This window comes from Notamacropus eugenii, chromosome 3 (genome assembly GCF_028372415.1).
Source record: "Notamacropus eugenii isolate mMacEug1 chromosome 3, mMacEug1.pri_v2, whole genome shotgun sequence".
NCBI classification, from domain to species: domain Eukaryota; kingdom Metazoa; phylum Chordata; class Mammalia; order Diprotodontia; family Macropodidae; genus Notamacropus; species Notamacropus eugenii.
In genome coordinates this window covers 2,108,468-2,251,344 of record NC_092874.1, presented here as the reverse complement: position 1 = coordinate 2,251,344, position 142,877 = coordinate 2,108,468, and the positions used below count along the sequence as shown (strand labels likewise).

Sequence of the window (142,877 nt, the reverse complement as noted above, 5' to 3'; positions counted from 1 at the left end):
TTGTGATGTCTCTGCTGCTTTACAGACCCCAGGAGAGCAAAGTCAAAAGTGAGGCAATCTCTGCCTTCTGGGAACTTACATTTTCCTGGATGTCTATAGACTGACAGTACATGCAAAGTAAATATATGAAATGCTATGATGGTGAGCCTAGCATCCAGCTGGTCTAGAGGCAGAGCAGCCCAGGAGGCAGCTGGAGCCCCATGGGTATTTGAGCAAGCTTAGAGGGCAGTGGAGGGGAGCCAGGAGCCAAAGGTGCTCTGGGCAGACCATAAGGGCTGGGGAAATGGGAGACATCATTGCTGGGCCCATTATGGGAGGGGGGGGGCGTCATTCATCGTCATTATCCTTGTCATCAACACCAGAGGGTCTGGCTCTCACTTTCCCCTGCCTGATCATGGCCAGGTGGTGGGTAAACTCTCTGGGATTTGGTTTCTTGTTCTGGAAGAATTACTGAAGTGGCCTGCCTGCTTTGCTGGCTGCTCCCTGCATTGGGTCTGCTCAAGAAGTTCTATGGCAGGCCAGGGAAGGTGGGGAATGGCGCAGTTCTGGCTCTCTTGAGTTCCCACTTTTGAGTCTGCCCAGATATAGAAGATGTAGCAACTCTCTACTAGGCTGGCCCCTAAAGTAGTGATGACCCCTCCAAGCTGAGTGATCTCTCCCTCTATAGTGCCCCCCCAAAACCAACTCTCTCCTTCTCCTTCCCACTTCCCTGCCTAATATGAGCTTTAAATTTTGGTCCCTGGACACCTGCAAACAGATTTTCCTTTATATAAGGCTCAGCCACACCATCATCTCTGGAGAGTCTTCCTGGGTTCATCCCCACTGAAAGCCTTCCTCTTCTTCAAATGTTCCTGGAGTAACTTTGGGTCTTCCCTCTGCCCCCACTCTCCTCCCTCATTTCATATACTTTAGTGTGAATGAAATGTTGTGGGAGTCAGTAGAGGCAAGGGAAGTAGGATGTAGGAGGTGCACTGGCCTGAGTAGCTGGGAAGGGGAAAAGGGTTAGGTGCTCCTCATGGCCTGCAACCTTTCCATCTTGGTCTGGATGCCCTTTATTGGTGCAGTCAAGAAGCCACTCCCTTCTTTTCTGCTAGGCTGTATAGAGGCTGGAGAGAGCTGAGAGGCTCTGAGTATCCCAGCTTCCTCTTGGGAGGCAGTGATCAGCCTCTATCAGTGTGGCGCTGACCAGCCTCCTTGCTGGAGTGCAAGTCAGGGACATGTCACCATGAGCCATGGAAATGGCTGTCCCAAAGAAAGAGACACCCAGCTAAGGTAAGAACTTTGAGGCTTGGAAGGGAATGGAGCCTAGGCTATTGTGGCATGCAGGCTGGTTTTCTTTGGCCCCTGGCTCTGATTATTGCTCCCAGTTCAAGGCATGCTGAACCAGGATCCTGGTTCTGTGGCATTACCATTGTTCAGTGCTCCTTTGTGCCCTGCTAAACCAGAGAAAACTGCAGTCACCATGCTCATGAGCTCATGGTCTTCTCTGTCCCCTCCTGAAATTGCCCCTCCACCTTTGAATGCTTCCTCCCACTTTTGCAGAATCCCTTCTCCTCACCCTTCCTCTATCAAGCTGCGGTGAGACTGATCTGGGGCATTCTTTTTCCAATCCACTCCAATAAGCACCATAAAGCACCTACTATGTGCCTCCACACACCCATTCTGGAGATACCCACATAAACTACATCTGCCTTCAAGAAACTTACATTTGACTCTAGTATCCTTACGGGGAAAAGTCTTAGCTCAAAGATTTCTTGTAAACATGTACAAAAATGGATGCCCAGGTGCCTTTCTTACATGGTGTTCCTTCTTTGCAGGTGATGTTCTAATTCCTGAGCATCCCCCTGAATCATCAGCAACGGAAGAACAAAAGGAAACATGGAGGGACACAAATGGTGAGTGACCTTCCTCCTTCTGACCCCAGGTGGTGTGTGGGCAGCCTTTGTGACTCACCCTGCATACAGTCAGACAAGACACCTTGACAAGCACCCACTGTGTGCCAGCCAAGGTGGGGATCCAAATAAAGGCTAAGGCCAGTCCCTGCCTTAGGAGCCTCCAGTCAGATGGGTCATCAGTGAGCAGCCTGGGTCCCAAGGGGCAGCAACCCTTCTTAAGAGGACTTGGTGCTTCCTGGGTTGTCTCTTCTGAGGAAGCTCAGATATCAATGATGGTGTCAGCCCCCTTTTTGAATCACTCTCTGTAAGACATGAAGTAATCAGAGTGATTCCAGTCTCTGATGAAAGCTGGTCTCTTGGTTTTATGGTCCTTCATGAATACTTACCCCCAATTAATCATTCTTAGAAACCTATAGTGAATGAAGCAGGAACAAGCTTATCTAGCTGTCACTTAGGAAGCCCCTGGCAGAGAGGACATGTTGGAAATTCTTACAAAGTTCAGATCTCATTAAGGACAGGCCCAAACCCCTTGTTGTCTGAAATGTGAAACAGCAAAGGCATTTTGTTGGTGTCTTCCAAGAAATATCCACATAGAATGGTTCATTCTAAAGGACAGATAGGTCTCTGGTCTCCTTGCCTACCCTGACTTCAGTGACCAAACAGTTTCTGATTGTTCCAGACTGCTTTCCTAAGCCAATGGGATCACATGCCCTTGTAACCTAGACAGCCAGTGTCTGGCTTGTCTGGAGTCAACTTAGGAAGTTGGGGTTCACTGATCAGGTGTGATCTGAGGGACAGGGTTGAGGGCCCAGACAGCCTGAGGGAAGAAAGGGGGCACTGAGCAGCTGGCAGATTAAAGACTCCAAGAAGGGAGTAAAGAGGGAAGACCAGAGGGGGTTCTATCCAGAGATCATCCTGCCATCAGCCATGTCCATTGGCATGCTGCCGCAGCCTGTCTTCTCAGGATCTAACTATGGAATTTTCTTTTCCATATCTATTGACATATTTTTGAAAGAATGTTTTTCAGGATACTCTCCCTTAGGGAATGACATACTGTCCATTATTTTTGTTCAATTTAAAGTCCCTTGCAGGTTTGATTATTAAAATATGAAATTCTTAGACATCTTACCTTTCCCCCTACATGTCAATCTTCTGTTATCTAGTCATCATCCCCTGAGTGTCAGAGACAATGACAGGAAGAAGAGACCATTGGGCTTGGAGTTCAGAGATGTGGGTTCTAATCCTGGCTTTGCCACCAAGTAGCCAACCTGGGAGCATTACATCTCTGGGGGTCCTAGGCTTGGTCTCTGAGGTCCAGTACGGTGTTCAAGCTTGGACCTAAGTCTCATGTTGAAATGTCATTTTTAAAAAGACTGACAAATATGGAAACACATCTTTTCATGCTAGTCAAATAACATGCTAGGACAGTACTTCCTGCCTAGCCCAGAGCTGTTGTTGGCAAATGAAGGCATCCGACGCATCCCAGAAATTCCCTCCAAGCTTCCTCCCCCTTGTAACTGTTCACATGTCCTTGGCAGCTACTCTAGGGAATTGTATGACCAATACGCCCAAAGTCAAGACAAGTCAGTGGTGAATAAGATGCAGCAGAAGTATTGGAAAACGAAGCAAGCCCTCATCAAGGCGACAGGCAAGAAGGAAGACGAGCATGTCGTGGCCTCCGACGCAGACCTGGATGCCAAACTGGAGGTAGGGGGGTGCTCCCTGGCGACCCCAGGGTGCACACAACTCACATGTAGTCCCAACTGTAGTGGGCACAACACAGCCTGAATATGTTCACTCCATGGGCTCTCTCCCCTGACTGGTCTCTACATATCTAGGAAGTACATTGAGAGGACAAATGAGGCCCAGATGATTAACCTTCCAAGGACTGAACCACCTTCATCCCCTCCCTTCCCCCCACAAATCAGGACCATGCTCTGTACGAAATCCCAGAATGGGGAGACGGCAGACCATCACCCTGGAACAGGGCAGGCTCTGGCTCAGTTTTCAGAAAGAAGGTGCACTCACATGAATTTCTAGCAAAGCTTTAGGATGGATGATAGGAGCAATAACTCTGATGATAACAGTAATTACCACCATTTACAAAGTGCTTTAAGATGTGCTAAGCACTTACAGTTAATGTCTCATTTCATCCTCACAACAAGCATGGGAGGTAGGTGTTATTATCCCCATTTTCCAGTTGAGGAAACTGAGGCAGACAGAAGTTAAGTGACTTGCCCAGGAGCCACAGCTACTAAGTGTCTGAGGTAGGATTTGAACTCAGGTCTTCCTGACTTCAGGCCCAGTCCTCTGTGCATAGGGTTCCCCCTAGCTGCCATATAGGGCAGAGGGTTGGCGAGCACTTGGAAGGAAAGGTAATGAATGATCCCCTGGTCTCAGTTTAGGTCCCATCAAGATGGTCACAATTTGATTGAATTGAGCTGACTTGATGGAGAGCCCCGCCATGGGCATAGGCTTGTGGTCCCTTTGAGTACTCTAGGGTGGAAAGATACAGCCCTGCCCTCAGCAGCCCTCTGGTATAAATAGGGTGTGTGAGACATGCCATTGACTTGGGGCAAGACAAGGCAGTAGGATGGGGTGAGGGCAGAGGAAAGGACGGCAGGCAACTGGGGGAGGGAAGATAGCTTCCAAAGGAGGGGACACCCAGGCCAGGCCTTCAGGGGAAAGAGGATCTCCACAGGCAGAGATGTGTAGGGTGAGGGGGGTTGGCAGCAAGGGAGACTGAGGAAGAGCCAGGAGTTCAGGTGGACCAGAAATTGGAGTAGGGTAAAGGGATGATGGGTCATGACATAGAGGTCTTGTGGAGCTGTATTGGGGAGGGCCTGAACACCAGGCTATGGCCATGGTGGGCTCACTCTCAGAGGTCTTTGAACAAGGGAGTGACCTGGTCAGATCTGTGCTTTAGCATGGTTATCCTGACAAGTGACAAGTGTGCCAAGAACAGACTGTGAAAGAAACAAGAGCCTGGGAGCCCAGGGAGGAGACAAGGATGTCTGTCTATCCAAGATGATCCCAGTGAGGTAACAGCCATGTGAGTGGAGAGAAGGGGACAATGTGAGCAAGGTTGTGGAAATGGAAAAGATGAGACAGAGACAGAGAAAGGAGGAGAGAGAGATAAAGAAGGAGAGAGAGATGGAGAGGAGACAGACAGACACAGAGACTTACAGAGAGAGACAGAGACAGAGAGACAGACAGAGATGAAAATGAGAAAGAGAGACAGACACAAAGACTGACAGAAAGGAGAGAACATTGATTAAGTGCGCCCTATATGCCAGGCACTATTAAGTGCTGAAGAGACCCTACAAGGAAAGAAATGCCTCTAGCTCTCAAAGAGATGATATTCTAATGGGGAGCTGGAAAGGGGGGGGACAGACTGAATCGTGAAGGCAGGTTGGGGGTTGGGTGGCCACCAAGGGGATGGAGCATGCACAGTGTGGTTTCTGATGCTACAGAGGTTCCAAGCAGGGAGTCATAAATCACAGAATGGTCCCCTGGGGCCAAGATGGAAATAGAACAGGCCTGAGCCAGACCAAGAGAGTGTAATTGGATTGGGGTTAGAATACAGACTAAAGTGGTAAATTTGGGAGGAGCTGACCCTGTCGTGTGGACACTTAACCACATCTTTCCTGACTACATTGTGGGGGAGAGGGAGAATAGTGGTCAGGATGATGCCCCCGCTTGGGTGATTCATGGATGAGGAACACTTTTAGCTGAAGAGTTCTGATGATAGCGGTTGTTGACTTGAATGGAGGTCACTAGACCTCCAAATGGAGCTCTGTCCTTGGTCCTGCCCTGGTAAACATTATTATCCATGCTTTGGATAAAGGTGCTTCTAAGTTTGTGGCTAACACACAAGGTGGGGGGGGATAGCCAGTGCCTCAGAGGACAGAATTAAGATTCAGAGACATCTCAAGAGGCTAATATGTTGTTCTAGAACCCACAAGATGTTCTCCAATAGGGATAAATATAAAGTCTTACCCTTGTGTTCAAGAAGTCAGTTGTACAGGGTAAGGAAGTCAGTTCCTATGAAAAAGACCTGAGAGTTCCAGTTGACTTCTCCCTTCACAGAAGTCAGTGACAGGAGGTAGTGGCCAGAAAAATCAAATGGTTTAGGCCATGTTTCATGGCTGTCTATGTCCAGAGAGCTAGAGGAGATACTCCTGTTCTGGAGAACACAGTTGAGTTCTGGGCATCACATTCTCCACGGGACATTGAAATAACTTTTAGAGCATAGGAGAAGGGTGAAGGGCTGTGAGCCATGTTGTTTGTGAGGGATAGTTGAGAGATGAGATATCTTCAAACATTTGTGAACAGGTCCTGTGCCTCAGCGGTTCAAGGGCCAGCCAGACCAGGATTCATGCTCTGCACTTACTGCACTCACTGGTTCAGGCAAGTCACAAACTCTCAGACCATGAGTCAAAATCAAAAACAATATAAGATCCCAAGTCATGCAGAAAGACTTAGGAAAGCACATGTTAACCTCATCAGTGTCACTGAAGAATATTTCCCCTCACACTATAGAGCTCCCTCCAGCATCTGCTCCAGGCACCTCCACAAGACTGTTGCTAAGGGGCTCCCCTTCCTGGAGGAGGGAGTTTTCTGTCCTGAGGGGTTCCATACATGGAGGAAATTACGGGCCAGTCCCTTCCCCTTCTCCTCAGTTAGAAGAGGGTTTGTTATATCCCAGAGTTATGTGAAAAGTGTTCCATAAATTCATCCCAGCACTTACAATCTGGGGGTAGGGGGTGCTGTCAGGATGGACAGCAAAGTGCCCCAAGGTGGGTTCCAATCTCAGGCTCTACATCTTCCACCTGCTTTCTCCATACCCCCTCTATATTTCCATCTCCTGAGAGGTGAGGGCAAAAAGGGGGCTAAGAGCACTTATCAAGTACCTACTGTATACCAGCCCTTAAGCCAAGTGCTATCCTATTTTTCTCACACACACACACACACACACACACACACACACACACACACACACACACACACCCCCATACACCCTGTGTTTCCCTCTGGGCTCCCAAATGCTGCTACCAGTCCTGTCCTGCTTTTATGTGACTCCCAGGCAGCAGATCATTGTCTAAGGATGAGTATGAGGACCACAAGTAAGCTGACCATCTGCACTAGGGAAAAGAACATCCACATTGTGAAATCACAGATTGTCGAGGGACTGGAGTATTACAGTCATTTGCCTTGTAATTAGTTCTTAAAACTCCTTCTTAAAAACACCTCTTAAAAATACTTGGTCATATATATTTCTTCATAATATTGCAGACTGGAAAGAAGCTGTTGGTCTACTGCCCACAAGTGTTGGCTAAAAATCAGTGGTTCTGTGTGATTTTTTAAGGGGCCAGGGACATAACCCTCACTTTCAGAGTCTTCCCTCTTCAATTACTAGTGTGTGAGGTCAGGGATTGGTGTTTTAGTCCTTTTTCTTAAGGTCTTCAATCTTGTTAAATACAAATTCCCTTGAGAAGGAGGTAAAACTATGATTATAATCAATCAGTCATTTACACTGTAGTGTGAATGAGCTTTAAGGAGCAGGTTATAGAGTGTGAGGCTATTGGGTACCTTGGAAGAGGGAGGAGGGGACAAAGGCAAGCAGAGAATAGTCAAGGACGAGGCTGAACCATTTCCAACATCCCTGAGTTGGCATTGGCTATTGATTTGTTGAGTCTTTTCGATTGTATCCAACTCTTCCCCTCGCCCCCATCTGGGGTTTTCTTGGCAAAGATGCCGGAGTAGTTTGCTGTTTCCTTCTCCAGCTCATTTCACAGATAAGGAACTAAAGCAAATGGGGTAAGTGACTTGCCCAGGATCACCCAGCTAGTAAATGTCCATAGGTACACAAATGCCAAAAGTAGACTCACAAGAGATTTTTATAACCTCCTACTGTGTGCCACACACCATGCTAGCTTGGAGGATACAAGAAGTTCCATCAGAAGTCCTTATCTTCCAGGAGTTTATATAGAAAATGGAAAGGGTAAACATCAAGGACTCTAAGGGCTATCCAGAGAGTCCAGATTTGCACACTGGAGCCAAGTGACCAGTGGGGTGCCTGAATTTATTACTTTTCCTCACGACACTTCAGCACATGAAGGGCAAAGCTTTATTAAGGGGCTCCTGTGCAGCCACTGCTGGTCTGTTTAGCATAGTGTTTAACTGAAAATTCATTCTTTAAATAAACCAGCACTTTAGTAAATAACATAGAGGCCAGACCCTTGAACTACCAATGACCATCCAGAGTCTGTCTTACCAAAGTGCTGACTATCTGGTGCCTTCCTCTGCATTTCAGCTCTTGTGCAGTTGGGGGAGAGGGGACAGGGATGGAAGAGGGGAGGGAGGGGATCAGGGAGAGCCCTGGGGCTGCACTGAGGCAGGGAGCTGTCTCCACCCATGCAGACTGACCCACCTGTATTAAAATTCAGCGTCACTTGCCTGGGGACATTTAGAACTTTAGTGACTGGCCCAAGGTTCTTAAATAACCCCAGTCTTTGTAACCCAGAGGCTGCCTCTATATAAAGAAAATAATGATCACCATTTAGAAATCTCTGTGGCTCTGTACTGTGACTCAGAGAGGCACTGCTTACCACCCTTCCCCACCCAGTATCACAGTCTCTGGTGCCACAAAAGTCCTGATGTTATTGAGAAAGTCAGAGGAAGTCTCTGGAGCCTGGGCAGTAGTCAGATGGGTCACAGGGCAGGTCAGTGTCCCCTCCCCCTTTAACCCAGGCTCTGCAACTGAGGCTTCAGTGTTCACTGCCCTGTAACCATTAGGCTCCCTAGCTCTTCTGGTCTTTGTTCTTTCCTTCCCACATGGTATCACTCCCTCCTCGCTTTGAACATGTCCAGAGACCTTCAGGGTTTATCCTGCTGCCACCAGCTGGCACTCACTCTGCCTTTGCCCCCTGCCTCCATCCTTCTCCCCTCACAAAGGGGCTGGAGAAAGGGTGAGGTGATTGCTGCCAAACCCCCTGAGTGCCTGCTCTGAGTGTTTGGGGAAGAATCATACTCATGGAAACATCTCAACAGTAAGATCTGCAGTCCTGTAGGGGAGGGAGCCCCATGGTGCCCCTGGGTCCCAGCATGTGAAACCCTCTCCTTGTGTTTGCTTCAGCTGTTCCACTCTATCCAGAGGACGTGTATGGAGCTCCTCAAAGCCATTGAACTCTATCAGAAGAGGATTTGCTGTAAGTATGCCAGTGACCTTCAGACTACTGGGCCTCCTATATGAGAGTGGTGAGACCCCTGTCTTGGGTGTGGGTAAGATCTTCATCAGGTACCAAGATTCACATCTTGTAGTGATCCATGGGCCTCCAATGTGAGAGTGGTGAGACCCCTGTCTTGGGTGTTGGTAAGATCCTCATCAGGGACTGAGATTCACATCTTGTAGTGATCCCTGACTTTGCTTTATGTGTCACTGACAAAACAAATCCCACTTTCCTCACCAGCTCTGTGGTTTTTATTGCACAATTTTGCATAGCATGGGTAATTTTTTTTTGGACAGAGAATGGCAGGGTAATCATTTGCCAGGTGACTTGCCAAAGGTCACACAGCTAGTAAGTGTCAAGTGTCACATTTGAGCTGAAGTCCTCCTGACTCCAGGGCCAGTGTTCACTGTACCACCTAGCTGCCCCTAGCACGGGTGATTTTTAAGGAATACATATATTAAGTTATTCTAGAACTGACTGTATCATCATATTTTATCTTCACAACAATCAAGGGAGGTAATTACCATTATTATCCTCATTTTACAGATGAGGAAACTGAGGCAGAAGTTAAGTGACTTGCTCAGGGTCACACGGCAAGAAAACGTCTGAGGCCAAATTTGAACTCCAGACTAACTTGAGGCTAGCACTCTGTCTATCCACTGAGCTACCTAGAAAAAAGAAGACAAAGTCTTCTACATATAATCACACAAAATAAATTCTGCCATTGGTCATATTTCAAATATATGTGTATGCACATATATACATATATAGTGTTTATGTGTATATGTGTGTTTATATGTATATGTGTGGTGTGTGTATTATATGTGTTTGCATGTATATGAACGTGTACCCATGTGTGTGCACCTCAGTCTTCACCACTTTCTCAATAGATGGGTCACATATGTCATGGCTGCACCTCTGGAATCTTAGCTGATCATTGAGTTCATTCTAGTTCTCGAGTCTTTCAAAGTTGTCTTTCCTATCAGGGTTATTTTTGTGAGCGTTATTCTGGTTCTGCTCACTTCACTCTGTATCAGTTCATAAAAGTCTTCCCAGGGTTTCTCGGAATCTCTCCTTTCCTTATTTCTTATAGCAGAACAATGTTCCATAGGATTAGCATACCAGAACTTGTCCAACTAGTCCTCATTTGATGGGAACCCCTTTCATTTCCAGTTCTTTGACATCACAAAAGAGTTACTACCAATATTTTTGTACATGTGGGTCCTCTCCTCTTTTCATGGTCTCTGTGGGGCTCAGTTCTAGCATCAGTGTTGCTGGGTCAAAGAGTCTGCCCAGTTTAGGAACTCTGGGGCCACAGTTCCAAATTCTTTCCAGAATGGCCAGACTAATCCATAGCTTCACTAACAGTGTGCTAATGTCCCTGTTTTCCCACAGCCCCTCCACAGTTTTTCATTATCTTTTTTTTAATCCTTTGCACCAATCTGATGGCACAAGGAGGAACCTCAGGGTTGCTCTAATTTGCATTTCTCTACTTATTAGTCATTTGGAGCATTTTTCATGTCTCTTCATAGCTTGGATTTCTTGCTTTGAGAACTGCCAGTTCATAGTTTGTGACAATTTATCAACTGGGGAATGGCTCTTGTTCTTATAAATCTGAATTGAGTGATTTTATATCCTTTGGAAATATAGTTAGTCACATCTCCTGATGAGCTAAGGCTGTGCCTGTTTGAGCCCTGGAGCTCTTCCTTGGAAGACAAATGGGGAGAGATGCTCTTTTGGAAATTCTCTTGTTGACAGATGCTTGGCCTTTGACAGGGGCACAGGTATGTGTGTATGTATGTATGTATTTATGTATGGTGAGAGAGAGGGAGAAAGAGAGAGAGAGAGGAAGAGAGAGAGAGAGAGAGAGAGAGAGAGAGAGAGAGAGAGAGAGAGAGAGAGAGAGAATGAGCATGGAATCATCATTTTTACTTGGTAAACTAAGATCAAGATCAGTTGATCACAAAAGGTCCTATCTAGAAAAGTTCACCCTGACTGCTAATACATCTATTAAAGGCCAGTGTGTGTGGGTGTGTAAGTTCAAGGAATCTTGCCCCAAATTGGATGCTATAAATAGAAAACAACAGAAAAGCTGAATGTGGGGGTGAGGGTGATAGCAGCTATGCTAGTGCCAGGCCAAGGAGGCCCAGGAGCCCCACCAGCTGTGGCCAAGAACCCCACAGCTGTGTCGAGGAGCTGGGCCCAACCTGGGCAGGGTTGGCATTCAGGTAAAGATGAAACACTGGAGCTTGGTTACCTGTCAGCATAGGGCCTGTTTTAGAGCTTCAGTAGCCATGTCCCCAGTTCCCTGACAGTTATGAATTTCTCCTCCTTGGTCTCTGAGCTCTCATCCTGCAGATGGAAGAGCTGTCTGAGAATTCTCTGGGGCTGGGGATGGGGGGTGAGGTTGGAGGGGATTGCTCTGTATCTTCACACTCTCTCTAAAGAGGGCCTTGTTCTTGCCCCCCCACCTGCTTGGGAATCCTCATTCTGCCCCTTGCCCCTCCTCTTTTCTCTCCAGTTCTGTCACAAGAAGAGAGTGAGCTGGGGAGGTTCCTTCGCTCCCAGGGCTCCCAGGACAAAACGCGAGCAGGGAAGATGATGCAGGCCACAGGGAAGGCACTGTGCTTCTCCTCTCAGCAAAGGTGAGCTGCTTTCCTTCTCAACATACTCTCTGAGTAGGTGCATGCGTGTGTGTGTGCTCACAATTCTAGGCCTTCAGAAGCAGAGGCTTATGTCGATCAGGAGCGATCTTAGCATCTGCTCCAGAGCTCATGTATGTCCCTACTCAGAGTAAACTCTGGAAGATTGTCCAGCTGGAGGCCAGGTCTTCACAGATGTGGGTCAAAGGGATCCCCACAACCCCTCAAGGTAACAGTGTACACAATGGATACAGGATGGCTTTTATTCCACCCTTAGAAAATTCTCAGGAGGTGCTAAAGAATACAAGAAAAGGCCCTTAAAGGCTTCTGAGTAGCCATGACTAATCTTCCTCCTTTCCTTGTTTTATTATTATTTTCAGACAAAAATGTAACTCTTCCCTCTCACCTACAACTTATCCCCTTCCCTCTCTCCCACTGAGAAAGCAAGAGAAACAAAATCCCTGTCCAGCCATGTCCAGGCCAGCGCAGCAGACTGCCACGCTGGCCACATCACTGTAGCTTGCCTCAGCCTTCCCCCGCTAGCCTGGGCTGGGCACCCGGTTCCATCGCGGACCCATAAACTGTGGACACAGATATCCCCCTCTTCTGTGGTTCTCCCTTTCTTCAATGTCCCCAAGTCCTTCAGACTCATGGTGCCACCCCCCCCCCCCCACATTGTTTGGACTCCAGCTGGGAAGGAAGCCACATGGAGGCATCTAGACTAGACCAATCCCACTCTCAGCTTTGCTGTGTTCCTTCTCAGGATCCCTTTGAAGCAATGTAAAAGAGGGCTGAGTTCTTCATGAAACCACCTTTCATAGACCAGCCCAGAGAGCCTCTCCCAATAGGTCATCCCAGCACAGTGGGAGCCAACCCCCACTGGTGTTACTCAAGCCTCCAGTAAGTGTCCAGGGCTGGTCCAACACTCCAAAGGAAGATAGAATCAGACCCAAACCCAGGCTCACTATCCCGAGGCTCCTCCATTAGTTGATCCAGGAATTCCCTTAATAAAAATGGTTCACTTAAGGAATCTTCCCTGTGCCCTTATCCCATGGACCAGAAAGCTGCCCTCAGTCACTGGAGGGAGCTGCCTGGCTTCCAGATTTCTGAGTAAAAACTGTGTCTGATTTTTCTAACTGCCTGTTTCTTCATTAAATGACCTCTATTTAAACAAAAGGGAAATTGGGGAAGTGAAGCATTTCTTATCCTAGAACTAGGCTCAGATTTAGTCCATTATTGTTACTAGCAATCAGCCTAGGCCCATTAACTCAAGGATTTGACCAGGAGACAGAATTGAGTGCCCTGCGTGCCTCCGGTGACCCACAGAGCATTCAGAATGTATACCTGTCCCACCACCCAGAAAGTCCTTTCATCCAGGACACACCTTCACCAAGATGGAGACTGTGATTCTGCTGCCACTGACCTAGGGCTGCCCCTAAGAGGATGGGGAGGTCTGACCTCCAAGACCATCACATAGGAACGTGCATTGGTCGGGCCAAGACAAATGTGGACCAGTGAAGACAGAGGCTTGTCCAAGCCTGCATGGTAGAGCCATAATGAGCTGCCTGAAGTAAACTGACCCACATCATGTTGGGCCCCTTTTGGAGGCTTTCTGGCAAAGCCTACCTCTCTTTCTCCCAGTAATCTTCCCTTCTTAGGAGACTTAGAAAGCGCCAGGTAGCCTGGAATTCCCAAAGCATTTTCATGTTTTTGGGCCACAAAGAAATAGGATGGAAGGGGTTGCCCCAAGGGGTTACGCTGCCTTGGGCTACACCACCTGATTGTTCAGGAGTCTCCCTCTGGGGTTGTCCAGGGCTTCAGTGTCTGGATGTGGAATGAAGGTGAAAAGGGGGCCACCCCCCCATCCCACTTTAGGTGATTTCACCTTCATGCTGGACACTGCAGCTTTGCTGAGGTTTTGTTTCTTCTGTTTTAATAACAAAATCAAAAAGTCATTCGGTCAATAAGCATCGGTCAAGTGCTTTCAATGTGCTGGACAAAGTCTTGGGGACCGACAAGAGCCCGGTAAGTCCGTGCCCTCCAGTGGTGTAGAGCTTGATGGGGAGATCACAAACAAACCCATCTTTACAACCCATAGAAGGATAAATAGGAAGAAAGGAAGAGAGAAGTCTCGGGAGTTAAGAGACTTGAGAGGCTTCCTGTACAAGATCAGAGTCTGGCCGGGACATGAAGGAAACTGAGTGTTCTGGATTTCAGGCTGAATTAAAAAAAAAAAAACTACACTAGATTGCCCTAGGGAGACCTTAGGAACAGACCTGTTTTGTGAACTGGCAAAAACTTTTGCCAGAATAATAACACCGAGGTGAAGGCCTTAAGAAGCCCCAGATTCTGAATTCTGCTCCCCCAGGAAGGGTCACAAAGCACACCAACAGATGAACTCTGGCTTCAGCTGGTCCAGGGAAATTGTCCAGGCTCAGGAGAAAGGGCCAGTCAAAACTCCAGGATGGAGAAGGGCCAATGAATGCTCCAGGATTCTTTGGGCATCGACTCGACGGACAGGCTGACAACCTCTCTGGTGTTTCATGAGAAATGGTTATTCACAGAATCACATCTCCAGAGCCAGACAGGTCTGGGTGACCATCTAGCCTCACCCTCTCATTTACGTGGGAAAAAATTGAGGCCCAAAAGGTTAAATGACTTGCCTGCAATCCTACTGGCAGTTGCCACCAGAAATGGCATTTGGACCCTGCTTCCAAATTGTCCTCTCCCTCCAAATCTGGCTCCTTTTCCACTTCCCCGTGTATGTTAAAGTTGAAACAGACATTTGTGTAAGACTTTGTCACCTGATCATCATGATTACATAGCTGTGCGGTTGGCGCTGATTGGGGGGCAAGAATCCAACATTCCATTGGGACATATGTGATGCAGTTATGGACTGGTGCCATTGAACCTTTGAAAGTGACTGGTGAGATCCCAGGTGCAGTGGCCACTCCCAGAGGTCTTAAAACTCAAATGGAAAAGCTGGCCACGCCACAATGCTATTGCCCATGACCAAAGGGGGTCATTTGCCCACCCCAAGTCCTGGGTGTTGTGCCCACAGAAGTCACATCCTTTCCACCTGACATGGACCAGTCGAGGTGAGCTGACTCCATCCACACTGGCACCAAGGCCGGGGCCCTCTATGCTGAAAGTGATTTGGGCTCTTGTGTGGGCATTTTACTCTGCTCTCCCGAGACTTCATGGAGAAAAACAAACACTCACTCTCAATGTGGTTCAGACAAAGATGTCTGTCTTTCCCTTTTGTGCCAATGTCCCTGGGAAAGAGTGGTTTGTTTGTCCTACATCCATAAGTAATATTTCTTCACCCCATAAATGAAATCAACAGGAGATCCCTTCCATTTAGTGTGGCCTCTAGTGACATAGAGGAAGCATTTACTAAATGCTTAGTATGTGAACTAAAAATAACAATACAAAAAATCAGGCAGGCCCTGCCCTCAAGGAGATTAAGAGTTTGGTGGGGAAAGATGGCCTAACACAGGGGACTGGACAGCAGAGGTGAGGACCGTCTGGGCTGTGCTGCACCCGGAACACCTCTGGCCCCGGACTGGCACTCATCTCCTTCCTAACATACATACACACACATATACATACACACCACACACACACACATACATACATACACTACACACACATACACACACACACACACACACACACACACTCTCAGGAATGCTTTTTACCCTGTGTTTCTTCTCCCCAATAACTGGAATAGGAGATTTCCCAAAGGCTCCTACCTGGTCAGAGTCCGAAGAGGGACCGAGGTGTCTGGGTCTCTTTGATCTAAATCTAAACATCAGGTTTGGGGGGGAATGGTGACAGCCCAAACCAGAATGCCAGATGTTGTTGGAAGCCAGTGTAGTAGAAAGAGCCTTAGTACTGGAGGGAAGAGAACTGGATACAAAACTAACTCCCTTCTGTCTATGTGAATAAGTGACTCAGCTTGCTCTGCCTGTAAAATGGGGGTGATCCTCATAGGAAAAAGAGACAAGGCAGTCATGTAGTGATGACTGTGCTCCTCAGTCGAAGGCCTATGCAAGATGGCAGGAGAACATCTAGGAGGCTGCCAGCCCACCAAGCAGACCCTGGGGAGGACTGAGGGGAGCACATTGGAAAGGGTAGCAAGTTACCTGCACCTCTGGAGGGATAGACCACACTGAGATCACAGACTGCCCAGATGAAGTCCTGGGAGAGCCGGGGTGTGTGGAAGGCCCTTTGCAATCCTCAGCTTTTGCGATTATCCTCCTTTTTATTTCATCTGGCTCTGGGCTATCAAGAGCATGGAGGATGGGGGCGGGGGGGGGCGTCCTATTGCCTGCTAGCTCTTATTATCAGCTTTCAGTCCAGCTGAGCCTGGATTTTATTTTTTGCCAGGCCTAGAGGCCTGAGGGCTACCCGAGTCTTCCCTTACCTCACCTCCCGAGGTCTTCGGTTGGCCAAACCAGATGCTCGTATGAGAGAAAGGACGTTCCAGAGTCGAACAAGGGTTGAGCTTTATTTCAGGGTCTAGTTACAAGTGCAGGGGAATTCTTCCTTAGGAGGGAGCGAAGAATCTCCCAAGGAGGCAAAGATCTTACAATAAGAGATTGGAAGTAGAAGTATAAGCAGGGAGAGAGAGGGAGGGGAGAGAGGAGAGAGGAAAAGCGGAGCCTTGTTGTCCTGTCCGCTCCGCGCCCCTCCGCCCAAGAGAACTTTCAGGCTTTCCTGATCCTACTTAAACTCTCCAGCAGCATAGTTTGCATCTGAATACCATGCTGTTAGATAACAATAGTGTGCCCAGATCCGGGACAATCTCGAGGGCAGGGAGAGCTCTCTCCCATCACATTTCTCACGGGAAGAGGCGGAAATACACGAGATAGCTCGGTTCACCTCGATTCCCAGTCGTTTCCTGGGGGGTCTCGTGAGAACTCTAAGATTTAGAAGTTCCCACCTTTACCCGCCCGAGACTGTCCACCTGGAATTGAGCTTCCATCCCCAGCAATTTGTCTGTTCCTTTTCTGTGAAATGGACATAATGATCATGTCTACACCACTTACCTTACAGGGCAGTTATGAGAAAAGTTCTTGAAAAACCTCAGCACTCCATAGCAGTTATTCATGCCTTTCATCACGCTGTGGGACAGGCATGGTTTCCCCTTGCCCCACCCCACCCCCAGGGGCAGCAATGACTGGACATGATCATTGCTCCAGGAATGATGCTGAGCCTGAGGGTTCCCTCAGTGGGGCCCCTCTGTGGGTCCCTGAGGGGTTTGATCGCACCTTTACAAGGTCCACCATTCTAGCATGAGAAATGGTGTTGGGAGATTTCTGGTTTCCATCCTGCAGCAGTATCCTAAGTGTGGATTTCATCTCTTCCCAGGCTGGCCTTGCGGAGCCCTTTGTGCCGACTGTACCAGGAGGTGGAGACATTTCGGTACCGGGCCATATCTGATACCTGGCTGACCGTGAACCGTATGGAGCAGTATCGGACAGAGTACCGTGGCGCTTTGTTATGGATGAAAGACGTGTCTCAGGAGCTGGACCCAGACCTTTTCAAGCAAATGGAGAAGTTTCGGAAGGTAGGAGGTTTGGATTGGGGGTGCCATGGGGGCTCCCGTACCAGATGCCTGCCCCCCAAGGCTGAGGGGGAGTCTAGATCACTGATGAAAAGGCCAGAATGCCAGGTCAGAGGGGACAGCCAGATGTAACTGATGTCGTCCAATGTGACAAAGGACCCATTGACCTGACGTTAATTCTTTAAGGAGAAGAGATGGCTGAGGGCCAATTGCTAGGCTTTGGTAGCTGGTTCTAAGTAGGTGCAGACATCCAGGTGTTCACGGGAAAGCTGATGCTTTTAGAGATCTTTAAAGGCACAGTGAAGAAGGGTTGGGTTGGGACCAAGTGAAATATAGCCCTTAGGTGTGAGGAGAAACCATTGGGTGCCCAACCCCCACTCACCAAAACAGAAATACCAATCCTGCTTTGTGAGTGAAATATCTGGGCACAGTTTTGAAGGTTTGGCTCCTGCCAGTGAGGAGAAGACAGAAGACGTGGGGCTGGGTTTGCAGCTCTTCCTGGAGAGCATGGCTTCAAAGACATACAGGGCAACACCCGTGGGCCTGAGCCTCCCCTGCAGAGGAAAGGCCTATGGGGGAGGGGGATTCAAGACACCCTGGGTTCATGGCTCTTTGTGTGAACTTGGGGCATGGATGGTGTGAAGCGGGATTTGTTTTTTAAACATCAAATGTGTTAGATCATTTGCATTCCAACTTAATTCAGTTCGGTATTTAGTGACAGCTAATAATTAAGTCCTAAGGTCACCATGTTTTCTTAAGCTGATCTCTTAGCTTATTTTTTAGTTTATCAATACCTCTAATTTTTACATCCCCTAAATTTCCAAATATATGTCTCCCTTCTCCTCACTCAGCCATCCCCTGCAACAGAAGAAGGACAAAAGCAGTCCAACCACATATGGACTGTTCTGCACCCACAGTCCCCCACCTCTGCAAATTGGGAAAGGGGATGGGGGGTTCATGTCCATGTTTGTTCTTTGGGCCTAGGCTTGATCATTCTAATTCTACTACATTCTGGGTGTTCTGTGGTTGTTCTCTACATTTATGTTGGGTCAGGTGTAGAGTTTCCTGTTCTGTACCCTCCATTCTGCATCAGTTCAGACAAGTCCTCTCTGTCTCCCTGGATGTTTCATCTTCAGCATTTCCTATGAATTCCATTATCCTGGTTACCTCCGTGTGTTTAGCTGGCCTCTGTTCTTTGGGCATTTGCTTTATTTCCATTTCCTCGTTAGTGCAAAAGCTGCTTCTGTGAATACTTTGGCCTCTCAGAGCATTGTGCGCCTGGCAGGGGGATCCGCTGGGTCAAAAGGTGTGATTGACTCAGTTCTGTTTTGCCTATGATTTCCAGAATGGCTGCAACAGTGTAGCAACAACTGGGTGTTTCCTAGGGGTAAGGATAGGTGCCACCACAAGGGGGCAGCCTTGCCCTGGTGATTTCCACAGTCTCCCCCTCCCCCTTGGCCAAAGGTGGTTTCTTGTCTTGAGTAGATGCAGAGAGAAGAAATCTGCCAAAGGAAGGGGGGGTTAGCAGGGCCAAGCACGGGCCTTCCTATAGAAAGTCATTTCTTGGCTGTTGGGGATGTTTTCCTGGGGGCCTCTCTGAGCATGCTGTTAATAGTTTGGGTGGCTCTCTTGCATGTGAATGTACAACCGACCATCGCCAGGAGGTGGGCAGCTCTACACTGAGTCACATTGGCTCTTTCTGCCCCAAATCTCTTAGGAGCAAGTGCTCCTAGTAACCTCCTTGAGACCCTGGACCAGGGGTAAGCCTTGGGCTACTTGCTCCCAGCGTGTGAATCTATCCGATTCAGAGGTGGCAGGAATCTCTGAGATCATTTAGGCAAACTCTTCGTGACTTTCAGAGGGAGAGAAGACTGGCCAAGGTCATGTACAATCTGTGAAAGCACGAAGATCGTGGGGTAGCTTCTTGAATTCCCATGTGCAATTTCTTTTGCTTCTTTCTGGGTAACCTTGGCTCCAGGGGCTGACTGAATGGAACTCTCCTCCTTGGTAAAGAATGATTACTCAGGGCACCATCATGCCTTTGAAGGACAGGCAGAACTGATGAGAGGAAAGAGAACTTTATCCTTCAAGGGGCACCTCCCTGGAGTCTCTACTGTAGCATTGTGGGGACAGGGCCATGATCCAGACTGAGCACTTTGTTATATTCTGTCTTCTTCCCAGAGTCTTTCTCTTCCTTCAGTGGCCTCAGAGGTTGGAATAGCAGCCTGTCTTCTGCTCTCTCGACTCCAGAAGCCACAAGAAGTCACATCTCTCATCTCTCTCCTCCTTTTACCCACCCCACCTGACTCTCACAAAGGCTTCAGATCTCTAGTGACGGGAAGCCCCTTATCTTCCTCTGATGGAGCGCATTTAGGGTTAGAATTGGCGCTAACCCTAACCCTAAATCCGCTCAATCAATTCCTCAGTGGCAGCTCTCCTGGCCAGGACATGGACTCTTGCCCTGTCTTTTGTCTTTGAGCCCTTGTGCCTTTCCCAGTCTAGTTCTAGAAACATTCTGCTCCTCTGACACTGGGCAGGGCTCTGGAGAGTGGCCCCCTCCTGCTATCAGGCATTTGGCTGCAGGACTAAATTCAAAAAGCTGGTCTTATCAGCTGGAGGGTAAGTACAGCCAGATAGCAATTCACGAGCAACAATGGGAGAGCAGTCAGGAAAGAAGGAAGGGAGAGGGCTCCTTTTCTGCAGGCTCCTTATCACTCTGATGTAGCCGACCCAGACACATTTGTGTGAGGTGAGACTGCCCTAAGGGAAGCAGAATGTCCAGGACCTCAAGGGTGGCCACCCGTCAGCCCTGCCCAGAGCACATCTGGAGTCTTGTATTTAGTATACTGATTTTTTTTTTTAATCTTAATATCATTTACATGATTTTGCTCACAACTAGTGAGTACCCAGGACACCAAGATGTCTGAGAATCAGTCAAAGGAAATAGGAACGTCTAACCTGAAGAAAAGAAGGCTTGGAAACTGGCAGGCTGATCATGGCTACTGCCTTCAAGCACTTGAAAGGCTATAAGTGGCACAGTGCAAAGAACACCATGCCTGGAGTCAGGAAGACCTGAGTTCAAATCCAGCCTCAGACACTCACAGGGTCTGTGGGTAATCCTGAGCAAGTCACTTAGCCTTGTTTGCCTCAGTTTCTTCATCTATAAAATAAACTGGAGAAGGAAATGGCAAACCCTCCAGTATCCTTCCCAAGAAAACCCTAGATGGGGTCAGGAAGAGTCAGACATGACTGGACAAGAACAGCAACATATGGAAAAAGGACTGGGTGGTTCTGCTTGGCCTCAGAGAGAGAACAAGATTCAGAGAAGCAGAGTTAACCCAGAGATCAAAGAAGACCTGCCAGTGATGGGAGCTCTCCCAAGTGGAATGAGTTGCCCAGCCAGAGATCTTCATGGAGGCTTTCTGTACATGGGGCATCCTGTGGGTCAGGCCACCTTTAGATGAGCTTCTTGACAACCACGTCTAAGAACAGCAAGGGTCCAGTGTGTTTCTGAACCCCTCTCGTGGAGGTCATCATGGTTATATTTTACCCTGATCCAGAGAGTTGGAGAGTAGGCAACCTCTTGAAATCGAGACTGGATCCCTTCAACAGCACAGATACCTTGTAGTGCAGATGTCTTATGCTGCTACATACACGGGATGTTAGGAATTAACTAGAGGGAGGAATCCCAGGGCAGCCACTGGGGCTATCCTCCTGCCAGAGTTAGGGTCATGGCCCTTGGCAGCATCTGCAGGCCCACCTAGTGCCAGCTGGGACAACCAGAAACCCAAAGGCCAAAGGCCATGTGAGGCACCAGGTGGAGAACAGAGTAAGTTCCTGTACCCTGGGCATCCCAAGGTCCAGGCCATGGGCACACTTGAATCACCCAAAGGGCTGAGCAAGCTGTGAATTTCATTTCATTCCAAGAGCATCATCCCTCCAGCATGATTCATGCCTTGCCCAAGAGATGCCAAGATGGGAAGGAGAGGTCCAGGGCTGGCTCCCTTAGTCAAGCAGTAGCAATGCAGGCAGAAATGCCCTCTGGAGGCAGGAAAAGTGGGAGGGATTGAACCAGAGCATCCACCTAAGCTAAATGTGCTGGGGGAGGGGAAGGTGGGCGAGGGGGGCGGGGGAAGGGGCAACCTCCAGCATCTGCCCTTGAGGGAGGCCTCCCTTGATCTGTCCAGTGTTTTGTTTCTAAGCCCCAAAGTGGGATCTAGGAAACTGACTTTGAGACAGAATAAGAGGTGTTAGGCGTAAGTAAAACATTTCTGAAACGCGGAAAGGTGTGATGGCCCCAGGAAATCTCGGGGAGTCTGAGCTCTCACCAACAAGGCTCTGAAGGAGGCCTGTCTCATAGCAGCTGGCCAGTGTCTGTCACCATGATGTGGAAGGATTTCTAAGAGCTGCTTCAGGAAATTTGCGTGCTGGGGGGCAGGGCAATGTACTTCGCTTTCTCCTCGTGACTATCTTGTATGTAGTTTTAATATATTGAATTGTCCTAGGTATTTTAATACTGCTTTAAGGTTTACAAAACATTTCACATATACTTTCTCATTTTATCCTCACAACAACCCTGAAAGGTAAATGCTATTATGATTCCCATCTCATGGATGAGGAAACTGAGGCAGGCAGGGGCTCTGTTCATTGATTTGCCCAGGGTCACATCAGTACAAGTCAGAGGCAGGGCTTACTCAGGTCTCCCAGAAACCAAACCCACCTTCTACCCACTATATCAAGTAGCTGCCTTCCTGGACTATTATTACTAAGAAACATTACCATCATTGTTCTGCATAGAAGGCTGGCTTTAGAATCAGAAAGCCCTGGATTCAAGCCCTACCTCTGCCGTGTGCTCATGTGACCTCTGGCAAGTCACTCAGCATTTAACAGGTCATTTGTCTGTCACTAGCGGGGCTAGGTGAGGTATGGCTGCAGTATTTCACATTAGACGTTATCTCCAATGGAAGGTCGTAGAGTTATGAAATTGTGTCTGAGGTGCTGGGAGCTGTCCATGGTTCCCTCCACCTAGCAGAGCCTCCCTGGGGTGGCCTCAGCCTGTGCAGTTGGTTGGCCATCCCTGCCTGAATCCACCATCCATTTGTTCATTTCCACTCTGTGAAGAGCCTGGAGAAGGTCCTGCCACACTTCATGCAAAGACAGCGCTCTGCCGACAGTGCCTGACCCTCAGTGCCTCCGACTCTAACCCTAAATGCAGAGACAACGCTCTGATAGCAGTGCTCATTTGTCCCAAATGGAAATGACAATATCAGTGGAAATGTCGTGGGAAGCTCCAAGCTTTCCAACAGTCTGGGATGCTTTGACTGAGCATTTGCAAAGAAAGGCTTCTTCTAAGGAAGAGGAAATTAAGATTCCTAGAGTTGGGAAATGGAGGGAAACCAGAGATTATCTAGTCCAGCCCTGCAAGGGAGAAGCCCTTGAAAGTGCAAACAGTCAAACTGGAGCCAACTCTTGATTCTCTCTTAGAAAAGAGCAGCACTGACCATGGCTCAAAGAGAGCTGGGGATGGGGAGCCTTCTTCTCTGACCATGGAGTCAGAGAGCTTTCTGGAGCACAACTGAACCTGGGCCTCCAGGCCAGCCGTCCTGACTGTACTCTTTCCCCTTCACAGTCCTACCAAGCAAGCCTACCCTGAGCAAAGAGGAAAATTTCTGGTCACATTCTTTGTCTCCTATGAAAGGATTTCTTTAATAGTTCCTCACTGCCTGCTGGAGAAAAAAAATGCTTTGGCAGTTGACCCAAACCCCCCTCACCACCACCATCTTGTGCTCCCTTACTTTTCTGAGGTAAGCAAGGCAGTGAAGTCCAGAGGAAAGAGCATGGGATGTGGAGACAGAGGCCTGAGTTCATCCTCCTGGCTCTCCCACCTCAGGGTGACCCTGGGCAGCCCACTCAGCCATATCGTCTCCTCATCTATAAAAGGATGAATTCTAAGGTCCTTCCAACACTAAGTCTATGATCCTGTGACATTCTGAGGTATCATTTGGAGCATGGTCACATGGAGGGGTGGGATTAGAGTGGTTCTGCCGGGCCCAGAAAGTGGAACCAGGACTGATGGCAAGAGGCCAGTTTTAAAGAAGCACATTTTGATTTGATGTCAGGAAAATCTTCCTGTTAGATCTGTCCAGAGGTGGATGTCTGAGAGAGCCAGAAAGTGTTTGTTTTGTTTCTAGGGAAGTCAGGGCTTCCCTCTTCATGGAGGTCTTCTGGGTAGCAGGATACCTCCTTGTTGCACATGGCTGCAAAGGGTCAGGTAGGGGTTGGATGAAATGGTTCTTTAAGGTCATCATTAACTGAGACGTATGAGCTCCTTGTTCTGTCCCACCAGACTCTCTAAACATCAATTTCTTCTCATTGCAACACTGCGAGGGGGAATACTTCCAAACCCTCTTAAGCCAATTTCCTCTTTAGAATCTCTTTCCGTGGGGTCCTCCCTATAATTTCTCTGAGTTCTTTGAAATAAATTGTCCTTAAAGCCAAGGGAGATGTTAGACAATACCCTGCCTTCACTTTATAGACTAAGGGTGCTAAGATGGTGTGAAGATATTCTCCCATGATTCCCTTCATTTCTCCCTTTCCCACCTCATTTGCTCACCCTACCCACCCCCTACTTCACCACTACTTCTTTGCCTGAGTTCCTTCCCATTGTCCTATTCGGGCAAACCTGTCATGCTTCTCAGATGAACACTGATCTAGAAATATAATGATGGAAAGGGGGGGTTGGCACATTGGTTTGGAAAGTAATTTTGTTTTATCAGATGGATGTTTTCATGACCAGAGTGTTGAGTGACTGAATGTTTTCCTTCTCAAAAGAAGTGTTTGTTTCTTTCCCTCTTCTGCACTGACACCATGGCAACCTATGCATTTAGAGAGAGAGCTGAAGGTAAAGAGGCTTTGAACCCCTCAAGCTATAAAGTCAAGCACCAGCTCTCAGGAGGAACACCTGCTAGTGTGGAGTAACCCTTGATGTTCTTGCTACAAATGGAACTAGAAAACATAAAAATGTTGCTGCAAAGATGGACAGATGGCTCATGAGCTCTCCTCAGAAAGATGAATAAAGGAGTTCATTTCATGGAGCATTTAAAGGCAACAAGAAATGTCAGTTCCTGGGCTGCTTGCTGCTGCCCTGCTCAGGATAAATGGGAGTCAAGAGACAACCATGGCATCCTCTGGGGCATCCAGTGCTATGACCAGTGTCTCAGGCATTGCCCATCAGAAAGTCAGCTTAGAGGAGTGTCAGGGAATACTGTTGTAATATAACAGCCTTTACTTATGTGAATATTTATTTAAAGAGAGACAGAAAAAAGATACATACACAAAAATAGAAAAGAAGCTGGAGAAGAAATAAATAGTTCTGAGAAAAATGAAGTGAAAGGCGGTCCCTTGGAAGCAAAACTATGGACTGGTAATATAGCCACATTGTATTATTTCCCAACAACTAAGTTACTTATGACTTTCTGTGGGGGTTTGAAAGTTTATTGCTAGAAAACTTTGAATCAAAGAACTGTTGGAGGACTGTGATGCTGTGATAAAGTGAGTATTTGTGTCATAGCTAAAAAAAACTGGATATGAGATTCCTCACACTACCCATGACAAGGCCCTGGTTTGAGACGTGAAAGACCAACAGAGAAACCCACTTGAGAAGACACAGGGAAGCTAATGACAGAAGCTCCTTAAGGAATCCAAGGCATCAGAAGCCAGAAGAGCACAGAACAAAAACTGATGCATGGAGAGGCTGATGGAGCTAAGAACCTAACGTGAGCTGAGGGTGGCTGACTTGAGACAGGCAGATTTTGTAGTTGGTGCATGGATCCGATCTGATTGGAGGAAAGGACTGATGCTGGGAACTGACTGGAGAAAGCAGCAACCACTGCTGTGTGAGGGGCTGCCTGGGGAAGACTGCCTTGTTTTCCAGTACCTTCTCTATACTCTATACTAAGAGAAGAAACTTTGACTTTTTGGAGGACTGTGAGTACAATTGTCCTTCTCATATAGGTCTCATATAGAGTTAAAACTTGAGGGGATTTTAGATGCCATCTGGTCCAATCTTTTCATTGTACAGATGAGGAAGGAGTGGCCCAGAAATAAAGTGACTTTCCCAAGCTCTCAGAGGTAAAATGTGGACCAAAATCCTCTGACTTAAAAGCCTGTATTCATCCCATTGTACCCCAGTACCTTGGTGTTTATATGGAAGGGATGGGAATAAGCATTCGAATTTAAATATTAACAATAATAATTAAAAAGAACTATATAAATGCTAGCTATTCTCATTAAGTAGCACCTACTGTGTGCCGGGCACTGTGCTATGTGCTTCACAAATGTTATCTTCTTTGATCCTCACAACAGTCCTGTGAGGTATGTGCTCTTACTAACACTTTATAGCTGAGGAGACGGAGACCAATGAAGGTTAAGCATCTTGTCCAAGATGACACAGCTAGTCAGTGTCTGAGGCCAGATCTGAACTCAGGTCTTCCTGATTCCAGACTCATGCTCCCTCCACTGCTCCACCAGCTGCCTCTTAGGTTTCTTCCTTAGTACCCTGGCAGACAGTCAAGCCTCGGCCATCGTTGCTCTTCTTGTGACCATTACAGATCATCTTGGGCAGAAGAGACACGAGCTTCTGTTCTTCTGGGATGGGGAACGGGAGGCATTCTAGGACTTCACATCACATGGGACTTTGCCGTTGTGATATCCAGTAGGGCCCCAAACTGGGGCCGACTGTTTAAGGACTAAATCTGTAGGCACCGATGAACCCCAGATCTTTTCAGTCCAAGGCCTGGAGCTTAAGCTGGATTTTGCTAGCAGACTGTCACCATACTTACCAGGCACTCAAACATGCACTCCTTCAAGTCTTTTTCTGTCTTAAAGTCATCCACTAGACTTAGCTTCACAAAGTCAAAAGAGTTTTCTAGTGTCTAAGAAAGTACTCTGACATCCTCTTCCAAGAAATCCTTCATTAACACTGTGGAGAGCAGGTTGCTTCTCCCATGACTCCCAGGCTCTCCTGAGCTCAGTCAGAAGAACACAGGCTGGGGCAGGTCTGAGTCTGGCACTGAGCAGGGTCCAGTACCCGAAAGTCAGCCTGGACAACCACAGAGAGGCTCGTCACCATATATATCAGCACGTCTGGGCAGTGGGTGTGCCTAATACATACTATTCATACATAACACACATAACATATTAGACCTTCTTCCCAGCTACTACTGAGTCCACTTGCAGAAAGCCAGTGCCCCTTACTGGTCCCTCCTGGTTAATATCCTTCCTTTATTCTCTCTTGGCTGCTGCCCTTGTGATCGGAGGTTCTGCTCTGAATGGTGGCTCACCAACATGGATAGTGGTCTGCAGTCAGGAACCCTGCACAGCAGCTGGCAGCTGTCATGCAATTTGGCACCTTTAGCACATTGGGCAGAAAGGTCTTAAGACAGATTTTACCAACAACACACCACAGATGTCTGCAGAGCGTAACTTAGACCTTGATTTGAATACCACTTCAGAATAAACATACATGGCAAGGCTCTGAGTTTGGATAGAGCAAGAAGTCTGTATCTAGAGAAACTGTGAGGTATGGGGGACTTGGAGTCAGAAAGTCCTAGGTTCAAATCCTCTTTAGATACTAATGAGTATCTGCTTACTAGCCACATGACTCCAGGCAAGTCACAGCACCATTTCCGACCCTCAGTTTCCTTATCTATCAAATAGGGACAATAATGGCATCTGTCTCACCTGTCTTCAGTTGTTTAAACCAAATGGACCAAAAGAGATGATGGAAGTAATAGCTTTGGTCTCTGTGAAGTGCTATGGAATGATCCTGTCAAACTTCTCCAACAAGACTTAAGTGCTTAAATGTCTGGGCTCCCATCTCTCCCCCATAGGACTTCCAGAAGCATTTCAAGGCTGAGCTCTTCCCACCTGGAGCACATGTGATAAGAACAGTTGATTCCCCCAGAGTTCAGATTCCTGCCTCCCATTATCTGGGCCTTCCACAGAAACCAAGTTGAGAGCTCTTTGTGCATCTGGGCTCCAGGAACTAATATAAGCCAAGCCAATCCAATCTAATAAACATTTATCGAGCACCTACTGTGTGCCAGGCATTGTGCTGTTCTGGGGATAGAATTAATAAAAAGAAAGACATCCTCGGCCTTCAATGGGTTTATAATATAAGGGGGAGCAACACAAAATGAGACAGGAAAGGGGGGATGGATTCCAACAGGTACCCAGCTCAGGGGCACCTTCTTCTGTGGAGCTACAACCAGGCAGGGCAGCAGGTGCAGATGGGGCAAACCCCAAAGGTTAGGAAGGCATCTCTACCCGAGATGAAGAAGAGGCTGAGGAGGCAGGGCCAGTATAGGCTTGAGCTGGCAGCCCAGAGGTGAGATAGGAGGTGATGAGCTTAACCTGACAGGGGCCCCAGCAGGGCAGCAGGTGCAGAGCAGAGTCCTGGACTTGACGAGGGTATTCGGTGCCAAGCCTATAGCTGCCTGGGCTCAGAGTGAGCATCTCCCCCTTATAGTGGATCCAAACAGATGCTAGTGATTAAATGCATGAAAGAGAACCGAGTGCACAGTGAACAGAAAAGAGGGTAGAGATATATCAGCAAATCATATCAAAAAGTAGCGTCATTTTAAAGTAACATCATTAGGATTCCTCATTTAGTGCAATGTGGTCTGTGTCTCCCAGGCCAAGTCTAATGGCCTTGGATGGCTCCAACAACTCATAAAACAAATACATCAGGAAGCTGGAGAGGCAGCCCTTAAGCCCCTGCTCCTACTGGAGCCAGTGGCTGACGTCTGCTGATGGTCCTGGGCTTCTGGAGTAAACGGTAATGAGCTCTATCTCGGTGGTGCCCCAGGCGATCCTGTCTCTGGGAAACCTCAGCGTGCTGGGCTTTAGCTCTGTGATGGTTTTCCCAAACCAGTTGAGCCCAGTTCCCTCAACATTCCTTATATAGCATGAACTCAAGGCTCTTCACCTCTGGCCAGTCTCCAGGTTATTACTATCATCCCTAATCTGTGGTGCTTCAGATAAAATCTGATGAGGACCAAGGACAGAGACTTTTACCTTCTTGTCCTGAGCCACATGCCCTTGTCATATCAAGTCAAGCTTTCCCTCCCTTCTCCAGCACAAATCCTCAGAAGTACTCATCATATTCTTCTAAAATTCTCAACAATTTCATCCCAGCAACCAGTTTCTCTTGTTGGTGAGATAAAGAACTGTTAATAGAAATTTCCCTCAATGGTTTTACCACCTTTTGAAGGATAAAATTATTATTTAGACAAGTCAAGAAGTTATCAACTCCTCTGCTCCTGGCAGAGAGGAGGCTCCAGTGGACATCTGGACACTTAAAGTCTCCCCTCACCAATATGTTTTGCCTCTAGCCAAGGTTTTCAATTTGTTCCCAAAGCTCCTCCTACATTTCTTCTTTCTGTCCAGATGGTCTGTTGTGTTTTCCAGTGATAATATTGTTTTATTTCTGCTTCTGTTGATTTTAACCCAGATGTTCTCCACCATGATGACTTGCCCCGTCTGCTTCCAATATCTGCTCACAGAGTTTCTCAATATCCGTGGCTATATCATTCCCTCCCTGCTTTTTACCCATTCTGTCCCTTTGAATGAGGGTCACTCATTCTGAGACACTTTCCAGGTATGAACCTCCTTCCCCCCACCCGTGCCTCAGTGCTTCCTAAGTAGTAAAAGTGTGCCTCCATATAGTAGGGTTTCAATTTTAGTTTGTTACTTGTACTTTGTATATCTGTGAATGGACACATGAGGCCATATATTGGATTATATCTCCAGGGAACTTGTGTTGTTCCTACATCATAATAATTCTTAGTATGTTAAGTTTTAGTGGTATGAGAGTGAACAGGTTTTCCTTGCTATTGGCCATGTGGAAACCACTTGCTGTTTCTGCCTCCCCGTACCCAGCACAGTGCCTTGTGTACAGTAGGTACTTAATCATTGCTAATTGACTTGAATAGAGTGAATAATAGATTTGTGTGTCTTGTCTCCTAGGTCAGGTCATATGAAGGTCCCATTAACCTGGAAATTAGTAGAAGTTAGTTACTAACATTGCCTTCTCTTCCAAGTTCAAGCACAAGGAACCAGGCTGGATGTTGACAGTGGCTAACATGGCATTGTCTCCTTCCTGGTGTGCTTCTTGCTTTGGTGAGGTATAAGTCATGGGGTACTCTGCCTTCAGTCTTGGGAATGGTCAGTCATTTCATTAAGCAACTTCAAGAGGAAATGGAGAGGTAGCAAATTCTTTTCAAAAGTTGAAGACTTAAAAGCAAAACTAGAGGTTGAACAAATGCTCTGACTTGGAGCAGGTAGGATGGCTGATTCATTCTAAAAGGATCCACCTTATTCACGTGGTGACTACTGACCATCTGTCTGCATGTGGAAATAGTATCTTTCTCAGCCTGCCCGAGGCTCAAAGTTAGAAGAAGTCAGGGCTTCACTTGGGAGTTCATTCAATTAGCAGCTGGGTGTAACTTGTCCAATTGACATTCCTCACCATGATTCCCAAACCTCAGGCTCTCTCCATGCTCCATGGAAGGACACCTTTTGTCTGTGAGGCCCTCTGACAGAAACCAGACCCTGGGGGTTTCATTTCTGAGAATGAGGATTGTTTTTCAGGAGTTGGAAGTCTTCCAGCTGCAGTGGGAAATGTCCTTTGGATGGCCCTACTGGACAGAAGGGCACGTTCTTGAATAAACAGTCTCTTTTATGGGTAGTTGTAAGACAGCAAAGGCTCCATTTAATCCCTACAAATTCACAGAGGCCTTGTGGAAAATCTGAAATCATTGCCATAACAGTGATTAAAACCTCAAACATATGAATGTGGACCAAAGTGGCAGCCACCTTGTCCTCATTTCTGATGAAGTGGGGATGAGCAGGGTACTTGCTGCTGGCTGCTGGCAGCCCTCCTCCCCTCCTCCTACCCCAAGTGAGTGCTGTCTTCGGAAACAGGATACCTTTTCTGTCATTGTTTAAAATGTCTACAAGAATGACGTTGGTGTGAATCTGCTTCACGGGGTTGTTTAAGGCAACAGCTTAATGCATGCCGAAATCCTGGGGATGATGTGCTCTAGGCTGGGTCCAGCCCCTTCTGTGAGAGGAGGGTAGAGAGGCTTAGCCAGGGAAGTGCTTTTGGAGGAGACAAGCTGTCTGAGGGCAAGGGGGAGGGAGAAAAACCTGGATCATTAGAGGAAACCAAAGCAGGAAAAGTTTCCTTTGTTTTTTTCCTTGTTTTCCTTGTCTATTTCCTTTGTTTGCCTTTGTTTTTCTTTCCTTTTTTGTGTCTTTGTGTGTCCAACACCTAGCACAGTGCCTTGTACTGAAGAGGTGCTTAATAAATGCTTCTTGATTTGGATGGGAGCTAAGATGGGCTTCTCTAGAACTTTGACAGGGGTGAATTCAGAATGAGGGCTAATGAGAGGAGGCACAAGTGAGGAAGAATGCTGACTTCTTGTCCAGGGAGTGGGTGGCCCAGATGTCTCTGAGATTGTTTGAAGCCAGGGTTCATCCCATGGCATGAGCCAAGGCCTCCAGTAAAGAATGGGGAGAAGAAAGGTAGAAAGTGACTTTGAGTTTGGATAGTCGAAAGGTCACTGGCATCTTCTCTGAGGGGACATTCTGTGAATGGAGGAGGCCCCCAGAAAGAACTTCTGCTATTGTAGGGAATAAATAGGCCCTGCAGTGGTTAACCATGGGTATTCTCCAGGGGTTTGAAGATGAAAGGAGGAAGAAAGATGAAGCAACGGGAAGAGGAAACAGAGGAGGCTCCTGGAAGGTCTTGGAGCTCTGTCCTGGATAGGCTGGGGTCCCTGGGCGTTACTCCTTGGAGGAAAAGCTGCTGCCTCTTTCTCAGAGGTTCCAGTCCTTTTGAAAGAGCCTCATCTTAGGGGCTTAGTCATAGTCATGGACCTTCTCCTTTCCTCCCTTGGGCCAGATCCCACTCTCCCACCTCCTGAAAATGATCAGGATTCCCATCTGGGACTTCAGTTCCTCTTTCTTCTTTGACTCACATCAAATCTCTTTCTCTTTTTCCTCAACTATTCTTCCTGATAACCTGGAGGGCAAAGAGGTATCCCATGAAACTTGCTCTTCATGACCCCAGGGGGCAGATCAAGGAGCAGGGAAGGGAAGTGGTGAAAAGGCTAATTGGGAGAACTTCCTAACCATTAGATCTGTCCCAGACTGATGTGGGCCACCCTGGGGTTTGAGGGGATGGGGCAGGTCTTCAAGCTAAAGCAGGATAACCTTGCCTGAGAGGCTGTGCAGGAGACCCTTCTCAGGAAGGACCATTGATATTCCTTCCATCTCTGAGATATCCCATGAAGGCTTAAAAAATGCATGGAAAAGAAATTCTTTTGGGAGAAGATTGAGGAGAATTGGAAGAAAACAAAGGACCTCAAGATGATCACATCATCACAGATAACTTACTTGGATTGAGAGGGAAGGGACCCCCATGTGCTCTTGCACATCTCTATTACTGCTGTCCTTGGTGCTGAAAACAGTTCCTGGTGCCTATAGTCGGCACACAGTGGTATCTAAAATTCCCAGTCTTGGTGATTGATGCTGCCTGTAGAGAAAGTCCTCCCAGCTCAGCAAGAAAATTGGCCAGTAACTGATAATGCAGCAGGCCATTAAATATTGTAATTGTCATTGTGACCACTTGGTGCATGGGGTGTTGCTGTGCTTCCTGAGCTGCACGTTGAGGTTGCCCCGTTTCTAAAGTTACTTACAAAGAATTGGGACAAAGACAAGCCAAAGCAACTCTAAATATCAAGTCGTTTCTGACAGATTGGAGGGAGTGAGAACTGGGAGAGACTATTCCAGCAAACCACTCAGGAGGGACTGCTTGGAAGCAGGGGAGGGACAGAGTGCCTTTTGGTCTAGGTCTCCTCCCCACTCCCTTGGGAGTTTCAAAGGGTCTAAAAAGTTTTGAATTTCCCATCAGTCCACTGACATCCTAGCCATCCCTGGAATAGATGACAGCCCATATCTAAGTCATGAGACAAGGACAAATTAGAAACATATCCATAGTTCTAAAAAAGAGCCCATACCTCAGAGAGGGATACATTGAGGATCTGGTGAAAGGACTCTCTCAGCTTGAGCCCACTTTTCCTTTGACTCTGTATGCACTGGTGGGAGAGTATTTCAAGGCAAAGTAAGGCAACAATCATTTATTGAGTATTTACTGTGTGCCAGGCAATGTGCTAAGTAATGGGGATCCAAATACAAGAAAAATGACAGTGCCTTCCCTCAATGTATTTGTGCTATAATGGGGAAAAGAGGGGCTGAAAAGGAAAGAGGTATACAGTGACAAGGTGTTGAAGCCCAGCAAGTCAGAAAGAAAGTTAGGAGGGTAATGAAGGATAGTCAATCTGGGCACTATCTCAAAATGGTGCACCCCCCCCCCCCCAGAGATGAACTCACCAATAGGAGAAGGGGGGGAACAGCATGGGAAAGAGATATTTCAGACTAAGAAGGCAACACAAAGCAGTGGAGGTTCCATGTGATGGGACAGCTGAGATATGGTATCAAAGTACAGAAAGTGAGAGGCAGAGCCATAAGGGGAAACTGGGGAGAAATGATCATATGCATTTTACCATCTAAGTAAACATTTCTTTCTAAAAACTACCTAAGTCTGACTAATTGATAATCAATTCATATCATGGTGGAAAGTGTACCAGTGGGGTCTTGTGTGCTATAACATCATAATGATCATCCCTTTACATCTAGAACCTTAAAGAACCATAGTTGTCTTGCTCTATGGACCTGACTCATCAGTGTGGATGGGGTGTAAGAAAGTCATCTCAAAGCATGAAATGTACAAAGTTGGTGCTGTCTGTGGTCTGCCATCTTCGCCACAAAGGAAGCACATGTAAATGATTATTGGGGATGAATACAAGGAGTCTCAGATATGTTCCTGAATGTTTTAAGGGAACAACAAACCTGTCAGTGAAAATTTTCCCCTATACCATTCCAGCTGAAACTTGCCAGAGCTCCCTACACCAGTCCTTGCTCTGGATGGTGGCTCCCCCAGAAGTTTGGGCTGCTCTTGGCTTCTGAACCATTCTTCTGCCCTCTGGCCTGCCCCCAGCAAGAGGTGGGCAGGAATTATGGAAGGACATGTGATGAGAACAGACTGTCTTGTACTGGAATCATGAACCTCCTTTCTTTATTACCCTCGAGACCTCAGGTGTGCTCTTCTCATTCCACCCACCCTTGCCCTGCCTCTATTTCTTTCCTTCAATAATAATATGGTAGCTGTTTAACAAATATCTGTTTATTTGAGTTGGCTTATTGAATTATTGATACTGAATCTATCCTGTGGTGAGGGGACTAAGCGTACTCACTTCTGGACTCCATATTTTAGGAGAGAACAATGGTCCCACTAGGGAGTAAAGGGATAATATGGGGAAGATGATGTCCATGCCACATGACAACCAGATGAAGGAAAATGAACTAAGGATGCTTATTTAGCCTGGAGTATTTGAATATTTTATTTTTTCCCAATTACATATAAAGACAATTTTAACATTAATTTTTTGAAAACTTTGAGTTACAAGTTTCCTCTTTCCTTTATTTCCCCCTCCCAGAGGTGGTAAGCAATTGATATAGGCTTTACATATGCAATCATGAAAGACATATTCCCATTTTAGTTATGCTATGAAAAAAGACAGACCAAAAGAAAAAAACAAAAAAGTGAAAAATAATATACTTCAATCTGCATTGAGACTCCATCTTTGGGTATAGATAAAATTTTTCATCATGAGTCCTTTGGAATTGTCTTGGATCATTGTATTTCCAGGAATAACTAAGTCATTCACAGTTGTTTGTCATACAACATTGCTGTTACTGTGCACTGGTTCTGCTGATTTCACTTTGCGTCAGTTCATCCAAGTCTTTCCAAGTTTTTCTGAAAGCAGCCTGTTCTTTATTTCTTCTAGCCCAGTAGTATTCCCTTACATTTATATACCACAACATGTTCAGCTATTCCCTGATCGATGGGCATCCCCTCAATTTCTAATTCTTTGCCACCACAAACAGAGCTGCCATAAATATTTTTGTACAGATAGACCCTTTTCCCTTTTTTAGAAAATCTCTTTGGAATACAGACCTAGCAGTGGTATTGCTGAATCAAAGGGTATGCACAGTTTAATAGCCCTTTGGGCATAGTTTCAAATTACTTTAGCCTGGAGTAATTGAAGAAATGCTGTGAAAAAGAGGGACTCATCTAATTTTTCTTAACTTCAGAGAGCAGAACCAGGAGCAAAGGGAAGAAACCACAAAGTGGACAATTCAAGCTGGATCCAGGAAGAATTTTCTCCCGATGAGGGTTGTCCCAAAGCAGCCTGGGCTGCTTCAGGAAGGGGTGGCCTCCTCCACAATGGAGGTTTCCATGGTCCTGGCTACATGACCACTTGTCTAGTTCACTGGAGAGGAAATAAATCTTGTTCAGGCATGGGCAGGAGGAGGGAACCCTGTGGCTCCTTTCCTCCAGTGAGATTCTGTGAATACAGATGGATTGAGACCCCAGAAGCATGATGATCTCCACTGATCCTCCAGCCCAGGAGACAGAGGAATGTTTGCTGAGGGTGCCCTTTCACAGGCTGGGCCAGGGATCCCAGTAATCACTGAGTGACTGCTGGAAGTTCACATAAGGAATGAACTGGGGAGTAGCTGGATGAGATGCTCAACCCTCGAGGCTCAGCAAAGGTTCCAGTGTCACTCCCTTACTTTCAGAACTCTGCCTCCTCTGGCTATGACAGAAGTCACACTTTGTGTGGCACAGCAGGCTTCCTGCACTCCCACACATTCCAGCTTTGGGAAGGGCTTGTGGCTCTGGGAACACAGGTTTCTGGGGTTCTTAAACTTCAAGTGGAGATTGGCTGAGTGTGTCGACAATCCTTCTGTCTTCTATCAGGCCCCCATCTCTTCCCATTTTCAGGAGTATCTGTGAATTTTAAATGGTTGTCCTACTTTTCAATATATTTTACAGCAAACAATGGTGGCATCTCTTCTGACTGTCATCAGCATCATTATCACTGGTTTCAACAAGGCATTTTAACAATTCCAAAACTACTTGTAAACTTATGCCCAAGACTTACTTTTCTGGTTCAGGTCTATGACTTTTTGCCTTTTACTAGTCATGGGAGTCAACCTCTCATGGATCTTGCTGATACAGTTCAGCCTCTCCTTTTGAACTTGGAATTTTACAGTTCCCTAGCTCCATGGGAGGTGAAGGGGCATGTTCTGTTACACAGCAATTAGACTCAAATCCAGGGATCCATGACTATCCAACATGCCAGGCTACACCACGTGAAACCCCCTGATATGAATGCCTGGGAACACCAATGAAAGAATTGGGATTCATTAGTCCTATGATCCACTCTCAGTTATCTGCATGGTTATTATGGCAAGTTTTTCTACTCAGGAGCTCTTTCTTCCCTCTCAGCTCCAAGATGCAACAACTCCTTTATGAGTCAGATGGTGCTTAGGGTTAGGAGAACAATTTTAATATTAGCCTGGGTAATGTAGGGCTGGGAGGGGCAATCAAGTGTGCCAGCAAACCCCAAAGTCCAGACTTGGTTTCTACCCCCTTGATGATGCTTGTTGGCAGTTAGAGAACGATGCTTGAGTGCCTGGGCAGTTTCTTTTCAGTGTGGCAAAGAGGGGATGTATTAAATCCAGCTTTTCCATCCACTCTGGCTGAGTCTGGTCTTTTGAGCTGAAGCTTCAGAAGGGTCAAGGTAGGTGAAGAATGTCTCCTGTGAACCTTCCAGGTCCAAGCCCAAGTGCGCCATGCAAAGCTCAACTTTGACCAACTCAAGAATGACGTATGTCAAAAAGTGGATCTCCTTGGAGCAAGCAGATGTAACCTCCTGTCTCACGTGCTCACAACATATCAGGTATCTCACTGGTACAGTGACATTCTGATGGGAGGCAGGTACTGTGGAGAGCTGATGGGGCTGGGGAGATGGGAGGAAAATTAGAGGACAAGGGTTAGTCAGGAGAAGAGACAGGAAAAGCACACGATGGCTGAAGGCCCCTCATACGGAAGGAGGCTCAGCCTTGTTCTGTTAGGTACGAGATTGAAATCTGATGCCAGGAAAATCTTTCTGACTATAAGAACTGTTCCAAAGAGCCTGGACTACTTCCAGAGGTAGGGGCAGGCTCCATGTCTGTGAGTCTTCAAGCAAAGAGATTATGTCAGACAGAACTCTAAATTGAGGTTGATTTAGAGAGGTCCCTTCTAACTATGAGTCTGTGATTCTGAACCCCCAACAAGCATGAAAATTGGTATTGGGGTGGAGGTCAGTGCCCTGAATTCTGACCACTCTAATATTCAGAGAGTTTCTCTCTCTTTACAGACCACTTTGCTTCATTTCTGGGAGAAAACCTCACACACCATGGCAGCCATCCATGAGAGCTTCAAAGGTTACCAGCCTTATGAGTTCACTATGCTGAAGGTAAGGATGCCAGGTTGGCCCCCAGGGCAGCTTTCTCTCTCATTTTAGCTCGAAATCTCCAGGCCCATAACAGTGCACGAATCCTCAGTTTTTGGTGGGTATTAACATCCAATTTCAGAACCCCTGGCCTTGTGAGTTTTCACCATCCAACCAGAGTTCTGACCCTTGCCAAGCTCAGTATTTCTGAATGGCCTGGTTCAGGCACTCCATGAGGTTCTTGAGTGTCCAGCGTGTGTGCCCCCTACTTCTGCTCTTCTGGAATTTTATCTCTTTGGGACACACCCACTGATCCACCATAGCATTATCACAGCATCATGGAATGAATGGGAGGGGTCTTAGAGGTTCCACTAATTTTATGAGAATCCTGAGTCTCAGACATGTTTAATGTCTTGTCCAGGGTTTCTTAATGATTAAGGGAATTGAACCCAGGCAGTCTTGATCCCCAAACCTAATGTTGGATTATCTGCCCTACGTTGACTTCAACATGTGGATTTCCAAATGGAGGAAAACCTAACCAACCCTAATGAAGGCACATTAACTGAGAAGAAATACTAACTTTTCATCTTTCTTGTTCCTGATCAGTTAAACCAGTGATTCCTTCTGTTGGTCCTGGACAGTGGGAGGGAAATCCAAGTGTGGACCAAGCCTCTGGTTGGGTTAGATTTCAAGTTCAGAAGGTGAAAGGAACAGTATGTCGCTATACCGTAGAAGGAGGTGGCCCTAATGAGATGAAAAGGGATTGTATGTAGAGGGCAGGGAGCCAGGAAAGAGGAACTGAGAAGGGACCCAGGCAAAGGATGAGCCTTAAATGGTACTAGAAAGTGGAGGCCTTTTTTCAGAATTGAGCTCTTGGCTAGGTTTTCCCATGTTGATCAGAAGGAAGCAATTAGCTTTTCTTTTGGACGTTAGAGCCCTTGAAATGCCTGCAGGATGTTAAACTTGGGCTTTTAGGAAGCTTTCTTCACTAATTACCTAGCCTTTGGGAATAATGCCTGGAGAAGTAGCTGCTGCTACAACCACAGATCACTCTCACTTGTTTCCTGAGGGCCAGCTCTAGGGAGGGAAAGCCTCTGCTGATCTCCAACTTGGTCCCTGCTGCGCACAGACACACCAAAGTCTGCTCCATCCTTGAAAGCCATTCCAATGACTGGGCTTCCATTACTCCTCCTACCCTACCACCCTCTGTTCTCCTTGTCTCTCCCTCTGTCTCTGTGTCTCTGTCTCTCTGTGTCTCTGTCTCTCTCTGTTTCTCTCTGTCTCTCTGTCTCTCTCTCTGTCTCTCTCTCTCTGTCTCTCTCTCTCTGTCTCTCGCTGTCTCTCTCTCTCTCTCTCTCTCTCTCTCTCTCTCTCTCTCTCTCTCTCTCTCTCTCTCTCTCTCAACAAAGTCCACCAAGTCTCTGCCTCTCCTGGGGCTTCCCCTCCTCTCTTTTACACATGCTCGTGTTCTCATATGCTCCCATGAGATAAGTTATCTCCACGCATATGATTTCCCAATCTGAATCTGGCCTTAGACTCTCCTGGGCTCTGATCTCACATCAATGGCCAATTACAATTTTCCAGCTGGATGTTCCATATTTATTCCAAACTCATTCTTTCAACATTGGAGCTCATTCTGTTTTCCTCAAACCTCTCTTCCTAATCGCCTCTGTCTGTTACAACACATTTCCAGCCTCCTGGCTTTGTACCTCATAGACGTCACGCTCAGCTCCTCATGCACCCTCACCCCTATGTCCAGTCATTTGCGCTCATTTAGGATTAGGTACCTATTCGCCATCTCACTGCTCTGTCCTCTTTTCTCCACTAACATAGTCCTATTTTCCCAAGAAAGACTCTAAGTTCCTTGAGGGTCCAGACTTTTCTTTGTGTCTTTGTATGTCCGCCCCCTGGCCTGGTGCCTAGGACAGAGTAGGTCTTTATTAAACACTTTTGGCTGAAGGAGTGATTGCTGTTCTTTTTTGGGTAGAGTCTGGGTTACCCTCCATTTAGGTCCTTTGAACCAGGGAAAATCCAAACCAATCAGCAGTAAGATCTCCATCTTGTCCAAGGAAAACAGCCCTGCATTCAGTTGGCGGGCTTCTATTTCTCTCAGGTACCTTTGGAAAATGGAAGCGGAGGCTGGCAATTACCTAGGGACAGGGTTGATGGCCCAGCCCAGACACAATGGAGCCACAGACCTGGTTATTCTCATTCCACACCTAAGCAAAAGTCTCAGGCCCCAGGGCTCTCTGGACTCCAGGCCAGGGTTCTCCCTGCCTATTGGGGCAGGGGTGGAGAGGGCTCCAGAACCTCTCACCTCAGAAGGGCTCGTGACATCAGGGTGGTGGGGCTCCCTCTGGCAGAGCTGAGGGAATGCCAAGTTCCCCTCCTCACCAGCCTGATCCCCATGGTTCTGGTCATTGTCTGGGAAAGCTTCCATTACTTGGATGCCATGTTGGAGCCCAGCTGGGCCGGGCATCTGGTTCAACCATTGCTCTTTGTTTCCCCTCTCCCTATGTATGGATCATGACCCAGAGCTTACAGGATCCTGTAAATAAGTTAATAGAAAACGCTGAAAAGAAGGAGCAAGCCCAGAAGGAAAACCCAGGGAGTGAGCCCCCACCACCAGACCCGTAAGTGGGGACCTGTCTCCACTGGCTGCAAAGCAATCCCTGGCCTCAGGGGGCTTCCGTTCAGTTGGGGAGGGGGTGGACGTCGCGGGCTGGGAATAGGCAGGGAGGGTTTCTCCTTTTCTCTCCCACTGCCTTTCCCTCTTGGCCATCGACAAAGGAATGATTTCTCTCACTTTCCCACAAATGGTCAGTGAGGTTAGTTCTGTGCATGCAGCAGGTGCTTAAGCAATGCTCCTCAGATTCAGACAGCCAATTGAGCTCTCTTCTCCTCTGTTCAATTGAAGGTTGATATCGTTAGATGCGGAAAACCCTGACAAGACCCCCCCCTACTTTGGTAAGCTGGCTGTTTCTTTGCCTTCCCTCCTAGCGTTCAGCATGTCTTTCCTGCCTCCTATTTCCGAGGCTCCTGGGCTGGGTGGATGTAAAGGGGCCTTCCTGGGAATACTGGGGGGTGATTGGAAGGTGCCATCCCGGACCTCTGCCCCGCCCTGCTCTGGGGCACTCTTTGTCTGTTCATTTGAATCGGGGATCCTTTCAGACGAATTGAGTGTGGTTCCCCTTTCGCCCCCTGCCTCATTCCCTTCTTGTCTCTGCTTGCCTTCTGAGGCAGGCCGCCCGGAGTCAGGCCTTGCTCTGCCCCTTGCTTGTGGGCCCTTGGGCAGCCTCGTCCTCAGACACAACTGCATGCCTGCATACACGTACTCAGCACAAGTATGTGCAGATGCACACACGTACTCAGCATGCTTGCACACACCTCATGCATATACGTTCAGACACATGTATGCATGCACACAAGCTCAGGCACACACGCACATGTACATACATGTTCAGACAGTACAACACTGACGCACACATGCTCATGCACACACACATACTCAGACACACGGGTGCATACACACCATCCATTCTCTGTGTCATCTTCCCCTTGGCATCCAGAGGAGGGATGGGAGAAGGGCAGACCCCCTCCCCCAAGGCTCCTAGGGTTGTCAGGGAGATGAGTCCAGGGCAGAGTGCTGCCTGACCCTTCTCACTTTTGGAATGAGAAGGAGCTCAGACTGCCAAGTGCTCTGTGCCTCAGTTTCCTTATCCAGAAAGTACCACTGCTACGTTAGCTTAAACAGTACCTAGTGTGACTGTCAGGCTGTTGAAAGCCAAGCTTGAGTGGAGGAGGAGGGATGATCGACATCAGCACCTTGGGGTACAGTCCCCAGGAGGGCAGAGGCTACTGTATTTCTTTCTGTGTCCCTGGGGCCTAGGACTGAGCCTGGACCGTGGGTGTGGCCTCAGCATCTTTACCTGGATTGATAGGAGAGAAAAGGACCATTTTCTCCAGTCTCTGATGGGTTCATCTTGTCTCAGCTTTTACATGCCCTTCAGAATGAAAGTTTCCTATAAACACCTGTGCTTTCAGGGCTTCTTCCCAGTGGGTTCCTTTCCTAGAGGGGAACCAGGAGTAGGGAGGTGGACTCTGGCCCCCAACAGGATGACCCCTCTGGCTCTTCAGGCTTTTCCTTAGGGAGCTACTGCATCTTAGGGCATTAGCTTCCCCGGAATCTAATGGGTGACTGAAAAAACAAGTTATGTACTTAGGCTGGGGTGGCACTTCTGTTCAGGGTGGCACCTTCTCAGCCAAGGTAGCTCATGAGCATATGTGAATGATAAGTATTGAGTGTCCACAGACATGGGAGGGGTTATCCACTTGAATTGCTGCCCTGTGAGCTTGGCCTCAGAACCCACATGGCCTCATAGGATTGGGTGGTGGCCAATACTTGAACCAGTGGCTGCTTCCCTCCGGGAAACTGGGCCCTGGCCCAAAGGCACTATAGGATGGGACTGAGCCCCCAGCCCAAGGCCACTGTGGGATGGGGATGGGACCAAGCCCCTGGCCCAAGGCTGCTGTGGGATGGGACTGAACCCCCGGTCCAAGGCCGCTGTGGGATGGGACCAAGTCCATGGTTCTAAAGTGTTCATAATCAGCATGGTGTGTTCTGATTCCAGCTGAGAATGGGAAGAATGCCTTCTCTGCTCTGGAAGGGGAGTCGAGCCATATCAGGAGCTCAGGTAATCAGGAGTGGAGGACTGGCTCCAGTTACCACACTGACTTGGGAACTCTTGGAAAACTAAGCTGACTTGGCTTTTCTCCTTTTCCTCTCTCTAAAGGATCCGTTGATGAGCTGCTGGATCTGAAGCCGGCAGAAACAGGTGGGAACAATAAACTTCTCTGGGGTTTTAAAACTTCTGACATTTAAAAAACCAGATGTACAGAAAATTAGTCACATTTTAAAGCGAGTGATGTTCTCAGTGTCCTTGACCTGTCTAGCTGAAGGTCACAGCTCAGCTAGGCCTGACAGAAGGGCCTCTGATGCCCTCCCAGTTCTGAAATCCTGTGGTCCAGAAGCCTGGCCCTGTTATTGCCTGCCTGCCTGACAATGATCATGTCTGGAGCAAAAGGACATATGGTTCAGACCAGCCCGTTTCAGACTTCCCAGCCCAAAGAGGAAGCTGCTGGATTCTATGGGGGAGATGACCAAGGTGTCCAGCCTGAAACATCTCCAGGACTGCTCTGGCTCTGGTCCCCAACCACGTGTAGAGATAGGGCAGGTCTGGCCCAAAGACAGGCCCCTCTGTCTGATGTCACTGCCGAGTCCCACGGAGCCGGTAAGCCCCCAGAGCCCCAGGTGTTCTCCATAGGGGCCCCTGTCTCTCCATGCTTCTGTCCTCTTGGATCCATTATATTGGCTGAAATTCTATTATCTTAACCCCACAAGAAATTCAAACCTGGTTTTTCAATCCCATCTCCTATGCTTCTCCTATCCCTGCCTAGAGTAGTGGCTGCTGAAGCCACAGAGCACCTGGCCCCCACAATCAGGAGGGCTTGGGTTCAAATGAGGCCTCAGACACTAACTGGGTGACCCTGGACAAGTCACTTCTATGACCTCTGGCTGCCTCTGTTTCCTCATCTGTCAGATAGGGTAATAACAGCCCCCCAACTGTTGTGGCCATGGTGAGGATTAAAAGGAATCCTTATAAAGCACGTGGCTCTGCACCAGCAGGTGCCTTGGAGGAGCTGCCCCTCCTCCTTTCCCATGCCCCACCCAGGACAGAAGGCTTTCTGGAGATGAACTGCCCAGGCTGGGCAGAGTTACCCAGTGGCTCTGGAGATGCTTCCTGGAAGGTGGTGCTCTCCCAAGCGTTCACGTCAGGGTGATGTGGCTGCCTTCATGCTCTCAGGGAAGTGGCTGTGGCACCTGGCTGGGGGAAGAGACAAGGAAGGACCCCGGGGGCACTGATCATATAACCGCTGGCGAGGCACTTAAATTCTGAACCTCAGTATCCCCTCCTCCTACTATTTACTTGTAAGGAGCGGATGCTGCAAAGTGCTTTGCAGACTTTCAAGTCGCAGCAGTGTTGTTTTACTGTGATGGCTAATCACTGCAGCACCTCCTTCTCCTGCCCCTTGCCGCCCTCCTCCGGCCCTTTCTCCAGGTCCATTCAGGGCTTCTCTTCACCAGCTTGTTACATCTGCTTTCTTCCTCTCTTCCAGCATTTCTGCTTTCCTTCCAAGGGACACCCCCATAACACAGACTTAGTGTTGGCCCTTAAGGTCAATCCTGGTTTTAAAAAAAAAAAAACTAATAGGGAAAAGAAAAAGCTTAGGTGATGAAGATGACTGGGAACCCGCTGGGTCTCTATACATGCGCACCTCTTGAGCTCACTCCATGAGGCGCTTCTCAGGCCCACGACCTGGGCATTGCCAAGGAAATGGAGCCCCTGGTTTTACCGACTTCCCAGGCGTGTCCATGTCCATGCGCCTCCCACATGGACAACTCACTTTCACCCGTCCCTACTGGACAGATCGTTCAGCTCAGGAGAGTCTGTAGTTCTGTTAGCCAAGCTGTTGGCTGGTCTGAGTGACATGAATCTCTATAAACCTCCACCCACCCCCATTTTCTGCTTTGGGATGTTGCCAGCAGGCTTGGGCGCACAGCTGTACTCCAGTTGTGTGGTGACTCTCCAATTGCCCATCGCAACCCTCAGCCAACCAAGCTTTTGCGCAGCTCTGACCCCTAGACAGGAGAGGTGGCCAGGTCTTAAGTCAGGAGGTCAACAAGGCAGGATTCCAGGCACATGGCCTCCATGCAGCCTTCAGAGCCAGTGTCCACAGGAGCTGCAGGATCCCATCTGGAGGGTAGATTTCCCTGCAGGGGTCATAGAAGGGGGTTTCTTTCTTCCTCTGATTTTGCTTTAATTTGTATCTTCTCTGTCCCTTAGGGTGATAGCAATCCCAGACAGAAAGAGACAGAAAGGGAGAGGGAGAGGAAGGAGGGAAGAGAGAGACAGAGAGAGGGAGGAAAGATAGAGACAGAGAAATGGGGAGAGAGGAAGGAGAGATGGGGGAGGGGAAGAGAAAGGAGGGAGGGAGAGAGGAAAGAGAGGCATCTTGAATGGTCTCCAACTACCTCATGACCCTGGATGAAGCCCCTTTGCTCTCTGCCCATTGTTTTTCCATCTCTGCCTTTTGTGTGTTATTTGCAATCAGATTGGCATTTGGGGTTTTTCCTCTGGGTTCAAGGGGCTTAGGTATATGATTAGTCATAATGGAGAGGGAAGTACCCAGGCAGAAAAGCAGAGAATTATCCTCCTGTTTGAAACACAGATGATGGTAAAAAGAAGTCATGCTTGTCTTGATTTTTCCATCCTGTGTTCAGGGAGTTTGTTCTCCATGGCCTGGCTGTGTCCTCAAGAGGCCATTCAAGTCTTTCAGACTTTTCAGGGCCCATCGTTCTGTGTCGTGCTGGGCAGATCCCTCCACTCTGCCAGTGGCTGGGGAAAGAGGTTGGCTCACTGGCTTTCCCTGTGTATTCATAGGTGCTGGGGGACGCAACCAAGACAGAAAGAAGGTGCCTTGGCCACTTTCCCTGGATTTGCTGGTCCTACTTGGGGGTGGCAAGCTCAGGCTCTAGGCAAATGATGGGGAAAAGGGCCTACCTATGTCCATGTGCAGGGCCACAAGATTAAAAGAGATTTTATTTCAAAAGTTTGCCTAGAACTGCTTTTTAAAAGGTTACTTTTAAGCAGTATACACTTTCTAAAGGCTGCAATGAGTTTCACTGAGTTGTCAGGCAATTTACCCAGGTTTCCCCCAACCTTTCTAGGCACATGCTTTGGTAGCCTCTCTGAAAACCCTCAGCAATCAGTGGCTCCCTGTCCCTGTGTGTCATCAAGAGAGGAAGAACTTCCAGTAGAAGAGAGGAGGGTTCTGCAGGACTTCTGGCCCAGTCAGTACACACCTAGGGGGGACACCCCAGTGTAATAAGCTAGAGAGTATTCAGAGCACAGCAACCTAGTCAAAGGGCCTTGAGATCATGTCCTATGAAGACTGGAAGGAACATGGATGGTTAGCCTAGAGAAGAGAAGGGGAAAACATGATTGAAAAAGGGTCATGTGGAGAAGGGATTTTCCTTTTTCTGTCTGGTTGTGGTGGGTGAAATCAGGAGCCATGGGTAGAAGCAGCAGATAGACTTCTTAATCATTACGTCAATCCCAGTGCAGAATGGGCTGCCTTGGACGTTCTGAGGAAGAGCTTTACCCACAGCCACACGGCTCAAAACCTGTGATGCAAAAGAAGAGAGGGTGAGATCAGGCTTCCTTTGATCCCGGTGTAGGGGTCCTCCTGGGAAGTGGTGGAAAGAGGCAAGTAGTGAGTTCCCAGCTAGAAGACTGAATATCCTAGCCACTGTGGGTTTTCTCAAACCTGTCTCCTTATGGTCCCACTGTCTCCTCCTCCCTAAGGAGGTGACCAGCAGGATGGACAGGCTTCTTTGTAAGGAAGGGGTCTTTGACAGAGGCCTGCTCACACATGGTCCTTGGGGGAGCTCTGCTCCACTTTCTGCACTTCTCCCTGGGGCAGCCACAGGGCATTCCAGGCTTGGGGTTAGACAATGGCTTGTCTCCAGGGTTGGTTTTGACATGTCACTTGGTGGAGGGGAGGGTTATGTGTGATCCATGCAGGAGGCCCAGCAGGCTGCTTTGCTCCGGCCTAGCCATGTCCAGGTCAGCATCCCCCTGGGGTTCACCCACCAGGGGCTCCATAACTTTAATTTCCATTTGGCAGTTTGAGAGGGGGAGAAGCTAAAAATAACAAAGGACCAGAGTTATTGTCTAAGGCAAGTTCTTGAAGGGTGATCTGCAAATGCCTGGAGGCCCCTGACACCCTTTCCTAATAAATACTAAGATGTTTTCATTTCTGATACAGTAAATATTGACAGATATAACCCACATAAACAAAAAAGGGTTGGGGGGGGGGGGGGGTCCTTGATGATTCAAAGGAACAGGGCAAGGCTATGCTTTGTTCAAGACTTGGGGGCTGCAGAGGCAAAGATGAAGTCACTCTTGCCCATGAGTGTTGAGGAGTGTCAGGAAAGGCCTCCCATAGGAGACAGCCCCAGGCCTAAGTCTTGAGGAGAGCCAGGGATTCTGGGAGGCAGAAGGAGGAAGGCGGCAAGGAAGCGCTTTCTAGGCATGGGATACTGCCCATGCAAAGGTTTGGAGGCTAGAGGTGGAAGGAACAATTAGGCCCTTCTGGCCCAAGTGAAGGAGAGGCTTGTGCCTTCATGTCAGGAAAGGTAGGCACCGGCCATATTGTGAGGGGCAGATATTTATTGTGACAGTAAGGTAGCCATCCTGGCCCTCAAAGGGGATGTGACTGTGAGGCCCCCCGGGTTTGCATCTGTGGCTGGATAAAGCTGTCCCACCTGTGCCCCCATTCTCTGAGCTCCCTGAGCTCCAGGGCTACCAGGCAGCTCCAGAAATGCAGAACAGGGTCTTGGTGAAGGTGCCATCACTTTGGGCTTGCACTGCCAGGGGGCAGACTGATTCCAGGTGGTTGTTTCTCTGTGTCCTTCGGACTTTTTAATGGAAGATTTCGGTATCGTCCTGATTCGTTCCTGGAAGATGGATTTGACTGCAGGATGGACAGAGTAGATGGGACTGACTAAAAACCCTGGAGTCTCTCAAAATCATGTCTGTATGAGATACCTCAGTGGGTCTGCATTTTCTCCTCTCTCCTCTTCCCTGAACACCTGCCAGGTTATGGGCAGCCTGCCCCGCCCCCCTAGGTCTCCTCCCTCCCAGGCCTCCCAGGTAACTTTGACCAGTATCTTGGTTCCTTTCCAGGTGTCTCAGAGTCTGACATGGCTGACAAGGATGACATGCAGCTGCTTAATGAGATTCTCAATGCATCTTCCCTGGACGAGGGAGACTTCAGCAAAGAGTGGACAGCTGTCTTTGGGAGTGAGCAGACCCCAGAACCCCGGGCCACAAGTGCGCCAGGAGAGCCAGAGCCGGGGCCCCCTCCATCATCCAGTTTCCTCCCTTCCCAGCTCCTGGACAAAAACATGCAGGACTTACAGTCATCCCTCCAAGGTCGGTGTCCAGCAGTGTTTGAAGGAGCGACGGGAGCCCAGGGGCTGTCCGTTTCTCCTTTCTTCCCATGGTCATGGCCTCAAGAATTGGAATCGTGTTTCGGTTTAGAATAGCTTATTAGATAAGTCTTTCTCCCTGAATCACTTAATCAACAGGGTCTCTTAAATCATGACTTGCCTGGGCTTTGTGCAGGGAGCTGGGGATGTAGACCCGAGCAAGACGTGAGCTAGGCCGTAGGCTCAGTGCACATGTTCTAACGGGAAGACAACACATCGAGGAGGGCTGGAGCAGCAGGGAGGAGGGGGATTGGGAGGCAGACAGCCTGAGAGCAAGAAGAACTTTTGGTTGGTACCAACTATGTGCCAGGCTCCACGCTAAGCACTGGAAATGCAGAGAATGGCAGGAACACTGTCCCTGCTCACAAGTCAGACAGGAAGGGGGCAAACAAGGTAATCTCAAAGGGAAAGGCTTCCTTCAGCACACAGGCTTAGAGTTGAGGCTGGAAGGAAGCCAGGGAAGCTTCCCTCCTGAAATGACTGGGACTTAGCATTCAGAAGAGAGGGCTTCAGGGTGAGAGTCTCTCCAGGGTGGGAAGGTAGCCGGTGAGCTGGAGAAGACCAGGGCTTCAGGTTAGAATATGCCAAGTGACAAGTTCTCCTCTTCTCTCCCTTGTACATAGGGGCTGAGGAAGGGGAAGGTAAGCCTTAGGAGCCGGTGTCCTGAGTGATGCAGATGCATAAGGGGGGATCCCACTGGACCTACTCCAATGCACTGCCTCTGCTGGATTTCAGGTTGGAGAGAGAGCCCAGGCAACCCTCCATCTGTCTGGAAGCCAGCAGTGGTCCCAAAGCCCACTCCTCAGAGCAGCATTACGCCCCCTGTGAAAGGTGAGCAGTTTCTGGTTGTGTTTTGGAGGTGATCATCTGTTGGTTACTACTCTGTGATGAGTGGGATGGACTTGTTGGGAGGATGGGGGTGAGGAATGGCCCCCAGGGTACACACTCTGACCTTCTTGCCCACTTGGCAGGTGATTCCAAGTCTTCACCCCTCTCAGGAAAGGGAATCTAAGGTCCTGTGATCTCCTGCCCTGCCAGGATCCTCTTGGCACTCTCTTCCCTTGTCTCACCCCACCTCCACCTCCTTCTAAAACCAGACTACCCTAGAAAAGCTACCTGGGGACCCCAGGCTTCACAACAGCAGCCCTCTCACTCCTGGTGGGAGCCCCCACATTGGCAAGGGGCCTCAGGTTTCTCCTCTGTACTATGGGGGGAAGGTTGGAGTTGATGTCTAGGGTCCCTTTTCAAGTGAGGGCAGAAGGGCAGGACAGAACACTGCTTCAGACACCTGAGCTGGAATCCTGGTTCTGGCTCTTACCAGCTGGGTGATTTCCCTGGGCTCAGTTCCTTCATCTTAAAAACATGGGAGTAATAGTAGCTACCTGACTGGGTCATCGTGAGAAAGGTACTTTGTAAATCTTTCTATGGCCCAGAAATGTGAGTTCATTTGCCCTGGAAATGAGTCTGTCGGTAAAGGTAGGTGTCGGGAGGCTGGGCATCTGTGGGGGAAGGAGGGAGGAGGAGGCAGGAAGTTCTCTGGGGTAGCTGTGGAGGAGCAGAAGTGGGGGGTGAGTAGGGAAGGCAGCGCGTGAAGGTGCTGCCTGTGGGGCACGAAGAGCAGACGGGCAGGACCCGAGGCCAGGGTGAACCCAGGGAAGCAGCCGCCAGCTTGGGTGCTGTCCCTGAGCACCAGACCCGAAGCATCAGACTAGCTCTCCTCCGGTCTCCTCGGTGGAAGAGCTGTGGGGTGTGTCCCGCTGGAAATGGGGCCGCAGGGCTGGCTCCATGAGGCTTTCGGGAGAGAGGGGTGGGGGGGAAGGGGTGCCCACTCCCCGCGTGGGGAGCCTGCATCGTGCCGCTAGCCAACGTGTGTGGTCCTGTCCCAGAACCCGAGAAGAACGCTCGAGACCTGACGGCCTGGTTCAGCCTCTTTGCCGACCTGGACCCGCTGTCCAACCCAGACGCTGTCGGGAGAACGGACAAGGAGCACGAGCTGCTCAATGCGTGAGCGTGCGGCGGGTGCTGCCGCCACTGCGTGGCTGGACCGGCTCTGCGTGAATGTTTCTGGGTCAGGACTATGAATAGAGGGGACGGTTGGGAGCCCCGTTTATATCGTTGTGGCGCGTGCGCGTGTTGGTTCTTTGCGTTGTGGGAGCCGCGGCAGCCACCAGGCAGTGCAGGGGCTTGGAATCGGGAAGACGCGAGCTGGGATCCAGCCACAGGCACTGACTGGGTGTGATCCCGGGCGTGACGCTTCCCTTCTAGTTGCCTGTTTCTTCATCGGTCAAATGAGGACGTTAATAGCAGCTGTCTCCCAAGGTGGTGGGGGGGTCAAATGGGATGTTTGTAAAGCGCTTTGCAAACCGTGCAAGTTTATTGTGAGCATCGCTCTATTACGAGATTAAACAGTGATGACCAATCCTTCAGGGCATTTCCAGCCTCTGCCCCGACCATGCCCAAGATGGTACTACCCGAATGCCGAGCAGCATTTATATTGGTGTGTAAATGGAAACCCCTTTAAAGCCCTATCTCCCGGTGCTGCCAGGACGGGTCTGGGGCACCCACCCCAAGGATCTAGCAGCAGGACCCAAAGCTGGGATGCGCGGGCAGCCGAGGAGCTGTGCTTCCCACAGACTTCTATCAAAAGCAACCAAATGGTCAGCGATGAGCATCCAGTGCCTGGGTGACTGCCTCTGACTCAGAACGCATCTGGTGAATGGGATGGTGGTGGCAGGAGGCGGGTCTTTTAATGCCTCCATCCCCCACCCTTGTCCCATCAGCTTCCTCCTGTGGGCAGCAGGTAGAAAAGTCGGTGTCTCCTTGGTCACCAGCAAGGAGAAGAGATGCTTTTCTTTGGACCAAAGAAAGGTCACCAGTGACCATTCCCAGAGGACAAGCTAAATTCTCAATTAGAACATGAGCAGCAGTGTCTCCGGGGCTAAGCACCAGCTCACAAACAACCCATCCATTCCTCCATCCCCTACATTTCTCTCCTCCTTCCATCCCATCTATCCCAGAGCACTGATAAAGTTCTTCCTTGTGCAGTCTGTGCAGGGCCCTGGGCTTAGCACTGGGGGTACTGAGGGAGGTAGCTCTGACCCAAAGAGCTTACGCTAAGGTGGGGAGGGGGAGGGGGGAAGCACAGCTGAGGTCCCAGGACAGTGCTAGGAGTAGGACGAGGCTACTGCTCCCTTGTCTGGGGAGACAAGGACAGCAAGTCCTTCAAAGATGAGCTGGCCCCCAAACAAAAAGAAATGAGGGCAGTCACTTCCGGATTCAGGGCACCACACCAGCAAAGGCAGAAAAGAGTGAGCTGGTTGAGGACAGCAAGGACTGAGGGTCACAGGAGACGGATCTGGGGCAAGTAGGATTGTGAAGGGCCTGGGAGGCTGCTGGAGGCAGGCATGGGTGCTTGTGTAGGGGTGTGGTTCTGACTCAAGGAGGGGTTTCAGTGGGAGTGGAGAAGAGAGGATAGCTGGGGTTCTGCAGAAGGACAGGTGAGGATGAGAAAGATGGAGGAGGCAAGGGGCACAGACCCCATGCAGCATCTCTTCATAGGTGTTTGTAGTGCACATTCAGATTCCTCCCCGGGCCCACTCACTATCTGGTTTCACACTTCTCTGAGTACGTACCAGTTATATATGCCTCCCCCAGTGGAAAGAAATCTCCTGGGCTCAGGCGCTTCATTACATTTTCATCTGTGAGCCTCCAGAACCTCACATGGGGGGCCTGACAAAATCACAGTGTTTACTGAACGGAATGGTTAAACAAGATGATAAGCCCAAGTCATGTGTCCTCAGGGAAGTGGGGAGGAGGGGCCTGGGCCCAGTTGCGCTGGGGTCTCCACAGGCTGGAGGTGTCCCCTGCATTCCTGCTGCCTTGGCAGGGGAAGCCCCGAAAGGAAGCACGGGATACACCAGGGGATGAGGTCCCCTGGCCTCTTCCACCCTCATCCCCTGTCTCAAGATCTACACCCAGGAAATCTGTTCATGCATGACTCGTCACTACCCATCATGGAGGGTGACCAGGGTGTGATGAGGCTCTGGTGAGACACTGGATGTAAGCCACTTTGCAAACCATAAAGCGTAGAAATGCCAGTTGGTAAATTCATTGTGAGCCTTCAGCTGCACTGTCCTGCTGAGCTTAAGCTAAGTTTACAGAGCCATGTGCTACTATTTAACAACCAAGCCCATGTATGAACACATGCTTGAAGATTAACCTGCCTGATTAACGTGTAAGTCTAGACAATCAACAAAACACGTTGTCAAGCCTTCAGTGATGCTGCTTGCTGAGGTGTACATGCTCCCACCGAAAACTATACAATGGCTCTCAAAAGCCATGGCTCCAGGGTGTCCTGGAGTATGACCAACAGTGGTCCTGGAGATACCAAGGAGGGGGCTGGGAGGGGTCCTTTTCCTGACTCAGTCCAGGAAAACACTTGGAGTGACAGACACAAAGTCACAGAATACTCAGCCCAGAAAACAGCCGGAGGGAGGAGGTGATGCCCCCAATTCCTACTCCCTTCTCGGTGGTAAGGGGGAGCTCCGGAGTTCTAGCTGTAGAAGGCTGAACCAACCAGTGGTTTACCCATGACAGTGGTGGGTCACCGGCTTGTCTTAGGAGGAACTCAGCCTGGAGACAGAGCAGGTCCTCCAGTGAGTGTACCTCCAGACCAAGAGAGATACGGAGAGAAGGTAAATTCAGCTGCTGGATTTTATCTCATCTTACCAGATCTCCTAATAGGTCTCCTTGCCTGCAGCCTCTTCCTCTTCCAATCTGTCCTCCACAAAGTGGTCAAAGGCCCTTCCTGAAGCACATGCACAGATAAACTCCAGGGACTCCTGAGTGGAACAGATTCATATTCCAATCCCTGCCTTTCCAGACCGATGGCACTTTAGCTCCTTTCAAACATTCTGCTGGCCGCACCTCATCCGCACACTCTTGCACTAGCTGTCCACTGTGCCTGGAATAAACTCCCCACTTACCTCGGCCTCTTAGAATCCTCGGCTTCCTTCAAAGCACCACCTCCTCTAAGAAGTCTTCCCAGATTCCCCACCTTCTAGTGTGCCTTCAGTGTCTACCTGCTGTTTGCATTTTTGTCTTTGAGTCTCCAGTGGTCAGCATAGTGCCTGGTCCGCAGCAGGTGTATCATCATAAAATGAAGAACGTTTCTATAGCACCTTCAGTGGGCCAGCACTGTGCTGAGTGCTTTACAATTATCTCATTTAGTCCCCACAAAAGTCCTGGGAAGGAGGGCTTCTATTGTCCCCATTTTACAGATAAGGAAACTCATCAAAAGCAGAAGTTGAATGAGTTGCTTAGGGTCACTCTGACAGTAAGTGCCTGAGGCTAGATTTGAATTCAGGTCCTCCTGACTCCAGGCCCAAGACTTTATCCATTGGGGCACTTTGCTGCCCCTGGACTGGTTTGTCTCATCTCAGAGGACTGAGACCTCATCCATGTGAGGACTCCTTGTGCCTCTTCAATCCTGTGGGTTCCTGTCCACTTCTCTCTGTAAGCAGTTCTGAAACAGTCTGACAGCCTGTTCTTCTAATGGATTGAGTCCCAGGGCCACCCTCAGGCTACACCCTCTCTCCGCTTCCAGCCCTGCAAGTCCTCAGTGGAGTCTTGGACCACTCATTGGAGAGCAGTTGTCATTGACTTACATCTGCTGGGGTCTTCCCAGGGCCTCCAAAGTTTGATTTTCCAGGTCTTGGTTTTGTGATTCATAAAGCACAGAACATCACCGGGAGAGCTCTGTTAGGGCAGGGAGCAGCCTGTGACCATGGGGAGCGAGGCACAAAATCCCAAATGCAATCCAGTCTGCTTGCCTCCTACTCCCTCTTCTGTGCTTTCTTCCCGAGGCCCCTCTGATTGGGAAATTCCTCCCATAACTCTCTTGGAAGGGCCCCCAAACCATCATCTCCTCATTTCCCAGCATGCTAAATTGCTCGGGACCTCTCCACCATGCCCCCAAGGTCTGGCACCTTCTTCCCTCTCCACTCCTGCCTTGGGGCTTCCTTCTGTGAGTTGTGCCCCCCAACCCCTCCAGACTGTAAGCTCCTTCAAGTCAGGAGCTGCCTTTCATATCTGCATCCCCAGCACTTGGCACAGTGGCCAGCACATAGTAGGTACTTAATGCTTATTGATTGAGTGGGTCCAGCTCACTGTCCATCCAGCCACATGGTATAAGTTGGTCCATGTGCCAGTTTCTTCTGTGCAGATGGCTTGGGGACAACCAGCACAAAGAGAAGTGTTGCGTAGAGCTCTCTCTCAACAACCTCACCCCATTTGGCTTTTTCCCAGCCAAATTCGAAGGCCTTCTCTCCATCCTCACTCTCCCCATCTCTCTGCAGCCTGTGACGTTGTTGGTCATTCCCTCCTCTCTAGGAGATAACCCCCCTCCATGGTTCTCCTCCTCACTCTCTGGCAGCTCCTTCTGTCTCCCTGACTGGATCTTCCCCCAGATCACTTCCTAACCCCTGGGAGTCCCTCAGGTTCTGGCCTCCTCTCTACTACTTCGCTGGGTGATCTCACCAGTTCCCACAGTCTGCTGATGATCCCCAAATCTACCTTTCCTACCCCAATCTCTCTGCTGACCTGCAATCTTCAATCTCCAACTGGCTTTTAGACATCTCAAACTAGATGTCCAGCAGACATTTTAAATTCAATATGTCCAAATCAGAGCTCCTGATCTTTTTGCAACCCCTCCCCCAACCTTCCCTATTACTATAGAGGGTGACATCATCTTTCCAGTCCTCCTCTAGGCTTGCAACCTAGAAGTCACCCTGAATTCTTAACTGTGTTTTGCCATTTCCTACTCCAGCTCATTTTACAGATGAGTAAACTGAGGCAAACAGGGTGAAGTGACTTGCCCAGGTTACACAGCTACTAGGTGTCTGGGCCCAAATTTGAACTCAAGGAGATGAGTTTTCCTGACCCCAGGCACTGTGGTGCCCCTAGCGAGCTTCCTTCAAGCCCCCCACCCCAAAATCCACCTTCTACAGGAAGCCTTCCCTGACCTCTCTTCCTTTTAGTGCCCTCCCTCTCTTGATAGTTTCCTATTGATTCTGTATATAGCCTTGTGACTGGTTGGCAGGCTGTCTCCCCCATAGACAGTGAGCACCCTGAGGTCCACTCTCCTTGTATCCCCACTGCTCAGCACGGCACATAGTAGGCACTTGATAAATGTTTCCTGATTCCTGCCATAACTCTGGTAGACACACACATTTCTCACCTACTTCTAGCCCTTTTTTGTGCATGACAAATGACAGACATGGCTGGGCTCTGGGTTCTCTCCCCCCACCCTCATTTTATTCCTGATGAGATTGTAATGCTAGGGATGGATTGCCACAGGCTTTGCTATTGGCCCCACAGTGGACTCTGAGGCTGCCAAGGCTGATGGTGTCTGATCAGCAAAGCCCTCCCATGCTGAGAGACTGCAGGGAGGGAGAGGAAGCTGAAAAGTGCCAGGAGGCTGGCAGGGAGCAGCTGCCATGAGTTTGTCGGCACAGGCTGCTGAGGTCATGGCACTGACTGCAGACTACCCCTAAATGCACTCTAGGAATCACCAGGGAGGCACAGGGTCTCCAGCAAAACCACCCTTTCCTTTGCCACACTTTCATCATGAGGGCCCTCAAGATGGGCAAGAGAAGGCAGCCCACAGGGTTGTCAGAGTCAGGGTGCGATCTCCTGTGGCTGGTCACGACCTCAGGCATTGGTGTGAGTGTGTGTGGAGGGAGGGGGTTGGAGTGAGGGGATAATGTGATTTTCTTTTTCATTTCATTGGAAACTTCCTTTGTCTGTGAGATCTTGAAAACCAATCTTTACCCAAGGATGTCAGAGCAGAGTCCTTCTCTACACACAAAGAAATCTTTGTAGATGCCTCTTTTTGTGGTGGCAAAGAATGGGAACAAAGCAGACATGGACTGGCTAAACAAGCTGTGGTCCATGGATGTCATGGGATATCACTGTGCTGTGAGCAGATGCAGCAAGGCACTGAACCTGGGATACAGCAAATACTTGGCCAAGACCTCAGAAGCAGAAGCACGAGGATGCTCAGCAGCCCCAAGAGACGGCCTCAGAAGGCACCTCCCAGCCTTCTTTACAGAGTTGGGGGGGTGGGAGGTGTGGACCCGAGGGATGCGGTTGGTGGAGTTCCACCAAACTCTCTATTTTCTCCTCTTCCTTACAAGTGATGGCTACTTGTATGGGGAAGAAGAGCTATTTTGAGAAATGAATGAAAATGATGCAAAAATAAATGACAATTAAAAATTAAAAAAATTAAAAAATCATCTCTGGGCATCTTTAAAATTACACTGGCTTCAGCCCAGATTTCTTATATACTTGGTCAGGTCCAGTCACTCATTATGAACTGACCTTCAGTGCTCTTCTAATGAAAGGACACTGGACACTGAGGGAAGAAGGGAAGGGGAGGGGAGGAAAAGGAGAGGGAAGGGGAAGGAAAGGGAGGGGAGGGAAGGGTAAGTGCTTACTACACACCAGACATTGTACTTTGTTTCAGAAGAAAACAGGAAATAAGTTTTAGACCCCCCAAGGAAGGAGGTGCCCCTAACTCTTCATGAGCTCTGAACTGGCCACTCAGTCTGGAGAAGAGCTCATGTCCTGGCTGCTGCTGCTGGTGGTTTCATACCTGAGACCATGGGCAAGGGCAGAAAGCCTTGGCACAAGCCCCAAGCATACAGAGCTTGTAATCTAAAGGAGGGTCATACATACACACACACACACACACACACACACACACACACACACACACACACACACACACACACACACACACTTCCCTCCCCTCACCCCCTTCGCCTGCAGAACTCAATCCAATACTCCTTCACTGAGGAAGATCCTGACATCCAAGGCCCTTAATTCCTCACCTTAGTCCTTTCCGGTGGCACAGGAGCATTCTTAGACATCTACATGCTCGAACTTAGGCTCTGCACATCTTTGAGTGGGCACCCTGGTTGCTAGAGTTGTTGGTGTTTTGGTATGCATGGGGCTTCTGGTTTGGCTGTTCAGAAGTATATGTCCCCTCCCCATCTTGGCACAGGGTCCAAAGGGCACAAACAATTGAAGTGATTCTTCTGGCCTAATTCCAAATGGTTCTTCAGAATTGCTGGATCAATCTGCAGCTCTGCCAACAATGCATGAGCATGTCTGTCATCCCATAGCCCCTGCAGACTGGAACTTTAATCTGCCTCTCTCCTTGTTAGTGATTGACCAGACTGATCAAGTTGCCTTTCAGGGTTATTACCCACCATCCCCCTTTGTGGTTATTTCTGTCATTTGGCTCAGTTTGTGCATGTGTCTAGACTTCTAAATCCACTGACTTCTAAGCTCCACCTCTTAAAACACAATACTTTAGGTCTGGTCTGACCTGGGCGATACTATGAGCCCTTTTGTTCTGGATATCTGGCATCTCAATGCAGTCCAGGATCACAATGCTCACTCGCCAGTTAAATTGCAGTCCAATAAAGCCCCCAGACCTTCTTTGAAGGCACTCGTCCAACCTTTTGGCAAGTGGGTACAGCAGACTCCGTAAAGGTAAACGGCCTTGGAAAGCCTTGGCCACCCTCGCACTAGCTTTGTGGATGGATTGGGGAAGTCTTCTTCGTCCAGAATGTCTGGTATGGAGGTCCCTGGACCCACAATCCTTCCACTGTGAGTTAAAAAGCCTTTTTCTTTCCTTTCTCTAAACCTAGTAATTTTTCTAAACCAAAGAAATACCCCAGGACATAGCAATGTCAGCACCACATTGCTGGGAGACTGTTCCGCCTCTAAAACACTTCATTTCCACAAATCCTTTGGGTATAAAATCACGGATGGTGGAAGTTCTGTCCCTTCATACAATGCCCTTGAGTTTGCACCAGGCTCCAAATGGGAAACATTAGTCATCTTGTGGCTCTTTTTGAGAGAGCAAGAGTGTGAATGAAATGGGATCTCATGCAAACACCTTGAGGCCCCCCTTGCCATGAGAGTGTAGGCTGTAGGCTGGAAGACACTGGGTTGTGGAGGCTACTGTGGTCCTTGATGATGTTGTATCTGGTGGATGGGCCACCCCACAGCACCACCCTGTGCACCCGCCCACCTCCCCTCCACAACCCCCGATGTAGCTCTCTTCCCCAAACACTGCAAGGGGACTACTTTTTACTAATAGCTTTATTTAAATAAGACACGGGAATTTCTCTACTGGAAAAGTACAAAACAAAAGCCACATCTGTCCTTGCGTCAAGAAAGCCACGGCATCTGGTAGCCGGGCTTCCCAGGACAGCGATGGACAAAACCCAAACAACATCTGAGATGTCTCCGAGCCCAAGGGATGGGACATCTGAGCTCCACAGCTTCCTGGGAATTTACACAGAAAAGCAGAAGCTCCAACACAGCACGTCCAAAACCTTCAGATGCACTAGAACAAACCAGCAGCACAATCACTACTCAGCTGGCGTGGAATGTCCCCACAAACTTCATCCGTCACGGAGACCCAGTCCTTCCCCCTCCCCTCCCCCTCCTCCCTTAGCCGGGGACAGACAGACAGGCGCAGCAGGGAGGCACTGGAGCTCTCACGCACACAAAACCAGCCTTTGCTCCCTTCTTCCCTCTTCTCTTTATCAAGGCCTGAGAGCACTGGAGTGAAAGAGATCTGAAAAAAATGGTTTGCAAAGGTTCCCACGTGAAAATGACAAAAGGGGATCGAGTCCTTTGCTCCATCAAAGTCTCTTCTGGTTGAACACCGACCGACTGCTGTGAAAGAACAAGAATATGCCTGTGGGGGGAGAACGTGGCAGTAGATGTTGGGGGTAGGAAGGCAATGAGAACTCTTATGGCTGATCCCCCTGACACGCACAGGCCCCTTCCCTCACTGTCCTCATTTCTTTCTGATATTCACCAAGCTTCCATGCAGGTTTCCCCGGGACCCAGAGCATGATTTTGGAGAAGCCTGGGCCCTGCCTGGTTCTCCCCAGCTCAGACCCTGTCTGCCCAGGGCTTCCTGCACTGTCTTACACTTCCCATGTGGAGGAATGACCACACTGACAAGAGACACAAAGAGATGGGGCTAAAGGAAAGAGCTTCCAGCCACTGCTTGCAGTCACCAAAGAATCCTCTGCGGACTCCTCTTCCAGCTGGTCTGAGAACAGAACCACCTCTGGACTCAAATGTCGCTCAGTTCATCTAAAGCTGGGGAGGGTGGAGGTGAGCAACCAGAACCCTGTCCCTTTTAAGCCAGAAAACAAAGGGACAGTTTCCAAAGGAGAAACTCAACATGAATTTGCTGGAGACATGAGAAGAACGTTCCTGGCCATCCCCTGTGAAATCCCTTCCCATGTGGGCGTTTGCTGCATGCAGCGTGCCTCCTGGCAACCTTGTTCTCAACCTTGCACAAGTCATGAAGAACGCCCCTTTTTACCCCATCCTCCTGCTGACACCTGAGAAGGGGACCCTGGATTCTGCTGCTGCTGCTGCTGGCTGCCCCTGCCCAGGATCACCCTCCTTGGCTTTATTCCAACAAAGTGGAATGGAATGAGGAAAGATAAATGCAGAGAGATGTCACTGTGACACCTTGTCTTTGCCGATATGATTTACATTCCAAGTTACCTGAGTGAGACTTCAGCAGAAGTACCTGAAACGAGGCCACAGGGTGGGCACTCCGCAACAGCGGGGCCAGGGTCTTGTGTGTTTGGTGGTTTTTGCATTGTGTGCATCACAAACACCTGGATCGATTGTCAACACAATCCTGAAGTATGGCCTCTTCCACAGGACACAACACAGCCAGACAGCTTCCCTTTGGGCAGGCAACTTTCTGATGCAGAAGGACTTGGAACAGACTGCAGGACATGGCGCTCATCTGGTCAGACATACTAGGAAATGTATCGTCTCCACTGAAAATGCTGAATGATCTACACACTGTGCTAGCATCACTGCTTTCCACAAAGAAATAAAAATAAAAAATGCTCCATTCAAGGCCTGTCCCCGGCAAGAACAATGATGACAGATCCTCTAGGATGCTGGCGTCACCCCCTCCATGCAGATGTCTGGGCGGCCGTGCTAACCGGGCTTCCGAGGGCCAGGGACCTGCTCTCCTGCTCAGATGGCCACGTAGTTCTGAGACGAGGCCCGCTCCTCAGCCTGACACTCATTCAGCAGGGGAGTTGGTGGGGCTGGGCACGGTGGTGGGATTGTGACCTCCGCCACCGAGTCTACAACGCTGGTATCATCTGACAGAGATGAGAAGGCCACCCGTGCTGACAGTTGCTCGACAGTCAAGGCGCTCAGTATCGGGCTCTGGCCAGAGCCTGGAGAACTCTTGAGCATCAGGTCTGAGGCTGGTAGGAGAGGGCCCAGAAGCCTTACAGGGCAGAAGGCAGAGCCGGTTGGGATGAAATTCACCTTGTTTTTGTCAGGACACGAAAAGAGAGGGGCTGAGATAGGCTGACGAGCCCTAGAACAGGACAAAAAGACACCATGAGCCACAAAGGGAACCTGGCTCTGCGTCCTAAGCCAGGAGGGCAGGGAGGCAGGGTCACAGGACCAGATATTTCAAAAGGAGGGACCTCCCTATCTCCTTCTGAGGACATGCCTCAATTGAGAAAAGTAGGTGGAGACTGAGCCCCATTCCCGGTTAGCCTGGGCAAGGTGGGGGTGGGGATGGGGGATGGCACTACTTCTCTGAAGGCTGGACCTTTCCCAGACCTCTTTTCCCCTTTACCTTCAGTCATCAAAGAAGAGCAACCCCTTCCCTGTGACCACTATGACCCACATGGGAAGCTCCCCCTCTCCTTAGCTCCTGAAGCTGTGAAGTGCACAAGGGTGAACGGGTACTTACGCCATCTCCTCAAAGACCTTCACTCGCTCACATCCCTCTGGCGGCTCCCGTTTGAACATGTAGCTGTTGTTGGGTTTGGGCGAGGAGGCATACTTGGGTAGCGGTGAGCTGCTCCCACTGTCTGCAAATTTAAATCAGTTTGTTCCATTACTAAAGGTGGGAAGTACTCAGGAACAAGCCTGGACTTCCAAGGAGAAGCATCCTACACGAGGCTGCTAAGCCTGCCCACCCACCACAGAGCCTCCTGGCCAAAAAGCTCACACCCTTACAGAGCACAGTTCTTCTCAATAAGGGCTTCTAGGCAAGACCAATCTGTCGTGCCACAGAAAGGACATGTTTTATCTAAAAAATTACGTAGTGAATAAAAGTGCTGCATCCCCCAAAGCTAAATGAAGAAGGGCAAACACAAGCGGCCTCCTAAACCAGACTTTCTTAGTCGCTGACTGGTGCCTGGAGCAGAGCCAGGGCTCCACAGCTGGCTAGAATGCCCAGCCCTGAGCAAGACAGAAGCCAGAGCTCTGAGGTGAGCACCGCAGGGCACCTTCACCAGACATATCGCCCCACAGCTCTGAACAAACCTGACAGGAAAGAAAAGGTCTGTTTTTAAATAGCCAGAAAGCCCTATCAGCTGCCTCTTTTGCTACTGAGGAATGGTCCAGGGACTTTGGATGCAGAGATGTGTCAATATCCTTAAAAACATCCTCAGCAATGCATCACGACAGAAGACAGCATGTGTCTCCCTACACGCTGCCCCTGACACTCGCTATGGTACACAGAGTCTACTCTATCTCATGAAGCATTCCCTCAAGTGTCTGCCCCCAAGAAAAAGGACCTGTTCTTGACCTCAGCAGACCAAGAATGAGAAAGGGAATGGAGTTGTGTCAGATCTGGGATCAAACCAAAAACTTAAGCTATTACTGTAAAGTCCCGACTCTGAGCAGCACTGGCTTTCCACCTCTCCCTCTATCCTTCCTTACATAACCCTCTCTTCATCTGTACCATGACCTCCAATTCTTGACCCCTCCCCTGCACCAGTCACTCTCTCCCCTTTCACACATCTCAACTCCTTGATGAACCAAATGAACTCTACACTGTCCTCCTCTCTTGAAGCTCTCACACCCTTATCATATTGCCAACTGTGCCCAGCCAAGCCTCAGCCTTGGGTCACTCCCACCACTCATGATGTGCATATACTGTCAGAGAAACTCACACCACCGCCCTGACAGGATCTGCTACAAAAGTAGGCTACACAGCCTCAGCTGGGCCCTCACTGCCACCAGGCAATCTGACTTCCTCTCTTAGCAGTACCCTCTCGCACTCTCCACAATGGCTCTTCCAAACCTGCTCATTCCTCCTCAAACCTTCCATGGCCCTCCTCCCCCAACTCTCTCAGCTGAAAATCCAGTCTCATATTTTACAGGAAAAAAATGAGCCATTCTTGTGAGTTCCCTCTTCTCCCCCTTTCCTCATCCATCACTCAGGTGCATTCTATCCCTCCCTCCTTCACCCCTGTCTCCCATGAAGAGATGGCCTTACCAAGGACCAAGGCCAAACCCTCTACCTGCTCAAGGGATCCCATTCTATCCTGCCTCCTCCAACAGATCCCCCCTCTACCACTTCTATTCTTTTTTAACTGAGAAGTCTTTCTTTATTATCACTACCTCACAGAACTCAACACAAAAAAAGACTATAGTTTTAGGATCTGGAAATGGGGCTCCCTCTCCTCCCTGTTCCCGCTTCCAGTGCATCTACATTTTGCTCTGAGCTGACTGTGGGAGATGGGTAGAGTCACTGAAGACAGAGGGAGGTGAATGGAGGCAGAAGGAACCCAGAAGTCTCCCCCAGCCCTTCTGGGAAACAGGGCTTAGAGCCCCAGTCTTTTTCCCTTCCCTACTGTGAGAAATGTGTGTTCTATGTGTTTTATGTACGTGTATCTGAGGGCAGACAGAGTACTGAGGCATGGAAACCTCAACTGCAAACTGGGCTCAGTCCTACTCTGAAATTTAGGGAGGAAGTGGTCTATATCTCCCTAGAAGCTGGATCAGGGTTGATCACTTATTTTCAGTCTGTCCTCTATTGCTTCATTTCCTCCTGCCTACAAACAGGCACCACCCTTAAAAAATTCTCACTTGATCCTTCCATCCCTTCTATCATCCTATTTCTCTTCTGCCCTTTGTAGCTAAACTCCTTGAAAAGGTGTCTACAACAGGAGCCATCAATTTCTCTCCTCTCACAACCCCTTATAATCCAGCTTCTGACCTCATCATTCCACCGAAACTGCTCTCTCCAAAGTTACCAATGATGTCTTAATCACTAACTCAATGACCTTTTCTTAATCCTCATTCTCCTTGACCTCTCTTCAGACTTTGACATGGCTGACCACTCCGTCCTTCCAGATTCCCTCTTCTCTCTAGGTTTTCAGACAACTACCCTTTCTTTCCTCCCATCCCCCAGTTCTCCTCCTTGACTCTGTCTCCTTTACTGGATCCTCCTCCAGACCATGCCATCTAACCATAGATGTCCCTCATGGTCTGTTCTGGGCCCTCCTCAGCTCCTCTATACAGATGATTCTCACATCTACCTGTCCTGCTCCAGTCTCCCTGCTGACTTGTAATCTCACATCTCCAACTACCTCTCAGACATCTCAAACTGCACAAACTGGATGTAGAGTAGACATCTTAAACACAGTATGCCCAGAACAGAACTCCTGATCTTTTCCCCTAAACCCTCCCTCCCCTCCTACTTTCCCTATTTCTGTTGATAGCAATGCCCTTCTCCTGGTCCCTAGGGCTCCCAACCTAGGTATCATCCTGGACTCATCACTGCCCATTTTCAACCTATTGCCAAGGTCCGTCGATTTCACCTCTGCAGCATCTCTTGTCAGGATTTCACCTCTGTAGCATCTCTTGTGGATTTTTCCTCTGTAGTATCTCTGGTGTATTTCACCTCTGCAACATCACTTGTGGATTTCAGCTCCGTAGCATCTCTTGTGGATTTCACCTCTGTAGCATCGCTTGTGGATTTCATGTCTGCAGCATCTCTCCTCAATTTCACTCTTCAGAATCTCTGGTGGATTGCACTTCTGCAACATCACTTGTGGATTTCAGCTCAACAACATCTCTTGTAGATTTCACCTCGGTAGCATCTCTCATTAACTGCACCTTCGCAACACCTTTCTCCAATGTGCCCAGCTCTCTCCTCTGACCCTGCTCCTACCCTTGGAGGACTTCATCACCTGACACCTGGGCTGCAACAGCTGCTTGGGGGGGAGGGGTGTCTGCCTGCTTCCATCTCTTCCCATTTCAATCCATCCTCCTTTTAGCCAGTAACTTTCCTAAAACACAGATCTGATCACATCACACACCTCCTCCTTCCCCCGCCCCCCACCCTCGATAAACCCTATGACCCTATGACCTCCAGGAGCAAATACAAAATGCTATTTGGCATCCAAAGCTTATTCTGCCCCCTCCTATCTTTTCAGTCTTCTCACACCTCACTCCTCAGCATGTCCTCTTCCATCCAGTGTCCCCAGCCTCCTGGCTGTCCCACCAGCAAAACCCTCCTTGGTTCTGGCCACTCTCTCTGGCTGTCTGCCATTTCCTGGACCTCTCCTTACTCCATTCCAACTACTGATCCTCTGGCTTCTTTTAAAACCTTCCCCCAATGCCTCTCTAAGTCCAGTGTTTTCCCACTATTTCCTTCACCATGTGGCTCAGAGCTGCCCTGGCAGCCACCCCATGCAACTCCTCTTCCCATCTGGCTTCCATTAAGGTTTGCAGGCTCCAAATGCTCCATGAAGGTGTTCTTGGTTTCCATCTCCATTCCTCCACTACCATCCTGGTAGTGCTCTATCCCTTCCCAAATTACTTTGGTACATGCTCTACTTATTTACCCATGTGCATGTTGTAAGCCCACCTCTCACCTCCCAGTAAAATGTAAGTCTCTTGAGAACAATGGTTGTTTTTGTCCCAGGAGACACTTGTGGAAATGAATTTGCAACCTAGCTTGCTGCGTATCATCAGACCAATGATCTAAACTGAGATATAACAAGAATACCAATGAGAATAAGAATTCAGAAAAACAAGGGAAAATTCAAGAGAATAACATGTCCAGTGAAGGCAGCATGGGGAGGGGACAACTGGTGGATGACGACAGTCAATGTCAGTATTTTCTTGTTACAATTAAAGGACATATCTCTCCTTTTAGTTCATAATCGATAAACTAACTGCTTCATAAGGGGGCTTAGGGTTGCCTGGCTGCTTGTTGGGAAATAAGGCATAAATAATTGTTAATAATAAATGGGGGAAACCCCATAAGCACTCAAGATGGGACAACTGGGAGTGGATAAAGAAACCAATATAGTGAAGAGGAAATGCTTCCAGGAAAGGCAGTAGAGATCCCAAGAATTCAGATTACCTTGGGCAAGTCATTTATGTACTCTAGGTCTCAGTTCCTCCCTTTCACCTCATTTTCTTTCAATCAAGTAGTAAATCATCAAGCATTTATTAAGCGCTTACTATCAGACATCCTGTGAAGTAATGAAAGAAAAAGAAACCTGGGGTGGGAAACCTGCAACCTTAGGGCCACAAGGCCACAGTGGTCTTCTAAGTCCTTGGGTGTGCCCTTCTGACTGAGTCCAAATTGTACAGAATTAACCCTTTTATGAAGGGGACTTGTTTAGTCAAATTTGGAGACAGTCAGAGGGCTCCATTTGAGCACCTTAGAGGGCCACGTCTGGCCTTGAGGTTCCTCACCCCTGAACTAGCCCTTGCCCTTAAGGAGTTCACATTCTAACAGGGGACACACAAGACATATAGAGAGTAGATAGAAGGTAATTTCAGAAGGAGCAGGAAAGGCCCTTGCAGAAGATGGCATTTGAGCTGACTCCTGAAGGAAGCTGAGAGGTCGATGGAAAGAAGGAAAACATGGCAGGCGTACAGGGATTGCCAGAGCAAGTGCCTTGGAGTAGGCCAGCGTCAATCACTAGGTCATCCTGAAGAGGTTTTCTCAAAGGTTGGGGGAGACAGGAGCATATCTGAATAGATCAGGGAAAGAAGGAGCCAAGGGCAGAGAGAGATGGAAGAGAGTGCAATGGAGAAGACAGGAGACACAGGCACAAGGAAGCCTTGGCAAGGAGAAAGGGTTGCCTCCTCCAAAGAGGAAGGAGGGAAGGAGGAGGTGATTAGGGAAAATGACTCAGTGATGAGACATTACCAAGAGGGAGAGCCTGGTGACGGCTTCAACTTTTGTTGGGGAGACCTTTCACATTCATTAAAAGGTCCACGTGGCCTGCCTGGTTAACATGGAGCCTGTGGTGGGAGGAGTCTTCTGAAGGAGTGGACCAGGAAGGGTGGAACAGGGAGAGGCATAGATGGAGTAGAGTCAAGAAAAATGTGGTCAGAGCAATGAAAACTGAAGGAGGGAGGCGGGCCCACAGCTGGCTGTGAGTGTGAGAAGGGGAAGTCTGTTTGTGGGAAGCCTGGCAGGGGCAGGCCTGGGGTGCTGTTGTCCTCTGCATTGTTACTGAGCATAGATTTTTGCTGCTGTGATGGGCTTGGCTTTCTGGCGTCTGAATAACGTTGTGGCTCCATCTTCCATGTGGAGAGTCTGTGGCATTTCATGGTTCAGAATTGTGCTGGGATATTCATGGCCACCACTGGCACTACAGTTTGGTTGTGTGTGTGCGTGGGCGTGTGTGTGTATGTGTGTGTGCGTATGTGTGTGCATATGTGTGTGCGCGTGTGTCTGTGTGCGCGTGTCTGTCTATATGTGTGCATGTGTCTGTGTGTGCATGTGTGTATGTGTGTGAAACTGATGTGAGTTCAGAGAGGATTCTGGGAAGGCTGGAATAAAGTAGGAAATGATCTGGTTCTCCCAAATTCCCTTAAAATAATGCCTCAAAATGCATTTTAGAGCAACAGAAAAAAATTAAAAGTTGGGTAAAGCCATCGTCCAGTCTAAGACAACTTGGGAGGACGCTGGGGTGGTGGTCTGGCCTGATTAAAGTGCAGCTACCTCTAGGCAGCTATAAAAGACTCAATAAGCAATAAGCCCTGGGGGTAGCTGTGTAGTAGCAGCCTTAGTATCAGTGTGGGGGTCAGACAGTTGACCAAGGGAAGATTCCAGGGCCCTCCACTGATGCTGATGCTGGACACAGGTCCCAGGGGCACTGACCAGATACGGTCCCAGGCTGCAGCTGTCAGTGAGGAGGAATGAGTACACAGTGGTAAATGTGGTCATGGAGAGGTGAATTCCAGGGCAAGGAGGTGAGCTGATGCTTGCAGCTACCAATACTATAGGGAGTAACAGCATTTTGGGGGACAGCGTTACTAGGATCCCTGGTCCTGACTCAGGAATGGAGAGGTGTCCTTGAGGTCAGGTCCCCAAAGAGAACTCAGAAAACAAGACAAAAAACCTGAAGCCTGAGACATTATCCCCCATGCCTCAGGATTAGAGCTCAACTCTAACACAAAGTAAACAACAAAGAAATAAGTGAGTGAGCCAAAAAATGAGTGAGCTAAAGAGAAAGGACCTAACCACAGATAACTACTATGGTACAGAGAAGATCAGGGTTCAAATTCAGAAGAAGAAAGTGAAGTTAAAACAGCCACTTCTATCTCAAAGAAAAAAAACAAAATGGTTACAAGTCCAAGAAGATTTCTTGGAAAAGCTTTTAAAAGGCTTTAAATAAAATAAGAGAGGTTGAGGGAAAATTAGGAAAAAAAATAAGAATGCAAAAGTCAACCAATTAGAAAAACAGATTCAAAAAAACTTATGGAAGAAAGTAACTCCTTAAAAATTATAACTGGGCAAGGGAAAGCGAATGACTTCCTAAGACACAAAAAATAATAAAAAAAACAATAGAAGCAGATGTAAGACATCTCATTAGAAAAGCAACTAACCTGAAGAACAGATCTAGGACACTCAATGCAACAAATTATTAAGGAAAATTGCCCTGAAGTTTTAGAAGAGGGTAAAATAGAAATAGAAAAAATCCACCAATACCACTTAAAAGAGATCCCAGGATGAAAACTCACAGGAGCATCATAGCTAAGTTTTGAAACTCCCTGGTCAAGGAGAAAATATTACACTAAAACAAACCAATTTAAATACAGTAGAGCTACAGTCAGAATAACAAAAAAAATTATCAGGTTCTACATTAAAAGATCAAAGGGCACCGAATATGGTATTTTGAAGAGTGAAAGAGCTGTGTTTGCTACCAAGAGTAACTTCCCTAGCAAAGTTAAATGTAATCCTGCATGAACAAAAAAAAGGATATTTAATGAACTGAAGGATTTTTAGGTATTTGTGAGGAAAAAACCAAAACTGAACAGAAAAGAAAGGGAGGAGGGGGAGGTGAACTGTAAAAGCAGAGACCTGCTACAGCTCTCCCCCCAAAACCCCTCAAAAAACCTATAAAAATGACTCTAAACAAATTCTAGAGTAGCAGAAGCCACAAAAGGTCAGACTGAAGAAAATTTCCAGCCCAGGGCAATCTGGAAGTTCAACAGGAAGGGTGTATCACACTGGGCTGGGAGCAGAATGCAATTTGGTGTGGGTCACCCTGGGCATAGACAGAGCTGAAGCAGGCCTTAGGGGCTGAATTCCGGGCAACTACTGCAGTTTGTAGACTTCTCAACCCACAAATGCCAAAGACAGCTTCAAAGCTCAGTGGGAAGGGTCTCTCACCTGGCTGAGAGAGGAGCGTGGTCTGGCCCCAGCCCCAGGGCAGTGGCAGCCACTGATGAGACAGAGGCTGCTTCTGGAGTCCTATGCTTTAAAAAGGAGCTCAAAAGTCAAGTAATTGGCTGGGAAAATGAGCAAACGGGGAAAAGAAATAGACTATAGATTATTACTTTCTCAGTGAAGAGGTATTTTCTTACATCGTTGGTGATGAGGAAGATCAAAACATACAATCAGAAGAAGACAAGAAAGCCAAAGCTCCTGCATCCAAAGCCTCCAAGAAAAATATGAATGGGTCTCAGGCCATGGAAGAGCTCCCAAAGGATTTTGAAAATCAAGTGAGAGGAGAAAAACTGGGAAGAGAAATGAGAGTGATGCAAGAAAATTATGAAAAAAAGAGTCAACAACTAGCTAAAGGAAACCCAAAAAATACTGAAGAAAATAACATCTTTACAATTAGACTAACCCAAATGACAAAGGAGTTCCAAAAAGCCAATTAGGAGAGGAATGCCTTAAAAAGCAGAATGGGTCAAATGGAAAAAGAGGTCCAAAAGCTCACTGAAGAAAATAATTCCTTAAAAATTAGAACAGAGAAAACCAAAGCTAATGACTTTATAAGAAATCAAGAAATTATAAAACAAAACCAAAAGCATGAAAAAAAGAAGAAAGTGCAAAGTATCTCGTTGGGAAAACAATTGACCTGGAAAATAAACCCAGGAAAGATAATTTAAAAATTACTGGACAACCTGAAAGCCATGATCAAATAAACAGCTTAGATATCATCTTTCAAGAAATTAGGAAAATTGCCTTGATATTCTACAACCAGAGGGTAAAACAGAAATGCAAAGAATCCACCAATCACCTGAAAGAGATCCCAAAAGAAAAACTCGTAGGAATATTGTAGCCAAATTCTAAAGTTCCCAGGTCAAGGAGAAAATATTATAAGCACCCAGAAAGAAACAATTGAAGAATTGTAAAACACAATCAGGATAACATAAGATTTAGCAGCTTCTACACTAAGAAATCAAGGGGTTTGGAATATGATATTCCAGAGGTGAAAGGAGACAGGATTAAAACCAAGAATCACCTACCCAGCAAAACTAAGTATCATACTTCAGGGGGAAAAATGGAACTCCAATGAAATAGAGGACTTCCAAGCCTTCTTGTTAAAAAGACCAGACCTGAATAGAAAACTTGACTTTCAAATACAAGAATCAAGAGACGTATGAAAAGGTAAACAGGAAAGAGAAACTATAAGGGACTATGTGGAAAGATGACATTTGTAACTCATGAGACCGTTCTCAGTATTAGAAGAGTTGGAAGGAATACATTTATGTGTATGTATATGAATGTGCGTGTGTTCGTGCTTCATGCTGAAGAAGACCGCGCCATCAGAGAAATGATGACATGACTTGCACTTGACTTTGTTTGAGTGAGGGAGGGCTGTGCAGGTTACCAGCCTCACTTCTCCTCCAGAGTTATATCTGAGTCCAGTGACCAGATATTCATCAGGATGGCTGGAGATGACCCAGGATGAGGCAACTGGGGTTAAGTGACTTGCCCAAGGTCACACAGCTAGTGAGTGTCAAGTGTCTGAGGTGAGATTTGAACTCAGGTCCTCCTGACTCCTGTACCAGTGCTCTATCCACTGTACCACCTAGCTGCTCCATGTATATATGAATGTATGGGGGGGGGGGGCGGGATAGGGGGAGTAGGGGGGAGAGAGAGAAAGAGAGAAAGAGAAAGAGAGACAGAGAGAGAGAGAGAGTGTAGAGGGTGAGTTGAATATGAAGGGATGATATCTAATAAAGAACATTAAGAGTTGAGAGGAATGTACTAGGAGAAAGAGAAAGGGAGAGGTAGAATGTAGGAAATCATCTCACATAAAAGAGGCAAGAAAGAACTTTTACAATGGAGGGGAAGAAGGGGAAGATGAGAGGGAAAAAGTGAGCATTCCTTTCATCAGATTTGGCTTCAGGAGGGAATAACACACACACACACTCAATTGGGTATGAAAGTTTATCTTACTCTACAGGAAAGCAGTGGGGGAAGGGATAAAGGATAATAAAAGGGACAGTAGATTGGGATAAGATGTAACTGGAAGCAAACACTTTGGGAGAGGGACAGGTCAAAGGAGAGAATAGAATAAATGAAGGGCCAGACAGTATAGAGGGAAATATAGTCCTTCACAACATGACTGTTATGGAAGCGTTTTGCATGATTACACATGTGTAACCTATATCAAACTGCTTGCCTTCTCAATGAGGGTGGATGGGGAAGAGGGAAGGGAGAGAGAATGTGAAACTCAAAGCTCTAATAACGAATGTTAAAAATTGTTTTTACATGCAACTAAGAAATAAAGCAATGGGTTATAGAAATCTATCCTGCCCTATAGGAAAATAGAAGGGAAAGGGATGAGGGGGGGGATTGATAGAAGGGAGTACAGATTAAAGGAAAGGATAATCAGAATACATGCTATCCTGGAGTGGGGTGAGGGAGGAGATGGGGAAAAAATCTGAAATTCTAAATTTTGTGGAAGTGAATGCTGAAAACTGAAAATAATTTTTTAAAAAAGAAACTGAGGCATAGAAAAAAAGAGAAGGGCTCTTAGAAGGTTGAGGGGATTAAGGAACAGTAAGGGGAGAGGATAAAGGGGGCATTCTTAGAAGGGGTGCAGATTAGGGAGGCAGTGATTAGAAGTCAATTGGATGTTAGAGGGGGGATAGGGTAAAAAGAGGGGGAGAGAAGGATGAACAGTGATGAAAAATAGGATGAAGGGAAATGAATATCTAGGAATCATAACTTTGAGTGTTAATGGAATGAACTCAGCTATAAAACAGACACAGATAGAATGGATCTGAAATCAGAATCTGACAATATGTTGTTTGCAAGAAACATTTAAAAATGAGAGAAATACATAGAGTAAAAGTAAAAGGCTAAAGCAGAATTTAATGTGCTTCAGCTGATACAAAAAAGCAGGGATAGCAATCATGACCTCAAACAAAGTTAAAGCTAGAATAGATTTAATTAAGAGATAAATAGGGAAACTACATTATGTTCAATGATGCTACAAATAATGAAGTAATATCAAAAATTAAACCTATATGTATCAAATGCTATAGCATCCAAATTTTTAAAGAAAAAGCTAAATGAATTACAGGTGGACATAGATAGCAAAACTATACTATAATAGTGAGGGACTTCAACTTTCCTCTCACAGAACTAGATGAACCCACCAAAAAAAATAAGAAAGAAGTCAAGGAGATGAAAAGAATCTTAGATAAGCTAAATATAATAGCTATCTGGAGGGAACTACATGGGAACAGAAAGGAATACACCTTTTTCTCAGCAGTACATGGTACCCATACAAATATTAACCATAAACTGGAACAGAAAAACTTTATAGTTAAATGCAGAAAACAGATATTAAGTGCATCCTTTTCTGGTCATAATGCAATAAAAATTATATTTGATAAGGGACCAGATTAAAAATTCACTGGAGATTAAATAACTGAATCTTAAAGAATGAGTTAAATGGGTTAAAAAAGGCATAGAAACAATAAATGATTTTATGATAGAGAATGGTAAGGAGATAACATACCAAACCTATGGGATGCAGCAAAAGCAGTAATAAGAGGAAAATTTGTATCTCTAAATGTTTACTACATCAATAAAACAGAGAAAGAGCAGATCAATGAATTGGATATGGAACCCAACTGGAAAAAGAACAAATTCAAAGTCCCAAATTAAACAACAAATTGGAAATCCTAAAAACTAAAGATGAGGTTAATAAAATTGAAGGTAAGAAAACCACTGTGTTAAAATATAAAACTAGGAGTTGGTGTGTGGGGGAAACCACAATCAAACAGAGTTACTGTTATGATTTTTAAAAAGAGAAGAAAACCAAATTACTAGTATCAAAAATGAAAAGAGTTAATATGCCACTAAGGAAGATGAAATCAAAGCAATCATTAAGGAGCTATTCCGCCCAATTACATGCCAATAAATTTAACAATTTAAGTGAGAGGAGAAATGCTTACAAAAATATAAACTGCCTAGATGAACAGAAGAGAAAACAGAATATTTAAATATACCTATTTTAGAAAAAAAAATCAAAAAGACTATAAATGAGCTTTCTTTAAAACAAAAAAAGCATCAGGACCAGATGGATTTACAAATGAATTCGACCAAACATTTAAAGATCAACTAATTCCAATATTAAGTAAATTATTTGGAATAGTAAAAGGCAAGGAAGGAATCCTACCAAACTCCTTTTATGGAAGAGACATGGGGCTGACACCTAAACCAAGAAGAGCAAACACAGAGAAAGAAAACTGTGGATGCATCTCACTAAATATGACATAATAAATATAACGCCAGCTAAGAGACTACAGCAATGCATCACAGAGATTATACACTGTGACCACAGGGTACGTACCAGGAATGTAGGGATGGCTTAGCATAAGGAAACCTATGAACACAATTGATTATATAAATAACAAAAGTAACAAAATATAGGATTACATCAACAGAGGCAGAAAAGAGTTTTGACAAAACACACTCATTCCTATTAAAAACATTTGAAAACACAAGTATCAATGGATTTTTCCTTAAAATGGTAAGAAGCATCCACCTAAAAGCATCAGTATTATCTGATCCTTCCTGGGAGGTTTTGGTAGTGTGGTGAAGCCCTTCTCAGAAAAACATCTGTAAACTCTCAAAACAAAACAGAAGGCTGCAAAGGAAACCAACTCGACCGAAACTGTTCAATTATTCAACACAATCATTCAACAAAGGCCTGCAATCACAAGGTCAGTGTCATCCACGACGACAGGCAGACTCTCGAGATGTTCTCTGATCATCAGGAACAGTGTAGTAGTAACGAGGTCTCAGGCAGATACATGTTCGCTACAGATGCCCACCTCTATCCATCACGGGGTCTAAAGGAAAGAGGGATTTCCTGTGGATGGTGAGGGTGTCTGCAGATTGGGGGACAGAGGAGCTGTGTAAGGCTGGAGCAGGGAAGTCCAGACTGATGGAGAGGCCTGACGGCTGGGGGGTGGTGGGGAGTGGCCTCTAGAGCAGGGGCCGAAACATGATGGCCATGGTATTGGTTTGCTTTTAAGCTTTCAGTAGCTGTCAGGGACTTTCTTTGTAATTTGATGTATTTCATTTTATTTCATGAATTTAAAAATGTGACTCTGATAAGGGATCCTAAGGTTTCAGCAGAGAGCCAAATGGGCTCTCTCTATAATAATAATAAAAAAAAAAAGGTTAATAACCCTGGGGTCCTATGGCATTTCTGGACTTAGGGGTTCATGGATCTAATCAGCATGACAAAAAAACATGTTATTTACTTGGAGAACTGTCAACTGAATCCTTCCAATGTTCTTTCCATGTTCTCTCCTCTTCCCAAAGTTACTAGGAGCTCTGAATGGCCAAACCCAATGGTCTTTCCATGTCTGAACCCTTCGCAACCTCTGTCTGTTGCATGTGACTGCTGGCCCTTCCCCTTCTGGGTTTTTGTGACTCCTGGGTTCTCATCTCCTTTTGTTGTTGGCTCCCCACTCCAGCTCACACCCCCTAAGACTAGATACCCTTGAGGCTGGGTCTTGGGCCCTCTTCTCTCTACCCTCAATCATTAAGTCTCCAGGTAGACATCTGACTCCCAGTTCTAAACAGTCATCCTCAGTCACCTGTTGGACTATTCAAACAAAGCCCCACAGGTACCTCCCATTGGATGGGAGCCCCCATATCAGTGCTGGACTTATGACATCCCACCTCTTCCAGGCCCCTAAAGCAGCCTTCTCACTGGTCTCTCCCCTCCCCAAACAGACAACAAAGTTATTTCCATAAAGTGCTTTACATGTCGTCTCATTTGACACAATAACATGAAGGGGAAGGTGCTATTAATATCAGCATTTTAGAGATGAGGAAACATCTCAGCCAGGATGCCTGAGACAGGATTTGAACTCAAGGCTTCCTGAGTCCAGGTCCAGCACCCTGTGCACTTTGGCACTCTCACCACCCAACTGGGCTTCCTATGCCTTTGGGATCAAACACTGACTCAGGCTTTTCAATTTCTTTGCAGTTGGGCCTCAATCTCTCCTTCCAGTCTTGTTGTACACTTGTCCCCTTTCTTGCCCTCTCAAGTTTAGCAGGCTGGAAGGAAAGCTAGCGAGTGTAGTAACAATAAGAGCTGGTGTTTATGCCACGTCCACTACATGCCAGGCACTGGGCTCAGCTCTAGACAAATACTCTCTCCTTTGGTCCTCACAACAACCCAGGAGGGTGGTGACAGTATTATTCCCATTTTATAATCTAGGAAACCGAGCCAAACGGTGGTTAAGTGACTTGCCCAGGGTCCTAGCTACATGCCTGAGGCTGGATCTGAAGTCAGGCTTCTGGGAAAGCTCACCTTGTCTCTTTTCCTCTACACTGGCTGACCTTCTTGGCTGGGAGAAGCTCCCTCCTCTCTTCTTCACTGAGATGCGGTCCTGCTCACCCCACTGGCTCCTCCACAACAGTGACTTACTGCTCTCCTATGCACTTCCTGAGGGTAGGGTCTGCTTCGCTCACTGCCTAGAGAGGCATCTAGGGATCCTAACAAAGCACACTCCTCATAGACCTGCTCCCCGACTTTGCTCTTCATCCAACTCCAGCATCACCAGGAGCAGGAAAGGCAAGGGTGGATAACCAGGCTGAAGGACAGGGGAGTTTTCATCCCATAGTTGGTAGGCACAGTTTGCAGTGCCACTGATCCCAAAGCTTTCCACACCGCTGACCTCCCTTGTCACAACTGTAGGCTGCCCCTGTGGCAGGGGAAGTCTGGGTTCTGGGGCAGTGCTTAGAATGTGCTAACGGTTCTAAGCATTCTGGAGTCCTCTGGCATTTTACATTGAATTCCTTTTCTTCATGTGCATGATAGGTATAAGGTTATTTCATCAGATGATACCACAACCCTGGGGATTAGATCTTTTTAGATGTGGCTTGCTATTAAATGTTTGCTAAGTGTATAAAAACATTAAGAGTTGGCCTGTGATCTTATCCAGCAATCTCAAATCCATAAATCCAAAAGGGCTCTTCTCTATTTTCAGTCTTAGTTCTCTAATCCCAAGAGCCCTACCATGCCCCATTCACAAATGGGATCCCGGCCTTCTTGGACATCACCAGTTTGGAAACAGCACCCACTACAATGCCCCTGGTCACTGCACAGAGGCCAAGCTTGCCGTTTTAAAAGTGCACGTTAGGATTTAACTACATTTGGACAAGTGATTAAACCTTTGTACATTATGGGCAGGATGACAGAAAAAAGACTGTTTCCTTGGAAATCGCTGTTTTTTCAGCCTGAGATCTGCCCCACATCTTTAAGCATAAATGATCTCTTGGTTTTCTTCCTCCAGCTGCCTTTACAATTTCCAATGACAGGGAGTCTGAAGGTTTCCAGCACACGAAAGCAGACCCTCATACACCACATCGATCCATGCTCTGTCATACAATTCCCTGATGAGGTTTCCGCTCTGGCCTTCTCCAGAGCCCCTCGTTGGTCTCACAGGGCAGCCTGCTCATGGTCTTTGGGCAATGCACAGCTTCAGCCATTTGGCCACCTGATCTCTGAGGCTGAGAACTTGGTCAAGTTTGTCTAAATCAACTTCATAGCAGCCCTAACGGATCCAGAATGAAGAGGAGCACTCTGGGCCATGTGAGGGCCAAGTATCACTGCAAGGCCAGACAGAGATGGAGCCCCCCAGAAGAACCCAGGCCGTTTGGCCACAGCCTGACTGAACCATGAAACAACTGCTGCAGCAGGGCCTTGGGACTAATGACCAGAGGCCTGGATTTCCCCACGTTGTGACCAGCACCTATTCATTCTCCCCTAGGAATGTCAGTCTGTGACTTCTAGGCCTTAAAATTCTGAGAATCACAAGAGGAGGAGAGTGTCATGTCCAATCTCACCTCAGGCACAGGAAGGGCAGTTAGACAGTGAGAGGAGCTGAGTTTAAAGCCCACCTCTCCCATTCACTTATTACAAGTCACTTCATTGTCTCTGTCTCAGTTTCCCCATCTGTAAAATGAGAGGTTAGACAAGGTGGTTCCTAAGGCTCCTTCCTAAATCCCCAACTCTAGGAGCGACCACAGGCAAATCACTAACTCCTCAGTTACTCTAGTAGGTATCAATTCCAGATGAAAGGTCCTTCCCTTTAAAGTTTCTACCTCTTGCTTATTATAAAGCCACCACAAAAGCTGTCTCTTCAAGTTTCTGGGGGTAGTCATATGCAAAAGGGTTTAGGCTGTGACCTCCCTGGCCCCAGAAAACAGATCTGGAAGAAAAGGGGTGTGTGTGCAGGGTGGGGGACATCCAACGGAAGCCATCTGCAGCCAGAGGTCAAAAACAATTCCCTGATGATTAAAGCTGTGGGAATGTGCCATGAGCCCCCCCAGGAGACTCCTGCCTTGAAGAAGGCCTGACAAAGGCTGCTATGCCACAAAATGCTTCTTGCTCAGGGAGGAGCTGGACAAGGTGGTCACTGGAGTCCCTTCTAAGCCTGGGATGATTCTGGGGGACAAACAAGCTGAGGACACGAATTTACGTTCTTTAGCCAAAAGAAAATGAGAGCCCTCCTGGTGCCCAGGAGGGATAATGCAGCAGGCGTCTCCCCCACTGCCTCGCCTTCCACTTTGCTGCTGGTGTGGGTGTGTTTGGTGACACACCATGGGCACCTGGGAGCCATTTTACTGAGGCAAATACGCAGAGCACTTTTTGTTAGTACCTAAGATGTGCTACAGAAATATCAGAGTTGGTCTGTTTGCTAACTGTCCACGGTGCGAGCACATCAGAGGAGTGGCTCTATTTTCATACTAGGGCCAGGGCCACAGCGAGGCTGTCCTGGGCTTTCATTTCAACAGGCAGGTTTCACAAAAGAGACGTGGCCCAAGTCACAGAGAAACAACCTCTGGACAAACACCTGATCATTAAAAAGAAGCCCTAGAAAAGAAAGGAGAGTCCTTGGATTGGGGGGATTTGCACCTCTGTGAGTTGGTACAGCCTGCTGCCACCCTTCAAAGTTGGGAAGTTGACAGACTATTGTGAAAAACCCTCCAAATCACTGAGTATCAATGGGTCCTGGCTGAAGTAGAGGGAGAGCAGGCGCTGAAAAAGTCTGCTGACTGATCCTGCCTTCTCAGGCTGTCTTGAGCCTCCAAGGAGATACCAGATGCCTAGCACTCTGAAGCCTCCACATAATACACACATGTTAGCATGATTAGGGTGAACTTCCCCTTCATCTTTAATTCATAATAAAAAGGGACTCCCAGTAACAGGCTGCCAGGGCTGGTCAGTCAGTCTGTCATGAAGGGCTGACGCTGTGCCAGGCTCAACAATGGAGCGCCCTTGGGAGGTCTGGCTCTGCCCCCTGAAGGGTTCCGTAGGGTCCTCAGGTGGTGAGGATGCTGTCATCTGAGAAGGGTGACAGGGGAGCTGTCATCACAATTATTACTTCAGAGCTACAAGAGCCTTACCTGAAACAAGACAGGACAACTGACTCACTTGTTACTTTGTCAGTTTTCATATTTCTAGTTATTGGGAAGTTAGAAAAAGTTGGTATTTAAGTATTCAAATGAATTTTCTGTCTGGCTTTCTTTGGAAATGATTTTCCCTCCCAACAATTCTGACTCACCCATGTACTCTGAAGCATGACAAAACGCAAAATCAAGCAGGACAGAAACTGTCATCTGACCTCTGCACAACATCAAGGCCAAAAGCGGACCCAGGCACCCTAATGCTTCATGACTTTTCTTCCCAGACAGCTGCAGCTCCGGCCATAGGCTCCGCTTCCCTGGCATTCTTGTAGGATGGTGGTGGAAATCACCCAAAGGAGGGTCAGGAAACCCAGGAAAGGCCAGCAAAGCTCGTGGGAGCCCCTCCCAGCACCCCCTCTGCTCTCCCACAAGTGCAAGAAGCTGGAGTGATGGTGGCTTGTGCCTAGGCATTGGCCCGGACCCTCCTCACCTTTATCACGGTCATAGAGCAAATCTTCAGTGGAGCATGGGCTGCCATCCTGAGATACACAGGGCGAGTGGCTGCTGCTGCAGCTACTGCTGCGCTCTGGCACCGATGGTGTCTGCGTGTCTACACTGCGAGTGCCGCTGCTGCTGCTGCGGTACTGGGCAGGCAGCGGGGCGCGGCGGCCGTCAGGAACATCCAGGGGCTGGAATACAAACAGTGCCCCAAGAGGTCACTCCTGTGGCCCACCTGGCTTTGGGCGGCACCTTTCTGAGTGACCTCACTGGGGCTCTAGGGATCCCATGCCCACGGTGCCAGCCCCTCAAAGAGCTTGCCCTTCCATCCACTGACCCCCAGAAGCACCACCAGCTGACAAACAGAACATGTCCTCTCCGTCACCGAGATACATCTTGGGCTCTCCTCCTCTCTTCTCCACTCCCAGGATATGACCCAACGCTGGGCCTGGTGCCATGGCTGACATTTCCCTTGTCAACTCCACACCCAAAGTCTCAGTTGGAGCTTTAAATTGGTGTAGTGTTCTGTGGACATTATCGGGCCACTGGGTATGTCAGATGGAACCCCGTGTGATTTCTGGCAATGACTGAAAATGCCCTTTAACAGGAGTCATCTCCAACACTGCCTGGTGCCTGACCTCTACATCTCTCACCTATCCAGAGTCTCCTCCATGAGATGGATGGAAAGACCCCTGAGGGCAGGGTCTCCTTCCACCCTTCCTTCTACCCCAAGCTTAGAATGGTGCCTGGCCCACAATAAGCCAGGGGGATGTGGCCTGACCTTGGGATAACATTTTTTGCCAACCCAGGTTGGGAGGGCTCAGTAAGTAAGTCTGGTGGCCATTCTGACTCACAGATTACCTTTCTATGTTTGGAAAAGGTGGCTCCTGACACTACCTGAATTATTCTACATTTCATCACTCGGGTAAGCACCACCAGTAGAGCAGAAACCCCTGACAGCACAGATGACTTCTCATTGGTCTGCGTCCCTGTCACCTAGCCTGGTTCCTGGTAGAAAGAAAGCATTTCCCAATCCAACTGTATAAAGCATTTGAACTCAGCCTGTGACTTTGCAGACAAGGTTCCACTCTCGGGGAAAGCCAAGTCCAAGCTGATCTCATCACTAATTTATATTCACTCAACTCTACTCTGTCTTCTGCCCCTTCTTCAGGCGAGAGTCATTTCAAAGGTCTCAGAATCCTCCCCCCAACTCCCCCAGGGGCAAAGGGCAGAAAGGTAGAAGAAGCAAGATCCATGTCTGGACATAAGCAAAAACAAACCGCAAGGCTGGGAAAGCCAAAGACACTGATTCCAAAAGTGACTGGGTTCATTCCTTCACTTGGAAGGCTGTTTCCAAAGGCTGGGAGGGTAAGCTTAAGCTCAAGTGGGTAAAAGCAGAGCCTCTGAGAAGAGCCAGGCCTGCTGTGGGGGCTGGGATGAGAAGACCAGTCCACAGAGAGGAAGCAGAGACACCCACTTCCAATGGGCCTTTGATTTTCTCTCTAAGGACTGTAAGCTAAGCCCCGAGAAGTATAAGGAGACAGATAAAATAGCATGGTGCTGCAACAGGGGAGGGCAGGTCCCAGGCCCTGATGTATCTTCTTGGACACCAAAAAGACTGCCAGGGCCTGCTGAGGTCCTGGCAGGCCTCCTAATTCACAGCAGAGTGAACACAGAATCAGAAGAAGGCAATCATCATTCCAGTTTAAAAAGGGTGGGGAGGGTGGAGGAAACAGAAGATGCTACAGGCCAGTGAGCTTGACCTAGCCTTTTGTCAGAACTCTAGAACATGGTTAAATCAATCAATAAATGTTTGTTAAGTGCCTACTATGTGCTCGGCACTGCATAAAGGGCTGGGGATACAAAAAGAAGACAGTTCCTGTCCTTGAACAGACTCTACTGCAGGATGAAGGTACACAGAACCCGGAGGAGACCATGAAAAGAGGGAAGGCAGCAGAACCAAGAGGGGCAGTGGAAGGCTTCTTACAGAAGGTAAGACCTGAAGGAAGTCAGGAGGTCAAGAGTTTGAGCCAAAGAAAGAAACGATTCAGGCCTGGGGGACAGAACCAAGAGACAGAGGGCCAGGAGACAGGGGGCACTGCTTGAAGAGCATGTTACTGGGAATGTAGGTGAGGCTGTTGTGAAGGTCAAACAGAACATTCTGTACTTGATTCTGGAGGCCAGAGGGAGCCCCTGAAGTTTAGTGAGTAAAGGAGTGACATGGGCAGAAATGAGAAAATCCCTTCGTGACTGAACAGAGGATGGGCTGGAGGGGAGTGACAGGGACTAGCCAACCTCCCAGTAGCCACTTCGGTCGTCCAGGTGTGATGGACTGGAGCCCTGTGCCAGGGCGGGAGCAGGGTCAGAGGACAGAAGGGGGCATATTCAAGAGATGCCTGAGCAGCAGCTTGGCTACGGCAGTGAGGGAGGCATCCAAGAGGACTCCTAGAAAGGGAGGCTGCCCTCAACAGGGAAAGGAAAGGCAGAAGGGAGGGGGTTATAGGGAAAAGACCAGAAGCTGTGCTGAGGACACAGTTAAAGATGCTACTCAATTTCTGAGAGATGATTGCGGCAGACAAATCAGGCAGAGGTGAGGATCATCAGCACAGAGAGGGTTACTGAGGCCATGGGAGCTGATGAGCTCACCGGGTGAAGCAAGGAGTAGTGAGGGAGAGGAACAAAGGGACACCTATGGTTAGAGGAGGTTAGAGGGCATGGTCTACAAGAGGATCCAGCAGAGGAGACAGAAAAGGAGAGGTCAGAGAGAGAGGAGGAACAGGAGAGAGAGGGCAGAGGGTGAAAACCTAGAGAGAAGAGGGGATCCTGGGGGAGTGTGACCAGCAGTGTCACAGGCTGCCCATGGAGAGTGAGGATTGAGAAAAGGTCATTGGATTTGGCCCCTAAGAGGTCACTGGTGACTCTGGAGATGGCAGCTTTGGTGGAATGATAAGGTTTGAAGTCACATTGTAAGGTGTTAAGAGAGAGTGAGAGGACAGAAAAGTAGAGGTCCCACTTGTAGATGGTCTTTTTGAGTTTAGCTATAAAGAGCAGATGAGAAATAGGATGACAGCCAGGATAGAAGAGTCAAATGAGGCATTTTCCTGGATGGGGAGATATGGGCATGTTTGTAGGCAGGAGGGAAGGAGCTCAATGGAGAGGGACAGGCTGAAAATAAGAGACCGAGCGAGGATGAAGAGGGGCAACCTGCTGGAGGAGATGGGATGGAAGGGGAGCTCTTGAGCAGGTGGAGGCTTTAGTAAGGAATAAGGTGAGGTTACTCATGACAGGAGGACAGGGCACCGCTGAACTAGTTCACCAAGGAGCCAAGGTGGGCAGAAGCAAATGGCTAGGGCAGGGGAGATGGCCTGGAGGAGAATGACTGCAGGTCATGGAATCGATGTAGAGTGGGGTTTTGTAAGGGAGGGCCAGTGGAGGGAGGTAGAAAGCCAACAGATTATGGTGAGATAAGGGGATTTCAGACTTTTTGAACATGGAGGCGGGGCATCTGAGGGTGATGGGTGGCTCAACAGTATGACCATCTTTCTCACCCCCCAATCCCTCCTCCAATGCTGGCTCCTCAAACTGGTCTTCGCACTTACCAACGATCTCTTCACGGCCAAAGACAAGCCTCATGGGAATCTTCCTTGAACTCTGCAGCATTAGACACCAACCACCCAATGCTCTCCTCCCTTGGCTCTCCCTGGGCCCTTCAACCCCCCACCCCCACCCCAATGTGACCGACCATTCCAGGGCCTCCTTTGCTAGACTGTCCTCCCTCTCATGCATATTAAGCAAAGGCACCACTCTGCTCGAGGCTCTGGCCTGGTCCCTCTCCTTGCCTCCTCCCCCTTGAGGAGCTCACCAGTTCCCATAGAATCAATCACCATCTCTAGAGAGGCAGCTTCCCAATCTGTTGACCCAAGCCTTCATCTCTCTTCTGAACTCATTTCCCATGACATCTCCATGGATCTATCCCAGAGGCCTCATCAGCTCAGCATGCCCACCCACTCCCAATCGCATATTCTTTCTGCAATCATCCCATTTCAGCTGAGGCTGTGGCCACCCTTCCAGGGATGCCAGTTTGAAACATCAGCGTCATCTGTGCCTCGCCCTGCTCTTTCATGCCACGTTGGCCCAGGTGCCCACCACTGCTGACTCTGCCTCTTCGGCCTCTCCTTTACTTCTGGCCCTTATACCTTCTCCTCTTGGCTACTGTACAAGCCAGGCTCCTTCCTCGGTAGTTCCCCTGCATCTGACCATCCCCTTCTATGCCACCTCCTGGAACATGACTGCCAGGCAGACTGACATTCACAGACTCACTGAATTGCACACAGAGCTGGAACAGACCTTGGCAGCCAGTTTGGCCAGCGCCCTCCACTCAGAGATGGTAGTCTGGGACTTGGGGAATGGCCAAGGAACACCACAAAGGGCATGTGTCAGAGGTGGCACTGGAGCCCATTCCAGAGCCAGGGCCTCCACCTCCTATGCTGTGCCCAAAACCAAGACCTCACCAGGTCTTCACCCCCTACTCAGACACCTCCTGGGCTCCCTATTGCCTTTTGAGTGAACTACAAACTTATGCATTTGGCTTTTAAAGCCTTCTACAGGCTGGTCTCTACCCTACCAGGGTGACTGAGTGCCAGTTCTGGTACAGGTGCAGGGAACACAAAGTTAAATGTGCAATCGCTGCTACCCTCAGAGAGCTTATCCTCTAGCCCCAGGAGACAATCTGTACTAACATAAGCATATTAATGATAAATGTAAAATAACACATTAATTTGGAGGGGCAGGGAGAATCAGGAAAGGCCTCTACAGAAGTAGCTGGTGCCCACGCTGAGCTTTGGGGATTCTAAGCACCTACTATGTGCCAGGCATGTTACACACATAATCTCATTTGATCCTCACAACATCCCTATTATAATCCCCAATTTACAGGTAAGAAAACTGAGGCAGACAGAGACTTGCTCAGGGTGCTACAACTAGTAGTGCCAGAGGCTAGATTTAAACTCAGGTCTTCCAGGAGATGGGAGTGTTGTCTGTAAAGATAGCAGTCTGGCTCTAGCCCAGTCCATAGGACAAGTCAGGTCCCAGAAGGCTGGAAAGGCAGTCCGGAGCCATGCTGTGAAGGACTTTTGTACAGGATCCGGAGGAGATTCCTGAGTAGGGAGTGATGTGGCCAGCTCTATGCCTCAGCCATGGAGGCCAAGCACCCACTACAGAAGATCCTGACCTCCACGAAGGCTGTGGCTAAGGTTAGAGAATGGGAAAGGCCAAAGAGATCCTGTCAAGATCACTGCCCAAGACTCCTGTCTCCAAAGGACAGTGCCCAGCACACAGTGAACACTGAACAAGGCCTTGCCAACTAACTTACAAAATTCATAAAATGGGTTTCCAAGAAAATTTCACATGAACATTTTAACGCAGCAGCTTTGCTGTCCAATGCTCTCTGGACCCATCTCACTCCCCAACACAGTCCCACTGAGTTCTCTCCCTAAAACAAGAGCAACGCTCATAGGATCCCAGCTCAAGGGCCACAGACTCCAGCCTGCCCCCATTTTACAGAGGAGGAAACTGAGGCCCAGAGAGGGGACAGGACTGCGAAACATCAGGGAGGATCTGAACTCTGATGCTTTGAGCACCAAGCCAGCATCCTTGTTACCCAGGGATCATGTGTGCCAAGAAAAAAATGACATAGGGTGTTTTAAAATGGAACAAATGATTTGGATACCATTGTTAGGAGTACAAAGCACGGTAAGCAATCTGGCATGTGGTCTGGCTGAACAGTCAGTGTCTCCTTAACAAATGTACAAATGACCACTGCCAGTTCTGGGTACCAAGGATTGCGGGGAAACAAGGACCTCGGGGGACACGATTCAGAGAGGGCCACGTCAGATCTGAGACAAGACAAGTCTGGCCATCATACCAACTTCAAACAGTGTTAAAGCTGAAATCTCCCAGCTTCAACAGAGTCTGATTAAAGGGTCAGTGAGCCAGGCTAGCTAGCCCAAGGCCAGGTGCAAGCACGTTCAGACTTTACCTGTAGAAGAGAGGTTACTGAAAAACATTCCCAAAACATTTTGAACCTTTTCCGATTTCTTCCTTCTATCCTCAGATGTCAAAAAAAGAGAGACTGAAACCAGCTTACCTTGCCTCCTTCCTCCTTCCCACTGTTCTCTTTAATGAACACCTTTTCCAGTTCTGGGCTGATTCCTTCTACGTTGCAGGGTACCCGGGAAACAGCGGACTTTGGCGCTGACATATTGGACAGAGGCATAGAGACAGATCTTGAGCCAACAGCCTAAAAAGACAACCAGAATTGGCTTTCAAACTACTTCAGAAAACTGAAACCACAACAGCACCTTAAAGAACAGCCCTGAAACTCCATGGAGAAGGCACCCTGCTCTTTGGGTTCAACTGATCTCCAAAGTTCTGCCCTCCCTCCCAGTCCATCTGCAGCAGGAAGGGCACCAGAGCTCGGCTGCTCAGAAGAAAAGGCACAGACTGTACACCTAAAGTTCCCATCACGTGCAGTTTCTCTTGAGGTCCCTGCTCTTGACTGACAATTTGTGAAGCTACCAGCCAACAAAGCACAGTGTGGGGCGCAGTGGAGGCCTGGAGGAGGAAGGCTTCCTGTGAGGGAAGCCTGAAGGACAAACAGTCTCCAGAAAGGGGGAGAGCAGCATGTCGGGCTCTGGGAAGTGCCTGAGCAGCATGTGAAGGAAGACAGAGTGTTCAAAGTCCAGCAAGTTCAGCCACTTCAAGTGATGAAGATCAGTCTCAGGACAAGGTATGGAACAGAAACGGAGAACTGACCAGCCCACAACACCTCCTCTACTGAGTCCGTGTCCATCAGGCCCCAGCTGGTTTAGAAGCCAGGATCGGCATCATGTTTGGTCAAAGAGATCAGGTCCTGGACTTGCAAAGGCTTGGTCACACACGCACACACAAATAGGGGACTTGGAGCCAAAATGGGGCAGGGGGAAAGTGGGGGGGGGGGGGGAAGAACAAAGGGCAGAGGCCAGGGTTCACAGAAGGGAGGTCGCCCTGGTAAACACTGAAGGTGCATGCCCCCAGAAGCACGCCTTCAAGTTCTGTTTTCAACATTGAATGGGAGAGTTCCTCTAGGATGCAGATTGCCATCCCTTTGTCCCTACAGAACATATGGGATTCTCTGGGTCTGAATCCCCTGTAGGATTCTTCCCTGCTTATTAACTAACTGGGTGGGCAAAGAGCAGACAAACCTAAGGAAAGGTGATCTTAGAAATTCCTCACGTCCTCGGAACACAAGCTGCCACCACCATCCCAATCTTTCCTTCTGAGGACCAGAGTCACATAGCTGCCCCTGACAAAGCGTGGCAACACTTTCCTCCCTACAGTTCTAAGAAAGACTCAGACTCCAAGTAGGAGCATCCCCACTGTACAGAGGAAAAGACTGAGGCTCAGAAAGGCACAGCAAGTAAGTAAAAGGGCCAGACCTGGAACCAACTTCCTCACCTCTGAGACTCTTTCTACTAAGTGGATACTTTTCTTTTTAAAAAAAATATTTCCCCCCAATCACAGTAAAAACAATTTTTAACATTCTTTTATTTTTAAAGCTTTGAGTTCCAAATTCTATGCCTTCCTCCCTCCCTCTGCTCCCCCCTTGAAATGGTAAGCAACCTGATACGGGTTACACATGTGCCACCACATAAAATATACTTCCATATTAGTCATTTTGTGCAAGAAGACTCAGGAAGGGTGGGTGGGTGGGTGGGTGGGTGGATGGATGGATGGATGGATGGATGGATGGACGGACGGATGGGAGGGAGGGAGGAAAACAAAGCAAGCAAGCTTTGATCTGCATTCAGACTCTGGAGGGAGAGAACATGCTTCATCATGAGTCCCTTGGGACTGTCGTAGAGCACGGTACTGCTGAGAGCGCTGCGTCATTCCCAGCTAATCACTGCTACAATGCTGCTATTCTATTACTGTGCACAGTGTTCTCCTGGTTCTGCTCACTCCATTTTATATCAGTTCATGTAAATCTTTCCAAGATTTTCTGAAATCATCCTGCCTGCCATTTCTTGGAGCACCATAATATCCCATGACAAGCATATATCACAGCTGCTTCAGCCATTCCCCCAGCTGATGGGGAATCAGTCTCCAATTCTCTGCCACCACCGCAAGAGCTGCGATATTTCTGTATAAATAGGTCCTTTCCCCTTTCGGAGGGGGATCCCTTTGGGATACAGACCTAGCCCTTTGGACATAATTCCAAATTGCTCTCCAGAATGGCTGGATCAGTTCACAACTCCACCAACAGTAAATTAGTGTAAATTAGTCCACATCTCTTCCAACGTTTGTCATTTTCCTTTTCTGTCATAGTAGCCAGTAAGACAGGTATGGAAGTGGCACAGCAGAGTTGTTTTAATTTGCATTTCTCTAGTCAATAGTGATTTAGAGCACTTTTGTATCACTACAGATAGCTTTCATTTGTCTGAATACTGCCTGTTCCTATCCTTTGATCGTTTATCAACTGTGAGACTTGTATTATTATAAATTTGACTCAGTTCTCTATATATTTGAGAACTGAGGCCTTTATCAGAGATACTTACCACAAGAATTTTCCCTGTTTTTTGCTTCCCTTCTAATCGTGGCTGCACTGGTTTTATTTGTGCAAAACCTTTTTAATTTGATATAATCAAAATAACCCATTCTACATTGTGGAATGCTCTCTGTAGCTTGTTCGGTCCTAACCTCTTCCCTGATCCACAGATCGAACAGGCAAACATTTCCATGTGCTCCTAACTTGTTTGTGGTTTCACCCTTTATGTCTAAATTATGCACCTATTTTGACCTTCTCTTGGTAAACAGTGTGAGATGTGAGTTTCTGCCCACTTAAGTCAACATATTTTAAAGAAAATCTTTACAAGTTTTCCATGAAGCATCAAGGATGATTCAAAATAACAATTCTTCATTTATTTTGAAAATACCCACATTTCTTAATTCCACATCTGAATGCCTGCAAAGCACTAACACATCTTAGCCCACACGATCTTCCCCACAATCCTAGGAGCTGTTGCGACGACCTGCACTTTCCAGTTGAAGAACTAGACAGAGGTTAAGTGACTTGCCCAGAGTCACATGGTTAGTAAGAGTCTGAGACCATATTTGAACTCCAGTCTTCCTGACTGCAGGTCCAGGGTTCTAGGCACTGTGGCAACCCCTCATGGCGTAAGAAAACACTTAGAAACTAGAAAGTGATTTAGCAGCCCGAGCTTCTCACATCCCACACTCCTCTTAATCCATCAGATCTTTACCTGTAGGGAGCCTGTTCTTGGCTAAAGATCACAGCCCGTTTGAGCAGCTCCTCCCACAAGAAGGATGCTGTGGGCTCTCCAGGGCCCCCGCCCCTGACCAGCCCCGGCTCACCTGAGTCTGGCTGCTGGCTGCAGGGTTGCCGTGTAAAGGTGAGTGGCGGTCTTTCTCTCGGTGGCTGTGCCGGCTACCACTCTGCTTGCCACGCTGGAGCTGCTGCCTCAGCTTGGCGATCTGCTAGAGAAGAGGAATAACAAGGAGGCACAGGTGAACACAACGGCTTCACTGAATCAATTCATTAACCACACACACACACACACACACACAAGCACTCCATCACAGGCAGTTATAGCTGTCAACAAACAAACCATGAGCACTCCACTACACACTGCCAAGGCCATCAGCATATAAACATGCATAGGGCCAAGCAGTCCCCAGGCTGCCCAAGCCTCTCTCCTCTCCAACTGTCCCATGACTCCCCAGAATCAAACACAAGCACCTGGTGAATCTTCAACATCTGCCTGGAGCCTGACCATTTATTTCTCAGCTGCTCTCATGGCTCACGTCCAAATACCAGCCCTTTCCATTCCATCTCTGCAACATGACAAAGTGGAAGGAATGCCAAGTCCAGTTCAGTGTGACCATGGGAAATTGAGCCTCAGTTTCCTCATCTGTAAAATGGGGGTGCTGGTACCCATCTCACAGAACTGTCACGAGGTTTGCCTGAGTTAATCACCTAAAGCCCTTGGCAAACTTTACAGTAGTATATGTATGTGTATTATATAGCAGCTATGTTACACTATGAAAATATCCCGTCACATTCCCATCATTACTGCCTAAACACTAACCCCAAAAACATGTTTCTTTTAGGCCTCTATAGAAATGTTGCTCTTTTCTTTGACAGAATCCCCCCACCCCAAACAAAGTCTACCTAGTCCTTTCTTCGCAGCAAGCCGGTGAGGGAGATCCCATAGGCATTATTACCCCCATTTTACAGATGAAAAAACTGAAGCCCAGAGAACTGCAATCACTTGGCTCTTTTCTGTTTCTTGAGCTCATGTTCTTGCCCCAAACTAGGAGATGACATCAACATCAGGACTAGCCACCCTGGGCCCATCATGGTGGTTTTTTAAAAACTCAACTGTCAAAGGTTATTAGTGGTAACTTAATGGTCCTTGAATACCAGAGTCTACAAACAGGACCCATCTTATAATATCTACAAAGCACTCAAGGCAATCCCCACTTCCTGACCCTTCAAGTCCAACCTTAAGCCAATACTATGAAGCTTGTCCAGGTCAAGTCTCCCAAAGAAATCCAGAGCCCATGGCCAGAAGGAAGTCAGAAGAATCCAGCCCAATGGCTGGCCGCCCTCTGCCTTTTTTGCTTTGGACACAACTCGCAAGCAGCACTAGTGAACACCCATTTCCATGCTTTGGGATGCAGTGAAGATTAGTATTTCTTTATCACACACATGCACACACATACACAGGCAAGAAAAATAAAAGACAGTGACCCAGGAGTTGTACTTCCAGGGAGAGCTAGGCCTGGATGTGTAGATCTAACAAAACCATTACAAGTCAGGTGGCTACAGAAGCCACTATGCTAGCTGTGATCCTGACCCCCATCATACAGTCCTGTTCTCCATGGCAGGCTCTATGATGAGAAGGTCAACAGGAAGTGAAGAAAATCTGAACCCCAAAGATCACAGCCAGTTTATGACCCCACTCCCCCCAACTCCCGGTCCTCTTCCCCATCATGGAGTCCTTGACAAAGGCTGTAGTGCCAAGAACATCTTTATTCTCCACCTGCCAACAGCTTTGTAAACCATATCCAGGCACCACCAGAACCCGCCCTCTTAACAGGATAAGTGGGTGGAAGTGGCCTCCTTTTTTTGATGTGGATGCCAAGGAAAGTATCTCCAAAGCAGGATCCAATTAAAAGGTCTTTTCAATGTTCCTTTCTGCTGTCCACTAGAAGCAACCAGAGTCTGAACCCTGTTGGGGAAGCCAGTGGTGGCAGGGTGTGGTGTGGCAACAAATTAGACCAAGGGCTGGGTCTGGGGCCAGGAAGACTACGATCCAAGCCCTGCTTCTAACCTTCTAATAGGCTCTCTGTCTAACTCCCTAAATCAATACAACACTGTACTAGAGGGCAAAGGATCTGGATTCAAATCCCTTTCTGCAACTCACTCCCTGTGTGACCTCAAACCAATCCCTTGGAAGTTCATGAAGCCCAGAGCTCAGCACAGTGCCTAGCACGGAGACTTGCTTTCCTCATCTGTAAAATGGAATGGTGGCTGCTCAGATCCTGTCTCACTCCAAAGCCAGGAAGAGCTGGGAGTCTGTGGAGGGACTTCCCACGTACAGACTAAATCCCAGCTCTGGACCCCCAAACGAGACACACCATGCAGCCATGGGACATGTTAGCTTTGAATTTCAATAACTCAAGACTGTAAATCTTCAAATCAATTTATTTGGCAAATCTGTGCAGATAACTTGTTTCTTCCAACATCCCATCCAAGTCCTGAGAACGTAAAATCTGAAGCTCTGCTTCCTACTTACACTGGTCCAAATACCCACATTATAATAAACAGATCATTGTAACATACAATAAATAAGACATAAAAACAATTAGTCTTCCTGGGCCACAAAGCTCTTAGGTCATGGTCTTGGCAGGAACGTCAGCATTGCTTTCAAATATGAAGCTGGACAAGGGAGTGAGAATCCCAAGACTAACCAAAGGTCCATGCCAGGCGTCTTCACTTTCAGCTCAAGCCCAGGCAGGCCACTTACCCTGTTAAGGGGCCAGACAGGCAAACATGGGCCTGGGCACATGCAAGCACAGGGGACGGGCCAGTGATGATGAATCTGCTAAGGAGATGAAGGAGAGACCAGACAGAGCAATGTCACAAAAACCCAAAGAGAAGAGGGCAGTCAAGAAGGAAAAGCCAATGGACGTGACCGGGGAAGATGGCAAGGGGTGGAGAGGTGAGTGAGACAAAGAGCACAGGGAACCTTTTCAAAGAGCTGGTAAAAGAGAGAGTTATGGGTTTGTAGCTTGTTGGTTTGGCTTTAGAGAAAAACCAGACCCATGTGAAAGCTTTAGGGCCTCCTCCAGATGACAAGGAGAGGAGTGATCAGACACAGGAGCTCTTGGAAGGGGTTATGGGGACAGGTCGAACAGGTCACCATATCCTCTGAGTCTGGGGCCAAAGAGGAGGGGTGGGGTCAAGGCAATTTCAACTGCGGAATTGAGAAGGAGCCTCCATGTTTGGGGCGACATTGTCCTTGATAAGAAGAGGTCTGGAACAGCCACCACGCAGGAAGCACCAGAAAAGTAAAAGGGCAGACAGGCAGAAATGAGAGTGAAAGGAGAGACCACAGGGGAAGGGCTGGGTGTCCCTCTGGGGCCCAAGCCCAGGCTGGGACAGACTGCCTTCCTCTTCAGTTGGGCCTCAGACAGGGAAACCAAGATGCAGGATGCCGACATGAAGGGCTCTTCCACCCATGGACACCCGGTGTCAGAGGCCTGACATGAAAAATAATCACAGGGAGCATCTATTTCACACTCTCCTCTGATCCCCAGAACAACCCTGTAAAGTGGATGCTATTATTATTATCTCTACAGAGGAAGAAACTGAGGCAGACAAGGCCAAGTGACTCGCCCAGCTAAGACGTGTCTGAGGCTGACTCCAGGCCCAGCACCGTATATTCCCTAGCCTGACAGACGCTTCTTTTAACTGCAGGCTTTCCGAAGGTCACTCCTGTGCTCACGTTAGCACTCTGCCTTCAAGAGGGAGAACATGACCCTGAGGAGTGAGACGAGTCCTAGAGGTAAGCAGCAAAGCTGTACAATCTCACACGGAGACACACTGAGCAGAGTCCCCCAACTAGCAGGGGAAGGGGGGGACGACTGTGCCCTAGATCTCTCTCCTACTGGATCGTCCCTGATGCTCCACACCCTCTGGCCTGTCCCTGAGTCTGCCAGCCCCTCAAGCACAAGACATCCAGACTGCTGGCTGCCCTTTCCTCTGCAGTGGTGAGAGCAGCTCTCTGAGCATGAGGGATGGAAGAGAAGCCTGGCCCCTGTAGGAGGCCTCATGAGGCCTTTTGGTTGATCAGAGAGCACCTCCCACGTGGACTCCCCTGGCCCTGGTAGCACAAGGCTGTGGGGAGGGGGTCACTGGCTACCCATAGAGGGCCAGAGCAACAAGAGAAATTCCCAGGAAGCAGGGGATCCTGGTATTCTGAGCCCCAAGGGTTCAAGTGATCATCTCAGCCAATAGGATCATTCTGTGGATGGAAGAAATGACAGGTTCACAGAGCTTAACTGACCTGTCCACAGTCACACTGCCAGGAACAACAGTTTTGGCAAGATCTCTGCCAAGTGGGAAACGTAAAAATAAATGAGGGAGAGAATGGGAAAATGTCAAGACAAAATAAAAACACTGGAATACATCTGGCCAAAAGGAGATCCAGGCTAGGAGCTCTGAGGGTAAATTGCTGTAGAAAGCTGAAGCTTCTGGCTTCCCTGTCGTAAGCGCATCTCAGTAGTCAGTACGGGACACTAAAGCTGGGAACATCCACCACACCAGCCTCACCTCTTTCAGCTGGTCCGAGCTGCCCCACGATGCTGATCGCTGATGGGATTTCTTCTCTAGCCCCTCTTCGGCCCAACAGCTCGGGGTCTGATGGAAGAAAAACACGTGGTTCATTTTGGCTCAAATTCCTACGGGACCCCAGAGATGGCCCCTTGACACAGGCCTGAATTAAAGCTTCAAACCCCATGAGTGAAACTGAAAAACAAACAGAAACTATAAAAAAATAGAAGAGATATCAGCATTTCTATAACCAACTTGTTACTTGTCAGTGACAACGGAGACCCTATCCCTGTCAGAGAAACAGTGATACAGAAATGACACTAAAGAAAACTAGAGATGGAGAGAAATCTGTGCACAGGAGGCCAGGGACGGACTCTCACCAAAACAAGGGTCAGAAAACACCAATGTCCACCCACCCAACTCCAACTATGCCTCTGTTTCCATCTCTATAAAAATCTCTGAGAATAATCTCCTCTTGTATTAGCAGCATCCTTGATGAAGGTAAGAAAAAGAGAAATGGGCAGATTTTCTCCAGTGTTTTTTACAAAGGTCTACCTGTCTTCACCATCAAACAATAACTAAAAATATGAACAACATATTATCTTACTGTGCTTGGCTTTTTTTAAAAAGCATTTGATTTGGTAGAGTACAATACTTCCTAAAGGCTCTATTCCAATAATGTGTCCTGTATAGATCTCAAAATCATACAAATCTCCTCAAAAGCTGTAGTTATATTTTTATGACCCTCCAATTATGAATACCAAGCTAGAGGGACAGGGAAAGTGTAATTATCTACTGGCCAGAAGCATCTGCCACTCACAGGGATGTCTAGGAGAGTCTAATTGAGGGAGTATTCCCTACAGATGGTCGTGTTTGCAAACCTTACTAGGTTTAGTGAAATAAGCCTTGGGAATACAGCACAGGGTAGCAGAGTAGATATGGTTGCTGGCTTGTTCATTTTACAGATGAGGAACTGAGGTCACCAGGGTGAAGTGTCTTGCTCAGGGTCACCCAGCTAGGAAGTGTCTGAAGTCAGATTTGAACACACAAAGCTAAGTCTCCCTGACGGTGCACGCTGGCACCCCCAAGATGCCAGCAGACATGGCACTGAGCTTGAAAGGAGTTTGGCTGAAATCTGAATTTCCCTTAGGTGTTAACTGGCGGAGACTTTGACCTCAAGTTTCTTTATCTGTAAAGGGGGAACAATAACAGTGCCTATAAAATGCACGTTCTCACTACTACATGATGTCTGCTTGGGACACATCAAGCAGATAACTGTCCAGAACCACCAAGTGCTCAGGTTCACCAGCACATGTGCCCTGGATGGACACCTCTAAAGGGAGGCTGGCCTTTAGGAAATGACACAAGTCTCTGAGTGACTCCCAGTTTCTCTTTCAAACAAGGCCTGCATATTTAACACCAACACTCTTCTGGTGATGACGTTTCACAGCTGCACGTCACTGAATACAGCTTTTTCTGAAGAGTGGAGGAATGCACAGGAGACGTGAAGAGGAAGAACGGTGTAGAAGCTCTTGACTCTACCATCCAATGAGTTCAATGCCCTCCCAGCTTCCTGCCATCTGCCAGTTTCATACATTCATTCATTTGTTAGTCTGTTTGTCTATTTATTTACCTACGTATTTATTTACCTAGCTGCCCTTCTACTCCCACTGAGGCAGCTAAGTGTCAGAAAGGTTTCTGGGCAGGGCAGTATCCAGAGCGGGAAGCCCAAAGTCAGGAAGACCTGAGTTCAAATCCAGCCTCATAGTCTTCCTAGCTGTGTGACCCTGGGCAAGGCTCTTAACCTCTGCCTCTGTTTCCTCAACTGTAAAATGGGACTGAAAGCACCTACCTCCCAAGGTTGTGGTGAAGAGCCAAGCAAATGAGGTAGTTTTTGTGGAGCCACAGCTTAAAGAATGCTTTTCCCCCAACCCCCTCCATTGGCAAATTAACAGTCCTCAACACACAGCTGCACAATCCAGCCAAGCAAATCCCCACAAGGACCACGTCCACAGTGTTGGTCTCTTCTTGCACTTCCAGGTAATCGCCTGCCAGGAGGGGAGTGGCCTACTCCATCTTCATCCTTCTGAACTCCTGCTCAATCCCTGCATCCATCAGGGTTCTCTACAGCATCACTGTCAATGTCCACCTGGCTCTTCCACAGGCCTTCCAAGTATCCTCTAAGACCATCCCCTGCATCGCTGCCCACTGCTCTCAGCTACCACCACTTGCTCCCCAAGGGGAAGACACACTCTGTGCCAAACCTTTGGCCGCCACAAAGAGTCATGCTATCTCTGTGTCAAGGTCTTTTGGCTCTCTGTAGCTTCTTTGGGGGACAAGTTTGGTGGGTGTATCACGGGGTCTAAGCACGTATACATCTTCTAAATTGGGAGAAGAGCTCTGAACCCCAAGATGGACAATGGGGAAAAGGCATGGAAAAGGTCCGGAGGAGGAGCAACAGGAAATTCTGCATGGTCACATGGTCAGAGGCTCTCTAGGCTATGGAAGCTCTGTGACATTTTCACCATCACACACACAAACAAGACAATACCTTTCAGAAACTTTCCTGGGCTGGATGACATTCAATAAAAGGCCAGACCTGCCAAAGGAACCTGGGCAAACAGGCCCAGCTCCAGCTTTTGGGCTAATGTATTATGCTCTCACTACATGGCAGGAGGGGAAGGGAGGGGAGAGGAGGGGGAAGAGTGGAAGGGGGGGAAGGGAGGAGGTGATCAAGGGGAAGGGAGGAAGGGAAGGAAGTAGCTGTCACCTCTCCCACCTGTGCTCCCAGACAGTGCTGACCTGATGCTGTTTCATCCATTCATTTCAGTCACGGATTAAATGAAGCCAAATCTGAACCCTGTCACCAGGCACACTGCCACTGCCATTCCAGTTAAGGAGTCTGGTCTCCTTACTTTGGGCTATACTAGAATGGTTTCTGCCCAAGTTACTTTAAAAAGTGTCATACCACAAGCCAACCCTTAGAGCAGCAGAGCCTACTTCCCACGTTACCTGAGTCGCTTTGTCTTTCATGCACGACGGGGAGTGGACGTGGGGGTCCCGGGGCCACTGCCCTGTGAGGTAAGGTCCTGTTATGGTATCCAAAGAAGAGGTTCGTCTTATTGAATTGGAAGATCTCACTTGCTGAGATTTTGGCCTGTCTGCTGCAAAAACAAAATAAACAATCAGGGCTATTTAGGAGTAAAATCTGCCTTTAAGCATTCAGCCAGAAAAACTGCAACTACACAGGAGGCATGTGCTTGTGAATGGGGGGGGGGGACCGGGAAGGAGAAGGACCAGAGTCCAGAAGACAGCATGGGGTGACCTGGGAAACCTGCTAAGTCCAGAAAATTACAAAGAATGCAGACCTGAGTACCTGGAGGGAGATCTACACTCAGTGGTCCCCACGCCACTGAAATCATAGGTCCAGACCAAAAAGGAGAAATGTGAAAAATAAATTCTAAGAACTCTGGAGGTGATCTAGTCTGACCTGTCCATTCTGTACAGGAGGAAACTGAGGCCAAAAGGACTTTAGAGGTCCTAAAGCTCCCGGTTTACAGGCTAAGTGACATTTCAAGGTCACACAGACATCTGAGCCCACATCATCTTACTCCAATGCCCCGATTTCTTCAGGATCAGGCAAGCAGATGGCAGAATGAGGCCAATGCAGAGAGGCCTCCTGACCCAGTATGCCTTTGACTCCATCATATCATTCAAGTCAAGTCCAGGTACTGGGTTCAACACTAGCAATGCAAATAAGAAAGTCAGTTCCCGCCCTCAAAGATCTCACAATCCAAAGGGGCAAGACAAAAGACAAACCAAAAAGCTCTGGGGGGGGGGGGGGGGGAGCGGCTGCACCAGGGGTACTGGGGGTCCCATGTTCCCTCCAAATCAGACAGAGCTGCAGAAAAAGGTTGGCCAACAGATGAAGAGTTGTTTGGGTTGCTGTGATGCATGAAATCTGCCTGCTATGATCAAGCAGACTCATTCATGCACCGAGTCCTCATCACCAGAGTCACCCATCTTCAGCTTACTGATTCTCCCCCCAGGGAATTGTTTCCCTTCTAATCTGAGCTATAATAGTTTTATTTGTGCAAAAAGATTTTATTTTATGGAATGAAAAATGTGCATTTTATCTTCTGTGGTTATCTCTCTTGTTTGATCATGAACTCTCACCTTATTCATAAATTTGACAGGTGACTGACTTGCTCCTAGAATCTGTTTATGACATGACGACTTTTGTACCCGTTGTTTATCCACTGGGAATTTATCTTGGCATACGATGGTAGAACGTACTGGTCTAAATCTAATTTCCATCAGACTGGTTTCCAGTTTTCCTGGCAGTTTTTGCCAAACAGCGAATAGAGCTGTAACTCCAAGGAACTGGCGTCTTTGACATTAGGTTACCAGCTTTGTTTGCTGCTGCATGTCATGTAGATAAGGTTCCACTGGTCCACTTTTTTTTTTTTTTAAACAAGTAGGAAATCATTTTCATTACTGTTTTATAGTACACTTTGTGAACCGGTCCTACCAAATCCTTTTCCTTCCTACTATTTTTTCATTATCTTTCTTGAGATTCCTGACCTTTTGTTTAGATGAATTTCATTTCTTTCTACCTCCATAAAGTAATTTTTTTGGCAGCATGATTGCTGGGACACTGAATACATAAATTAGGTGTCGTTGCCATTTTTATGACATTGGCTCATCCTAACCACGAATACCTAATATCTCTTTTTTATAATTACTATCTCTATAATTATTTAGGTGTGTCTGTATTTGTGTAAACGATGTGTGAATAGCTGCATTCGTAGAACGCCTGCATGTACTGTGGTAGGCAGATTCTCAAATATTTTACACATTCTATGGTTATTTGGAATGAAATTTCTCTTTCAATATCTTCTTGCTGGGTTTTGTTGGGACAATTTCACTTCATCTAAACTGTTGGTCTTATTGGCATAAGGCAAGGAGACACTTGAGAATTTTCTCTAGTCTTTCAATTTCTGTCTCTATTCTGCCGCCACCACGTAAGATAGAAACTGTGTGCCTCCCAACTTTGTTTCTTTGGTTGGCGGTGCTTCTGTCTCCTCCCCCCAATTAGATATTAGAGCATTTCAATACAGCAATGGAAAACGAACATGGCCAGGCATTATTTACATCTTCAGCACAACAAACTATTTCACTATTGCAGTTGTGATTACAAGTTATATTTAGTTGTGAATTGAGCAACCAAAATATTTCTCTAGTTATTGTGGAATTGCCTTATTTCAAATGAGTCAGAAGGAAAACTATTCAGCGTTCATATTAGTCTAGAGGTATCCTCCATCTATGGCTTGATATAGAACAGCTAGAATGGAAATATAAACAAGAGAACCAATCTACAGTAAATTAAGGGGACACATAATTTGATTAAAGTAGACCTTCCTTAAACAGTTACATCTCTGAAACAGTTTAATGAAGACAACAATACTATTTTATTTTCCTACTTACTATTTTCCTATTTTAACAGCTCAGTTGGGAAGTGCAGAAATCTGGTTTAACTAAAATCCCAGGCCCTGGATGACATTCCCTATCTCCTGAGTACCTCCTATATCAATCAACATTAATGGGCACGTATTCTGAAATTCAGTATGCCAGGACTAAGGGGACAAATGCCAACAGGGAAACGACCCTCATTCACCAGGCACTTATATTCTCTTGGAGGAGACGATATGTGTGTGTACACCTATGTACAAAATAAATTCAGAATAGGTAAGAAGGAAATGAGAAGTTGTGGCAGGGGAAGCGGAGGGTGGGTGGAAAATCAGGAAAGGTTTCCAACAGAAGATCATGCTTGAGCAGCCACTTGAAAAGAAGGACTCTGAGGCAGGAGGGAGGAGGGAGGGCAAAGCTGTCATCTTACACTGTGTAAAACACTAAGAAAAAAAACAACGAAGCATAAAGACGGTGGCCCAAGGAGTTTCCCAAGGGGTGGCACCCAAGTTTAAAAAGTAACCAGGGAGCATACTGGGGCTCTCTCTGCTGAAGGCATGTCAGGATCCACAGCAGCCAAATAATGCCCCAAGCAGGCCTAGCCTGCTGCCTTACTCATTCACCAGACTCATGGTTACCTCAACCAAAAAGGAAACCTACAGGATGGACGGGCTCCCAGAACTTCCAGCCAACCAGGCCTAATACGAGTCAAAGTTCTCTCCTCACGATGTTTGAACTCTTCAGAGAAAAAGACCTCCAGAACGCCCACAGCTATGCCCAGAAGTAAACAATAATAGTCTTATCTGCTGTAGAGCAGTGAGCCCAATCAGATATCTTCTGGCCATCCAGACAGTGGAGTCCAGGCAGCCATACTGGTCAACTTGTCCCATTCTATTGGGTATTCCTGGGGCACAGCAGCAGCTGGTGGGAGGCCTGGGGCCCTCCAGCAGCCATCTGACCCCCAGTTTTAAAGGAGCAGTGAGGCAGCTCTTTGCCTGACAGTGCTGAATGCCCTGAACTCCAGGTTGTGCTCAATGGAAAATATTTCAGTGAAATTTGTGCGACCATTTCCACCAACAATTTACCTTCCAGGGCACATCTGGCACATTCTGTTGTTGATGTTTAGTTGTTTTCAGTGTGACTAACTCTTCATGGGTCCTTCTGGGGTTTTCTTGGAAGAGATACTGAAGTGGCTGACCTTTTCCTTCTCCAGCTCATTTTAAAGATGAGGAAACTGAGGCAAGCAGGGTTAAGTGGAGTTACAGAACGAGAGATGGAAGGAAGGAAGGAAGGAAGGAAGGAAGGAAGGGGGGAAGGAGGGAGGGAGGGAAGGAGGGAAGGAGGGAAGGAAGGAAGGAAAGAAGAAAGGAAGGAAGGAAGGAAGGAAAGAAGGAAGGAAGAAATGAAAGGGGGTCATGGGAAGATAAGCAATTTTTTTTTTTTAACTCTGGGAGAGAAAATCCTTATGAAATAAAGATTGGAAAAATCTTATCTTAGAATCCAGTATTGCTAAATACGAACAGGGCAAGGGGAGGGCGGTGACATGGGTATGGAGGTACAATGCCCTTAGCTCTCAGGTAGAACTAACGACTTATGATCTCAGCTTTTCAAACAAGTTTATTAGTGCAGTGGGAGTCAGGTGGCAGAATGGATAGAGTGCCTGGCCTGATGTCAGGAAGACCTCTATTCAAATCCGGCTTCAGACATTCCATCTGCCTCAGTTTCTTCAACCTCCCCAGGACTATTGTAAGTTAAAATGAGGAAACTGCAAAGTGCTTAGCCCAGTACATTGTGGGTGCTACAGAAATGTCAGTTGTGATGATGATGATGACGACGATGACGATGACAATGATATGTCAGACCTGCGCTTTAGGAAGACCTCTTTGGCATGTAACTACACTAATGTAGTGGCTTCTTCTCCCAGCACCACATGCAATGCCTCAAAAGATGGTCTTTGTGAATGGTCACAGTCAAACTTCTGGGAGTGATCCCCCAGGTTAGGGGAACTGATACTACTTTATCAGAGAGAAGTGGAGTTGGTGGCCTGTCTATACTTGGAGTCTTCTGGGTAGAACTTGCAAGGGTGGACTGGAGCCAAATGAAACTTGAGGCAGGCAACCCCCCCCCCCCAGTAGATATTACAATGGTCCAGGTGTGACAAGATGAGGGTCTACACCAGGGTGAGGGCAGATTCAGAGGAGAGACAGGGGCATGATGAACAAGAAATGCTGCAGAAGTGAAATCAACAGACCTTGGCATCATATTGGATCTAAGGTGTAAGAGAAAATTGGGAGTTCAAGATGACTCCGAAGTTGGGAGCCTGAGGAACTGAGAGGAGTGTTGCCCTCAAAAATAATTGGGAAGCTAGGAAGGGAGCAGGGTTGGGGGGGCATATAATGAGTTTAGTTTTGGACATTTTGAGTTTCAAATATCTACTGGGCATCCAGTTCAAGATGTCTGAAAGGCAGTTGGGGATGCAAGACTGGAGGTCAGCTGACAGGTTAAAGCAGGAAAGAGAGAGGTGAGAATCATCAGCCTAGAGATGGTAATTAAATCCACAGTTGCTAATGAGTTCACCAAGTGAAGTAGTATAGAGGGAGAAAAAGAGGTTCCAGAATAGGACCCTGAGGGACACCTACAGTTAGAGACTATGATCCGGAGGAGTATCCAGAAAAAGAGACAGGGGAGGAGTGGACAAAGAGGTAGGAGGAGAACAAGGGTGGTGGTAAGGGCAGTGTTCTGAAAACCTAGAGAGAAGAGGGTATGAAGGAGGAGATGTCCAACAGTATCAAAGGGTACAGAGAATCAAGGAGGATTGAGAAAAGAAGGAGGATTTGGCAACTAAGAGATTCTCAGTAACTTTGGAGAGAGCGCATTTTGATGGAATGATGAGGTTGGAAGCCATACTGTGAGAGGTTCAGAGAGTAAGAGGAAAGAAAAAGGAGGCACCAATTGTAAACAGCTTTTTTGAGCAGTTTAGCTACAAAGGATACAAAGAGAAATACAATATAGAAAGAATGGAAGGATCAAGTGAGAGTTTTTTCAGGACGAGAGAGACATGGGCATATTTGTAGGCAGTAGGGAAAGAGTCAACAGAGAGGAACAGATTGAAAATAAGTGATGAGGTGGGGTTCTGGGAAAGGGGTAATTTGTTGAAGAAGACAGGATGGAATGGTATTCCTTGTGCAGGTAGAAGAGTTGGCCTTGGTAGGAATAAGGCCACCTCATCATGGGAGAGGAGTGAAGGAGAAAATGGCAGAAGACACCTGAGTGATAGACAAGAAAAGGAAGCTCAAGGTGAATGGTCTCCCTTTTTTCTGTAAAATGAGACAAGGTTCTCAGCTGAGAGAGTGAAGGGACAGGGAACCATGAAGAGCCATTATAGAAAGGGCAGCGCAGTAAGATTGCCTAGCAGCAATAAGGACCCAGTGGAGGTTGGGTAACACAAATCTGTAGTGGACCCAGTCGTAACTATGGTTGTGTGATTTTCTCTACCTTCTTTCAGCAGCACACATGGATCCCTCAATGGTTAGGGTGATCCAACACTGAGGCTTGACTGGGAATAACTGGCAGTAAGATAAGGGGGCAAGGGATTGGAGAGAGGACAAGGACAGTGTGGCACTGAACTGGTTCACCAAGGAGTCAAGATGGGGAAAACAAGAGCAAGTGGTTAGTGCAGGAGAAATGGCCTAGGAGAGAATTGAGGGGTCAAGGGATTGTAGGTCACAGTGAAGCCACAAAGAAGAAGGTTCTATAAATAAAGGGAGAGATGGAAAACCAATAGGTTAAATTCTTGAACATGGAGCGATGGAAGAAAGATTAAGGGTATGACCATCTTTGTGTATGTCTGAGGTTGAGTGAAAGAGGAGCTCATGAGAAACAGGTAGGTTGAAGAATTTGGTGGTTAGGGAGTTTGAGGAAGACAGGAGTTGGGGAGGAGAGAAAAAAAGCATGAGCCAGGTACTAAACTCATTGAAAAAGGAAGGAGAGTGATGATAGCAAGCAGAATTTTGAGTGGGTGGTGGAGATGAACTGCATGAATCTCAGTGGAGGAAAGGTTCCTGAGAAATGAAGTTGGAGAAAGACCTGGAAATGGCAATGGGAAGCAAGGAGTGTTCTCCCCCCTCAACGAGTGAGCTAAGGAGAGTGAGCAAAGGTACAGCCAGTAATGGAAAGGATGGCCAGGAAGACTACATCATAGAGGGAGCCAGGTTGCAGTAATAATTAGATGATGGAAGGAGTGAGAGCAGAAAAGATTTAAGATGAAGCTAAGTTTGTTGTCCATAGAACAGGCATTCCAGACGGCATAGCAGAAGGGGTGGGTGGTGTCTGCTTGGAATTCTGGGTTGGCTGGGATTGAGGAGGACAGAAATAAGTAAGTGGGAGTAGGGGGGAGGGAATGAGATTTGGATAATCACCTACAGGTGTTCATAATCACTAGGACACGAAGAGCCTACTACGTGCCAGGAGCTTTAAAGTGGGCAGTTAAATTTCTGACACTTGATCTGCTTAGGGCCTCAATACATCTAACAAAGAACAGTTTCAGACCTCTTCACTGTTGCCATGACAATAATTAGTGATGCTACGTCAGGCCACAACATCAGACATGTTGGGGCCGGAAGGTCACGCAAAGATTCTACACAAGACAAAGTGCGTGACAGCCAGGCAAAGAAGGATGAGAAATTCACTCCAGGAGCTACTGCTAACTACTTAACGGGCTGTTCCCTGGAAAAAACAAGGTGATCTAAGAAACTGGAAAATAAATAAATAAAGGAAACGAAGGCCGTCTCTTCCAAAATAGACGGCAGGACTTCAACCAAATAAAATCAACACCTGCTGGTCTTAACGGGGAATACGCTTCTCTTTAGTCTAAACAGTGTCTAATTTGACCCACTGATTCCACAAAGGAAATCCTGACCTCCTGAAAACCACCCAGAGCACCTCAGAGTGCACTTCACCATCACACACAGACTATACACTGCTGAAAGGGCTGGGCTTGGAGGCAGGAAGGTCTGACTTCTAGTGTGACCTCAGACACTTACTAGCTTAGCTGGGTGACCCTGGGCAGGTCACTTACCTTCTGTTTGCCTCCGTTTTCTCATATATAAAACAGACAATGACAGTATCTACCTCCCCCAAGGCTGTTGCAAGGGTAAAAGAGAATCTCTACAAAGCACTCTGCGAACTGGGCTGCACTATGTAAATGCTAGCCATTATTAAGACATCATACTGGCTTCTTAAGCCATTTCATTCCTATTGCTGAGATAGTATTAGTGTATATAGTAAAATGAAAATAAGTTATGTATGGCTAGCCACTCTCTGAAGACATTAAGTAACCACCTCCCATCCTTGAATGCTTCAGGCTGATGCCTCCCTGAAGCATGGAGGGAACCAAGCTCCCCAAGACCACCAAGAGAGCCCCAAGCTCTCACAGGCCCAAGCCAAGAAGACTCGAAGTACAGATAGGCCATCCAGTCTCACTCTCTCTGATGGAATAAATGGATCCATTCGATCACACCCAGAGGGCTAGCCTCAGCCACTCAGGCACTCAGAGACCTAAGGCACTGAAAGTGGACTCAATGATTTCAAATGCCACTGAAAACCCACTAACTACTCAGGAAACAGCCAGGATGGGCAGACACTCAAAACTTCAAAAACTCCTCACTTATAAGACACAAAGGCAAAGTCTCTAATCCAGGTGGACGGGTGAAGAAGGGCTTTTTAAAAATACACTTTAGTTAGCTATAAATGGCCACTGGTTCTGCCTAGGGGAGTTCCTGACTATTTATGTAAGATTATATGGCCTGAGGATCAACTTTACTGCCACTACTCAAATATTTTGGGCCTACGTGTCTACTTGACTAACATTTTAAAGCAACAATTTAGCCACATTCCAGAAGTTCTTACAATAAATGGCTGAGGGTACATAACAGCAAGTGACGGTGACAAAGCTGGATGTCCACAGAAAAGCTGTGCCCACAGCCTTTCACTGGTCCAGTATTAGAATTCATCTGGGTGCAGAAGTGGGAGCTGTATACTGTGCAGCACACTGATCATCATCCCTGATAACTGTGATCTGGGTGAAAGGGAAGAGGAGGGACCAGACCATCAGAAGGAACAGCAAAGAGGGAACCAAGAGCGAGGGTTCAAAATAAAAGGAGAGTTGTCATCTCTCAGGCGAGGGTGGGTGTGGTCAGAAACACAAATGGTTTTGGTTTGGATCCCCCTTTGAACTCTTGGTAGAAGTCTGTAGGAAAAGGGCAACTGCCTTCTCCCCACCCACCCCACCCCCAACACACACAAGCAGAGGAGGAGCTGACCACAGAAAGGAGAATTCTTCAGACACCACCCCCTAATCAGAGGCTGGCGGACGAGTAACGATGACAAACGGACATGTGCTGCCACTGTGTGTCAAATCAAACACCACGGAGAAGGCATTTCCAAGCCTCTGGTCCATTCCAAAGAGAAGCTAAGAAGTGCTGATATCAGAGTTGTGAAGAAAACTTCACTGAGAGGGGCAAGGGCCTGAGAAACATTCCGGTGGGATTGACAACTCATTCACACACCTGGAACGCATCAGAAAAGAAATGAGACCTAAGGCCGCTGCTGTTTCTGGTGACACTGGCTGGATCTTGCAGCCTCTTTCAATAAAGAAATAACTGGCTTAAAAAAATGTGATCAGCTCTACTGGGATTCCTGCCATTATGGGTTGTTAATTTGCATTTCAAACAATCTAAAGTCCTTCACAAGCGTATGGGCAAAGACTAAAGAAACTAGTTTAAGCAAGAGAATTACCGACCAAGAGAAATCGGAGCAGAGATTCTGAGGAAAGCGCTGGATGGGAATGGTCACACTGGCAGAGCAGGGGATGGGCACCACACTGGCAGAGCAACGCACACACTTTTCCAAAATTTTGTTATGAAAACCTTTGAACTCCAGGCACCATGCTGGGACTGACAAAAGACATTACTGACTAATTGGGGGCGGGGCTCAGATTCATCACTAGACTCCCAAGAGGGCTATCAATATTCTAATAAAGCGTCTTTCAAGTATTATCCTAATTTTGGTAATAAGGAACACAGAAACTGTATTTTACATTCCTGCCCCAAAGAAAGCCATTTATATGAACAAAGGAATCACTTGCTTGAGTCCTTGAATGAGAGCAGACAATCAGTAATAGCTGCTCCTTCAGCAAGAAACCCCTCTGAAATGCTGGATTTAATCCAGAAGAAACAGGTGTGCCCAGGCACATGTCTAGACACCAGAGAAGCACAAGGACACAATGCAGGTGATGAGAAGTTTGACTTGGGGAGAGCAATCAGCTGGCTGTCCCAGAGAGAAGCTGTCTGGTGCCCTCACTCACAAAAGCCCAGATCAGGGCCTTTCTGGGTATTCCCCAGGGACAAGCTGTATGATGCACTGCCCAGACAGAATCTGCAGGCCTGGGTCCAAGGCACCCTAGCTGGGTGACTTCTGGCCTCTATGTGCCCTAGACATTCCAAAGCCTGCCACTGCAGAGATAGGGCTCACTGGCATCAGTATCAGAAACACTGATAAAATCACAGGCCCCGGCTCAATCCTAGCCCCATGTGTCTCCAGCATATGGCACACAGTAAGCACTCAATGTGTGCTTAGTGATGGAGGGAGGCAGCAAAACCTGAAGTGTTCCCCAGGCTCTGCCAAGCCACCTAGGGAAATGCCAAATGCACACTGAGAAACACAGTGGCTTTTACAAGTTGAGCTTACAGACATAATCATTTCAATGAAAACAGATTCATCTTTTAAGATTCAAGGGAAACAGCTGGTGTGGCAAGGAGAGAGGCTGCCAGGGAAATGCAGCAGCCCCTCAACACCCTCTCCTTGGGCACCCAACAATTTCCCAAGAAGCAACACTCAGGGAACAGAATACCATTGACAACCACAGAGTTTGCTTAGTAGCTAGCCGGTAGCAATGACACAAAAAGAAGTTATTCTGAAACTTTCATCACCATGACTGAACACAGACTACACTAGAGATTTCACTCCTATCACGGATAAATGTGCAAACAGCAGCACAGGTTGTACACACAAAAACACAGTTATCTCTCAGTAAAACCCTACGTCATGGGGATTATGCTTGTCTTAACCTAACATTCTAGAGTGAATTTCGAAAGTACATAATTTAAATTTCCATCAACTGCAAGGCTCAACGAGGAAAAAACAATCCATTTTTGAGACAGTCCCCCTTCCTGTTTCGTAAATCTCTCTTACTTAAGCAATCAGAAATCCATTATGGCTACCAGCCCTCTGGACCCAAAGCATCATCACTACAACTAAAATAAAATCAAATCATTCCATGCAAAAAGATGGTGTATTTAGGAACTGGGCCCAAAAGGAGCCATGCTGCTGAAGAAAAATGGCAGCTTCCTCATGCCAGGAAACAGAGAATAAGGGCCACAAGTTGATGCAGGATCTGAGGACACACCCCTTTCCAAAGGCAGCTTCTTGAGAATCCCCAGGGGTGACCTTCAACATCGGGCATGAATGTATGAGATGAACCAATCTGAAGCTGGCCCCTGCACAACCCACAGCGTAACACTTAGGGAACATTCTCTCCAGATTAGCATAATCAAAAACATATAGGGAAGTAGAAAAGGGAATGAAGGTGAAATGCCTGACCCTATTTCAGAAAGTATTCTGGGCACTTACCACCGGTCAAACACTAAGCTATGTGCTGCAAGGATGAAGATGAAACAAAACAGGCCCCGCCCTCAAGGACCTTCCCTTCCATTGGGACAGAACAACAGTCACATGGCCAAGTAAAAACAAAATCACTTGGGATGGGGAAGCACCGACTGGGAATGGGAGGGGGCAGAAAAGGCCCCTCTTGCAAATGGTAGCGTTACAGCTGGACTGTGATGGAAGCTAGGGATTCTAAAGAGCAGTTGGGGGCACCACAGCGCACAGAGCATGGTCAGAAAGACTCATCTGAGTTTAAATATGGCCTCAGATACTTACTAACTGTGTCACTTCACACTTCATCTGTCAAACGAGCTGGAGAAGGAAATGGCAAGCCCCCCCACCCAGTATCTTGGCCAAGAAAACCCCCCGCCATGGGGACATGAAGAGTCAGACATGACTGAAAGGACTGAACATCAACAACGAAAGGTTACTAAGAAAAGGGGGGCAGCTAGGGGGTGCAGTGGATAGAGCACCAGTGCAGGAGTCAGGAGGACCTGAGTTCAAATCTCACCTCAGACACTTGACACTCACTAGCTGTGTGACCTTGGACAAGTCACTTAACCCCAACTGCCTCATCCTGGGTCATCTCCAGCCATCCTGATGAATATCTGGTCACTGGACTCAGATATGACTCTGGAGGAGAAGTGAGGCTAGTGACCTGCACAGCCCTCCCTCACTTAAAACAAAGTCAAGTGCAAGTCATGTCATCATTTCTCTGATGGCATGGTCTTCTTCAGCAATGAAGAATGAACACACACCCTAAGAAAGGGGCTCTGTCCTGGGTCCGCTTCTTCATTCATTCATTCATTCACATTCTCTCTCTCTCAGTCATCTCATCCACTCCCACTGATTCTGTCAGCTCTATGCTGATGACTCTGGGAACTCTCCAAATTCACATCGCCTCCAGCTGGAGGGCCCATTCTCTTTCCACCAAACCCTCCTCCAAACAACCCTATTCCTTACTTTTTAAAAATGTTTGATACGTTGGCTTGCTTTTTTTTTTACTTTTTATTCATCTTTAAATTTAAATACATAAAGACAAAATAAAAGAACATTACCACAAGCACAGTACAGCCTAAAAAGAGGATTCACTATAAACCATAAATTTACATGTTTACTTTTGAAAAACGAGATAAGCACGTCACTTCCAAAGCTGCTCTTTCTACGCTTCTTTCTACGTCTTTTATTCTCTGCTGTGCATTTTTTATACTTTCTCCTCGACTCCCCACCCCACCCCCACCCCACCTCCCTAGAGAAGGCTACCATTAGACACAAATATGTGTAGGTATGTAAAACCACTCTATACATCTATCTATTGGTTCTTTCTCTGGGCGCCAATAGCATCTTCCTTCACATGTCCTTTGTAGTGAATTTGGGTATTTATAAGTCAAAATGACGTATCTGCTCAAAGTTGCCTTAAAACAGGACTGTCTGAGATGTCCTCTTGGTCCTGCTCATTTCGCTCATTATTCCATGCAAGTCTTTCCATGTTCTTCTAAGATCATGGAGCTCATCATTTCTTCTAGCATAGCAGTATTCCACCACAATCACTTACAACTTATTTAGCCACTCCCCCACTGCTGGGCATTCCCGCAATATCCAGTTCTCCGCCACCACAAAGAGAGCTGCTATAAATATGCTGGAACATATAGATTCTTTTCTTTCTCCTTTATGGCCTCGGGAAACAGGCCTGACAGTGGTGTTGCTGGGTCAAAGGGGACACATAGCTTTATAACACTTTGGGCATAATTTCAGATCATTCTCCAAAACGATTGCAACAGTTCAGTTTCACCAACAGTGAACTAGTGTCCCAATTTTTCCACATCCTCTCCAGCATGTCACTTTCCTTTTTAATCACTTTAGCAAATCCAATCATTGTAAAATGATATATCAAGGTTTTAATTTTCATTTCTCTAACCAATAATGATTTGGAGTATTTTTTCATGACTATATATAGTTTTGATTTCTTCATCAGAAAACTGACTGTTCATATCCTTCGACCATTTATCAACTGGGGAATGACTCATATTCGTCTAGATTTGACAAAGTTCTTTATATATCTGAGATGAGATCTTTATCTGAGAAACTGTCCACAAATCTTTTTCTCCAATGTTACGCTTTTCTTCTGATCTTGGCTCCGTGGGTTTTATTTGTACAAAACCTTTTTAATTTGACGTAATCAAAACTATCCACTTTATACCTCACAACGCTCTCTATCTCTTGTTCCCTGATAAACTGCTCACCTATCCATAAGTCTAACAGGTAATATGTTTCGTGTTCTTCTACTTTTCTTGTAATATCTCTCTTTAAGTCATGTATCCCTTTTGACCTTATTTTGGTAAATGGTGTAAGATACTGGTCTACACCCAGTTTCTGCCAGACTGCTCTCCAGCTTTCTCAACAATTTTTACCAAATAATGAATTCTTATCCCCAAAACTTGTTTTTACATTTGTAAAACACAAGGTTACTAATCACTGCTTATCTGTCCACCTTTCTATTTCTTAGGCAGTACAGAGAGTGTCAATAATCATTGTCTTAGAATTAAAATCTCACACTGCTAAACCTCCTTCCGTTACATTTTTTCATGAGTTCTTGTGATATTCTTGATCTTTTGCGCTTCCAAGTGAATTTTGTTATTAATTTTTCTAACTCAGTTAAATAATTTTTTAGTAATTTAACTGGGATGGCATTGAATAAATATGTTTGAGGTAAATTTGTCACTTGTATTATACTGGCCCTGCCTACCCATAAACAATATTTCCAATTATTTAAATCTGATTTTATTTGTATAAAGTTTTTTACAATTTCTTTTCATACAGTTCCTGGATTTGTTTTGGCAGGTGTACGACATTTTATACGGTCTACAGCAACTTAAACGGGATATCTCTTACTATCTCTTCTTGCAGAGTCTTGTTGGTGATGCGTAGGAATGCTGATGATTTACGTGGATTTTACATCTTGCTACTTTGCTAAAATTATTGCTTCAGCTAACTTTTTAATTGAGTCTTTAGGATTTTCCAAAATTATCATATCATCTGTAAAAAAAATTATTTTATTACTTCATAGCACATTCTGATTCCTTCCATTTCTTTTTCTTCTCTTATTGCTACTGATAGAACTTCCAAAACAATATTGAATAACGTTGGTGATTGTTTCCTTGTTTCCCAGTTGATCGTACTGGGAAGGTTTCTAGCTTATCTCCACTACAAATAATTCTTGCTGATGATTTTAGATAAATGGGTTTTTTTTACCATTTTAGGGAAAAATCCATTTCTACCTGTGCTTTTAATAGGAATGAGCGTTGTTCTTTGTCAAAAGCTTCTTCTACGTCTATTGATATAATCATATGATTTTTGTTCCTTTTATTACTGATATAATCAATTATATAAATTCCACTTGTAACATATTGCTGTACAGGATTTTTGCATTCATATTCATTCATGAAGTTGGTTTACATATCAACAACCAATTTATACCAGGAAGGCAGAGATCATCTGACATAAGGAAAACTATCAATATAGGGAGGAGAGAAGAGGAAATGAACAGCCCAAGCAAAGGGTAGGCGAAAAGGTCTACACAGTGTGGGAGAAGAGGACCACAGAAGCTGATTCCACAATTACATACACAATGGTGCCCCAAAACATAATGAGCCCCTAGCCCAGATCCTACAGCGGGAACTTCAGACTGAACGACAGCTGTCAGATCTAAGAAGGGCCAAGACACACAATTCCACCACTGGCCTTCAACTCCTCAGGGAAGGAACCAACTACAGCTCAGAAACAAGAGGGGAAAAGGTAACATGTTCACTCACCAAATTTCCCAAGAAATGTGGTTCTCAGATTCCCATTTCTCATGTCATTGAATAACAAGAGCTGCTGGTTAAAGTCTCCAGATGTACCAGAACCACACATCCCAATACAGACACCTCTCTCTCTCTCCCTCTCTCTCTCCTTCTCTCCCTCCCTCCTTCCTTCTCTCTCTCTCTCTCCCCCCCCCCCACCCCCATGTTTTCCTACCTTCTAATCACTAAGACAGCAGCACTCCACCCCTCCTGCCTCCTGGTTCAGCCTTTGGAGGGTCTAAGGGCTACAGCACACCCAGGCCCTGATGGGGGCAGGCACGATTGGACACCTCACTTCCTCCATCCTCACCAGACTTCACACCTGGCCTAAGATACACTCCCTCCTGCCTGCCAGTACTGGCTGCACTTTCAGTCTCTCCCTTTACCACCAGCCCTGAGTAATCTCTCCTCCCTGTGGTCATTATCCACTGATTCCCAAAATGTTCCTCCCTCTCAAGTGGGTTCAGGGCCTGGTTCAGGGCCAGTCTTCCTTTATAAACCATGCCCTGATCTCATCCTCAGGAAGTCCAACACACACCTCGATACCCCCACAACCACACTAATGCCCCAGTGTGGCTGGATTGGAGCATTTGTGAAGGACAGTGATGAATTACTGGCATGTGTATAAGGGCCCAGGATAGGATCCAAGCAGAGGTTAGGCAATTAGTGACTTCACTGGTTTAGAGCAGTGGTGTCAAACTCAAATAGAAACAAGGGCCACTAACCCTTATGTGAGCATCCCTGGGCTACATACTTAGAAAACCAAATGGTAACATTAACTATGTCTTACTGTATTTTTCTTTGTGTTGTTCAATACTTTCCAATGACTTCAGAGCACTCTGGAGGGCTGTGGGCCAGATCCAGCCGAACATCTGTCATCTCGAGTTCAGAGAACTCCCAGATGAGGTAATTCATCCCAGAACAGGTTAGCACCTTCTCTGCAACTTAGTGCCAAGACTTGGTAAGTGACCTGCCCAGGGTCACATAGCCAGCACATGTCTAGGACACGACTCAGGTCTCTCTCCTAACACATACTGTCTCTCATGGACATGTCCATAATCATTTTTTCTGGTGATCTGGATAAGTGTACCTCCTTGTAGGCTAAGTAAGACACAGTGAGCGGAGGGAGGGCCAGCCTTCAAGCCTTGCTTGTGGGGCATACCTCTCTCTGCACCCAGAACACACCTCTCTCCATTCCAAAATTATAAATTACAAGGGAACTCTCAAACTGCCCAAAAGGGAATTCCACCCCAAGCAATAAAATCCTGTCAGAAGGGGACAGAGGGCATCTTTGATCTCACCACCCCACAAAGCCTCTTATTATGTTAAGTTTTTCATTTTTAAAATGTGGAACTGCTGTTTTAAATGGTACTGTGGCAAAGAGCAGCAGTGATCTTAAATCATCCCAATCAGACTGGGGGTCAGACGTGGGCACTCCCAGGCTCCTGGTGGGAGAGCTTTCAGAAGAACTTTGTTAAGACCCCTCCTCCCATTTCTCACATTAGGGTGGGAGAGGGCTGTACCACAGAACAGACAAGGAAATCAAACTCCAAACCTCCGGAACTGCAGCTCTGAACTCTCCTGTTTGGCTCACAAAAGGCACTGCACTATGGATTCTACTCATTGGGCTTTTCCACATTCCACTATGAACTGCGGACTGTTTCAAAATCCTTTGAAATAAAAATTCTGTCATGATATTCAATGGATTAAACCAGTTCTCAGCAAAGAATCCCAAGTGGAATACAAGCAATTCTATATTCCCAGGTCATTTGATAAAGGAGAATGTGCTACTGAGCAGCTTCCAGCTTTGCAGGGAGATCTGACTTGGCACAGGACTTAAGGGAAATGCTGCCGGAGCCACCTCTGGGGTGATCGTTAAAAAATGTTCAACAATGCAACAGAAAGTGAGTCTTTACTGAAATGATTGTGAGGAACTAACCACAACTGCACCCAAAAAAAGCAACTTCTATCATCAAAAGCAGGTGATAGGCCCCATCTGACAAGAAAGAAGGCGAAATGGGGCACCAGGTGGCAAGGCCAGTTCAGTGGCCAGAACGAGGAGCAGGTGCCAGTTGACTGAGGAACAAAACACTCCCCCAGGCCCCGTGAAGGGCGGGGGCCAGCCCTTTGTACCAGATGGGTGTGCAGAAGCCCAAAAAGGGGAAATGAGGCACGAGGAGGTTTGCCATGTCTCCACTGCCCTGGGCACAAAAAGTCTGACATGCAGCCTGAGATATTACTGCCTGTCTGTCTCAAGCTACTCTTCCTGTTCCTGCAATGGGTTTGGAAGGCATCCATCCTGGTCCCTGCTGTCACTGCAGTCAATACTATCTTCTCAGACAGCCACAGGGTGGGGACCTATAATTCCCTACTCTGTGATTTATCTAGGGCTAAGATGATACCAGAAGGATGAGCCTTTTCCTTTCAATTAGAGAAGGCTTAATGGTTTCATAACACAATCTCATTCTCTCAAGGACACACATTTTTTTTTCCTGTGAAAAACATGGCTTTGATTTTCCAAAGTCCAAAGCAAGAGACCAAGGATACACTTAATGCCTCTTTACCTGACCTCAAAGCAGGCTGCAATGAGAAAACCATGGGGATGTCCCTTCTGTTGGACAATGCCTATCTATGGCAGAAGCCTCCCTCAGTTGCGGGAAGGACCCACCAAAGAAAACACAGCATCCTACATGCATGGCTAGACATGCCCAAGCACTGGGAAATGCTCATCATCTAAGGCCTACCAGGACACATGCAGTCCAGGGGCCAAACGTGCCCAGGGGTAGGGGAAGGGGGATAATCTACCTGAAACCTTTAACAAAAAAACAATTCTTTTCCTAAGAAGCTAACATATGTGGAGTAGGTCAACAGGGTCCAACTCCCCCCAGGCATCATGCTAGCAGGCTTCGTTCAATGGTCACTGGGCACATCCCAAAGTCACAGGCCACAGCATGGCTAATCTTCATTCCGGAAGGCTGATGAAGCATCCTGGTTACTATGAGAAACAGTGTCCATCTACATATGAGGAACACTGCCTAGCAAATAAACTTGCTGAACAGTCTGCTTTTCCTTCTCACAAGAAATGGTTCTAGGAAAGAGAGAGGGCATGGGAAACTTTGTGAAAGCATCCATAAAACTTATTTTTAAAAAAGAAAACAAAAACTCACTCATTTAACCTGGAGTAACTAAATTCATGCAGCCCATCCATGGAGTTCCCATCTCATGGCCTGATACAGAACACTAAGGCAGCCTCTGCAAGGTGATAGGAGAGTCAGCTGGCCCAATTCTTTGTCAATCGAGCCAGTGAAAAGCTAAGCTGGTCTGTGCCCTAACTGCTGTTTTCTACATGTGGTCCTTGGTTGTTACTGTAGAACTTCATTCTCAAACAGGACCATGACACTTCAGGGAGGTGATGCCATAACACGCAAGTGAATTAGATTTAAGTGAGGGAGGGCTGTGCAAAGTCACCAGCCTCACTTTCTCCTCTGGAGTCATCTGGGCAAGATATAGATGAGGACGACTGGAGATGGCCCAGGATGCAGTGGGAGACCTTGGTTTTTTTAAGTTGAGATGTCAGTGAAAATCCAGGAAAGAGCTACTGTACTTATACCCCAAAGGACAAAGATTTCAGGAGCAAATGCTCCATTGAGCTATGTGTACTTTCTCAAGGCTGGCTCAGGCACTTTCAAGAAGACACAAAATTCAATAACTACATATGCAAGTTCTAAATTTTTTTAAATTATCTTTATAAGCACCTCTCCCTCCCACTCCACCCTACTCCCCCCAAATGAATTAAAAAGAGAGAAATGAAACCCTCGTCATATGTACACATGATCCAAACCCACTGACCTCAGCCAAAAATGTCTGTCAAATTCTGCATTCGAAGTCCATCAGCTCTTTAGCAAGAGGGCAGTGCTGCGCCTGACCTTTGTCTGGACTCGGGGTCTTCATGTTGCACTGATCCATGGTCAAAGGCACTTGTCTCTACAAGTTCCCAGTGTAGACACCGTTCTGGGTCAGTTTGCTTTGCTTCCTATCACTTCCTCCAACTCTGTCCAGCTTCCTCTGAAACTGTCCATTCCATGGTCTCTTATGGTACAATAATATCCCATTACACCACAGGTCACGATTTGTGTAGCAATTCCTCAATCAGGGGGCAGCTCCCTCAGTTTCCAGTTTGAGGACAATACAAAAAGTGTTTCCTTGACCTCTCTGTGCCCCCTGACACCATGGGTCACTCTCTCCTTCTCTCTCCTCTTTAGGTTTTCAGGATACACTTCCTCATTCATTCTGTCTCTTTCTCTCTCTCCTTCTCCCGGTTCTTCTCCTCCTTCCGTGACCTCTCCTTCTGTCTCCTTTGGTGGGCCCTCCTCCAGATCATGTCCTCTAACAACAGAAGTCCCTCAGGTTCTGCCCTGGGTCATCTTCTCCCTCTAGACTCCTTCCTTTAGTGACCTCATCAACTCCCATCAATTTAATTACAAGCTTTGTGCTGATGATTCTCAGATCCATCTCTTCTGCCCCAATCTCACATCTCCAATTGCCTTTCAGACATCTCAAACCACAAAACAATCTGGGCTCCAGGGCCACAGGAAGCAGCAGGGCTCAAGGATGTGCCCAGTTTTTCACTAAGCAGAAGGAGGCAGGTAGATCTGAGCAGGGTCTCCAAGTTCCCCTAACATGGCTTCTCTTCCCCTGACAAGAGAGCAGGTCCTGCAGGCTCAGCTGCCTGGGGCCCAAGGCCCACTGACTTCAGTGGTCATTATGGCTTTCTCTCCTCTCTCCCTCTCCACTTCTTGATGGGCCAGCTCTAAGAGCTTGGACAAATGCCGTGGCAGCTTTTACTGGCCTGGGGGTGGAAAGAAGAGGAGGAGGCAGCTGATCAAAGAGTCAGTAGCAAGCTGGGATTCCAGAGGAGGTTCCGCATACTTTACAAGCACCTAGCACATTTTTCCACAGGTTTCTTTAAAGGTATTTTTGATCCTTGAGAGCTGATTCCAACACAGCAGTGTCCTGTAGCAACAGGAAAACAGCCCAAGGCTGCAGCCCTAAGGAAGGGGTACTAACAGCCATGAGCTATAGACCAAAGGCAGGAGAGGGGGCTGGACCCTCTTTACTCCCTTAGCAACTTTCATGTGTAGGTGCAAACAAGGCACTCAGACCACTGGTGACATCACCAGTCAATTACCCAGCTGAATCTGCCTTCACCAGAAGTGCAGACCAATTCAATGGCCTTCAGGAGGTGCCTGTGTGCACCCCACAAGGGTGAGGGCATGGAGTCAGACCTGACCTAGGCAGAGTCCCCAATGTGCTGCACCTGCCCGTATGACCTTATTCCAGTCTCATATCCCTGTCTGCTCAGTGAAGGGTCGGGATGGATGATGGGGTGTTAATTCCAAGGTCTCTGACACCCCTCAAAGTCACCACTTTTCCGAAGCATGGATTTAGTGGCACACAGTAACGGGGCACCCTCGTTAGAGAAAACAGGGCACCTTGATGACCTTGAGAAGTAGATTCTTGGCACTGGCTAATGTCCCTTGAGGGCATTCAGGGGTTCTGGGACCACTGCCTGTTCTCAGATCCTGAACGTGGACTCTGTTCCATTTCTCAGTGACAACTTTTCCTAAGTATGTTTCATCAATCTGAGGACAGTAAAATTCTTACATCTTCAGCAATTCTCAGTAGAGTGCAATTTGCCTCATGCTAGGGATCCACAGAGTCCAGACTGGTGAAATATAGTAGATGAAGCATAAGGATGTGGTCCCTACCGGGATCAGCCTAAAGACACTGGACACTCCCAGAGGCAGGTCCTGGCCACCAGCACCAAACCCCACTGCTCAGTTTGACTCAGGGACTGCTGGAGAAGCCACATGGCTCCAAGCTCCATCTTCTCCCCTTTGTCCCATGATGAGGGGCCTGGAAGGCTCTGGTTCTTGGTGTGTGCACACACAAAGGGCTCCAGTCCCTTCTTGAAATAAGAGAACAAAATCCTGTCTCGGCGTCAAAAGCACAATGGTAGCAGGGACAGATTCTAGGCAGATAGTATGACAAAGTGCTAGGATGCTCTAATCCAGTGAGGGAGGAATTAGGGTTTACTAAAACTCAGCGTAACAACGACCACAGATGGTTATTAGCATTCCTCTACTCGAGGAACAGGCCACCCTGGAGCGTGGTGACCCTTCCTACAGTCACATGCCATGAGGTCCCCTGGTCTGTATCACTGGCATGTTGTACCTACTACGTCTCCTTGTCTTAGTCACATTTTCAAGCTCCGTGAACCTAGTTTGGGTCAATTCATTCATTTCTTCTGTGTGGGCATTCCTGCCACCAAGGTTCAAAAATAACATATAAAACATCATCATGACTCAAATCAACAAGGTTTTATTAAGCACTTACCATGGGCCTTCCAGACACTGCGCTAAGAGCAAGGAAAACAAACACAAGGAGAAAAGAGAGGAGGGAGAAGGGACTTGCTTAGTGGCATGGTGGAGGTCAGGAGAGTCAGGAGGAGAGGAAAGGCCAAAGAGAGAGGACAACCCAGCTGGAAGAACCAACCCCATCGGACAAAGGGGCTGAGAGGGTGAGGAGATAAGGAAATCCACCCAAGTTCTTTCACTGGAGGGGTGCGGGATGAGGGGCAAAGGGGCAGAATGCTGTGCAGTCTCAAACAGTGTCTATCGTTAGTTGGTTTTCTGTGATTTCTCCAAGTTCTGGGTAGATTTTTGGCATTCTATCCTTCTGAAGAAATAGGTAATGACTGAGGGGATGAAATCGTAAGAGCTGCGAAAAAGCCAGTCACCTTTTACAGAACTGACTTCAGAGACTTCTACTGAGGCATCTACCAAGAATAACGTAAGCAGTTTTTGTAATGAGTAAAGAGATGAAAATAGAGGCACTGTGCTCCACCTCACGTGCAAGGTACATGCACAAGCGCACACAGGCACCATGTTGTGGTTGTTTGGCAACTCCACAACTCAGCAGGTTATCTTGGCGTAAAGGCCGCAATCAGAACCCCTTAGACTACATTCGTCCCAGATCCCAAAGAACATAAGGACTCAGTACAGATCAATCAAATGACCCGAACGTTCATGAGTAACGTGTCAATGCGTTGGCATCCTGAAAAAGCACGGAGAACACATGTGCGAGTTCTAATCGCACATGAGTTAGCTGAACGTTAATTAAACCCAGTCAAGCAAAAGTACTTATGAAGCATCTGCTGTGCGCCAGGCCTCCGTCCAGGAGCTCCCAGGCTAGGAGGGGAGACAGCAAGCGGGGATCTCCAAGGGAAGGCGGGGAAGGAGCTAGGCTGGAAGAGCCTGGGGGGGCGCAGAAGGCAAGGGCCCCCATTCTAACGGGGAGACAACCCCGACATAGGCCACCTCGGACCGGGGTGAGGCTGGTTTCTTAAAGACCTTTCAGAAGAGAAACATAACGTGGATGCGCTCAAGCCTACAGAAAGCTTCCAAGGAAGTGAACCTCCCACGGGAGCCACAGACCTCCAGGGGCTCAAAGCCCGTCAGCACAGCCCACCGCCGGAAGAGCTGGCTCCTTGGCTCCACCTGCCCACACCAGCCAGCCCTTCCACCCACGTCCGGCGGACTCGCGGGTACAGCTGAGCCCGCCCGATGCAAGACGCGCAGAAGCGTCACGGGTGAAATCCACACTATTCAAAGGGGCAATGAGGCAAACCATGGCCCGTGGGAACACTCCAATTCCGCAGGACCCTCACTCCCAGGAACCCGGCCCGGCTGCACGAGGCCTCTTCCGGAGCTCAGACACCTCTGCCCAGCGGCGACCCCCTGCGGGGAGCGCGGGCTTCACTTGGAGGCCCAGGGCAGGCTCCCACCCTCGGCGTCGGGCTGCCCCCGTGGGGTGTCGTGGGTGTCTGCCCCGCGGGGTGGAGGGAGCACCCCTCTATCCGGGCCGGCCTCGGCCCCACACGGTCCGGCCAGGCTGCTGCTCAGAGGAGGAGGTGGGCACCGCGGGCAGCCACGGGCACCGCGGGCAGCCTGGGCACCCACAGACACTGCGGGCAGCGCGGGCACCCACGGGCAGCGCGGGCACCGCGGGCGCCCACGGGCAGCGCGGCCGCCTTTCATTCATCCAGTGACCCGAGTGATGTCACCCCAGCGGGAGGGGCGGCCGGTCCGGCCCGGCCCCGGGGGATTCGGGGGTCTGGGGAAGGCTGGGGGACCTCGCGGCTCCGCGGGAGCTGACGGCCGCACAGGTCGGGACCGGCCCAGGGCACTGCCCCGGCAGTCCCGCAGGGGACAGGTCCGGGCTGCCCCCCAAGGCCCGGGGGTGCGGGCTGGGGGCGGGGCGAGAGCCCCGCACAGGAGCGCGCGCACGCCACACGCGCGGGAGCGCGCGCACACCCCCCCACCCCCCCACCCCCCCACGTCCGCGGGGCGGCCCTGCCCACGTCTCCCTCCCCAGGGGGGCTGTCCCTGGGAGGCGCCCCCTCCACAGCAGGGGGCCCCCCCGCCCCTCCCGCGCCTCCGTTACCTCGGGGCTCCGGGGAGCCGCTCCTGCGCCGGGGCCGGCCCTGGGGCCGCGGGGGGTCGGGGGCCGGGGGGCTGGGCCCCCCGCGCAGCAGCTGGAAGGGCACCGTGGCGCGGATGGGCTGCAGCAGGCGGCCGGCGCCCGGGGCCGTGGGGGAGCTGGCGGCGCTCCGCCGCATGCGGGGGCCCGCGGGGGGCGGCGGAGGCTGCGCGGGGCCGGGGCCGCCCGCCGAGCCCGCAGCGCCCCCCGCCGCCGCCGCCGACATGCCCGGAGGGGGAGGGGCGGAGGGAGCGCGGCGCGTGCCCGGCGGGCGCGGGCGTGGGCGGGGCGCGCCCCCGAGGCGGGCTGGGCTTCTGGGCTCAGGGCCGCCTCAGCCCCCGCTGCCGCCCGGAGCCGGGGCCGGGGCCGGGACCCGGCGCCCCCATGGCGCCGCCGACAGGACCCGCTGGGGCGCCCGCTCACATCGCCCGCCTCGGCCTCCGCTCCCGCAGCTCCCCGGAGCAGCCGCCGTGGCCGCCGCCGCCGCCGCCTGACGCCGCCCCCCGGCGCCCGGACGGGCCGCTACCCCTGCCGCGCCTCCATTGGCCGCGGCTCGGAGCGACGGGCGAGCCCACCAATGGAGGGCTCCGGTGGCGCCGCGGGGGCGGGGCGTGCCCGGGCAAGCGGAGGGGCGGGGCTCCGGCTGACAGCCTCGGCGGGAAGGCGGGGTCTGCGCGTGCGCGCTCCTCCCTCGGCCCCGCCCCCCTCCCAGGCGCACCTGCCCGGGGAGGCCTGGCTAGCGCGTGGCTGAGGCGAGACCCTCGGGAGGTGGCCCGCCCCGCGCCCGCGCTTCGGGGTCTGCGGTGGCCCGGAGTGCGAGGGATCCCCGAAGTGCTGCCGGGGGAGCCCCGCGGGGGGGTCACCGTCGCTCCCGCCTCCCCCTGGGGCGCGGAGGAGTCTGCCCGGAGCTGGGGGAGGGTGGGGAACCGGGAGTACCTCGTGGAGGGCCGCGTGGCACGTGGCACTGCGGCTGACCATGGCCTGGCAGGGGCCTGCGTGGCCGTGGGACTCCCACCCGTGTCCGAGGCGGAGAAGCGAGGGCCGGAGAGCCCTGCAGAGGAGAGAAGGAGGAGGAATCCGGGGGTCTCCTCCAGCGACATCGGTGTTACTGGGGGGGTGCTAAAAGACACCCACGGAAGGCAGAGGCCCACAGGAGACCTTTCCACGGCCGGGGTCGGTAAGGAGTCTCGCAGCTCCCTGCAGCAGCCAGGCAGCGAAGTCTGGGCTCCCTGCCCCCTGGCACCCCACCCTTGGCAGCTCGGGGCACTGGAGGACAGGCACTGCAGGGGTAGTGCGGGGTGCTGGCCCGCAGAGCCCAGGCAATGCTGCCCCCCGCCGCCCCCCGCGGGCCCTCCTCCCCCGAGGACCGCTAGTGGGTCTCCTAGCTTGTCTGCCTGTGACCATGGCAGGAATCCTCGGGCGGACCCATCGTGGGCCTTCCCCAGCTGTTGGCACATGCCCAGCAGATGGTGGGCACCGGCTGACTGTGAGCCCGCGGCACCGCAGGAAAAGGCCTTCCTGCCTGGGCAGCCAGCGGAGGGGTTGGTCTCCTCTCCCACTTCAGCTGGAGGTGACCATGGGTCATCCAGACGGATCTGCAGATCTCATGGAGACGAGACCGTGCAAGAGGACAGTCTTAGAGCGCGCCCGCACCTAGCCAGGGTGTGGGCAATGAGAATGGGGTCAGACAGAGGGTCCCCTGGGGGATGACACTGCCTGGAAAGTCCACCAGAGGGGAGCGACTGGAGGCACCAGAGCTTCCAGCAGACTAGCGAGGATGAGAGCTGAGAACAGGCCGGGGTTTAGCTGCTGAGAGACCCTGGGTGGTCTTGGAGAGAGCAGTCGGAGGTCAGAAGCCAAACTGCGAGAGATCAAGTGAGTATGGGGAAAGGAAGGCTGTGGGTGTGGACGGTTTTTTTCCAGGAGTAGATCCCTGAAAGGAAGGAGAAGGGTAGGAGGCTAGCTTGAAGGGATGGCAGAGTCAGATAAAGAACCAGGGAGAGTTAGGCGGCAGTGCCCCCACGCCCAGTGTGAAAGGCCTGCCTGGGCTCTGCCCTCTCTGGGGGAGGGGTGTGAGGAGAGGAAAGCCTGTGTGGCTGTCATCTGGACACCTTCCAACCAGACTTATTGTAAGGTCCTTCTTCTCTGGCAGCCTGGGCATACAGAGACAAGGGGGCCATTGTCCCTGCTCCCAACGAAGGTCATAATGAGGACACAGGTGTGGGGGGAGGTGGAAGTGGAAGAAGTAGAGACTCTTGGAGGTGGAGGAGAGGAGGAAAGGCATTCCAGGCACAGAGGTGAGAATGAAGTCTCGCAAACTCCAGTGTAAAGTGCGTAAGGAAGAGTATTGTCCACTGGAGAGGTCAGCTGAGGTTGTCCAGGTGCCAAGGGCCAGAGGCAGGTGGAAAGAGAAGCTGCAAAATTGGCAAAGACGAGATAGGAGGGAGGCGAGGGTCTCCTCCCGGGGGGAGGGGGAAGTAAGGAGCTGGATTCAGACATTCTGAGCTTGGCACCAGGTATTTTAAGAGGTGCTAACCACCAAGGAGATTACGTTCTAATAGGGGATGGTGTGTAGACCCATACAGGATACACACAGAGTAGATGGAAGTGAGGACCAACTAGCACATGGTAAGCACTATGTGAATATTGGAGACAAGGGTTGGGGTAGGGGAGGGTGACTTCTGCAATCAAGTTTTGAATGAAGCCAGGAATGGTGAGAGGCAAAGGCAAAGAAGGAGAATATCCCAGGTGGGAAGATGGAGCTCTGGGCATGAGGAAACAGCTGGTTTCAAGTCTGTGTTTTAACTGACGATGTAGACACAGCCTGTACCTACATCCTTCTCATACTTCTCAGAGCAACTGAAACTACTGTAGATTCTTTTTTTAAATAATATTTTCTTTTTTCCCCAATTACATATGAAGATAATTTTAAACATTCATTTAAAAAATATTTTGTCCAAATTGTCTGCCTCCTCCCTCCCTGGGGTAGTAAGCAACTTGGCATATAGGTTATACATGCTCAGTTACGCAAAACATATTTCCATATTAGTCATGTTGTGAAAGACACAAACCAAAAAAAAAAAAGCCCACACACAAAAAAAGAAAGGAAGTGAAAAATAGTGTGTTTCAATCTGCATTTGGATTCTATCAGTTCTTTCTCTGGATGTGGATAGAATTTTTCATCATAAATATTTTGTAGCTGTCTTGGATATGACTGAGAAGAGCAAAGCCATTCTGAGTTGATCAATGAACAATATTGCTGTGACTGTGTAAGTCTTTCCAGGTTTTCTGGAATAGGCCTGTTCTTTTAAGGAAGTGGTATTCCATAACAATCACATATCATAACTTGTTCAGCCATTCCCCAATTGATGGGCACCGCTTCAATGTCCAATTCTTTGCAACCACAAAAAGAGCTCCTTTAAATATTTTTGTACAGACAGATCCTTCCCCCCACCTTTTTAATGTTTTTGGGATACAGTAATGGTATTGCTGGTAATGGTATTGCTGGATCAAAGGATATGCATGATTTTATAGCTCTTTGGGCGTGGTGAAACTACTATGGACTCTTTAATATTTTATTTTCCCTGATTATATGTAAGAACAATTTTTAAATTCATTTCTAAAATTTTTGAGTTCCAAATTTTCTCCTTCCCTCTCCTCCCTCCTCACTGAGAAGGCAAACAATTTTATAGAGGTTATATGTGTGCAGTCATGCAAAACATTTCCATATTAATCAGGTTGTGAAACAGAGAAAAAAATAAAAAGGAAGTAAAAACTGTATACTTTGATCTGCACTTGGATTTCATCTGGTCTTTCTCTGGAGGGGCTAGCATATTTCATCATAAGTCCTTCCAAATTGTCCTGGATCACTGTATTGCTGAGTATAGCTAAGTCACTCACAGCTGATCAGCTTCCAATATTGCTGATACTGTGTGCAGTGTTCTATTGGTCCTGCTCATTTTACTTTGAATCAGTTCCTGTAAGTCATTCCAGGTTTTTCTAAGATCGTCCTGCTCATCGTTTCTTACCAGTACAGATTCTTAAAACTGCAATTTTGGCCAGTCCTGCCAAGCTAGAATGGCTCAGAGTCTAGAAAACAGATCATGGGTAAAGAGAATTGTCCCTTAAAGTCACCCTGCCCAACAATGTGCACAGAGGTGACCCCAGAACTCTTCTCTGGACACAGGCTCTGCAGGCCCTATCCCTTAGTGATGGACTGCATACCTGCTGCCCAAGGACCAGCCAACTTCATCTCAGGAAACTTCTTCTCCCAGATGGCTACAGAGAAGGAATTTCTGAGCCACTGTGGCTCTTGAGAAGGAGTGAGGATCTACAGAGAAGAGAAATTCTCCACATACTGAGGGAAGAGATGTCAGGCAAGATGGATCCCTGAGCTGCCCCCTGGAAGGGGAGCCCTGGTGTTGAACCTAGAGAAAGATTCATGGCCAACCACAGTCAGCTTTAAGTGACCGTGGGCAAGTCACTAACCTCTGTTGGCCTCAGTTTCCCCATCTGTAAAATGGGAACAATAGTCATACCTCCCCCCAGGACTATCGTGTGGATAAAGTAAAATCACATTTGTAAAGTGGACTGCACCTGGCACTCAGTAATTGCTATACAGATGGTAGCTGTTACTATCATTAGCTATCATTTTAAACAGGAGAATAAAGAAATGAGCCAGACTGTTCTGTGGCTAAGATAACAGACAAACAGAGGCTGCTCAGGCAGGCAACCGAGGCAGTGTCTGATGGCCAGGAGGTGCTGGGAATGAATCCTGGAGGGCAAATTCAAAGGTCATCTCAGGCACTCAGTGACCCTGAGGAAACCCTTAAGTTCTCTAAACCTCTAAAGTGTAGACAGTAAATAATAACTGGGATGTTCCAAGTACTCATATGGAGGAATGCCTCCTCCTCAGTCTCCTCCCACCCCCATGTAAGGCTCCAACAAGATCCATCTTGGAAGCACTTTACAAACTCTAAGCTCTTAGCAAATGTCCACCATCAGCACAGTTATGGGCCACTCTGGTTCTGAGCAAGCCCAATGGTGTCAAGGAACCAGACACCTTCAGTGATCGCCTTTAATATTATTTGAAGGGGAAGTTCACAGTCATAAGCCTCTGGTCTTGAAAGCAAAGTTTCCACCTGAGTTCAAGTGAATGAAGGGACAAAACAAAAACTGTGAACTTAGTGATGCCATAGATGATGACAAGGTTGACTTCACTCCTTAAAGGAGACTATGACTGCTCCTTTTATGATTCTTTTTCTGGGTCTTGCCCTGGGTCTATCCACTGGTATGTTGGGGGGTCCCCCAACAGTGTTTCATTTTCTTCCTTTCTCTATAACAGAGCTTCTGAATATTTTGTGTCCTAGACCCTTTTGGCAGCCAACTGGTAAAGTCAACAGACTCTCCTCAGAGTAATGTTCTTCAGTGCCTCAAATGAAATATATGGAGGAAACCAATTCTATTAAAGTCAATGTCTAGATAGGAAGACTGTGATCATGTCTAGCATGACCTAAAATAACCCTAACAACTACAGTCATTTCACATTAGTGATGCGTGTATATGACATTTCTTGATATCTGCAATATTGGTCATGTGCTATGGAACTAGGTAGAATTTCCACTGGTGACAAAATCTCAGGTATTATTTATTAGTCCTACTGTGGTTCGTTTCTTATATTCATAACGGGAGGAAATGCTCCATTCCAACTAGAGATTAGTGAAAATAAAGATATATTTTCCCATCAATGTTCCCAGACCCTCTAAAATCTATCCAGACCCTAGCTCAGAGGTTCTAAAGTTGAGTCTAGTCAGGCTAAGTCCCTTTCCTATGGACCAGAAGTTCCTACTTAACATCTCACAAGAAACCTCCCCCAAGTGAGGGCCAAATCAGCGCATGGAGAATATTTTGCAGGCATTTCATCTAAGAGTCTTCAGTCAAAGCTGCTTCTCTGGTTCTTTAAAGATGACAAATGCTCAGTGACTCTTATAAATAGATGTGCAAAATAATTTTAATTTAAAACAACTACCCTTCATGTTTAAATGTTATTTATAAAATAAACCTCAGGTTCCAAGCAGGGACTTCCCAACTTATCCTGTCATTGTGAAGAAAGCATCCGTCTCCTAATGGGCATGGCTGGGATTTTGATGTGGTAAAGGAGTGACACATGGGAGAAGCTGGTGTGGCTGAGGAGCCTGAAGCCTCCACCATGGCCCAGCAACCTAAAAGGGGCCACTGGGACTTCATAATCCTTTGTCTGCTGTAGACATGGGGATGGGGGTGGGGACAGGAAAACTTCCACAAATTACAAAACTCTTGTGTATGAAAAAAAAAATTCTCAAAAGTACAGGAACTAAGGAGTTATTAATATGATCAAGAATATATATTTAAAATGAGAACTTATAAATTAAGCATAGATCAACACCTCCCACTGTACAGTAAGATAAAGTAAAAATGGAGAAATGATTTAGACATAAAGGATGATGTCATGAGCAAATTAGAGAGCATGAAAAAATGAGCTTTCAGATCTATGGAAAAGAGAAAGAGTTTGGAATGAAACAAGAGGTAGAGAGAAGATCATGGGAAGTAAAATGGGTCATTTTGATTAAATGAAATGAAAAGACTTTGGCACTAACAAAACCAATGTAGCCAAATTAGAAGAAAAGCAGGAAACTGGAAGAAAAAATTTTATAGCAAGTTTCTCTGTTTAAGGTCTCATTTTTTCAAATATATAGGGAACTGAGACCAATTTATAAAAATAAAGCCGTCCCTCAATTGACAAATAGTCAAAGGATATGAATGGGCAGTTTTCAGGGGGGGAAAGTAAAAGTTATCTGCCAAGCCTAGAGGCCTGTATTGGGCTACCCGAGTCTTTCTTACCTGTCCAGGTCTTCGGCTGGCCACGCCGGATGCACATATGAGAGAAAGGACGTTCCAGAGTCAAACAGGGGTTGAGCTTTATTACAGGGTTTCGGTTACAAGTGCAGGGGGTCTTCTTTCTTAGGACGAAGAGGGGGAGATTTCCTAAGAAGGCTAAGCTTAAGGGAATGGAAGTAGAAGTACAAGCGGGGAGAGAGGGGGAGGGGAGAGAGGAAAGAAAAGAAGCGGAGCCCTACTTTTCTCTTTGGCTCCACACGTGCTAAGAGCGCTTTTAGGCTTCCTCAATCCTACTTAATCTTCAGCCACACAGTTTGCATCTCAATACCGTGCTGTTAGGTAACTAGGTGTGCTCCAATCCGGGACGACCTCGAGGGCAGGGAGACTCCACCCATCAGGTATCTCCGGGGGAGAGGCGGAAATACCCGAGCTAGCCGAGCTAGCTCGGTCTGACCTTCTCGAACCCCTGCTGTTCATGGAGGGCCTCGTAAGACTCTAAGATTTAGAAGTCCCACTTTTACCTGCCCGAGACTGTCCACACGGAATTGAGCTTCCAGTCCCAACAGTTATCTGTAGTCACATGAAATAATGCTCTAAATTACAATTGATTAGAGAAATTCAGATTAAAACAACTCTGAGGTACCACCTCACACCCATCATATTGGTTAAGATGACAAATGCTGGAGGGAATATGGAAAAATAGGTTCACTGTTATGCATATATATATATATGCATTGTTGGTGAAGTTGTGAACTGGTCCAACTATTTTCTTGAGTAATTTGGAACTGTACTCAAAGGGTTATAAAACTATGTAAAACCTTTAACCCAGCAATACCACTACTAGGCCTATAGCCCAAAGAGGTCAAAGAAAAAGGAAAAGGATCCATATGTACAAAAACATTTATAGCAACTCTGTTTGTGGTGGCAAAAACTTGGAACTTGAGGGGATGCCTATCTATAGGGAATGGCTGAACAAATTGTGGCATATGATTGTGACAGAATACTATTGTGCTTTAAGAAATGATAAACAGGATGACTTCAGAAAAACCTGGGGAGACTTACATGAACTGATACAGAGTGAAATGAGCAGACCCAGGAGAACATTGTATACAGTAACAGCAACATTGTAACAAGGATCAGCTGTGAATGACTTAGCTCTTCTCAGCAATACAATGATCCAAGACAATTGAGAAGGACTTATGATGAAAAATGCTATCTTCCTCCAGAGGAAGAACTGATGGAGTATGAGTGCAAATTGAAATATACTTTTTTAAACTTTATTTTTCTTGTTTTTTCTCATTTTTGTTCTTGTTCTTGTTGTTGCAACATGGCTAATATGGAAATGTTTTGCAAGACTTCACACATACAATTTCTACCACACTGTTTGCCTTCTCAGTGGGTAGGGGAGGGGCTAAAGAGAAGGACAGAACATGGAATTCAACAATGGCAAAAATAAATACATAAATAAAAGAGGAGTGGGAATGATTTGTAATAGAATAATGCTGGTAGTTCTCCCAGTACGTGCGGGAGTAAGGCAAGGATTCCCCTCTGCACAATTTTTGAGCAAAGATCTAGAAATGCTATTGATAGTCCTACGAGAAGAAAAAAAGTGAACATTACATAACATTAGGAAAGAGGAGATAGAATTATCCTTTTGCAGAAAGCAGGGGAATTTACTTAGAAATCCTTCCAAATAGATAACGGAATGATGACAAAAGTAACTCCAGTAAAAGGACCAGAACAAAATATACCCATAAAAATCATCACCCTTTCTACAGTAAGCTAACAAACCCCAAAAGAAAGAGAAATTCCACTCATAACAGCAAAAATCATATCTTTGTTTTAGCCTACCAGAACGCATTCAATATTTATATAAATACAATGACAAGACACTATCAGTCTAAAAGAAGTAAATAATTGGAGAGCTATTTTTCATTTTTTTCTCCATTTTACTTATTTTTAATTAATTAATTTAATTGTTTTCAGTTTTCTGCAATCGCTTCCATATATCTTAGATGTTTTTCCCCTCCTTACCCCACCTTTTCCCTTCCTTCCTCCCTCCCTCCCAGAGACATCATGCAATCTTATATAAGTTCTACACATACATTCTTATTAAATACATTTTCACCTTAGTAATGTTGCATAGAAGAATTAAAATGAATGGGAGAAACCATCAAAACAAAACAAAACATAACACAAGAGAAAAAGGTCTGCTTCATTCTGCGATCCATTTCCATAGTTCCTTCTCTGGATGTGGAAGGCATTTTGCCTTGAGTCCATTGGGAAGTTTTTAGGTCCTTGCATTGCTGTGAAGGGGTAAGTCTACCAGAAGAATTCCTTGCACACTGTGGTTGTTGCTGTGTACAAACTTCTGGTTCTACTCCCTACACTCAGCATCAGTTCATATACATCCTTCAAAGTTTTTATTTCTTATAACACAGTAGTATTTCATTACCTTCATATACCACAACTTGTTCAGCCATTCCCCAATTGATAGTCATCCCCTTGATTTCCAGTTCTTGGCCACCACAAAGAGAGCTGCTATAAATAATTTTGTACATGTGGGACCCTTTCCCATTTCTATGACCTCTTTGGGATACAGTTCTAGAAGCGATGTTGCTGGGTCAAAGGGTATGCACATTTTTATAGCCCTTTGGACATAGTTCCAAATTGCCTGGAGAGCTATTTATTGTTGATGGCTGGGCTATGTCAGGCCACCAAATTAATTTATACATTTACTGCTCTACCAACCAAACTGTCAAGGAATTACTTTACAGAAATAGACAAAGGAAGAACCAAGTGTCTGGAGTCTCAAAGGGATCAATGACGAAGAAAAGAGCCACTTGGGTGTAGTGCAGAGAACCTTGGCTGGGGTGTCCGAGGACTTGATGCTGAATCCTGGCCACCACTTGTGATGAGGAGCTTGGACTGCCCAACTCTCAGACTGCGTGTAGCCTGCTCTGGGCTGGGTGCTAGAATGATATCAAGCCTTTGGAACATGTGAAGGTTTGCAAGGCATTTTTCATGTGTTCACTCATTTAATCCTCACGGTGCTATCCTTATGGCCATTTTTTAGATGAGAAAATTGAGGCTGAGAGAGATTAAGTAACCTGCCCAGGGTCATACAGCTAGTCAATGTCTGAGGCCAGACTTGAACCCAAGTCTTTCTAACTCCTCATAAAGCACTCTACTCATTACCTCATGCTGCTAGATAAGATCCAGTAACAACTGGCCACAGTAGTCCACAATTTGATAACAAATTTTGGGAGGAATGACTTCCTCTGACCTGGACTGCTGGGAAAACTAGAAAGCAATCAGGCTATCCTGAGGATTCAAAGGCACCAGCAGCCAAAGGGTAAAAGGTCCCACCAGAAAAGGGTCCAGCTCCTTTCCTATGGAGGAGATCTCCTTCTCCTGCCTACTACCCTCACACTCCCACTCCCACACCCATGCAGAGCAGGACACAAGGAAACACCAAGCACATCTGGATGATAGCAACAGAGACATGACATTGCAGTCTTAGGTCCTAGTCCTTATGTCCACGTTCTTAAAGTCGGTTTCTTCTCTTGAAAAAATGAGAAGCATCTCTCCTGTCCTGTGCAGGATGACCCCCATCTGCCTGCTTTCCACTTTCTCCTTCCAGCTGCAGCTGCCTTAGTGTCTGACAACCACGATCAGAGACTGGTTTGGGCCCCAGATGTCCCATGTGGCCATGAGGCAAATACCTTCTCCAAAAGCAGCTGCATCAGGAGACCTGGTGCCACTGAGTAGACACTGGGGTGAGAGAGTTAGGGAAGGAAGGGGGACAGAGAGCCAACCTTATGGACAAGGAGAAGACTTGGGACAGGAAAAATGACTTCCCAGTCCTGGTCCTAGCCTTCTGGGCCCAGGCTAGGATGTTGTGGGTATTTAGGGTTACCATTTTTGCTTTTTTGTTACTCTGTGAGAATGAAATGTCATCAGACCCCATCAAACCTTGCTCTATACACTCAGAGGTAAATCAGTGACTTTGGCAGGTCAGCCATCAGCTGCTGGGCCCACCAGCAGGGGTTCCCCCAGTGGACTTGCTGCCTGCCCAGGTTTTGGCTGATAGATGGAGACCAGCCCAGCCCTGCTTCCCACCTGTCCAGGATTCTCTGAAGCCTGCTCAGAGGTATGAGGAAAACCACCAGCCTGCCCCACACTTCTCAGTTTCCAGTCTGATAACCTCAGACCTTTGGCTATGAAGCTCTGCTCCAGATGCAAGTGACTTACTTACTCAAGGTCACACAGAGTCTGGGGCAGAGCTAGGATTCCAGCATTTGTGGAAAGGACAAAGTAACAAATGACCTTCCTCACAAGTCAAGAATTGGCTGTGGAGTAGAGAAAATTATGGAGGAATAAAATTAACGTGATGAAGCCCAGGGGGACCAAGCAAGCAGATGCGAGCCCTGGGGTGGCTGGACTCTGTTTCCCATTGCCCCTTTAGAATAAAGTAGTTATCGCTTGCACGTTGTCTCCCAGTCAATAAACATTATTAAGCACCGACTATGCTAATGTGGGGGGAGTTATGTAAAGGCAAAACAGCCTCTGCCTTCAAGGAGCTCACCTCCATGTGGGGAGACAATTGGCCAAAATCAGAACAGATGAGGTCTCCACAGGACAAGCTGGAGAGAATCAAAAAGGCTTCTTCTGGATTCCCCAGCCCTTAGTAACTTAGGAAGTCCTTTTCTCCATGTTCCCCTTCTGTGTGGGAAGGCTTTCTGCTGGGCTCTGGGGGTTCCAAAGCCAAGCCCCACCTCCAGATCCAGTACCCCCTTTCCACTGACCTCCCACTGCTATGTTTGGATGGGTTTCTTGTGGTCGTTGGCATCAGTAAGTGCAATGCTTCCTTCTGTGTCTATGTGACACTGGCCTTCGCTCTACACAGAGCTGGGATGTCGGCCATTCCAGGCTCTCTGCTTCTGCACTCCCTGCTGATGCATTATCTCCCTGCTAGCTCTCTATATCTGAGTGTGGGCACTCCCTCCAGAGATGCAAGTTACAACTTCTCCTTCCTTGGCCTCTCATCCCACACCCGGCAGCCATGCAGGCTGTCCACTGGACATCTCTCACTGGCCATGTGGCCAGCCCCCTTTCTTTGTCATCCCTCCCCTTGTCTTTCTGTATGGAATAGCCCACACGTGTGTCTCTCCACTACTTTTTGGAAACAGACTGGCATTCTGTGACTCACAGACAGGATTTGAGGTGATTCAATTCCACACATGCTTATTAAGCACCTACTATGTGCCAGGCCCTGTGCTGGGCACTGGGAACTGGAGCTAACATTTGACTGGTGGAATACCATAGGCAGTCACATAGTAAACAAAGCACATACAAAGAAATCTCTAGAGAGGGAGAGAGCACTAATACAGGGGGGTGCGGGTGGAGAAGGAGGGCTGCCCAGGAAAAAGCTGCAAGGAGAGGCACCAAACGTACCCAAAGACACAAGGTAGGGCATGAATAGCACCCCTGGGAACAGTGAGGAGACATGGTGACAGGCAGGAGCTTAGAGCCAGCCCAAGGTCTTTCACAGCTTTTCTGAAGGGCTGACGGTTAGGCCTGCAGCAGAGGGATGTGGTTTCAACAAGCCAACTTCATCGAATGCCCGGGGTCTACTCCCAGGCCTTCGCCTCTCCACTTACCGATCCCCGGTCTTCGGACGTCTCCGGCCCCTCTCCCGGTTGGGGGAGGGCAATAAACAGGCAGAGCACCCGAAAGGAGTTGCAGTCAGCAAGCTTTATTGCATTTCTTCCCCTTCTCCTTCTCCCTCTAAGCCCTTGTGATCATCCCCTTTTATTATCCCCTGTCTCCTCCCCCGTACCTCCCATGGGCGGGCGAGCTCCTCCCAAGTGCCTCCCCGCGGGTGGAGCCAGCCTGTTACCAGGGCCATCCCAGTACCCCACAAGGGGGCAGGTTCGGACCCTCAGGCATCTCACGGTCCTCACGGGGGACCCCGGTCCAGAGCTGTCCCCCAACAATTGAAGAAGGCAGCTGCCTTTCTGACTTCCCTCTCAGTTTTGGTTTGCCTTCCATTCTCCTGAAGGTCTCATTTGTAAAAGCCTGGGCAACTAGTTAATCTACTAGCAGACCTGCTGAAAAGGCAGAGACTGAACCTGGCTAATACTCTTAGGAGATCGCACGTGTTCCTGCCTAATTGTGTGTCCAGAGGTGAATAGCACATGTCCTTCTTGGGCCTCTGGAGTCATGGAGGGTCACCATTTCAATCAATCAGCCTTTCAGGGTGATTTGTCCTTACGATATTAAAGTTGTATAAATTGCTCTGGTTCTGCTCATGTCGCTCTGCATCAGTTCACACACACTTTTCCAGGCTTCCCTGAACTATCCTTTTGTTACATGACATGATGTGGTTCAGACAACCTCTAATCAATGGGCATCCCCTTAGTTTCCAGTTCTTTGCTGTCACAGAAAAATCTGCTACAAATATTGCCGTGCACATGGGTCCTTTTCCTCTCTCTTTGATCTTGTTGGGATATGGGCCTAGTGATGTCACTGCTGGGCCAAGGGTTCTGGGCATTTTTCCAAACTGCTTTCCAGAACGTCTGTACCCCTCCTCAGCTCCCCAACCATGCATTAATGTCCCCATACTCCCCAAAACTCTCTAACATTTGTCGCTTCCCTTTTTGGCCAGCTTTGCCAATTTGATGAGTATGAAGTAGAACATCAGAGTTACTTTAAATTACATTTCTCTAACTATTGGATATTTGGAGCATTTTTGCATGTGGTTGCTGATAGCTTAGATTTCTTCTCTTGAGAGCAGCTTGTTCATGTATTTATCAATTGTACGTTTCATTTCCACATAGTCAATGATGCCTGTTAGAAAGAGGAGGAAATGGAGCCCCTTCTGTTCGTCCTCAATCCCTGGATACTCCCTAACAAGCCCTTACTTCATCAATCCCAATTACCCTCAAAGTATGGGGCGGGGGGGGGGGGGGGGGGGGTGTCGCGTGCGTGACACTGGACCAGTTTTCAGCAAACAGGAGGGGGGATGTGGAACTCCTGGGCTACAGAAGGAGACACAGTCAGACATCAGGGTGGCTCAGACTGTTCTTTTCATAATGACAGTTTACAGTTCCCTTATATGAGAAGCTGGGCAGCTTGAAATCATTTTACTACTGGAAAAGTTGATATTCAATGATCATAGATTCAGATGCACAAGAAAACTAGGACTTTTAAGGCAGAAAATGCAGATGATTTTGAGAAGAGATCCACTGTAGAAAAGACCATGCCCCCTATTCGGGGAATCTCGGAGATGATGGCAATGAGTTGGGGATGAAGTCCAGTTTCAGGACAGCTCCTGAGAAATGCTGGAGTTACTCTCAGGCAGAATGACATTCTCTAAGGAAGTCCTTTGAGGCCCCAGGGGCAGGACTAGACTTTTTACAAGTGGACCAAACTCGAGCTCAGCCATGAACTTTGTGCAAGATTGTTTGTGACTCTGTTTTAACAGTTGCTCCCTAGACTGCAAAGCAACCCCTAGATTGGCTGCAGGGCCAAAATTCCAAGTAAAATATGTGCTTTTCCAGCAAAGAAGGGAGTTGTTATGGTGATATTAGAAGGTACTGTGGAGAACACAGTGATGACTGTATTCCTTGAGGAGCTGGCTGTGCCGGAGCTTGTCAGGAAGTGCTACCGAAGCCAAGCACTCACTTCCTGCCTCTCCATAGCTAGAGTTGTGCTCACATCATTCCTAAATGGGGGGCTGGGAGGAGGGAGATAAAAAAGAAGTCCAATCCCTCCAATCCCTCCTTTCTCTCCAGATAAGGGACCCAAGTCTTCATGCCAACAATCTCTACTCTGCAAACAAGTCCCTGAGGATCTTTCAGAGGAGACATCATGGGAAGACATTTTACCTCAACTCAGTTTCATTGGAAAATACCAGATTTGGGCCTTCTTTGGACCATCCTACGAGCATAGCCAGAAGCTTCACTCGGACTACTTCAAATGTCAAGGTCCTACCTGGACTGCTACTGTCAGTCAGTCAAAACGATTATTTGTAAAAGGGAAGAACTGTATTTTGAAATTTTATTTCTTTATTTTTAGTTTTCAACATTCACTTCCATAAAATTTTGAGTTCCAAATTTTCTCCCCCTCCTTCCCCTCCCTCAACCCCAAAACAGCGTGCAATCCTATATAGGCTATACATGTACAACCATATTAAGCATATTTTCACATTAGTCACATCGTAAATGACGGAACAAGAAGAAGAATTAGAACCAATGGAGGGACCACAAGAAAGAAAAAGCAAAAAGAGAGAGCAAACAGCCTGCCTCCATCGGCATTCAGACTCTGGACACTGGTGGCATTTTCCATCATGAGTCTTTTGGAGTTGTGTTAGATCCTTGCATTGCTGAGAAGGGCTAAGTCTGTCAAAGTTAGTCATAGAACAATATGGCTGTTATTGTATATAATGTTCTCCTGGTTCTGTTCACTTCACTCGGCATCAGTTCATGTAAGTCTTTCTAGGTTTTTCTGAAGTCTGCCTGCTCATTATTTTCTTATGGAACAATAATATTCCATTACTTTCATATACTGCAACTTGTTCAGCCATTCCCCAATTGATGGGTATCCCCTCAGTTTCAAATTATTTGCCACCACAAAAAGAGCTGCTATAAATATTTTTTTACATGTGGGTTCTTTACCCATTTTTATGATCTTCTTGGGATACAGATCTAGAAGGGTATTGCTGAGGCAAAGGGTATGCACATTTTTATAGCCCTTTGGGCATCGTTCCAAATTGCCCTCCAGAATGGTTGGACTAGTTCGCAACTCTACCAACTGCATTAGAGTGTTCCAATTTCCCCACATCTTCTCCAACATTTATCATTTTCTTCTTTTGTCATGTTAGCCAACTTGATAGGTGTGGTGTGTTTTGGTTTGCATTTCTCTAATCAATAGTGATTTATGGCATCTTTTTCATATGACTACAGACAGCTTTAATTTCTTCCTCTGAAAACTGCCTGACCAATGTAATTAGGGAATGACTTATATTCTTATAGATTTGTCAATAAACATTCATTAAGGGCCTGCTATGCACCAGACACTGTGCTAAGTGCTAGGGACACAAAAGGGGGTCTAAGACAGTGCCTGCCCCAGGGAGCTCCCCATCTAATGGGGCAGACAACATGTAAACAATTGCCTACAAGCAAGCTATAGACAAGATACATTGGCAATAATGAACAGAGGGCACTGGCATAAAGGGGGTCAGGGAAGGTTTCCTGGAGAAGGTGGGGTGGGAGTAGGACAGGAAGAGGCCAGAGAAGTGAGCAGCAAGAGATGGGAGTGGTGACTGGTAGTCACAGGGTAAAGCCTTGATCAGTGCTGACCTCTCTTGGATGGCAGGGTGGTCAGCAGGACATCTGTGGAGCCATTAGCAAAGGGCCTGGAACACAGTAGGTGCTGTGTACAAGCACTAGGGATCAGTCCTGTTTATCAGATTTATTGTCATTGAACAGACAGGGGGAGGAGAGCCAAGCCCTGGGCCCACGTCACAATGCACTCAGATGGCCAAATTGATCACAGACAGGGCAAGGTACCTTGTTTTAGTCTACTCACTGTGCGCTTCTGAAGAATAGCCAAGTAACACACACACAGCATCTGATTACAATAAAGGTGTGTCCAGGCCTCATGTGAAGGAAAAGGAAACCCTTGCCTTCCCTGAGGAAAAACTGAGGCAGGAAGAATAAAACAGCAGCATCAAGATGGCACCAGGACCACGGGTCATTGGAAAGGCCATCGGAGACCATCAAGGCCAACTCTTCATGTTACAGATAAGAAAAGTGACCTGCCCAGGGTCATCTAAGCAGCAAGTGACAGAGGAGCCAGAGAGTACCCTACCCACTGTCCCACCCAGCCCCTTCTCCACTAACTTAGACATTCTCTTCAACAATGTGGATCCCAATGCACACATGCCTGTTCATCCAAAGAATGAGAGGCTTCTCTCACCCATGAAGACAGAGACTGTGGAGGACTCAGGGCTTTGAAGGGGACAGCATCTGGAGAGTACATACTTCCTGGAGACACCAACCATCTGGAGAAATGAAGCTCTCTTCATCCCCTGGACCAGATCTTAAGATAGGCTGAAGCCTCAAACTCAGGCTTCCTCCTTGAGCTGAGAGATCCCCCACCCTGAGGCACTGACTTTCCTACAGCTTATTGGCCCCCTACCCTTTGTCAGGAGTTCTAAAAGCTGTATCCCAATCTAGAAAACAGATGCTGCCCACCATGCAAATTCCCTGATAGATTCTGGCCAGTGAGCACTAGACTCCCTCCATGCACAACTATCTGAGAGCAGGGTTTGGCTGTGGCTCCTGCTTTCTGCTCTTGTTGTTCTTTACAACTTGTCCTAGTAGCCAACCCGATAGGTGTAGAAAGGTGCAAAGCAACTTCAGAGGTGCTTTAATGTCCCTGATCAATGGTGATTTAGAGCATTTCTTCATATGACTGTAGATAACTTGGATTCCTTCATCTAAAACTTCCTGCTCCTATCCTTTGACCATTTATCAACTGGGGAATGATTTGTATTCTTATAAATTTGACTCCATTCTCTGTCTACTTGAGAAACAAGGACTTTACCATAGACATTCACTGTACAAATTGTTTCCAGCTTTCTGCTTTTCTTCTAAAATGATCCACTTTCCATTTGGTAATGCCTTCCATGTCTTGTTTGGCTATAAATTCTTCACTTCTCCAGAGATCTGACAGGTAAACTATTCCTTGTTCTCCTAGTTTGCTTATGGTATGCTATTTATGTATAAATCATATGCCTTTGACCTTATCTTGGTATATGGTGTAAGCTTTTGTCTATCCCTAGTTTCTGCCATAATATTTTCTAGTCTTTTTAGCAGTTTTTGTCAAATGGAGAGTTTTTATCTCAGAAGCTGAAACCTTTGGGTTTATGAAATGCTGTGTTAATGTGGTCATTTATTACTATGTCTTGTGTACCTAATGTTCCACTGATCTACCACTCTGTTTCTTAGCCAGTACCAGATAGTTTGGATATTTACCACTTTATAACATAGTTTGAGATCTGGTAGAGCCAGGCCACCTTCCTTTGCTTTTTTATCATTAATTCCCTTGCTATTCTTGGCCTTTTATTCTTCCAGATGAATTTTGCTGCATTTTTTTTCTATCTCTATGAAATAATTTTTGGCAGTTTGATTGGTTTGGACCTGAGCAAGTACATTAATTTAGCCAGAATTATCATTTTTATCATATTGACTTGGTCTACCTGTGAAAAATTGGTATTTTCCCAATTGCTGATATCTAATTTTATTTGTGAGAAAAGAGTTTTGCAATGGTGTTCATATAGGTCCTGGGTTTGTCTTGGCAGATAGACTCCCAAGTATTTTATACTGTCTACAATTATTTTAAATAGAATTTCTCTATCTCATGCTGCTAGGCTTTGTTGGTAATATATAGAAATGCTGGTGATATACATAGATTTATTTTATATCCTGTAACTTTGCTGAAGTTGTTAATTATTTCAAGTAATTTTTAAATTGATTCTCTAAGTATACTACCATCATATTATCAATGAAGTGATAATTTTGTTTCCTTATTGCCTATTCTAATTCCTTCAATTTTTTCTTTTATTGCTATAACTAAGATTTCTAGTACAATATTGAATAATATTGGTGATAATAGGCATCCTTGCTTTGCCCCTGATTTGCTGGGGTAAATACTAACTTATCCCCATTAGTTAATGCTCCCTGATGTATTTAGATAAATAGTGTTTGTCATTTTAAGGTAAGCTCCATTTATTCCTAAGCTCTAGTATTTTGCATAAGAAAAGCTGTTGAATTTTGTCAAAGGTTTTTTCTGCATCTGTTAAGATATGATTTCTGTTGACTTTATTATTGATATGGTCAATTAAGCTGATAGATTTCCTAATATTAAAACAGCCCTACATTCTTGGTATAAATCCTACCTTGTCACAGCATATGATCCTTGTGATATATTGCTGTAATCTCCTTGCTAGTATTTTATTTAAAATATTTGCATAAATATTCATTAGGGAAATTTTTTTTTCTCTTTTCTTTCTCTTTTTTCTTTCTCTCTTTTCTTTCTCTCTTTTTGCTCTTCTTGATTTAGGTATCAGCACCATATTTGTGTCATAAAAGAAATTTGGTAGGACTCCACCTATTTTTTCAAATAGTTTATATAGAATTGGAATTAATTGTTTTTTAAATGTTTGGTAAAATTGCATATGAACCCATCTGACCCTGATGATTTTTTCTTAGGGAGTTTATTGATGGCCTGTTCAATTTCTTTTTCTAAGAGGGGTTATTTAAGTATTCTAGCTCCTTTTCTGTTAAACTGGACAATTTATATTTTTATGAATATTTGTCAATTTTCCTTGGATTGTCAGATTTATTGGCATATAACTGGGCAAAATATTTCCTTATGAGTGCTTTAGTTTCTTCTTCATTTGGTAAGGAATTCACCTTTTCATTTTTGATACTGGTAATTTGTTTTTTTTTTCTTTTTTTAAATCAAATTAACAAATGATTCCTCTATCTTATTGGACTTTTGTTCATAAAATCATCTCCTAGTTTTATTTACTAGCTCAATAGTTTTCTTACTTTCAATTTTATTTATTTTTTTTATTTAACTTTTAACATTTATTTTCACAAAATTTTGGGTTACAAATTTTCTCCCCTTTTCTCCCCTCCCCCCCCAAACCCAAGCATTCTAATTGCCCCTGTGACCAATCTGCTCTCTCTTCTATCCTCCCTCTCTGCCCTCGTCTCTGTCTTCTCTTTTGTCCTGTAGGGCCAGATAGCTTTCTTTACCCCTTAACCTGTATTTCTTATTTCATAGTGGTAAGAACATTACAGTTGATCCTAACACTTTGAGTTCCAACTTCTTTAGCTCCCTCCCTCTCCACCCCTTCCCTTTGGAAGACAAGCAATTCAATATAGGCCAAATCTGTGTAGTTTTGCAAATGATTTCCATACTAGTTGTGTTGTATAGGACTAACTATATTTCCCTCCATCCTATCCTGTCCCCCATTACTTCTATTCTCTTATGATCCTTTCCCTCCCCATGAGTGTCGACCTCGGATTGCATTCTCCTCCCCATGCCCTCCCCTCTATCCTCCCCCCCACCCTGCTTGTGCCCTTGTCCCCCACTCTCCTGTATTGTGAGATAGGTTTTCCTATCAAAATGAGTGTGCATTTTATTCTTTCCTTTAGTGGAATGTGATGAGAGTAGACCTCATGTTTTTCTCTTGCCTCCCCTCTTTATCCCTCCACTAATAAGTCTTTTGCTTGCCTCTTTTATAAGAGATAATTTGCCCCATTCAATTTCTCCCTTTCTCCTCCCAATATTTCTCTCTCACTGCTTGATTTCATTTTTTTTTAAAGATATGATCCTATCCTCTTCAATTCACTCTGTGCACTCTGTCTCTATGTATGTGTGCATGTGTGCATGTGTGTGTGTGTACTCCCACCTAGTACCCAGATACTGAAATGTTTCAAGAGTTACAAATATTGTCTTTCCATATAGGAATGTAAACAGTTCAACTTTAGTAAGTCCCTTATGACTTCTCTTTGCTGTTCACCTTTTCATGGTTCTCTTCATTCTTGTGTTTGAAAGTCAAATTTTCTTTTCAGCTCTGGTCTTTTCATCAAGAAAATTTGAAAATCCTCTATTTCATTGAAAGACCATTTTTTCTCCTGAAGTATTATACTCAGTTTTGCTGGGTAGGTGATTCTTGGTTTTAGTCCTAGTTCCTTTGACTTCTGGAATATCCTATTCCATTCCCTTCGATCCCTTAATGTAGAGGGTGCTAGATCTTGTGTTATCCTGATTGTATTTCCACAATACTTGAATTGTTTCTTTCTAGCTGCTTGCAATATTTTCTCTTTCACCTGGGAATTCTGGAATTTGGCCACAATGTTCCTAGGAGTTTCTCTTTTTGGATCTCTTTCATGTGGTGTTCTGTGGATTCCTTGAATATTTATTTTGCCCTCTGGTTCTAGAATCTCAGGGCAGTTTTCCTTGATAATTTCACGGAAGATGATGTCTAGGCTCTTCTTTTGATCATGGTTTTCAGGTAGTCCCAGAATTTTTACATTGTCTCTCCTGAATCTATTTTCCAGGTCAGTTGTTTTTCCAATAAGATATTTCACATTATCTTCCATTTTTCCAATCTTCTCGCTATGTTCTGTGATATCTGTCTTTCTCACAAAGTCCTTAGCGTCCATCTGTGCCATTCTAGTTTTGAAAGAACTATTTTCTTCAGTGAGCTTTTGAATCTCCTTTTCCATTTGGCTAATTCTGCTTTTGAAAGCATTCTTCTCCTCATTGGCTTTTTGAACCTCTTTTGCCAATTGAGTTAGGCTAGTTTTCAAGGTGTTAATTTCTTCAACATTTTTTTGGTTCTCCTTTAGCAGGGAGCTGATCTGCTTTTCATGCTTCTCTTTCATCCCTCTCATTTCTCTTCCCAGTTTTTCCTCCACCTCTCTAACTTGATTTTCAAAATTCTTTTTGAGCTCTTCCATGGCCTGAGCCCATTGGGTGGGCTGGGACACAGAATCCTTGATTTCTGTGTCTTTGCCTGATGGTAAGCATTGTTCTTCCTCATCAGAAAGGAATGGAGGAAATGTCTGTTCTCCAAGAAAGTAGCCTTCAATAGTTTTATTTCTTTTCCCTTTTCTGGGCATTCTCCCCAGCCAGTGACTTGACCTCTGAATATTCTCCTCATACCCACCTTGCCTCCTGGTCCTCCCCTACTTTCAATTTTATTAATCTTACTTTTGATTTTCAGGATTTGCAATTTGGTGATTAATTGAGGATTTTGAAATTGTTTTTTTTTTTCTAGTTTTTTAGTTGCATGCCCAATTCACTGATCTCCTCTTTCTCTATTTTATTGATGTAAACATTTAGAGAAATAAATTTTCCCTTATGTATTCCTTTGGTTGCATCCCATAACTTTTGGTATGTTGTCTCATTGTCATTATCTTTAATGAAATTATTGTTTTTGTGATTTGTTCATTGACCCACTTATCCATTATTTTAATCATTTAGTTTCCAATTAATTTTTATCTATCTTTTAAACAGAGAAAGAAAAGAAAAAGAATGACCGATTGTCAATTTGTGTATTGGTAATTCTAAAAAAACTCAACTGGGTAGGTGTAGACCCCTAAACTTTGAGCTGGTGTGGGGTGCAATTAGAGGTTTGTTATAAACACAAACCTCTAAGCAGTTTGTAAACATTTACATTTTCCTTGTTATGTAGCTATGTTATCAATTTGTAGCTTAATCTTTATTCAACTTAAAGACAGTGGAAAAGTAGATTTAAATTACATAAAATAAAAACAGTGTATTATGTTCTTTATAACACCAGTTTTTTTTTAAATGGTGTATTTTCCTAAAAGAAATATCTTTCCACTGCCCTTTAGTGAATGTATTATTTATTGCATTATAGTCTGAAAAGGATGCATTTAGTATTTCTGCCTGTCTACATTGAAGTGTGAGGTTTCTATGCCCTAATACATAGTAAATTTTTGTGTAGGTCCCAGGTACCATGAGAAAAAGGTATTCTTTTCTATTCCCATTCAGTTTTCTCCAGAAGTCTGTCATATCTAATTTAAAAAAAAATCTACTTACTTCTTTAAATTCTTTCTTGTTTATTTTGTGGTTAGATTTATCTAGTTCTGAGAGGAGAAAGTTGAGATCCCCTACTAGTATAGTTTTGCTGTCTATTTCCTTCTGTAACTCACTTAACTTTTCCTTTAAGAATTTGGATGCTATGCCATTTGGTGCATATATATGTTTAGTATTGATATGACTTCATTGTACCTTTTAGCAAGATGCAATTTCCTTCCTTATATCTTTTAATAAGATCTATTTTTGCTTTTGCTTTGTCTGAGATCATGTTTGCTACCTTTTTTTTTTTTTAACTTCAGCTGAAGCATAATAGATTCTGCTCCAGTCCCTTACCTTTACTCTGTGTGCCTCTTCTGCTTCAAGTGTTCCTTGCAAACAACAAATTGTGGTTCTGGTTTTTTAATCTTTAAATGTTTGCTAGAATTCACTTGTAAATCCATCTGGTCCTGATACTTTTTTCTTAGGAAGGTCACTTACCACTTGTTCAATTTCTTTTTCTAAAATAGATTTATTCGGATATTCTATTTCCTCTCCTGTTAAACTAGGTAGTTTATATTTTTGTATTCATATTTTCATAACTATTCTTCAATTTCTCTTAAATTGTTAAATTTATTGGCATATAATTGGGCAAAATTACTCCTAATAATTTATTTGATTTCAACTTCATTAGTGGTATATTCATCCTTTTCATTTTTGATTTCAGTGATTTGTTTTCTTCTCTCTTTTGGGAACATATAAACAATGCCTTATCTATCCTAGTTTTTTCATAAAATCATCTTCTAGATTTATTAATTAATTCAATGGTTTTCTTACATTCAATTTTATTAATCTAACCTTTAGTTTTTAGGACTTCCAATTTGTTGTTTAATTGAGGATTTAAAATTTGTTCTTTTTCCAGTTTGTTTAATTGCATACTGGTCTTCTCTTTCTCTATTTTATTGACTTAAGCATTTAGACATGTAAATTTTTTTTTTTTCTGATTAGTGCTTTTGCTGTCCACCATAGGTTTTGGTATGTTGTTTCAATATCACTTTCTTTAATAAAATTATTTATTGTTTCTATGACTTGTTCTTTAACCCACTCATTCTTTAAAATTAGGTTATTTAGTCTCTAATTAATTTTTAATCTGGGTTTCTATGGCCCCTTATTAAACATCATTTTATTTGATTGTAATAGGAAAAGGATGCATTTAATATTTCTGCTTTTCTCCATTAAAATACAAATTTTTTATGCCCCAGAATATAGTCAGTTTTTGTAAAGGCACCATGTATCACTGAGAAAAAAGTGTATTCCTTTCTCTTTCCATTCAGTTGTCTCCAAATAGCTATCATATCTAGCTTATCTAAGATTCCATTATCTCCTTGACTTCTTTTTTTTATTTATTTATTAGATTCACCTATTTCTGAGAGGGGAAGATTGAAGTCTTCCATTATTATAGTTTTGCTGTCTTTTTCTACCTATAATTCATTAAGCTTTTCCTTTAAAAATTTGGATTCTACAGCACTTGGTGCATATAAGTTTAGTATTGCTATAACTTCACTATCGATGGCACCTTTTATCAAAATGTACTTTCCCTGTTTGTCTTTGAATTAAATTTATTTTCTTTAATTTTGATAACATGATTATTACTTCTGCTTTTTTTTGCATCAGCTGTAGCATAATAAATTCTACCCTAGTCCTTTATTTTTATTCTATGTATATCTCTCATTTTTAAATGTGTTTCTTGTAAATATATTGTCAAATTCTGGTTTTTAACCCATTCTGCTATCCATTTCTGTTTTATGGGAGAGCTCATCCCATTAGCATTCAAAGTTATAATTACTACGTGTACATTTTCTTCCATTCTATTTTTCAACACGGTTTATCCTTCTCTCCCTCTCTTTTTAAGCTATCTCTCCTCAGATGTGTAATTGACTTCTAACCACTGCCTCCTTCTAAAAGTCCCTCCTTTATCTTCTCCCCTTACTTTACAATTCCTTATCTCCCCACCCTTCTAAATGTCCCTCCCTTATCTTCTCCCTTCACATTCCTATTTCTCCGTAAATTAAGAGGATGTTTATACTCTTCTAGATGTATGTTATTTCCTCTTTAACCCAGTTCTGATGAGAATGAAGTTCTACTTCTACCAGCCCCCCCACCCCTACCCTCCACTATAATAGATCTTTCATTCATATCTCATTTGTATGAATGAACTGCTCCATTTTACCACCATCATACTCAACTCAATCCCAAGCCTTCTATGTATGCTCCTTCAAACTCTCCTAGTAATGATAACTTAAGAGTTATAGATAACATTTTTCCACATAAGTAAACAGTGTGGCCTTATTAACGCCTTTATCATTGGTTTACCTCCTGAATGCAGTAGGTCAGATTTTCCAGTCAGTTCTTGTCTTTTCCTAACAAATACCTGAAAGT

At 47.0% G+C, this 142,877-nt stretch overlaps 3 protein-coding genes and 1 long non-coding RNA gene across 11 annotated transcripts in view; 2 read left to right on the top strand and 2 right to left on the bottom strand.

The window, feature by feature from the left end:
* Positions 1-49,348, top strand: part of ICA1 (islet cell autoantigen 1) — a 53,650-nt gene extending 4,302 nt beyond the window's left edge. For 2 of the 4 annotated variants that reach the window (XM_072650778.1, XM_072650777.1), the window contains exons 2-16: positions 1,818-1,895; positions 3,434-3,602; positions 9,034-9,106; positions 11,649-11,772; positions 17,146-17,344; positions 36,151-36,276; positions 36,739-36,837; positions 39,349-39,446; positions 39,731-39,780; positions 41,445-41,507; positions 41,607-41,648; positions 46,623-46,871; positions 47,551-47,568; positions 47,663-47,758; positions 48,814-49,348. In XM_072650778.1, coding sequence (XP_072506879.1) covers positions 1,879-1,895; positions 3,434-3,602; positions 9,034-9,106; positions 11,649-11,772; positions 17,146-17,344; positions 36,151-36,276; positions 36,739-36,837; positions 39,349-39,446; positions 39,731-39,780; positions 41,445-41,507; positions 41,607-41,648; positions 46,623-46,871; positions 47,551-47,568; positions 47,663-47,758; positions 48,814-48,935 — 1,545 coding nt within the window. In that variant the 5' untranslated portion in view covers positions 1,818-1,878 and the 3' untranslated portion in view covers positions 48,936-49,348. Of the gene's footprint in view, positions 1-344; positions 528-1,817; positions 1,896-3,433; positions 3,603-9,033; positions 9,107-11,648; positions 11,773-17,145; positions 17,345-36,150; positions 36,277-36,738; positions 36,838-39,348; positions 39,447-39,730; positions 39,781-41,444; positions 41,508-41,606; positions 41,649-46,622; positions 46,872-47,550; positions 47,569-47,662; positions 47,759-48,813 lie in introns of those variants that run through there. The other 2 variants (XM_072650779.1, XM_072650780.1) reach the window with 2 other exon arrangements.
* Positions 1,689-2,603, bottom strand: LOC140532368 (uncharacterized). Its single transcript, XR_011976473.1, has 2 exons — positions 2,282-2,603; positions 1,689-2,197 (listed from the first exon to the last, which is right to left on the bottom strand). It is a non-coding gene; the product is annotated as an uncharacterized lncRNA (long non-coding RNA).
* Positions 49,349-57,082: 7,734 nt separating the features above from the next.
* Positions 57,083-118,173, bottom strand: GLCCI1 (glucocorticoid induced 1). 5 transcript variants are annotated; one of them, XM_072650781.1, is made up of 9 exons: positions 117,897-118,173; positions 94,372-94,523; positions 91,360-91,446; positions 89,552-89,629; positions 86,874-86,996; positions 83,608-83,760; positions 77,455-77,653; positions 59,763-59,883; positions 57,083-59,378 (listed from the first exon to the last, which is right to left on the bottom strand). In XM_072650781.1, exons 1-9 carry the CDS (start codon positions 118,156-118,158, stop codon positions 59,024-59,026), a joined length of 1,530 nt encoding a protein of 509 aa, XP_072506882.1. In that variant the 5' UTR covers positions 118,159-118,173; the 3' UTR covers positions 57,083-59,023. The 5 variants fall into 5 exon arrangements, with proteins under 5 accessions (XP_072506882.1, XP_072506883.1, XP_072506885.1 ...); XM_072650782.1 differs by having other exon boundaries at positions 86,874-86,993; XM_072650784.1 differs by having other exon boundaries at positions 94,372-94,520.
* Positions 118,174-118,316: 143 nt separating this feature from the next.
* On the top strand, positions 118,317-133,085 carry LOC140531286 (uncharacterized). The gene is made up of 2 exons (XM_072650314.1): positions 118,317-119,807; positions 132,608-133,085. Exon 1 carries the CDS (start codon positions 118,317-118,319, stop codon positions 119,640-119,642), a length of 1,326 nt encoding a protein of 441 aa, XP_072506415.1. The 3' UTR covers positions 119,643-119,807; positions 132,608-133,085.
* The last annotated feature ends 9,792 nt before the right edge of the window (positions 133,086-142,877 follow it).

Coding starts and splice junctions, on each gene's coding strand:
- GLCCI1 (XM_072650781.1), bottom strand. CDS start 118,158: ATGTCGGCGGCGGCGGCGGGGGGCGCTGCGGGCTCGGCGGGCGGCCCC. Junction 91,447..94,371: donor TGAAAGACAAAGCGACTCAG/GTAACGTGGGAA, acceptor TTCTTCCATCAG/ACCCCGAGCTGTTGGGCCGA. Junction 86,997..89,551: donor CTGTCTGGCCCCTTAACAGG/GTAAGTGGCCTG, acceptor CCTCTTCTCTAG/CAGATCGCCAAGCTGAGGCA.
- LOC140531286 (XM_072650314.1), top strand. CDS start 118,317: ATGGCGCCGCCGACAGGACCCGCTGGGGCGCCCGCTCACATCGCCCGC.